General features: G+C 43.5%; 5 protein-coding genes across 8 annotated transcripts; 3 read left to right on the forward strand and 2 right to left on the reverse strand.

The window, feature by feature from the left end:
* Positions 1–23,052: 23,052 nt before the first annotated feature.
* TRNP1 (TMF1 regulated nuclear protein 1) lies at positions 23,053–28,755 on the reverse strand. Of its 3 annotated transcripts, none has more exons than XR_010785801.1 (3): positions 27,515–28,755; positions 24,431–24,541; positions 23,053–24,336 (listed from the first exon to the last, which is right to left on the reverse strand). XR_010785801.1 is itself a non-coding variant. In XM_066572901.1 (3 exons), the coding sequence occupies exons 1-3, from the start codon at positions 28,451–28,453 to the stop codon at positions 24,314–24,316; spliced, it is 744 nt and encodes a 247-aa protein (XP_066428998.1). In that variant the 5' UTR covers positions 28,454–28,755; the 3' UTR covers positions 23,053–24,313. The 3 variants fall into 3 exon arrangements, 2 of the variants coding, with proteins under 2 accessions (XP_066428998.1, XP_066428987.1); XM_066572901.1 differs by having other exon boundaries at positions 27,844–28,755; XM_066572890.1 differs by lacking the exon at positions 23,053–24,336 and having other exon boundaries at positions 24,370–24,541.
* Positions 28,756–28,914: 159 nt separating this feature from the next.
* Positions 28,915–57,535, forward strand: KDF1 (keratinocyte differentiation factor 1). 2 transcript variants are annotated; one of them, XM_066572913.1, is made up of 4 exons: positions 28,915–29,195; positions 30,532–31,506; positions 35,439–35,513; positions 55,599–57,535. In XM_066572913.1, the coding sequence occupies exons 2-4, from the start codon at positions 30,549–30,551 to the stop codon at positions 55,679–55,681; spliced, it is 1,116 nt and encodes a 371-aa protein (XP_066429010.1). In that variant the 5' UTR covers positions 28,915–29,195; positions 30,532–30,548; the 3' UTR covers positions 55,682–57,535. The 2 variants fall into 2 exon arrangements, with proteins under 2 accessions (XP_066429010.1, XP_066429018.1); XM_066572921.1 differs by having other exon boundaries at positions 28,919–29,195; positions 30,532–31,485.
* A 1,828-nt stretch (positions 57,536–59,363) lies between these two features.
* NUDC (nuclear distribution C, dynein complex regulator) lies at positions 59,364–82,526 on the reverse strand. The gene is made up of 9 exons (XM_066572946.1): positions 82,145–82,526; positions 76,720–76,797; positions 76,441–76,641; positions 75,676–75,735; positions 69,704–69,835; positions 68,658–68,852; positions 62,807–62,890; positions 62,576–62,694; positions 59,364–59,705 (listed from the first exon to the last, which is right to left on the reverse strand). The coding sequence occupies exons 1-9, from the start codon at positions 82,217–82,219 to the stop codon at positions 59,654–59,656; spliced, it is 996 nt and encodes a 331-aa protein (XP_066429043.1). The 5' UTR covers positions 82,220–82,526; the 3' UTR covers positions 59,364–59,653.
* A 76-nt stretch (positions 82,527–82,602) lies between these two features.
* On the forward strand, positions 82,603–92,754 carry GPATCH3 (G-patch domain containing 3). The gene is made up of 6 exons (XM_066572934.1): positions 82,603–83,070; positions 84,791–85,209; positions 87,508–87,682; positions 90,607–90,785; positions 91,855–91,982; positions 92,173–92,754. Exons 1-6 carry the CDS (start codon positions 82,662–82,664, stop codon positions 92,339–92,341), a joined length of 1,479 nt encoding a protein of 492 aa, XP_066429031.1. The 5' UTR covers positions 82,603–82,661; the 3' UTR covers positions 92,342–92,754.
* A 24,191-nt stretch (positions 92,755–116,945) lies between these two features.
* GPN2 (GPN-loop GTPase 2) lies at positions 116,946–123,235 on the forward strand. Its single transcript, XM_066572956.1, has 5 exons — positions 116,946–117,392; positions 117,748–117,904; positions 119,015–119,175; positions 121,534–121,661; positions 122,795–123,235. Exons 1-5 carry the CDS (start codon positions 116,967–116,969, stop codon positions 122,865–122,867), a joined length of 945 nt encoding a protein of 314 aa, XP_066429053.1. The 5' UTR covers positions 116,946–116,966; the 3' UTR covers positions 122,868–123,235.
* Positions 123,236–144,179: the final 20,944 nt, after the last annotated feature.

The raw sequence follows: 144,179 nt of genomic DNA on the forward strand, positions 1-144,179 counted from the left end.
TCTGGGTAATTTATGCAAATAAGGAAGATGGAAAAAAAATACCTCTGCAGTGCCACTTATTGGATGACAGCATTCCTTCAAATCAATGTGACTTTTTAACAAGTCTTAACAATGATTGGGAGTAGGAAGCCACGCCAGCGAACTACATCACTGCCTTTTTAAATCACTCTTGAAATTAAAGTTATGAAGATGAAGTGTCCTTAAGATGCTGTATATTAATTATAGAGCAAGTAGAATGCAGAACATAGAAGTATATTCTGGAAAAATTAAGGTAGAGTCTTCCTATAGCAGTCTCCTTTTAATAAAGTTGTCCACTTGCTTGATCAAGGGATAGGCTGGAAGTTCCTGCCCATGTGGGAAATAGGCCCAAAAATAAAAAGCAGGATTAGTTCACTCCAAGATTATTCCTTGCTCAGGTTAGAACGTACTGATTAGGGGGGAGGAGAAACACTTGTTTTACAGCTCCAGCTTTCTGATTCCAAGATGGCACTTGTGACCCATAGATTCTGCCTCAGCCTAGATAAACAAGCAGCTGGAACACCTATGGACACAGAGATACCTGAATGGGAAAATGTGCCAGGAGGTACTTCAGGTGGTTGCACAGAAGTCGATTGAGAGGTTCCACCATGTTCCAGAACGCCTCAGGTAACCACACTTGGTATGGCATTGTTTTGATTGGCTCATAATCGCCCTTATGACACTTCTCTGAGCAAGTACAATGCCCAGGGAGCAATATAGAGGCAAAATAGGGTTTTCCATGGTGGGTTGGAGGAAAAGCTTCCTTGTAGGGCCAGAACTCATCTTCCACACGTCCCCTTGAAACTCAGATTTTTGACCTGGATGTATCAGCAGATCCACAGCTCTTCTGTGCAAAATTCACACAAATAATGAGCATGCTATAGCTTTTAAAATCCACTTTGTCATTGTGTGCAAAATGTTTCTGCTGCATGTGGATGGGGTATGAAATACCCAATATGCATGCTTGTAAGCAGAATGGCAGCAGATTTGATGAAAATTTAGGCATGGAATCTATAGCTGAATCCTCCTAAAATCCTAAACACGGCCTCACTCTGGAGCAGCAGTAATTTGAGATATACTCAGTAGGGCTCTACAGTATTATGATATAGTATTGGTTATTAATATAATAAGAATTCCTTAATCAGAATACCTGAAGTAAGTATAGAGAACAAAGATTTCCCTTCACAGAACTAAACTGCTTAATAGAACTCCTCCAGATCTCTTCCAGCATGTTGGTCTTGTGTAAAGCAAAAAGGGTTAACTAACAAGTTGGATGTTCCAAACCTCTCCCTTTTCAGGATTCCTTGCATGGTAACTTAGTGAGTAAGACAATTAATATTGCATATGCAACTGTGACAGGAGCAGAGTGTTTATATTGTGCAGAATGGCCCTTATATGGCTACTCAGGGATCTAATGAACACCGGGTTTGGTATTTAAGGGGTAAACTTCATATTGATGTACCTTGATAAATTAGGTTTGGTGAAACATTATTTTCACAAGATACAGTTTGTCATTTTTTATAGTTATTTCTAGTTTACAGTAGAACGCCAGTCCTCTTCTGTTTTACATGACATTTAACATGTAGAAATATACTGTATGTTGACGACTATGTTAACAAATAAAAGTGTATATTTATCTGGCACTCTTCTCAATTCTAAAGTAAGGAAGTGGACCATGCGGAATAATGTTGGAACCTGCTGCTCCATACTATAGAGACTGCAGACTTCTAATATTTAGCGACAGCAGTGTCTGGAGGTGGTTTCAAGCCATATAAGGGTTTCTGTTTCAACCACAATTTTAGTATTTCATGAATAGATTTGACTTGACAGTCACTAATTACATACATATTACACACAAACACACCCATATATACTGTATATACACACTTATATATAATGTGATCTGCACATACACGATAAAACTAATATTTTGTAGGCCCAGTTCCTGCTACTCTAGATCATTAAGGCAAGCTGCAAACGACTGGGGTTGGATTCCGCATGCGGGAGCCCGCAGCAGAATCCAACCCTGTGCCCAGCTGGCATCCGTGTGTACCTGACACTTTCTTTTTCTGTACTGCGGATGATCCGCACGGTAAGCCGTCAGACATGCGCAGTACAGTTTTTTGTTTTTTTTTAATCCCTACCTTTCCCGCACCGTCACCTAGCAATGTCATTGCAGAAGGGCCATGGGTCGGACGGCTTCCATTAACTTTAATGGAAGCCGTCCGTATGGAATTTGCACTGGGATAGAGCATGCTGTGATTTTTTTCCTCAGCAAGCGGAAAATCGCAATTGTTTTCCACTTGTGTAAAGAAAAAAAAGGCTTTTCCATTGCATGCTATGGGCGGTATTTGCTGCGGAATCTGGAGACGGATACACTCTCCTGATTTCACAATGTAAATCCGACCATGTGCAGCATGGACTCATCAAGACATCGAAAAGTACCTTGTGGTATGTGGAACCAAGACATTTACAGGAAAGTCCCTACACTAACATCAATCAAAATCACAGAAAAGGAAGATATAAACAAATAAAAAAATCACAATAAGCGGCTATATACTTAGGGCTCCTGTCCACAGGCGAATTTTTACTGCGTTGCTATGGAAAGCGCAGCCTCCGTCCATGAGCGGAGAATCATTGTGATTCTCCGCTCGCTGCCGGCAACTCGCAGCATGCTGCGAATCGCCGCGATTCTCCGCAGTGAGCCTATCTGTCAGATAGGCTCACCACGGACATCCGTATGCTGGCTCCTGCTCCCGGGCAGAGAAGTCCTGCAATGCCTTATCATAGCAATCAGAGCTGGTATTATGTAAGTCCCTCAAATGGACACAAATAGTGTAAAAATAAGATAAAAATAATGTACATGTTAAAAAAAAAACACCCTTTTTTTGGGCTTTTTCTCATATTAGCATAACAACACGTACAATAAGTTGAACACACTTTTTATCCTGCACAGCAAAAAGCGTAAAAAACTGAGGCATAATGCTAATGCCTTCCAAAAAACACAATAAAAGTGATCAAAAAAGCGATATGTACCCCAAAATGGTACGAATAAAAACTACAGCTTGTCTCGCAAAAATTAAGCCGTTACAGAGCTCCGTCCATGGAAAAATACAAAACTTATAGGACTTTGAATGCAGCGATTTAGAAAAAAAAACAAATAAAAGGGTTTTTAATGCAGAAAAGTGGAAAAACCTAAAAAAAAAACAAGAATTTTGGTATTCTTGTAATCTTACCGCCCCGCAGAAAAAAATGAATTGTGTCATTTATGCTGCATAATTAACGCTTTAAAAAACCCAAAAAAATCTATGGCAGAATTTATGCTTTTTTTTTCTCCCTGCAATCATAAAAAAAAGTTTTACAATATAGTCTATGTACCCAAAAATGGCACAGATAAAAACTATAGTTCACCACGCAAAAAACAAAACCTTATACGGCCGTTTCGACGGAAAAATAAAATCCGCCAAAAATCGTTGTGTCCTTAAGCCCAAAATAGTAACGGTGACCCAATCAGAGTATGTACCATTAATAACCACCCTCTGCTTTCTATCACTGAGCCAGTTACTCACTGACACACATTCTCGCCCAGACCAAGCATTCTCATTTTATATACCAACCTTTTATGTGACATAGTATCAAATGCTTTGGACCAGAAAAAGTGATTGGATCTTATAATTTTCCAGTCTCAAACTTAGCTCCTCACAGAAGCTGATCAAATTGGTTTGACAGGAGTGACCCCTCATAAACCCATGATGATACGAAGGTATACAGCTATTTCCCTTGAGGTATGGTATTCTAGGATAGCATCTCTTAGAAACCCTTCAAACATGTTATCCATAATAGGAGTAAGACTTACTGGCCTGTAGTTTCCAGGTTCACTTTTCAATCTCGTTTTCAATATTGGCACCACATTGGCTGTGTGCCAATCCAGTAAAAAAGACCCTGTCACTATGGAGTCCTTAAATATAAGGACTTACTTAATTGCCTTAGAACGCGGGGGTCTATGGCATTGGCACCCTGCGAATTGTCCATTTTTGATCTTTTTAAGGCGGTTCTGTACTTCTTCCTGAGTAAGTCCTCCCTCACACAAGCGCTTTTTACTGCGATCAGCGGGGTGCTTTCAGCACCACGCTAATTGTGGTAAAACGTTCCCATTGTTTTCAATGGGACCGCTCAGAAAGCCGCTCGATTGTGGTGCTTTACAGCGTTGCCAATTTTGAGCAGTGCATGTTCCATTTTTTGGTATTTTAACACTCCTCATCAATCATGAGGAGTGCTAAATGCTGCCTGAAAACGATGCTGAAAATGAAAATAAAACGCAGCAAAGCGCCGCAATGTAAATCGCGGCGCCTTCAGCAACACCTGAGAGGGAGGCCTTAAAGGGGTTGTCCCGCGCCGAAACGGGTTTTTTTTTTTTCAACCCCCCCCCCCGGTCGGCGCGAGACAACCCCGATGCAGGGAGGTAAAGAAAGCTTACCGGAGCGCTTACCTTAATCCCCGCGCTCCGGTGACTTCAATACTTACCGCTGAAGATGGCCGCCGGGATCCTCTGTCTCCGTGGACCGCAGCTCTTCTGTGCGGTCCATTGCCGATTCCAGCCTCCTGATTGGCTGGAATCGGCACGTGACGGGGCGGAGCTACACGGAGCCTGCATTCTGCACGAGCGGCTCCATAGAAGACTGCAGAAGACCCGGACTGCGCAAGCGCGGCTAATTTGGCCATCGGAGGGCGAAAATTAGTCGGCTCCATGGGAACGAGGACGCTAGCAACGGAGCAGGTAAGTAAAAAACTTTTTATAACTTCTGTATGGCTCATAATTAATGCACAATGTATATTACAAAGTGCATTATTATGGCCATACAGAAGTGTATAACCCCACTTGCTGCCGCGGGACAAGCCCTTTAAACTGTTGAGATTTTGTGGATAGCTTTCTTTATCATTCTGCATCTCATCTGACATTTCATTTTCCTCTTTGAATACATTGCAGAAAAAATTATTTAATATTTAATAGGTTTGCTTTCTCCTCATCACCCTCTATAATTTTTCTTACATTACTTATTAAAGGGCCGTGTTTCAGTATTCATTTTTTTACAATTTACATAATTAAAGAACAGGTTACGGCTAGTTTTAGTCTCCTTAGAATTAAGGGCTTATGTCCACGAATGTGTTTTCACCACGTATTACTCCAAAAAATGGCGGAATTTTCACTTTACTCAGAATTTTTTAAAGGTTTTTCGGTCAGTATATGGTACTTTAATTAGTAAAAATGCAACTAGACCTACAAAAAATAAGCCCTTAGGCCGAACTCACATGGACGGGTCAGATTCCGCAGGCGGGAGCCCACAACGGAATCCAGCCCTGTCCCTGGCGAGCGTCTGTGCGTACATATATTTATCTGTATTTGCTGATGGACCCATCAGCTCTTCATTGACTTCAATGGAAGCTGTCCGTGTGGAATCTGCACAAGAATATAGCATGCTGCGATTTTATTTCTGCGAGCGGAAATCGCAATTGCTGTCTGCTCATCTGAGCGGACATGCAAAAACTCTATTCTTGTAATGGATGTGGAATGCCGTGGATCCTCCACAAAGGTGAGGATCGCAGATTCCGCAATACAAATCTTGTTGTGTGAGAGCAGCCCAAGGCTTCATGTCCACGGGCCCACACGGTTTCCACATGCAGAATCCTGCAGTGGATTCCACCTGGCTCACAGACATGAGGCCAGAAAAGAAATTATACTCACTTTTTAAGAATTTAGAGAGTGATGGGACATCCCCTTGTTTGCTTGCACCGTTAACGTTGCTTGAATTGAATGGGATTTCAATTCAATGAACTGTAATACCAACCCAAGACGCTGCGCAATAGTCAGCATATTCTGCTTTCTGTGGTGACCGCAGTGATAGGGGCCCTGGGATTCAGCTGATCAGCAAGGATCCAAGTGTCAGTCAGTTATAGAAGGAACAAAAAGTCCTGGAAAACTGCCTTCCTGGTTTCCCTGCATCGGTACTGGTGCATCTTGTCTTCACCAGAAGTAGTAGGGGTGGAGACATGGGTTGGCTAGCCAGAGTGACAGGGAACACCCACGTAACGCCCCCCCCCCCCCCGGCTGAGGGTTTGTGTTAGGGATGTCTTAGGGTGAGGGTTAGTGTCAGGCTTCGGGTTAGGGATGTGCTGACCAGCCCCTCGTGCGCTGTGCTGTCTGGCTCTGCCGAGGACTCACAGCCACTGTTCGGCCTGAGTGCACGGTGAGTGCCGGGAAGAAACAGTGTGGCCGACGTAAGCTGTACCGCCGCAGGGTATTACAGATACCAGTGCTGATAGGAGGCCTCCGGGGAGAGTGACAGCCGGGGTTGGGAGCGGAGTGCATTCACCGCTTACGTACAGGCAGCTGACAGCGGAGCCGGGTAAGCGCAGGTGGCTGCATGCATGCAGGCATACGAGGCTTGAACGCCGAAGGCAGACAGGAGGACACTTACAGCGCCGCAGCCGGCAGGACATAAGGAAGAGCGGGAGTGGACAAAACAACAGCCGTGAGGTTACAGCAGGGTGGGGAGTGGAGATGCCAGAGGGAACACCTAAAGTAGATGGCAGGTTGGCAGGGAGAACATTCACAATGGCCACAGATGCTGAGATGCCAGGGCGGCGCACAAACACTGCCAGAGCGACTAGGAGAGGTGTGACCAACTTGCGTGTCCATCATCCAATCCAAACTTGTGCCTGTCAGCTGCCCCTCCCCGATAACTGAAACAGGACAACCCATGTCTCCACCCCTAGGTGGAGACAAGATGCACCAGTACCCTCTGCACCTCCATTGAATTGGAATTGCATTGATTATGCCTGGTAGTGCTGAAGTGGCAAAACATTAATGTTTTTTCTAGCTTCTATATATTGCTAGCTACCGAATGTCTTTCTATTGCAGACCAATTAGTAAGCCTGTCTGACAGTGGAGTCTTTAGCTTCTCTCCTCTTCTGAAGGATCTTTTAGCAAATTTTGGACAAAAACAAAGAAACTTGGTCATAAATCAGCTTAGAGGTTTGTTCAGGAGAGGATAGAGGGGCTGGAAACAAAAGGGCCTATTACACAAGATAATTATAGGATAGAACATTCCAAGAATTTTTTAATTGCCTAATAATTGGCCTGTCTAATTGTACTGCCGATCACCTGATGAATAAGTAAACAGTCATTCATTGGATGATCACATCTTTTATGTGGCACAAAAAAATCTGTGGGGACACATGATCATTTGAGCATTCATTCATCCTCTAGTAGTGTCTGAATTGGCCCATGTAAAGATCACACAGATGATCAGCAACCTCCTTGATTAGTGTTCGTCATCAGTACTACATCTTCTAGTGTTAAAGGACCTGGGCTGCTAGATGAGCTCACTGATGTCTCTCATAGTGAAAGGGATATATGGAAGTTGCAGAAGCCACACAGTGCAAAATTTTTAATTAAACTCTGTTGCATAAATGATTTTCAGCCCAAAACACATGTATTTAACCCCTTAAGAACACGGCCTATTTTGGCCCCAAGGATAAAAAAAAAAACCTTCTGTACTGCAATACCTTATCTCTTACAATAGTGAGTGATCATAGGCCATGGCAGTCTGGGACATCAGTGTCTGGGGCCGATGATATCATAGAAGGAGCGTGCTCCCTCTGTGAACCCTTCACATGCCATCATGTACATTGATCGCAGCATGAAGGGGGTTAACAGCAAGGATCGCTGTTCTCATCAATTACCACCCTATCAGTCACAGACTGCTCTCACTCCAAGATGGTGCAGGTTCGCTTCTAAGCCCGCACCATCCACAAGACCTAAGTTTACATCCTATTGCGTTAACTCCTTAAAACCTCAGGATACAAGTTTACATCCTAGCGAGGAGGCACTTAAAGGGGTTGTCCCGCGGCGAAAGCGAAAAAAAATTTTTTTCACTTACCTCCGCATTCTGCCCTGTTAAAAAGAAAGCATAGGTTAGTTTTTAAAAATGGCATTGCGCTTACCTGTATCAGCGTTCTGCAGCTTCTTCTTTTCTTCTTTTAAAGATGGTGCCGCTGGTCTTCTCAACACGGTGCACCGCGGGTCTTCTCCCATGGTGCACCGTGGATTTTCTTCTCCTTCCTTGCGTTCCATTGCCGATTCCAGCCTCCTGATTGGCTGGAATCGGCACACGTGACGGGGCAGAGCTACGATGACGACGCGGTGACCAGCTCTCCGGCACGAGCGGCCCCATTCACCAGCCAGAAGACCGGACTACGCAAGCGCGTCTAAAAACGCCAGAAGACAGCGAAATTAGACGGCACCATGGCGACGGGGACGCCAGCAACGGAGCAGGTAAGTGAATAACTTCTGTATGGCTCATATTTAATGCACGATGTACATTACAAAGTGCATTAATATGGCCATACAGAAGTGTATAACCCCACTTGCTGCCGCGGGACAATCCCTTTAAGTAGAAAAAAAAAAGACCCTTAATTTTTTTCCCTAAGGCTACATTCACAGAGGTGAGAATCTTGCTCGAGTTCTGTGCATTACAAGATGCACAAAAATCACACAAATAGGAACTCCATTTTTTTATATGCACTTATTCACATGAGGGATTTCTTTTCCCCACAGTTATGCTGTGAGGATAAAAATCGCAGCATGTTCTATCTTTTGGCGTTCCTTCAGAATGCATCGCCCATTGTTTTCAATGGTGCCTTACAAGACACCGCATGGCACTCACATGCCGTGCAATGTGCATTAAGGTTGAGACATCGAAAACCGAAATATCGATATATCGCTAATGCTTTGGCGATACTTTTCATTGAAATTGTTATGTCCGATATATCGGTAACATCGATAGTTTAAGGCGATTTTTGTAAAGAAGAAACGTGTCTTGTGGTCTGGTGACCAGATGTTCTTTCTTTACATTCTGCCCTTTCCTTTGTGTTGGTACAGGATGTAGTTTTGCTCTAGGCACTAATGAACTTGTAAACAAGTTCTAGAAACTTTGGGAAAGTGTGAGGCGACTCTTTGTCACCAATAAGGTTTGCTCCAAGCAAAACGACTCTCAGAAAAAGTGGGGTCTTCGGTCCCTTTTTTCACATGCGTTTGTTCATCACGTTAGACGCAGCCTCTGAACGCTTGTGTCTAACCGATGGCTATGGGCAATGAAAGCACTTCCACATGCAGATGGAGGGCTGCGCTGAACGCACAAAAGTCGCGTCCAGAAAAGGAGATGCGACATGCCGTGCGTTCAGCGTCTAACGCGAACGCAGTGCCCATAGAAAAGATAGGAGACCCATCTAACGCAATTACAATTGCATTTGGGGCACTGCATTCATGTTACCAGGCCCTGCATTGTTTACAAGTTGCCATGGAGACCGTTGGTCCCTCAGCGGCGACTTGAGAAAATGCAGGGCACGCAGCCCCACAAACACACACACACAGATCATGCTCACCCGTCAGGTCCAGCGTCCATCTTCTGGCTTCCTTGTAGTTGGCAGGTCCTTGTTTCAGTGTGTTTACCTCCAATCATCTTTCTGCACTCCCGGTCAAGCTGGTGAAATTATGTCGGCTCGAAGGAGCATTTTGGAGGGAGAGCATGCGAGCAAATTAATATTTCTTGGCTCATTAGATAACGATTATTGGGGCCAATGATAACAAACTTCTTTCCATATACCTAATTTAATTATATGTTTCATCTGTAATTTTTTATTTTCATTTGTAATTTTAATATATTTTCATGTTATTAATAGTTATAAGTTATTAATAAATTCAACAGTTTCAAGTTTTACATTTTTTTTGGTTGATCATGTTGCTTTTTTAGCCCCAGACCTGTTTTATTCTTATATAGCATTTAAAAAAGTTGATATATCGAAATATCGATAGTTTTCCACCGATATTTTACAATAATTGATAGTTTGTTCATCGATAGTCGATACTATCGATATTGTTGTGTCGATGTCCCAACCTTAATGTGCATGCGATGTCTCCCATCGAAACCAATGGGCAACACTTGTGATCCCCTGATGCACGTTACACATGCACCTGAGGACCACAATTTCACAGAAAGTATGCAAGGTGTTTTTGAATGAATTGGTGTGAAACTTGCATGTTGGCAAACGCGGTATCAGGCTAAGTTTTTTTTGCCCAATATAGCACTCGCCTGTGTGAATGTAGCCTTATTGGCACAGTTTAACAAAAGACCTCCAAAAGGTGGCAAAATGGGGATTTTAATTGGCCGGGCAGATGTAACCTTATGAAGATAAAGGTTTTGCCTTGCTCTACCAACTTAAAGGGGTTTTCTCAATACCTAAATTTGCCTCATAACCATTCTTTCCTTCTTGGTTGCTGATGACCAAGACATGTGACTACTGCAACTAATCACTTACTATAGAAGATCACTGTTGTGGCCAATGATTGGGTGGAGCAGTCACATGTCCTGGTCAGCACCAACTAGGAATAACAAAGTGTTTGTGAAGCAATTTTTAAAGTAGTGGGAAACCCATTTAAAGGGGTATTCCGGGCACAGACTAACATTTTAAAATCTAATATATATCATCACAATAAGTCATTCTGTAATAGGGTCATTGTACCAGTTCTAGCTGCTTTCTTCATTTTCTGACATGTGACCCTCCGCCCGAAAAATATCTCCACTTCTTCTGAAATCTTGTTCGGATTTCCTACTTCCTCCCCTGTCCATAGCCTCCAACATCCTGTGAGCAGTGCATGATGGGAAGGCAGGAGTGAAAGCACTGCGTTGTATTGCTCATGTGCAGTTCAGAGTGTCGGAAGCTCCTGTCTGTCTGCTTCAGCAGAGGGAGGTTGGTGCCTGTAAGTTGTAGGACCTGTGAGCTGGGGGCGGAGCTATAGCACTGACCAGTAAACAAGCTCTATGCATACTGGGAGATGCTGGCAACAGTCTGTTGTGTTTCCTTCTGAAGTGATGCAGCAACAGATTGGCGGCTGCATGAGACGAGGGTCCAGAGCGTCAGATAAAAGGAACAGGTTGCTGAAACTTAGCCGGACCTCCTAGATGTCAGCATTTTTAGAATTTCCATTTTGTGCTCAGAAAAGCCCTCTAAGGTCAATCAAGGTTTCGGAATACTTTTATCAGGATATCAGTTTGCTGCTCTTTAACTGCATATTGGCCTCTAAACCTCCTTGACGTTTTTTTTGCGTGTTATCTAGACACAAATTGGCAGGAGGCTATTGTGTTCCAGACTGTTCTGGGGCCTCTGCAATGTCTCTCACTAGTAGAGGAATTGAATCTTTTTCCAGTTGATTGCCCAACAATCTTTACTGCTTTAACCCCTTAGTGACCGGCCTATAGTCTTTTTACGTCCTGGCTTTCTGAGCTTTAATCCCCAGGGCTGTAAAAACACGCCAGCCCTGGGGATTAAAGCCGTGGGGGCTGTGGACATGACAGACATGACAGATCCCTGCTGTTGGCTGCCGGAGGTAGCCGAACAACCTGGAGCTGTCAGGGGAGGCTATGACAGACATAAGATTAGGGCCACAATGGGTATGTTTCTGAACATAGGACAATTGTGCTGTACAACTGTGTCAGTTTTTAAAATGTTTTTTTTTTTTTTGTGTACAGCACTCATATGAATGAAGACTTTCACTCCAAAATGGATACTCCTGTTTGTCCCGTGTTCAGAAATATTGTGGCCCTGATCTTATGTTTGTATGCACAACGGGGTCCAAACCGAAAGGAGCAGCCGGTGGCTTTCAGAACAGACATTTTGCTTGAAGGTCATGTAGGCCCCAATGCACACCTGTAGAGCCCTTGAGCGGCCAAAACGACAGAGAACCCCCACAAATGAACCAATTTTGAAAACTAGACCCCTTAATGAACACATCACACATAGGAGACGTAAAAATTTAACATTAATTATTAACATTTTGAGGAACACTTTGTTTTCCTGCACTAAGCCAAGATTGCAAAGGCTCATAGCTGTCAGAATGATAGATACCCCCAGAAATGACCCCATTTACAAAAATACATCCCTTAAAGGGGTTGTCCCGAGGCAAAACATCTAAATTGTAAATTAGCCCATTCACCCTGTCACCCCCCTGGCATAAAATAGCACTTTAAAGCATTTTTTAAACTGCTTGCTACTCACCGATGTGATGAAATATGAACTTATAAAAATCTTCTCCCTAAGATGGCCGCCGGTCTTTTCCCAGGGATGCACCGCGGGTCTTCTCCCATGGTGCACCATGGGCTCTGTGCGTTCCATTGCCGATTCCAGCCTCCTGATTGGCTGGAATCGGCACACGTGACGGGGCGGAGCTACGCAATGACGCGTAGAAGGGGCGGAGCCAGAATGCGTTTCGTGCCCGGACCGACCAGAAGGGAGAAGACCCTTCTCCGGAAGCGCGTCTAATCGGGCGATTAGACGCTGAAAGCAGACGGAGCCATGGAGACGGGGACGCCAGCAACGGAGTGGGTAAGTGAATAACTTCTGTATGGCTCATATTTAATGCACGATGTATATTACAATTAATACATTAATACATTAATATGGCCATACAGAAGTGTATAACCCCACTTGCTTTCGCGGGACAACCCCTTTAATGTATTCACTGAGGGGTGTCATGAGGATTTTGACCACACAGTTTTTTTCAGGAGTTAATGCAACCTAGAGGACAAAAAATAAAATTTTATATGTTTGCAAATGTGTCATCTTAAAGACAGAGTTTTTTTCTATAGTGCACATGAAAATAAGGATTTGCACTCCAAAATAGATACCCCTGTTTGTTCTGTGTTCAGAAACGTACCCATTGTGGCCCTAATCTTGTGTCTGTATGCACAACGGGGCCCAAACCGAAAAGGAGCAGCCGGTGGCTTTCAAAACAGGAATTTGCTTGAAGGTATTTCAGCTCCCATAGAACACCTGTAGAGCCCTTGAGCGGCCAAAACAATGGAGAACCCCCACAAATGGCTCCATTTTGAAAAATAGACCCCATAACCCATCTAGAGGTGTACTGTGTATTTTGACCCCACAGTTTTTGAATGAATCTAAGCAATTCTGTCATTTTAAAAACAGTTTTTTTTGTACAGCACACATGTGAATGAAGACTTTCACCCTCAGAATGGATACCCCTGTTTCTCCTGTGTTCAGAAACATACCTATTGTGACCCTACTCTGCTTAGTCGATAATTGGCTAGGCCTATAATGGAGGGAACACCCATTAGATTTCACGGTACAACTTAATAAATTCCAGGCCCCATTGCTCACTTGTAAAGCCATCAAGGTGCCAAAACGATAGAATGCCCCCACAAGTGACCCTATTTTGAAAACTAGTCCCTTAACAAATTCATCTAGGTGTGTACTGAGCATTCTGAGCTAACAGGTTTTTGAAAAAAAAATATTAAAGTATAAATATCACTTTCATGACCGTTTTCTTTGTTTCAAGCAGGGAAAACTGGGGAGATGCACCCCAAAGTTTGTAGCACTAGTTCTTCTGTGTTTAGCAATACCGCTATTTTAGCCCCAAGCTACTGATAGGACACATGGCTTGATCTCTAGTGGAGGGAAGACCCATTGGATTTCAGGGCACAACTAAATAACTTCCAGGCCCCATTGCTCACTTGTGCAGAAAAAAACGGACTCCCTAAACAGAAAAATCCTCCCCCCCCCCCCTCTTTTTTGGCATTCCCTAAATCTTAGATAAATATAATAATGTAAAACCGTGTGGTATGTAATTACGGAGGCTGGTTGGGATGGGCACATGGGGTAATAAAACCAGGTATCCCTCCTCTTCCCATGCTTGCTGCAAACCCGACACTCTTTTGAAGAGTATTTCTTGACGTCAGTGAGAGGGATAGGGTGTGGAATATGGCGCTCTGTGAGGCTTCGTAATTTTGCTGAGGTGCGGCAGTCTCACACAGAAGGCGTTTAACAAGCTGCTCCTGGAACTGCAGGAAGGCGAGCGTTCTCGGGGCTTCTTGTAAATTACAAGGTAGCGATCTAAATAACGCTGGGCTCACACAGCCATATATGGACTCTGCTTGCGGAGGCCCGCAGAAGTTCCCAGGTGTGAGCCCGGGCAGTAGCCCTGCGTACGGCTGTGCTATGGCCTGAACAAAACTGCATACTCACAGAGGCGGTCATACGCAGTACACCTTTTTTTGTTTGTTTGGATTTCTTGCACCAGCGCTTAGCGATGACGTGGGTACCCGCAGTCAGTACACAATGTAATTGCGTAAGGGCTCCAGGTATACCCGCGACCATAGAACACAATGGGCTCCATGTTGCAGATTTTCGTGGTAAAATAGAACATACTGCGTTCTATTTTCTGTGAGTGGATTACGTAATTCTGACCTGATAATGTGAGCGGAACGGAGTAATCCAATGCATTTGATTGATCTGCGTATTACCATGGATGCAGAATCCGCAATCCCTATCTGTTTGTGTGACATCGGCCTAAGGTAGATCGCTACCTTTTTATAACATTTTATAACATTTGATAATGGTGATCACATGACTGAGACCCTTCAATGAGGGATCCGGTCACTATTTCAGGCTCTTGTCTACCTTCAGTAGCAAGGAGATTTTAAATTTCCCAGGCCCTCCCCGTTTTCGGCGCTCGCGTCTGCCATTCTGCCAACGGGCACATGCGTAGAAGCACGGGAGGGTCTGTGGATAATGATCCTGTTGGAGGACATTGTCAGAGCCCTTAGGTAAGTAATTTCACCTCCACTCACAGATTAGATCCGTGAGGGAAGGTGGAACTATTTTTTTAAAACTTGGATATGTATGCCACGGCCCCTCATGAAATCTCCAGGCAGGGAGATTTTAAATTTCCCGGGCAATCCTCAGATTTTGCGCATGCATCCGCCATTATGCCAACAGGCGCATGCGCACAAGCAGGGAAGAGTCTGCGGACAAAGATTCCCTCGGGAGACAATTCTGGGGGCCTCAGGTAAGTCATTTCATCTCCCGTACGCATATATCTATATTACACTCACCACAGGTGCTTCAGCCCACCGGATCTCTGTGGTACTGGTAGATCAGGGTCTCCTGTCAGAACCGCTGAGTTGTGCCTGAGATAACGCTTAGTTGTATTCTCCTTTTGTTATTTTTGTCCTCACCTTCCAAGAGCCCTCACTTTATTTTTCTTCTGTCAGTCAGGCTCTGAGTTTCATAGACACTGTAGGACCTGCGATGACGACATTCACCAGGGGCAGAGCGTGGGAAGCACACACATGCAAACAAACAAGGGTTAGTTAGTAGTTTGATTGTTAACTCCCTGCATAGTGTTGCACAGCCTTACAAACTGTTACTATTATTTAACCCCTTAAGGACATGGCCTACTTTGGTGTTGAGGACGCAACGAGTTTTGGGGATTTTCATCTCCACTTTTCAAAACCCATAACTTTTATTTTTCCGTCATCGTGACTGTATGAAAGCTTGTTTTTTGTGTGGCGAACTGTAGTTTTTATTAGTGCCATTTTTGGGTGCATAGACTATATTGTAAAATGTATTAAAAAATGTTATGATCGCAGGGAGAAAACATCAATTCTGCCCTTTTTTCTACAGTGTTAATCATGCAGCATGAATGACCTTTTTTTCCCCGTAGCGGCACAACTACAACGATACCAAACATTTATTTTCTAGGTTTTTCCACTTTTCCGCAATAAAACCCCTTTTTTTTGGAAAGGATTTGCTTTTCTAAAAATTGCTGCATTCAAAGTCCTAGAACATTTTTATTTTTCCATGGACGGAGCTCTGTGATTGTTTTTTGCATAACGAGCTGTAGTTTTTATGGGTAACATTTTGAGGTATATACGACTCTTGATCATTTTTATTGCTTTTTTGGGGAGGCAAAATGAAAAAAAAAATTAAGCATTTTGCCTCCATTTTCTTTTATGCTTTTTACCATGCAGGTTAAAATGTATGTTCAATTTGTTGTGCAAGTGGTTATGGATACGACAATACCAAATCTGGGGGAATTTAATGTAAAACTTTTTTTAAAATTTGGTTTATACTAATAGGTTTTTTTTATTTTGACACTGTTCTGATTTTTTTTTTTTTTTTTTTACACACACACACACACACACACACACACACACACACAATTTGTGTCCCTGTGGGGGAATTGTATCATAGTACCCATGATAAAGCATTGCAGGACTTCTGTCCTGTAATGCCTTATCGCTTGTTATAGTGATCATAGGCACTGGCAATACAGGATGCCTGTGTCTAGGATCCTGTTGCCATGGCAACCTTTGATGCTCTCCGCTATTATAGCGCAAGAGTCCAATGAAGTCAGAGGGAGCGTGCTCCCTCTATGAACACTTTACATGCCGCGATCTACATAGATCACGGTGTGTAACAGCTTAACAGCAGGGAGGGGGGGGGGGGGGTCACTGTCCCGATGACAGCCGGCTTCCGCTGCTAGATAGCGTGAGATCTCTTCTGATCTCGTGCTATCCTCAGGGCGTAACTGTACATCCTGTTGCACTAAGTACCCCTCTGCCAGGACATACAGTTACGCCCTGTGGCGTTAATTGCACAAAATAAATGTAGTCACCTGTATTAAATTATTTCAGCTTCAAAAACTACATTCAAAACCCTGAGTCAATCGGTACTGGTGCATTATGTCTCCATCGGAACTATGGGTGGAGACATGGGTTGGCCGGCTGCATTGACAGGGAACTCCCTGGTGACGCCCCCAGCTGTGGATTGCCTGCTGATAGTACACTAGTAGCCGGACACGAATTCCATCCTGTCTGCAGCCTGCAGATGTCAATTCCCAGACGTACTGGGCGAAAGTCTGTCCATCTCTCCCTTCCTCCCTGCAGGTTGCACATGTCATTTCCTAGCTGTACTGGCCAGCAGTCTCTCTCCCGGCAGGCTGCACATAGGAGGAGGGACGTTTGGTCTCTGCTGCATGCAGCTCTTCTCAGTAGGTTGTCTGGTCCTCCAGCCAAAAAACTCGTACCAGTCCCCAAAGCCAACGTCCATAGCAGCTGGGCAGCAGGTGTGGCCCGGGGGTGCGTCTCAGGGCTCCAGACTGACACTGCTAGAAGTCACCTCAACATCAGACTGCAGGAGCCGCTGTCGTCCTACTCCACTGGCACCTGTCTGGCTGACGGGTGTTAGCCCTTGTTTGCTAGGCTCTCCAGCAGATGTTGCAGGAGCACGACCTCCTGGTATCCCATAGCACTGCAGCCAATCCACAGCTGGGGGCGGTCCCATGTCTCCACCCATAGTTCCGGTGGAGACATATTACACCAGTACCGAGTCACTCATGCATGTGTAAATATACTTTAAGGCAAAATGATTTACAAACACTTGTGAATAGCAAAATAAAACTTTATTGTAAAGACTACATCTCTGTATATGCAGTGGATTTGCAATGTCTCCAACTATCCTTTGTAAATACAGCATCACCACGGTTTCTTACATTCATTGATATGGAAGGTCTAAACATCCCAAAATATTGCCAAGTGACTTAGGATGGCTTAGCCTAAAATACAAGTGGTTTAGTATGAACAATCTTCTATTAACCCAATGCAAAAAAGCATATGTGATTGGCAGAGTTACAATGCCACATCCCATCGACATGAAGGGCTTACAGTTACACTCCACAAGAGGCAATGGCAATAGCTTTGGTTTTCATTGAAAAACGGGGAGAAAAAAAATGAAATTGGACAATCTAATACGGCTCAGGTTCCACTTTTAGAGGCTTGATTTACACATTACAGAAGTGTTCTGTTATGGCGCACAAATGATTCATTTTTATAATGTTTTACACTAATATGTAAGAGGACAGTGACACCATGCCCATGGCCAAATGGGTGAGAGCAGGTGTGCTATTTACATACAAAAATCATATTCCTCTTCTGCATGTGCTGCGTCTATTATCAGTTACTAGAAACCCCTGCTCTGCAACTAATATTAAGTAGGCCCTGTTCCTTTAGAAGTTATAGAATGCTTTCTAATATTGGTTTAGTTTGCAAAAAGAGTCCCCCACTTTGTGGAAACATTCTGATGCCTCGTTCAAATCAAAGTGGTTTTCAACAAAGTCCCTGAGGTTATAGTAGTTCATATACATCCTGGCAGACAACATTTAAATTGATTTTTCTTTTCATATTAGATAAAAGACTTTTTATGGTTCCAAAGATAAACATGAAAATGCACATTACAGCATTGTCAAATATCAATACAAGTACTAATATCACAGCCATATATACGTCTTAGGGCAAGTTACAATAGCTTCTTTAAGACTGCTTTGACATAACTGTAATGCAGGTGCATTTCTGCACCTATATTATGGACAACACCTGGGCTTCCTGTGTTTCAACAAAACCACAGTTAAAGGATTGTCCAGTTGTAAACTATCGATGGCCTATCCTCAGGGTAAGTCATCAGTAGTAGATCCACAGGGGTCCATTGCCAGGAACTCTTGCCAATCAGCTGCTCGCTAGGTCGGTGTGTTCATACAAGGAGCTGATTTCTGCAGAAAGAAAACAGCTCTGTTCTCACTGCAGTGGCCATGCTTTGTATTGCAGGCCTAGCTTTTATTGAAGTGAAAGCAAACTTGGCATGCAATACAAAGTCTAGCCACTGCAGTAGGAACAGAGTCGTCTGCTTCCTGCAGAAATCAGCTCATTATATGAGCACACTGACGCAAGAAATAGCTCATCAGCAGGTTGTCCTGGGTGGCAAATCCCCACCAATCTATTATTGATGGCTTACCCTGCTGATAGGCCATCAATTGTTTACAACTAGGCATCCCCTTTAAAGCAACATAGAAGCATATGATACATAAGTTCTGATTCAGTCTTAACATTTGTTTTTGCATTTTTTGTTTGCTTTCACTTAAAATGAGGCCAAGCTGAAATAACAGACACAAGACAGTTCACCTGTAGCTGTCTTGTTTGTCCCTAATGGGTGTTGGATGTATGATTTTAATTTTTGCTAAATAAACCAGAAGCTTTGATCCTCATACTCATGGATACGGTTTTCACATTTGTAGTTTGTCTGGTGTTTATCCTCTGCACATGGATTGGATCTGTGCATGGAGTGGAAGAGGATACCCTGGAATCTATGGGCTCGTAAATTCTGAGCCTTGTTATCACTACTGAGTGTCCCAGGATGGAGTCCCTCTCCAACTGCATACCGTATTGCTGGCATATCCTAGGCAATATGACAATAATACTATTGGTAGGGAATCCCTTTAAAATATTAAAAAGGGAAGACAATTTAATAGATTTACCATGCCTGCTGCAGATAGCCCTGAGGCATAGGATATTGTACTTATTCCGACGTGCGTATATAGGCCAGGTTTTCACGCCCGTCCGATATACGCTGTCCCTCTCTGCAGGGGAGAGGGGGAAATGGCAGCAGTGCACCAAGCTTCCGCCTCTCGCCATGGTTTGCAATGGGATGGGTTGGATGGGGCAGAGCTAAGTGCTGCCCCGTCCCCTCCCATTGCAAATAGTGGCGAGGGGCGGAGACGGGGCGGGAGCTTAGTGCACTGCTCCTGGCCTGTCCTGCCTCCTCCCCCTGCAAAGAGAGACAGTGTATATCAGTCGGGCGTGAAAACGCTGCCGATATATGCACGTTGGAATAAGCCCATAAAATGAGAAGTTATGGTAGAGAAAAAGAAAAATAGATTTGCAGAGGAAATTTGAAGTTTAGCTGCCATTTAAAAATATGTTCACATGGTCCGATTTGTTTCTACAATTGTCCTATTCATCTGAATGGGGTTTGTAGAAATCTTGCACATTATGCAGACATGACCACATTCAGCTGTATGGAGAGAATTTTCAATTGCAGAAATTTCTACAATCCCTGTCAAAAATGATGTAATCACCACAATTAGAGGATGTTCACCCAGCTCTTCTTTACTTCTTAGCAAATACACTAATCACAGATATGACAAAACAATGTTTAACCTTTTGCCAACTTCTGCCATACACATACGGTGGATGTACATGGACACTATGGGGGAAGCATAGGAGTAAAGCCTGCCATACATAGTCTTTAACAACTGACACCCGGCCACGGTGGCTACAATCAGGGATAAATGATCATGGCTGTTAATCATGTACATGTGATTGTCAATTCTGACAGACGCACTTAAATTGTCCGACAGAAGGAGAAAGCCCTATTCGTATCCTGCAAAGTGATGCCAGAATTGCATTTTTTTTGGTCATCCCATCTCCAAGGAAAGAAAAAAACATTTTTTGAACAATCAAGTCATATTTTCCCCCGAAAGCATATATCCCTATTCCACACCACCTCTACTCGAGCCAACCTAAACAACCAATCACACGAATCAGCCAAACCAAATAACCAATCACCGTCATTGAGTTAATCCAAACAACCAATCAGGTTGCGAATGGTGTGGAGGTGGGGTGGAATTTAGTTATACGTGTCCCGAAATGGTACCAATGGAAGCTACAGGTCAAAAACAGAAAATTGAAGTTATGGAGATCAGAAGATGGTGACAGAAAGTACTTTTTTTTTAATACTTTGATACTATATTAAGTTTTTTTTTTTTTTTTATAGTAGGTTAAACTAATAAAAGACATATGTTCATCCAGTTCAGCCTATTTTCTCCAATGAAGTAGAAGCCATATTTCCCTATTTAAGGGGAAAAAATTCCTTTCTGACTCAAATCTGGCAATCACAATAATCCCTGGATCAACAACCATTCTAAAGTAATTAGGGATAACATATTATATTGTATTACTCCAGAAAAGCGTCCAGGCGTCTCAAACTCTTATCGTATACGCCATCATCACATCCTCAGGCAGAGAGTCCCATAGTCTGACTGCCCTTACATTAACCCCTTCCTGCTTCAGGATGTACATTTACGTCCTGAAGCGGAGGTACGTATGAAGAAAAGTTGCGGGGCGACCCCTCTTCATTAAGCGCGGGCGTTGGCTGTTTTTTACAGCTGACACATGTGGGCAACAGCTGCAATCGGCTGCACGGACAATAGCGGCTATTAACGCTTTACATGCCGCTGTCAATTTCAACAGCGGCATTTAAATCCGCCAAACGATGTTCGGGGGGTCCCGTACAGCCCCCGCGTGAGATTGCAGGGAGCCGTACAGGTGTCATGGCAGCCAGGGGCCTTATGAAAGGCCCCAGGGCTGCCTTAGGAGACTGCCTATCAAGCCATCCCCGTGGGGTTATATAGCATTACGTCATACTGCAGGAGCGATCAAAGCATCGCATGTTGTAGTCCTCAATGGAAAGCTAAAAAAAAAAAAAAAAAAAGGAAATAAAGTTTAGTAATTGTAAAAAAAATATATAATAGTTTAAAACACTCCCCTTTTGCCATATCTATGATTAAAAAAACCTAAATCATAAAAGAAAAATACATATTTGGCATCGCTGCGTTCATAAAAATCCAATCTATCAAAGTAGTGGATTATTTACCCCACACTGTGAATGTCGTTTGAAAAAAAAAAAAAAAAAAAAAGAATGTCAGAAATGCATTTTTTCAGTCACCCTGTCTCCCAGAAAAAGTGCAATAAAAAAAGATATCAAAATGTCATATGGATTTTGAATTCGTACTAACGTAAACTACAGGACATCCCACAAAAAAAAATGAGCCCTCACAACTACGTCAACGGAAAAATAGAAAAAGTTTTTGCCTGCAGAAGATGGCGGCAGAAAATAATTCATTCAATAGCTGAGAGCTGCCTCTGATTGCCTGAGCACTGTGACCAATCAGAGGCAGCCCCTTCAGCAGGCGCCTGCTTAAAGCTCTTCGTAGCAGTTCAGGAGAAGACCCGGCAGCTGCAGAGAGGTGAGTGTATATATATGGTTTCCCCCCCCCCCCCCCCCCCATTTTAGGGATGATTTTCAGGGAAGGGTTTATATTTAAAGCACTTCCCCGAAAATCACTGCAGGGCTTGCCGGCAGCCCATTGCTTTCAATGGAGCTGGCTGTAGCTCCGGCTCCATTGAATTGAATTGAATGGGAGAACATCGCACTCCTCCGCCACAGCTGTGCCAGAGGATCGCGATCTTTACTGTATGTTCTCAATGGGGATGGCGCTGCTGCCGCCGGCCCCCTTCAAGCACGAGGTGGTTTTACATCCAAAAAAGACAGTTGCCGCAGTTACCTGTGTTTTAAAATCTGCTGACCTATATTTACTGCTGCGCATTTTTGTGCGCAGGTAAATATCAGGCATGTGACCGCTACCATTGAAAAACATTGGTTCTATATAGGTGCTTATCGCAAACGCAGGTAACATACACAAGTTAAAGCACCCGTGTGACTGAGCCCTAAGGGTACATTAAAAGATACCACTGAAAAATACAACTCATTTTGCAAAAAAAAAAAAAAAAAAAAAAGAAGAAACCCTCATATGGGTAAGTTAATGGAAAAATAAGTTAGGATTTTTTGAAAATCGAGAAAGAGAAAACTATGCAACGGCATACATAATCAGGTAGAGGATAAAGTTATGGAAACACCATGTAATCAGCATTCTGAAAATAAATACCAGTACAAGTCAGAAGATGCAAATTAGTCTGCAGTTAAAAGGAAGCGCTTGTTGGACTTGGCTAACAGAAAACATGAACCAACCACAGTGTTGTCAATTAAAACTATGGAAAGGGTTATAACTTCAATGCTGCTGAAAACGTGGCACAACTTGGTACCACGTTTTTGGCAGCGCTAAACGCCAGCACTAGCTGCACTACGTTAAAGAAAAGAAAGAAAGAAAAAAAAAAGGAATACTTACCTTGCTGCCACCGTCTGGGACTCTACAAGGCTCCGTGCACGCTGCTGGGTACTTGTCAAGCCGACAGGGAATCTTCTGCTAGTGACGGGGATTGAATTCCTCTCCTCCTGCAATAGATTGCTCTGATTGGCTGAGGCCACTGAGTGTCAGCTGGCTCCGCCAATCACAGCCAGCGCTGGATCCACCAATCACAGACATTCATTCAGCGCTGGCTGTGATTGGTGAAGCCAACTAACACTCAGCGGCCTCAGACAATCAGAGCAATTTCTTGCTGGAGGCAGGGATTTCAATCCCTGTCACTAACAGAAGTTCCTGTCAGCTTGACAAGTGCTGAGTAGCCTGCACGGAGCACCCCAGGTGGCGGCAGCAGCTAGGAGAGTATTAATTATCTCTTTTTTAAGCATCCTTGGCTGCGTTTTCAGACAAAACGTTGTCAAAAATGCATGGCAACGCTGCTGAAACCGCAGTAAACGCAGCTTTGAAGAATGCTGCATTTCTGCAAATGCCTGTGTGAGGGAGGCCAAAACTGAATGAAAGAGGATTTACAAACGGAAAAATAGATAAATACCAGCACGAAACCTACACAGGAATAAACAAGGTTACAGCGGGCTAAAGAGAAGCAATAGGCCTCATGTCCACTGGACAATTCTATTTTGTATATCCGCGCGGGTGTCCCACCTGCATGATCAGCGCCCATAGGGATGCATTGGACACCCGCAGGTAAGTAAATACCTGCGGATGTCATTTTTCGCTGCCGCACGAATCGCATGTGTGGGAAATCACCCGCAGCATTCTCCATTTTCTGCGGGTTTCAGGCCTCATGTCCGGGGGAAAGGAGGGACCCGCTGCGGGATTCTGCATAGGCCCGAATTTCCTAGTGGACATGAGGCCTTAGTGATGAATCACCAGTCACTATTGGCCATGGAGATGATACTGGAACATTTGTCTGGCGCAGTTCTAAAGAGGACTCAATGCCATACTCCGCATACAGTCCAGATACCGTGTTTCCCTGAAAAGAAGACCTACCCTGATAATAAGTGAATGACACTGAAGGCCATGATTGGTTCATCGAGCGCTAGCTCTGTCTGGCTGGTGCTCAATCCAATCACAGCATTCGCTTGTTGGAGGTGGGGTATTCAAAGTCCTGTTACCAAGAAGAGAATCCTCTGTTAGCGCTGTGGATTACACTGCAGCATGCTGCAACGCCGGGGGGGACCAGCATGAAGGACCAAGACGCCGGTGGCTAGGTGAGTATAAGACATCCCCAAAAATAAGACACTGCCTCTTTTGGGGCAAAAATCAATATAAGACAGGGTCTTATTTTCAGGGAAACACTATCAATCCAATTGAAAATTTATGGTGGAGACTTTAAAAGTAAGTCCCTTGTCAAGGACCTATAGTGCCAAGGTGATTCGTCAACCACTCTTCAAGAAAGCTGGAAGCAGCTTGATGTAAAATAATGTTTAAGATTAGTTCAGTTTATGCTTCACAAAGTTCAGGCCATCATAAAAGCCTGAAAATAAAAAAAAAAAAAACACTTTTGGTAATTAATTCTATAAATTTATTTTTCAACATTCAGTGATTTCATGATTTTTCTTCTACTTGATCTAAAAAAAATATTCCATTAATTATTATTATTATTACTTGAGTTATATTTAATCAGACCGGGAGTTACTTGTTAAACATTGTTTTGTGTCATACCTGTGTTTTGTGTACAAATCTGGATGAACACCCTACAAGGCTCCAACTGTAGTAATTGCCAAGGGTCGTAAGACAAATCTGCTACATGTGAATGGTTACAATCTTCTTCACCTGCAGAATACACTTCCATCACAAAATGCACAAACATGCATATATACAATGCCAAAACACAGGCACCTCTGAGCCGACAACACCTGCTCCTCAACAGCAGGGACGGCAAATTCCACGTAAAGTAGATTATGCTTGGATCACTCCCTGCTTCTGGAAGGGACAATATAAGCAATAACATTAGGCTAAGGAACTCATACAAGTTTGTTTTCAAAACTGGGACTTCACTTTCAACAGGACTGTCATGTGGTAAAGTCAACAGGGCTGGCAGCTCAGCTATGCCACCAACGGCCCAGCGTGACTTTATCAGATTGTCAATCAAGTCCAATGTCACCCATTGACAGTGAGGACAACCCACTTGGTAGTTCAGGAGCCAGACCCAAGAAAAGCCGATATGGGCAAACAGAGGTCAGTATCACGATAAGAAAAGCAGGGTTGCAGCTGCGGAGATATGCAGTCTTTACCACATGGCAGGTCCTTTCAAACAGGTTATTACTTTGCCCCTCCAAACTGGCAAAAATGAACTTTGTCTATGATCAGTTAATTACTAAAGCTAGTTAGCGTTACGCCAATGTCACACAGCAGTACTGTAACCAGCATTTTGCATCAGTATTAGTAAGCCCAAACTAGTATAAAGGAAATGTATGCCCTACTTCCACATTTTGGCCTATAAATACTGATGTAAGTACTGCCATGTGAAGGTGGCCTTCCTCAGCATTTTGGGCATTATCCATATTGTTCCATCCAAGCATCTTCAGGTTTGAATCTCCAAACAGTGCAGGTAGCACTTTATGTAGCAGTCACTCCAAATGCCTAGCATATAACAGCACCCCCCCCCCCCCCCCCCCCAAGGTTATACCAGATGAGAGGGGGCAGAATGGCATACCCAAAGACAAACTGCCTTCTGGACACATTTTGTTTTTCAAATACATCTTATTCCCGTCTGTTCTTAGTGAACCAGAGTTCTTATGTATGATCAAGGGTACAATGAGTAACAATGTAAGATATGTGGCAATGAATAATTCATTCTAAGCATATCATTGTCATGCAATAGATAAACATTACTCTAGATGCTTATATAACCCTGAAGTGTGTGCGGTTTCACCCGATTCTGTCAGAAATTGGTTCTATTGAGTCAAGTGGAAAGGTTAAACCAGTGAAATTGGTGTATACACAATATACAGCTTTCACATCATTAAGAAGTCCTTGCTCTTGAACGTGCTTAATACAGAGTTGACGAAATGCCAAAAGCCAACCTTTGTAGTCCGCTCTATCAAGATCAATCTTCTCACTCCTCTGGGCTTCTAGATAGGACTTTTGAGCTCCAAATTTGTACATTCTTTTGAACATAGAAAAAGGCAAAACTTGAAATGCATGTAGATCAACTGTGTGATAGAAAGGTTTCCACCGTAGAACTACTGCAGACCACATCTAATGTCTATTCAGCGAGACTGCTAGTGAAGAGAGTCAACATGAGCAAGTTGATTTGTATCATTTAGGTGCATAAGCTGTACTATACAGGTTATTGTTACATCGTTCGTCACAGAAGCCAAGAAAGAAAGTATAAATATCTGACTCTAATATATATCTTAAGATCTCTACATATTTAGAGCGATCGATAAAGCCTGAAATGCAGATTACAACCACTTTCCACATTAGTTGTCGCTTGCGCAGCTACTATTAAGAGTGTAGTTTCTGATAGAATTGCTTCCGCTACTATAAAAAGCCTAGCTTTATATCTCTGAGTCTAGAACCTAAATTACATGAACATTTACAATGCAACCAGGTATGGTTTACCAGTTTACACTGCCATGGTCTAAGGGGTCATTTACATACCGCATACATGACGGTCATAAACCTTTATATTAGACTAACCCTATTAGGTCCACAATCCCCCCTCTAACAGGGGACCAGGAATGGCTTCACTATGTAATGCAATACACAGGGCCTTGTTGTAGGGTGCATGATACAGAAAAGGTCATGCTTCACCCCCTCAGGCTCTGCAGTTAGCAGAACAGTGTATTTGCTCTGACTATTCCTCTAACGACCGCCTGCTTCCCTCTGTGCAACAAGGGTGCTCAAACAATACCGCCATCCAGGGTTAGAATCTTGCCAAACATCTCATCTGATTTTCCCAGGTTCCCTGTCAGCAGGACACAGAGTTGACAATCAGCTCTCTTAAAGGGATATGTGAGACGTCAACTAAGTATCTTGCAACAATTTGCATGCAAATGCCCATAGAGTGGAAAGCTACACAGTGCCCCAGCTGACCACTTTGCTGATGGCTTGTTGACCCACCCAGTTAATTTTGGGTAAAAGCAGCAGTGTTATAAATTAAGTCAACTAATCCAGCGCTCCTTAAAAGAATACAAGAGGTCTAGAACAAGCACTGGAGTGAAGTAATATTGGAATGGCCAACCATTTCAACAAGGAAGGTTCTAAGAAGTCACTTTTAGTGTATTCTAGTCTACGGTAAGCCATGGTGACCTGATATGAGATGCACCGGTCGAAGGGTGTGATCACACATTGCCAATTTGCTGCAGATCTGCAGCAGATTTCACTCCTTTAATTTGAATGGGAGACATTTGTAGCAGCTCTACACCAAAATCCACAGCAAATCTACAATGTGTCAACAGCCCCTAAGTCACGAAGCACATCTGAATGTTATCTAGTTTAATCCCTTGTCCCCATTTCCTCTCCACCAACACATGCTCTAAGGACTTGACTTCTACCCTGAAAAAGAGCACACCGTGAATGTCTAGGATGCGGCCCGCCACGGCGCTCCTGCTTACTCGGCCACGGGACACACAGAGCGCAGGCTAGGAGTCGAGGTTTTTGGTGCCGAAGGGCTCTTCTAATTCTCTGCCCATGAACAGCGACCTGCACCTCTGCCCGACCCGCAGCCTCCACTAGTCTTACCAAGCCTTCTCTTTGCCTCGCCACTCGTAGCTCAGCTTGCAGGAATACACAATGTACCTGTTGTACCCGCATCTCTAACGCACAGAGTGCCCTTCTGCGACCTTCCACTGCCAGTAATCTGCGCCGAGCCTCTATCAGTTCTGACCACGGGGGGCTTGGGGTGACTGGCAGCTGCTCGCCTTGAGTAGAGGCTCTTCGCGATGAAGGTGGGGGAGATTTAAGAGGGGACTGAGCAGGAGAGGAGTTATGCGAGGAGCACGAGGAGCGCTTACAGGGGCCGGTTTGAGAGCTATTCAGTTTTAAGGATTGTGATTTGGCAGGGGATGCCTTCCTGACAGCATTAGGGAGATTATCATCCAGTGGGGGATTACCAGGCCGGCTCTTACCGCTTCGTTGTGGGGAGGGCAATTTTGGAGGTAAAGATGATTTTAGATCACAAATAGTTTGCGGATCAGAGAGCGTTGAGTAAGGTTCTTCTTGGTCAAGAACGGGTTCACCAGCAGATGCTTTTGATGCCGGAATATCGGAGACAAGCGGGTTGGGAGAAGAGTGGGAAAGGGCAAGGTCGCTCCGTGACGAGGTCAGCGTACTTCTGGAGGGGGCATCATGGAGGGGCGTCTGGTGTAACTGAAGGACATTAGGCTTCAGAGTAAATGTGTGGGGAACAGAGACGGACTTACTGATGCTCTTCTCCTGAGCGCAGTCCTCCCTGCTGGAAGATGAGGCTTTAGGAGAAGTATGGCGGTTGGGATTGGCGGAGGGCTTGGAGGGTATATCAGGCATACCCTGCGGCACAGAGGCGGACCGCCGGGGGGACGTACAAGGTGCAGAGGAGAGTCTTCTAAGGAAAATGCTGGGGCCACCAGATGACTTCCAGAAGGAAGAGGCTTGAGAAGGCACAGGTTTGGCTTCTTTGGTCTGAGAGTCTCTGGAAGCCCTTGGATGGTTGAAGACCCTCTGCAGCCCCCACAGAGCACTGCCCTGCACTAGAGGCATGGCGACAAGGATGGGGAGCAGCTAGGGCAGACGATGTCCGAGTTACGATGCAAGTTTCCTCAGTGCTGTAACCTTCATGGTCTCCCCGGGAAGGATGCGGTGATGCTGCCGCAGCGGCTGGTGGGATGCCCTCGCCCGGCACTGCCGACCATTACTTGCAGGCTTATATCTCCGTCAGGCCGCCGTGCCTGGAGTCCGTCTCCCGTTACTCCGGCTCATCCTCTGCAGCGCATCTCTTCATCCATCATCCTCCTTCTATGAACATTTGCTGCTTTGCAGATCTCTACTAGCAACATGTGACGTCACCGCCACAGCTGGAGGGCGGGGTTGGGGAGGTTGTGCATCCAGTCACTAGAGGTCGCACTGAAAATTCTCCCTACATACAGGTGTAGCGAGCGGCCATTTTACTGGAGACACGTACAGTGTGAAGACAAGTTTCCAAGTGTACAGATAGTGTCTGAGTGTGTCGGAGTCAGGGCTTCAGGTTTCCCTTGTGATGCTCTGAAAACTATCACTTGTATCTATTTGGTCAGACTAGTAGGAGCATGCCAGCGATATTTATTAGCTCCAAACACCAGGGGGCGTACGAGCCTGGAAGCATGACGTAGTACGCAGGTAGGGGTGTGGCCGCTCACCTGGCCGACAGGTAGAGGCGGTGGTGGCCGGAAACGGAAGTTGGTGGCTGCGGGGAACCCGGAAAATACCGGAACCGACCCCTCGATTCTTGGTGAAGTTGATCAATGTAAGTATAGTGGCGGAGTGCGGAGAGGAGGACGGGAGTGAGCGGAGGCGGGAGGATCAGAGCTGCCCGGGGACAGGTCTCCGCGGAGACGGGGCAGGGAGGAGATCACACCCCGGCCCGGTAGTCGGTATCACACATGGTAGGAGGATGGAGTAGATCCCCCTGCAGTGACGAGGGCTCAGCACAGGGGGCGCTGTGCTCTGGCTGCTGCTTCTGGAGCCTCATTTGCTCCAATTTTGCACAAATCGTGGTAAGAAAGCTACAAAACTGTAAATCCTCCCTAACATGGCTAAAATGTGGCTGCAAGTTTGGGGACTTGGCTTGATGCTTCTCTTAGGTGTGGGAGTCTCAGACTACCTCCTCCGCCTGCCCCTTGGGTTATGGGCACCTATCCCCCCTGCCAATCTCCTGCTTCAGCCTTAGACAGGTCAAGAGTGACAGATTGACCCGGTAAAGGCAGAAGATCAACGCAAATGGGGACTAATCTGACACTGTTGGATTAAAAATGAGGTTTCTTTCCCGGCGAGGGCGGTGACTTGCCATCCTGGTGGCAACGCTACATGTGTTAGAGAGCCATGAGCAGATCTGACCTGCCCGGGGCACACATGGCATTGGTATTCTACAAGTGACGAAACTGAGAATTCTGCATTATTTACACGGCGCAGTAACGTACTGTTGGCCATCGCACACATGCCCCATTCTGGTTTTCCTTCTCATTGAAGTCCACCACAAGTATAATTTTCCATGCATGTTTAAAGTTGGGGTCTACTTGCCCTGCCCTTACAATGTACATTTGACATGCATGCAGTGTAATGCGGGTGGCATCTACCCGGACGTGTACGGCATACATTGAAGTATATTTCTAGTGGATGCCATTACAGTAGAACTTATGGGCCCATTTGCACCTATATTTATGGCTTCAGTCACAATTCCCGATTCTCTGTTCCACTTTTGGAGCAGAATTAAAGTGGAAATAAACTTTTATGTTTTCCCTATTAATTTCAGTGGGTTTTCAAAAAAAAAAAAAAAAGAAAGCTTTGTTTGCTTCTGATCTGTCAGGAACTAATGGCGCCTTCTGCAGCGCTATTCTTACCTGTAAAAAGAAGAGAAACCTAACGGAACAGAAGCAAACAGATTTTTTTTTTGGTTGTTTTTTAAAAGCTATTGAGTTCAATGGGAAAATAACAAATACTTATTTCCATTTTAATTCTGAGTTTCTGCTCCAAAAACAGAACAGAGAAACTGCTTTTTGCCGTAGATGTAGGTGGGAATGACACCTTGTCGTATACACATTTGGCTTGAGACTGTAGAGTTGACTATATTATTTATTTTTTAGGACTTGTTCATGAAGCAATGCCCCGACCCCATCCTGTGGCTGTTCCTCATGGCCGGGGATCCCCCCCTGCTTATCTTCCTTCTCCACGTCATTCTTCCCCACATGGGGCATCAGGTCAACCGAGTTCCCGGCGTAGAAGTCCTCCAGAAGACATTACTTTTATTTCCGGGTCTGCTGAGACCCCGCCAGAGGAGCCACCATGTTGTCCCACACTTTCCCGGGCCTGGGCTACTTACAAAGCTGTACTGTGCTATGTGGTATCCTGCAGCTGCTGCCCGCAGAAAGATCCTGATATATACCTTCCCTGTCCTGTAGAGAGCTCAGCCGGCCCACCTGTGAATGGTCATCCTGCCAGTAGCCCCCGTTCTACCCGCGTTGCTGATAGAAGCAAAAAAACTGCCCTTGGTAATAGTTTTAGTTACCCAGACCTTAAATTAATGGGTGTGCCTGTGTATAATAGGCAGACCGGTGCCATGAACATAGAGCCTATTAAAGAGCCCCCTGTTCCACTGCACCCTCCAGTGTCCCGCAACTCTATCAAGGACTACTCATTACGGGAGTCAGATCCAGAGTTGCCCCGGTTGAGTGGCTCCATGTCCAGTGCAGAGATTGATGAACTTATCTGGCACAAGCTAACGGAATTGTTTAGCCTCCATCAGATTGATGAACTGGCAAGATGCACCTCTGAGACGGTTTTTCTGGAAAAGAGCAGCAAAATTACGGAATTGATCAGCAGCCTGAGACAGGACTACCAACTAGAGGAGCAAGATGCAGAGTGCCGGCTAGTACGGGGTATTATACGGATCAGCACCCGTAAGGAGCGAAAACGTGTACCCCCCAGCCACACTGGTGATAAAGGAGGCAACGGGCAACAGCATAATAGCCAGAATGGTGGCAAAACGCCAGACAGTGGAAATGAAAGCATGCAGGAATCTGGACTGACCAGCCAGGATGGTGCGGATCATTGGGACAAGGGTGGGATGTGTCTCTCAGCTTGTAAAGAATGCAAAGATCTGCCTCATTCCATTCATACTTTCGTATCTTCGTCTGCATATTTCTTGCTAAAATAGAAACTGATGCCAACAAGAAATAGAGAAAAGTATCTGCTTTTGGAAAGAAATATGTGGATGAAACGTGGAATGAAACTACACTGTATGATGATGCCTTATCATTTAAAGTGAATCTGTGAGGTCCCCTAAGTTGCCCTGGCTGTGGGCAGCACAGTATAATGACATGCATGCTGATTTCAGCAACCTATCACTTATACCCATAGGTTGAGTGGTTTTAAAAATCTGACTTTTAAAGGATTGCAGCACTGGACCACAGATGAAGCTGACGCATATTTGTATATGCATACTGCCTCCTCCATCTAGGAGCTGAATTGACAGTATTCTCCCTATGCACAGTAACAGGGAGGGATCTGTCAATCAGTCCCTGGAGCAGAGTGGGACGCATGCATAGGTGAACATACATGAGCTTCAACAGACTAAAGTGGTCCAGTGCAAAAGCACAATTTTTCTTTTTCTATAAAGCCACTCAACCTATGGGTATAAATAATCGACAGCTGAAACCTGTGTGTCTGTCGATACACTGTGCTGCCCACAGACAGGGCAGTCTAGGGGACTTGACAGGGTCCCTATAAAAAGGAAATGCAGTCCAAAATGATCTTCTGATAATAAGTAAATGTTAGAGGATCTTGTTGTTGTACAGAGTAACACTGATGATTCCCAGAACAAACAGTGGCTATGGAGCTCTATAGAGTGACACCCCCCCCCCCCCCCACACACACACATCAGGCTAATGTCACATGGGCGAGCGAGATATTGGGCCATGTAACTCGGACTGATATTGTGCACATGCGATGTCCCCATCGATGTGAGGCATTTTTGTGTCGAAAATGTCTCCCATCACTTCAGTACACCTGCAATCGGCAAGGGTTTCACATTGTTTTCAATGGGAAACCTCACATTGCATTCGGGTTCACATCACAGGCCGTGCGATGCGTTTTCTGGTCCCATTGAAAACCGTCGGTGATGTGTTCCGAGGGAACGCCCAAAGATAGGACATGCCGAATTTTTTTTTTCACCTGCAATGCAGGGAAAAAAACTGCTCATGTATATGATCCCATTCAAAAGAATGGGGTTCATATTCGTGCGTCTCGCAATGGATACATTTTGAGCGATTTTTCTCAGCTATGTGAAAGCCTACGGTAGATTTCCCCTTTAAATGGCTCCTGTTATTCGCAGTATGTATGGTCCCTCGCATAGCATGCACTTCATGGTGTTATAAGAATACAGGGTGATATAACAGCAGAAATGAAGGATAAGCCTCCCTAAAGCAGTGTTACCACTTTCACCTTTTTAGGATCCACCTTTTACTTAAAATACAAACCATGCGTACGGGAAGCCTATAATTCTGTGGGGCACATATACTAATGTCATTAGTCAGCTTTTTAGCGTAATTGCATTGAAGACAATGGAACCGCCTTCCTGACACTTCCCAGCACAAGATAACTTATTGCATAGTTGTTGGGAAAAGGAAGAGTAACGGATTGTACTGTGTGCAGAAACGTGGCTGTGAACTACGCCAGCATTTTAATCCTCGGCTACATTGCAGTTATATACTGGTGCAACACCAATATTGGTGTGTGTCAATATGGAGCCATGCCCGAATGTTGCTTGTGTTACCCAGAAAGCTTTCTAATTGTATATATGACATATATTCGGTGATCCCTCGAGTTACATTGGCTTCTGAGTACAAGATTTTCAACATACAATGGTCTTTTCTGGGCCACTGTAACTTGAAACCAGACTTGACATACAATGTAGAAGGTCCAGATCTGCAGCACATGCACTTTGCTGGAAAGTCCAGCCAATTAGTATAGACATTTCCCGAGTAAAACACCCTGCATGCACTGGTTGGCTGTATAGTAGCGGCTCTCTACGGTACTACATGTCCTGTACTGCTCTTCACCCATGCCAAGGTCAGTTATTCCTTTGGTCACAGTGTGTGCTGTATGGGACCTTGAAGAAGCTCCTGTGCTCTGCATAGAATGTAGCTTCCAGCTCCCAGCAGTTCTTTGTCATTCTTAGATGTTAAAATTTTCTTTACATGTATTAGTTTTTTACTTAAATATTCTTCTTAATCCTAATTTTGTATTACTTTTGGCGGCTTAGTAACCAGTTACCAGTTTTTCATAGAGTTGGGATTTCAACTTATAATATTCATCTCTGAACAAGCTGTATGTTGAGGGACGAATATTTATTTATCTCTAGGACACGTTTTAGCTGATGGGTATCAAAGAGGCAAAGTTGAGGACCGCTTCAATCTTGTCGTGTTTTTTTAAAAAAATTTTTATGTATGTTGTGGTTCACTTTTCCTGTAGGGGAAATTATAGTAAATATCTGAAGTAAAATGAGGGTTCTTTCACATAACCAATTATTTATCCTATTTTCCTGTTCTCTTGTGGGAGCTGGATGGCAGAATCCCTGACCAGAACGGATCCATCATACGATGGAACTGAATGGTTCTTAACAGACCCCATTGACTAGACTCGGGTCGATGCAGCTTCCATTATGCTGTTTAGTGGTTTCCTGGACAAAATAGCACAACTTTGAATGACGCCTCCAACACACAAGTGAATGAGCCTTTTGAGGCAAGGCATAGTGTGGTTTAAAGGAAAATTGCAGCACGGGCAAGTTGTCACTGCGTTGTTTGCGGCGATAATCCTGCCACGGGTAACGCAGTGAACACTTTCCATAGAACTATGGAAAGCGCAGCCCAACGTCCACGAGCGGAGAATCCTAGCAATTCTTCACTCGCGGGATTAAAATCGTGGCATGCTGCGATTTTCCACAGTGATTCTATTAGCCTCACCGCGGAGATCTGTCAGTTCTCCCCCCTGCTCCCACACGGCGTGGACAGGCAGCCTTAAGGTAGTCTCCAACAATCTTGTGTGGGCAAGGGGCAAATTTCTGAAATTACTTGCAAGGTAACTCAAGCTGATAGTATTTGTAACATCAAGATAAATTTTCCATATATCTTAAATTGCTTTGACTTAAGGATACGGTCCCATGTAGCAGTTGTGGTAACACTGTGGCCAACAAGCCGCAGAGACCTGCATCACCAGGGGGGTTGTTGGTTGCATTGCTGCTGCAATGAGCTATTTACAGTTCATGCCCGTATTCTTATTTTCTGGTGAATACTTTTTGTTACACTGTCTTAGAGATACAGTTTATAAGGTTGGGTTCACACAGTGTTTTACAGCTCTGAAGCCGGTGGTGACCCGGCGTACTGCCACAAATGGTGGCAAAATTGTAGTGTACAAGACTACATGCACACTGTCATGCGGAGTACACCTGTTCTTTTTTTTTTTTTCATTTCCTGTGCCATAGTTGTGTATGTACGCGATCATAGAGAACAATGAGCTCTATCTCGCCTATATAAATGTGGCAAAATGAAATATATTGCGTTCTTTTTGCGCTTGTGTATTATGCAATTCCAACATACTGAGATTGGATCTGCGTACGGCAATGTAATTGACTGCCTGCGAGTTACCACTTATCACACGGGCGTACAGCGCCCACGTAATACGCAGTAATTATACACCTGTGAGCACAGCGTAAAGAAAATTGTATGATCATATACGTAACAATGCTAATAAACCATACCAGCGAGATAGCTTAATTTGGCTAAACCACTCCATCATAGCTGCTGTAACAAGAATAACAAAATCAACATAGACGACTATAGCACAAGTTCTAATACAGAGGGTGTTACAGCTCAAAACTGTTTCTGTGTAAACACAGGCAAAAAGGAACGCGGGGAGGGGCAATTATTTTTTTTATTTTAATTTAATATTATTTACCTTATTTTCTGTTCGTTAATTTTTGCTTCTTTCTCGTCAGATCTGGATGTAAAGATTTCACAAGAGACCACTGCAGATCTAATGGCACGAAACATGAGGAGATACAGCTCACCAGGTATACAAATAGTGAGAACTCTGTAATAGAATGATCATTTACATTATGCTGTCGCTTCTAGAATTTAAGGTAAACCGAAAAAAAGAGATCAAATCTGTGGTAAAATGATTAGATGTTGGAATCCTTTATTCTCCAGTTATCTAAATTATCAGGTACTCTTTTAAGGCCCATTTATGCGCAAAGATAGTCTTTAAAATGATTAAAAGATTTAGCAATCTATTTACACAGTGTTAATGGCCATTAACACTTAATCATCTTCATTTGCTTGTAAAAGGGCCTCCAGGAGCTGTTTGCAAAGCCCAACGTGTTATTAATTACACACCAAGCTGTGCACACAGCTGCCTTGTTCTCTTTGTGGTTACCAGCAGATTACAATGGTATCTGCCGATTACTGTGGAGATAACAGCTTGCGGTCTATTGAGAGATACTTTGTCTCTCACTAGTTGAATGATGGATTTTAAGTTCACCTTAAAATCATTTTTCAAGCGAAAACTGCACGATGCCCGTGTTTACATGTAATGATTAGCGCTCATTTTTGATCGTTTGAACGAATTTTGACTGATAATCGTTACTTGTAAATGGGCTTTGGTTTAGTCTGTGACAGGATTCCATTTGATAAGATTTTGAAGGAGACATCAGTCCCTCAATTCTAAGACTAAGGGCTTATTCACACGTTGTATATGGGCCGGGTTTTCACGCCCGGCTGATATACGCTGTCCCTCTCTGCAGGGAAAGGAGGCGGGCCGGGAGCAGTACACTGAGCTCCCGCCCCATCTCCCCGTCCCTCGCCACTATTTGCAATGGGAGGGGGCGGGGCAGAACTTAGCTCTGTCCAGTCCCTCCCATTGCAAACAGGGGAGAGGGAGCGGGAGCTCAGTGCACTGCTCCTGGCGCGCCTCCTTTCCCTGCAGAGAGGGACAGCGTATATCGGCCGGGCGTGAAAACCTGCCCCATATACGCATGTCGGAATAAGCCCTAGAGCCCTGTTGCACATAACGATTATTGTTTAAAAAATCATTGGACCGTGCAAATTTGAACAATAATCGTTCAGTGTAAACATAGCCACCAATTAAATGACAATTTTGTTGCTTCTGTTTAGTCCATTTTATATGGGCTTCAAATTAATGATTTGCTTGTTTGCAGTGATTATTTAACGAACAATTTATCTGCCTGTATAAACAGGCTGAACGAGCAAACTGTTATCGGTCGTGGGAACAGTTTATCGCTTCATGTGAAAGAAACCTAAGTTTATCATTTTTATGGTGCGTAATCAGTTCAGCAAGCACGGAAGGGGAGTGAGTGCAGAAAGAGTAATTTTACTCTAATAAGATTTATTACAGTTTCTCATCTTTGTTTCCACTACTCCCATTGAGGAAAAAAAAATAAATCATACTTCCCCTTTTAAAGAGGGAAAACTAGCTTCTACCTCATTGTTTGGTTTTTTTTGCCTTCCTCTGGATCAACATTGGGGGGGGGTAATAGACTAAACTGGATGAACAGATGTCTTTTTTAAGCCTTACATACTACCGTATGACACTAGATTGTGTAGGCACTTTTTAGAGGGCCTTTCATGTCCTCTGGTCAGCTGGGTTGGTTGCATTGCTTTGCACCTGCGGCCCCACTAACTCTATTGCAGCTGGTCTCAATCTCTGCTCTCACCTCTCTTAACTTTCTGCAGCACCAACTCTGCTAGATTTGACTCTTTTGAATCCTAAGCAAGAGATCTACACGACTCACTGTCAATCAAATCTGGTGTTATCCATTGACAGTGACCATATATATAGTGATGTACAGCATGCTGGTATAACCTGGGTATCTCCTGTATATAATTACGTGTATTGTAGGTATACTGTAAGTTATAAATCTCCTGTATATGATTGCACAATTTATACACAATTTAAAAAAACATCAAAAATCTGCATGCAGTTAAAAAAAAAACAACCTGTATAGTTTAAATCAGCATGCAGTTTGTTAAAAACACATGTGGTTATTAAATACCGCATGCAGGTTTTTTTTATGTGCTTTTTTTACATTTTTTTTAATTGTGGCTCTAAATGCAGCAAGAACATGAACACAACCTAAGGGGCTGCAAACAAATTTTCACATAGTCCAGGATCATGTTTGGAAAGCTTACGCCAAGGGGCTAGATCATGGATGTAAATTCATTTTGAAGCTGTATGCAGTGCAGTTTAGGTATGGGTACAGGTGGTGGTGGGGGGGGGGGGGGCAAACTGAACTTTTGCACTTGGGCCCCTGAGCCTTTAGCTATGACCCTGGTTTATCCTCTGCAAAATGTTTCCAGTGACAAAAGCAAATTTAGAATATCGCATTCTCTGTCAAACTACCACAATGTCATTGGCAAGGAGGCCTGTGTAGCACTTGTGAAAGAATTGCTTAGTACAGTATCTCTAGTTCTGCTATGTGCCCGTGTTTATCTGCTATGTTAGAATCAGAATGCAAATCTTTTTTTTTTTTTTCTTCCTACAAGAGATGATCAGGAATCTGCCCCATGTGTATTCTCCATGATGATTGCTCGCTACTACTAGAGCCAGGTGATCTAAATCTGTGTTTGAGCACATCTGTCACATGGTGATTAGTTGGCACATTTGAGGCACTGGGTGAGGGGAGTCTTTCACATAATAGTCGGCATCTTCACATTCAGTAGGGAGTTTTGTTGTGGACTGTTAATGCTTCATAGTGTTAAGTGACCTATGTGACGAACACTGGAGAGAGTAGCCAGGTTATATATTCTTAGCTGTCCTGTATAAAATACTTAGAAGATTAGTTTACCAGGATGTCTCTTTTAATAGGTGACCGAAACATGAGACGATTGCATTGGTCTGTGATCTCAGACAACCACTCTTTACCAAAATTGTGTTCTGGCATGATTGAAAGATATATCTAGGACTAGGCAATTAAATTAATTCCATTCATTGCTGTCAAAATTGAGATTAACCCTGCACCCTGTGAGTGGGGCTAATATCGGGCTGGGGAAGTGGGATGAGCAGGATGCTGGGGAGCAAAACTGTTTATGACGTGGGGTAGGAAAGTACATTGGGGGGGGGACCGAGTATACATGTAGGCTGTGATAACCCCATCCTTCACATATGTATAATTAAACTTGATACCCCATTCCTTTACCTCAGGGAATCGCATATTTAGCAGTTTCTTGATAAATACTGATCAGAATTGCTCTGTATGAGATTCCTTTAGGCAAGAAAAAATGGTGTCTTGGTATTTTTAGCTTGTATAGCAACAAAAGCAAAAGAAGATTATCAAGGTTGAGAAGACCTTTGGGGGAAAAAATGGTTTTTAATTTTCAACCAAATCGCCCAGCCTTAGTTACACCCTATTCACAGGATGGGGGATAACTTTAAGGATGGTAGAGTCCCACTACTGATCCTGAGAGGTGAGGCATAAGCTATCTCCGACAGTTTCAGTTAAATGAATGGAGTGGTCTGCATGTGCGACTGCTGGAGCTCCATTTGCAGGATCAGTGGTCACCAATCTGAAAGTTATTCCCTATCTTATGAATAAGGGAGAACTTTCAATCCTAGCACAACCAATTTAAAGGCTACAGAGCCCAATATCTGTATACAGCTTCTGTAGGTCACTTTCTCTCCTAAAGCGACCAGTCCATATGTACTTATAGATTTGCCAATGGTATATCCTGCTGCTTTCTTTTCAAACACAGTTTAAAGTATTTCACAGAAGTCTGTAGTTTATTATTGGAATTATTTACTCTAGAAAAAAGGTTAAAGGGGTTGTCCCGCGCCGGGTTTTGTTTTCTTTCAAACCCCCCCCCCCCCCCCCCCGTTCAGCGCGAGACAACCCCGATGCAGGGACTTAAAAAAAAAAACCGCACAGCGCTTACCTGAATCCCCGCGCTCCGGTGACTTCTTACTTACCGGTTGAAGATGGCCGCCAGATTCTTCTCCCTCGGTGGACCGCAGGACTTCTGTGCGGTCCATTGCCGATTCCAGCCTCCTGATTGGCTGGGATCGGCACGTGACGGGGCGGAGCTACCAGGAGCCGGCATCCTGCACGAGCGGCCCCATTGAGAAAAGAAGAAGACCCGGACTGCGCAAGCGTGGCTAATTTGGCCATTAGACACCGAAAATTAGTCGGCTCCATGGAAACGAGGATGCTAGCAACGGAGCAGGTAAGTGAAAAACTTCTTATAACTTCTGTATGGCTCATAATTAATGCACAATGTACATTGCAAAGTGCATTAATATGGCCATACAGAAGTGTATAGACCCACTTGCTGCCGCGGGACAACCCCTTTAAGAGGCGACCAAATAACCATGTATAAGTACATGAGGGGACAATACAAGGATCTCTCCCAGGATCTGTTTATACCCAGGACTGCAACGGTAACAAGAGGGCATCCACTACGTTTAGAGGAAAGCAGGTTTCATCACCAACATAGAAAGGGATTCTTTACTGTTAGAGCAGCTAGACTGTGGAACTCTCTGCCTGAGGACGTAGTGATGGCAAAATCCTTAGAGGAGTTTAAAAGGGGACTTGATGTCTTTCTGGAGAAGGGCATTATAGGATATAAATCTTAGGTTAATTGTCAATCCGGGTATATAGGAAGGTAGGAACTATTAGGGGTTGATCCAGGGAACAGTCTGATTGCCATTAGGGAGTCGGGAAGGAATTTTTTCCCCAAAAGGGCTAATTGGCTTCTGGCCTTGGGGTTTTTTGCCTTCCTCTGGATCAACAAAGGAGGATAGACAGGTTGGACTAGATGGACATTGTCTTCATTCAGCCTTACATACTATGTTATTATGTTATTCCTAACAGAGTGTAGTATAATGAGGAGTATACTGGAGTACTTCTGTTAGAGTAGAATTGATAGAATAACTTGGACAGTACTTGAGTACTTTGCTCCAATAAGTCTTCCTTTAGGTCTATCTACAGTTTATTTAGGAGATTGTTTTTTGTTTTTCTTTTATACTTCCTTTCTTTCTTACAGGGTGCCCTCTTCTTTTATTTTAATAGAAAGGAAGGGAAAAAGGTATCAAATTGAACCATTGTATTACTCAAAATGCAAGGCTCGAACGAACCCAAAAAGAGATTTTTCATTTCTTTTGGAAGAAATGTGCAATGTAGCTTTTTCTTCAAAAGGCTTATTTTCGCTTAGAACACCAAAGCTTACTAATGTCTGATTCTCTCATACCTATCATAGTACAACTCTTAACGCTACATCTAAAGCAGTTTCAATCTTGGTCTCAAATGCTATACCTTAGGAACATTTGCAGACTCATTGAGATGGAATGGGTAAAGGGAGGTTGGCCAATTCCTTGACCGCCCTAGCAGCAGTCTATCTCCCAAACTCCTGTCAGGTGTCTTTTAGGAAAAGACTCTGGCAGACTTAGAGGAATCTAAAGAGGGCAACCTAATACTAAGTCAGGGCTTTAATATTCCTGTTTAGCCTTGGGTAGATTCATCTGGAGGTCATACCAGTCTTCCCAGATTTACACACCGTAGATTTAGTAAAATTTTACATGAATATCATTTGATAGAAGTTTGGAGAATACTTAGTCCCACAGTTAGATGTTTTTCTCAGCACTACATAACCTGTACTCTAGGAAAGATTATTTATTTTTGCATCACTCGTCTTTATCACAACTTTCAAATCCTTCTATAGGTAATATCTTAAACCATTCTCTTATCCTTTCAGAAGCCATTGGCATCTGACTGAATCGTTTTTACAAGACCCCCAAACAATAGCTGAGCTCTCTAGAGCCCTTAAAGAATATTTTGAGCTCATTGTAACCTCAGGTTTTACCACCTTTTTCTACTTGGAAAGCACATAAATGTTTCATCAGTGGGGGGTGGGGGGGGGGGGGGGGGTCTATATTCAAATTTGCTATAGATTGAAGAAAGAAAGGGTCCACCATTTTGATAACATTGTCGTCGCGTATCCATATTCAAGAACACACGTCAAACTTGAGGTCCGTAGGCCGAATCCAGCTTGCCACCTCATTTTATGTGGCCCACCTGCCACGCAGACACCGCGAACGATTCGAATTCAATAAATCGTCTGAACAAGCAAAAATGAACAATTCTTGTTCAGTGTAAACCTTGCCAACGATTGAACTATAATTCACTTATTGTTCATTGTACATTTCATGCAAGCATAAAAATCGTTGGCTTATTCACTAATTCCTTGGTTTAAATGCCAATCATTCAGTTCTCATAAAAAACTATCTGTGTGTCTAAACTGACTGCCTGAGCGAAGGAGCAAACTGTGACATAGTTTACTCACTTGCTCCTGTGAATAATAATCATTTCGTGTAAAAGCACCCTAAGGGCTCATGTCCATAGCCGTGACGGGCTCTGCAAGCGGAATACCGCAGCAGAGTCCGTCACAGCGCCCCCCCGCCCCCCACCAAAGACCCTTTACTCACCTCCGTATCCACTGTGCAGCCCCCACATGGCGCGCATGTGCAATACAGTGCATGAAGCGCCTGGCAGTGTCATATGACGCGCCCGGTGGTGGGCAGGGCGCGTATTCATGCTATACTTCCGCTGTGGTACTTCCGCTGTAGAACCTAATAGCTGTGGCAAAACGCCACGGATTTCTGTCGCGTTTCAAGCGACGGAAATCCGGCCATGGGCATTAGCCCTAACAAGCATTCCACTCACCCAGCCTGCAGCTCCGGTCCGGCAGCAGTGCAGAGTCTATGACTGCTGATCTTTCGCCCCCTCCTCTCCACTGATTTCTTTGTTTGCCATCCTGTATGCAGCACAGACGGAGAAGGGATAGTTAAGCGGTCACAGGCGCTGGACCGGAGCTGCAGACTGGGTGAGTGGAATTCCTGTAAGGATACGGCTTAGCCAGAGTCCAATATAGTGATCGCTATTATTACTTGGGTCAATATAGTGGACACTATTACTACTGGAGTCACTATGGGGGGCACTGTTATTACTGGAGTCACTATTACTACTTGGGCCACTATGGGGATCACTATTACTAAACAGTCTTACAATTACAGTCAGACACTTGAAGAACACCATAAGGCTGATGTGGCCTTTGGTAAAAATGAGCTTATCACCCCATTCCCCCGCTGGTCTGTAGAGCAAAAACATAAGTCATCGTTGGATAGAAATATTGGCGCAGTGCTTATTCAATTAAGAGAACAGGTACGTTCCCTTTGTCTCACAAAAGTCTCTCTGATGAAATGTAAGAGGAACTTTTTTGAATTGAGTAGGAGACCTAGCAAATTTCTTGCTCACATTATCCAGAAGCAGCAGGCACCTACATTCGTTCCCTATATCCTCTCTAACTATGGTACTCCATTTCATCTCCCAAACCAGATTGTATAGGGATTTAGAAGAGTCTCCAATCTTCAAAAGCCACTATTAGATTCCAAGAAAACAATTGCTAGAAAAAACATTTTTAAAAATGGCCCAATCCAGATGTTACCAGGTTTTGGAGTACTTATCAGTACTCTGATTACCCATCACAATGGAAGAGCTTTCAGGGACATTAGAGGATTCTCAGGCCCTTTTACACACAATGATTAACGCTCAAAAGCCGTCTTTTGAGCGATAATCGTGTGTAAATGCGTGCCCATCGTGCACTTTTCGTCCATCACTGAGTTCAGGACCGCATGAAATCCTAGTCCCTTAGGACGATAAGATAAGACGGACCGCACGCTTAGTTCTCCACGGGCAGCACTGCTAACATTCTTTAACAGCCGCTGTCCCGCTGGAGAACAATAGCGATGTATTTAGAGAACAGACCACCCGCTGTTCTCTAAATACATGCAATGAAGTACTAAAGGACTGATTAGCCCATTAGTATCTATGCAAAATGATCGCTCAAAACTGTCAGTTTCTGACGAATTTCGAGTGATCATCTGTGTGTGTAAATGCACCTATAGGCTGGGTTCTCAAGGGATGGAAATCTCGCGGCTTGGCCTCACCTAAAAGCCCTGAGATTTCCGCGAGAGAGCTGCAGCTTCAAAACCCGCAGCATTTCGCTGCGGGATTTGGAGCGGTTTGTCCGGTAGCATTCCATTGCAGCTTTCTCTCCCCATAGAGAAAAGTGAGGCCGCAACAGAAAAAAAAAAAAGAATTGACATTCTGCGGCTGTCAATTCTACGCCACATCACCGGTTCTGCCCAGCTTTGCCCCGATGGATTGCCCGCCCCATGTGGCTGAGATTTTTGCAAAATCGAGTCCAGATGGCTGGCTAATCCCAGGATTAGGAGCCGTAGGCAGATTTGCCGCACGAAATTTCCACGGCAAATCCGTCCCGTGTGAACCCAACCTTAGGGAAAGCTCCGGGACCCAATGATTTACCTTTTTGAAGTATATTACAAACATAGATTTCAATATCTACACACTTTTTGTTGGCATTTAAAACTCTGACCTCCGGAGGTTCCTTACCAGGGGATTCAGTCAAGACACATATTACTATCATCCCCAAGGAAGGGGAAGATCTATCATTGTGTGAAAACTTACAATCCATATCCCTTTTGTATGTGGAACTTTAAATTGTTCTAAACAATTTTCCCAATGAGACTATTTCCATAACCTTATGTTGTTGCCATGTAATGATGCTGCTCTTTCCAATTTTAAAATGAACGCTCAAAAATCTGTGGAACTAGATATCACATTAGAGGTTTAGTGTCTGACTTGGCCAGTGCATTAGAGACCAAGCCTTCTTTTTTAAATCTGACATCTGTCACTTTGTGGTAATAACTTTTGACTGCTTTTACTTATCGACGCGATTCAGAAATTTTCCTGTCACCCATTGTAGTTGTAAATTTTCATCACTACATTTTGTCGTTGTTATAAAAAAATTTTGAAAATTTTGAAACTCAATTTTTCTCAAGTAAGACAGTCAAACGCCACAAAATAGAAAAGATCCATCTTTCTAAATGGGAGAGGGATTTGGGACTGGTTTACTGAAGATTAGAAGGTTGGGTTCTATAACAGTGACTCATAAATTATGTATTGCTAGTAATATAAAGGAAGCGGGTTATAAGATTTTGCCTTGTTGCTACTTGATTACCTTCCAGAATATATACTTTATTTCCCTCTATCTCATCCATATGCTGGACATCTGAGCAAGAGTAGGGTACTCTGCTACATATATGTTGGAACGATGATGCAGATACCCGGCAGCACATATGTCCCCGACCATAAAGAACAATGGGCTCTGTGTCACGGATATATGTGGTAAAATGGAACCTGCTGCGTTCTATTTTCCGCAAGTGTGTTAAGCAATTCCGACTTGCTAATGTGAGTGGAATTGTGTCCAATGCATTTGATTTGATCCGTGTATTACCGCGGATAAAACATTTGCGGTATCCGCAATTCCCATCCGGTTTAGTTCTTATAAATACGGAAATGCGTTATTTATCTTATATACAAGACAAAATACACTGGTAATAAGTTGTGGAAAATAACTTCAATACAATGGCAGCAAGTACAAATTTCTAAGGTCAGGCTCACACGATTGGGTTGGATTCTGCTTGCAGATATCCGCAGTGGAAGACATAATTGCGAATGGTCGCGTATGTATGCTTTTTTTTTTTTTGCACGTATGGACAGCATATCGTCTGTGCAGAAGAAAGATCGCAAACTGAATGGCATCCGAAAGTTGTCCAACCCCTTAGAAACACCCTTCTATTGCTCAGGGGACCTCCCAGGCGATATTCCCTCGTGCTATTGTGGTGAGAGCGGTCCTGAGAAACATGCCTTCAGAACAGGATACTGCTGTCTTGACTTGGCTGCTTTTCGTACTACTTTTGAAGGAAGAGCTCAGAAGAACAAGCAGAGGTTGCAGACAGCAGTCTGGATGGTGTGTTGCTCCCCAGACCCTGTGCTGCATTGTCTGCCCAAAAATTCCTGCTTTCTTTATACCATTTGTGTCTGGTCTCTCAGTAACTTGTGAGCGAATCTGCGCCCATATGCAATGTATATGTGTATGAGCTACGGATTGAACGTATCCATAGAGATCAAAGCAACCCATATGCGCCGAAAGCGCAGGAAAATAGAGCATACTGCAATTTTTTTCTTTTCCTTTACCTGTGGAATCTGCAATTCCTACCTGCATGTCAGAGTGAAACGGCGAAAGCCCGCGCCTTTCAGTGTCTGCACAGATGGCGATCACGGAATCCACAATGCAAATCCGGTCATGAGACCTACAGACTGTCTAATCAATTATTTGCCTGTACTGTTTGCTTAGCAATCCATACTAATATTATAAATCTGAAAGTAACTGTTTGTTACTTTTTGTTACTTTTTTTATGGCTAAACTGCTGTAGCAATTTTGATGAAATCTGGCAGGGAGATAGCTTGCATCCAAAGAAAGGACGTAGGTTACGTTTTATCCCGAAAATTTATAGAGTTCTTTTAGGAAGCGAGACAAGACGGATTTATTTGGGGATGCACAGGCGCACCTCTGCTCTGTTGCCGGTGCCACAACTTGGCAGAATGGAAGGAGGTGCTAATCATAAGCTATGCCTATACAAACGGGCAGACACCATTGCCACATGTTTGCGATTATTAAGCTAGCAGGGATACCCGGCGTTGCCCAGGATTAAAACTTGAACGAAAGACACATTACCATGGATTGAGATTTTAAAGTAAAATCTCTGTTGCCCATAGCTACCAATCACAGCGCAGCTTTTATTTAACCCTAGTAGTATAAGAATTACCAATGAATCACAGTGCAGCTTTTATTTTACCTCAGCTGTGTAAGAAATGGTTTCCTTTTGATAATCGTATTTCCTATCCATTTTTTGGTCTTCTCTTAATATGCCGCACAAGCGCAAGTCAGATCTAGCGCGGGGCTCTAGCAGAGCTCGAGCTGTGAAAAATACTAGACCCCATGAATCTGATGACAACGCAGAGGCAAGAAGGCATCAACAAGCTGAAAGACAAGCTGCTCTTAGAGCAGTAGAGACTGGGGCAAAATAATGGAAGAGCCATTAGTATGACTGAAATAGCAAAAGGAGAAAGTGTTTTAATTCCTCGCATTCCGATAACCCCGACGGATTTCCCTTTTTTACTCAAAAGGCTGCAAATCCCTCTAAAAATAGAATTTGTGATGACTATCAATAATACCCCATTTACACTGCCAGATCGCTCAAACCACAGTTTGAGTGACTGTTTTGAGCGATCATCTTTGCATACTGTATAGTAGCTACTATAGATCTATGCAGGCAGAGCAGGACACCGCCACTATCTCCGAACAATACAGCTGTTTTGCATACTGCCCGAGCCCCGCTGTGAACTCAAAGCAGGACACAGGCAGAGAGAATCTTATCAGCGCAGATGGCTGTGATAAAAGCCTGCTCCACTGCTAACAGCTGATCACTCAACTCAAGAAAACTTGGTGAGCGGTGAGCGATGAACGACTCGTGCACGAAAATCAAAAGATTCTTTTGATTGATTCTAGTTGTGTCTAAATCAGCCTTAAGGCTCAAGGGCAAACATTTAAGGTATCAGGTGTACATTAAGAAAACATGTTTTTCTCATGGGCAACTGTATGTGGCGTGCTCATGTGTATACAGTCCACAAAATATATATATAAAAAATCTCCCACAGAGAACCTTTATATCCTAGCATAAGATGGCAAGACCAAAAACGTAGCGTACAGAACTGTACTGACAGTGCAGATTGCAGTTACATTCCTTTCACTATTTCAACTTTTTACATTTCAATATACTGTTAAAAAAAAACACAGATGAGATAAAAAGAATACAAACTCAATGTGGATGAAGTCGTGGGTAACAAGCTAGTCGTGAAATAAATTTGGGCTGTTGCAAAGGTGTATTTTGAATTGGTATTCGGAAACCAAAACATACAAATCTTTCCTGCAGGCCTCTAGCACACTAGCATATTTGGGTTCAAGTACTGCACACTAATGTACTCTACAGCACACAGACTCGTTTATAACCTATAGAGCTTTGCATACTGCCGTTTTTTGGGGGAGGTTTTCGCATGGATCGGTGTTCTCTGTAAAAAGGTAATGGCATGTGTCCTTTTCTTGTCCATATCACAGACAAGATATAAGACATGCAAATACATGTTAGTGGGTGGCCGTCAGACAGAACCCAGACCTTTCAGGCACAACTTGAATGCACGTCAGGAGTCCCACAGGCCTTACACTATTTTGTTCCTGGTTTTGGCTTACAAATATTAGCTGCGGTGTTCAGGTAATACTTGCATATCTTCCCTACTGCAGTAAATGGAGATTATACATACAGATCTCATATGTTGATGATTCTTAGGCAGACTTCACACAGGCGAGAAAATCGCGTGCGATTTGTGCGTTGCGAGATGCACAAATATGAACGCATTCTTCTGAATGGGATTATACACATGAGTGATTTTTTTTTTTTTTTTTTTTGCGTCTTGTTCTGTTCTATTTTGCGTGTTCTCGCATAGCAGTGCCCATTGTTTTCAATGGGGCCAGCGGCGGCATCGCGCGTTATCCCATTGAAAACAATGGAAGAAACGCTGCCTTAGCTGACAGCCGTGGCAAAGGATTGCTTTTTCCCGAAGTGATGCATGGCTCTTTAAACATAAACTCCTCACATCCTCGGGGGGGGGGAATTCACATGGTGGGGAGTGTAATATGGAGGCAGGATTCACGGCCCCATATCGCACTTGAAGTTAGCCTTATGGAGCATTCACGCAGTGTTGATTGCATCGAGGGTTCCATCACAACTGCCGAAAATGGCACTGTGATGAAACCCCCAAACGGGACCAAATTGGATTATTCTCTTGCGTTAATGAAACGGACACCACTTTGTTTCTTTTCCATTATGTTTGGAGTATAGAAGAGCTTGGTAGACTATATTATTCTATACTTCACGTATGGTAATCCTTGTAAAACTGACAGTGGTGTGCGTTTCATTAAAGCAAGTTAATGGTTCTCCTTGGAGGTTCCAGCAGTTGTGACAGAACTCCATGATCTAATCCACAGCCAGATGAAAAAAATTGTGGGATTGCTCCCATAGGCTGGTTTCACATGAGCGCTAATCTTGCGCGAGTTTTGCGCTTTGCGAGATTCACAAAATTTGTGTGACTATCAACCCCCTTTTGACGATGCTGTGAGCAAAAAAGAATTGTGGCGTTTTCTATTTTTTTTCTTTTGCATTCCTCTGAATGCATCGCCTATTGATTTCAATGGGACCCTAAATACATTGCGTGGCTCTGACATGCCGTGCGATGTGCATGCAGGGTTTCCTATTGAAATCAATGGGAAACCCTTTTCGGTCCTCTATCCTGCGTGAAACCTGGGCGAGGGGTTGGAATTTCACCCAGACTTTTTTGCCTGTAAATCGCCTTGCATCCGCACATAAAACGCACATTGCCAAGCGTAATATGAAGGCAAGTGTCTCGGCACAATATTGCGCTCGCCGGTGTGCAGTTCTACCGGTAGAATGGCAGCTTCCCATCACTGCGGAATGGAGACTCGTTCACAGCTTATGGTGGGAGCCTGAGGGCGAGCTCGCAGAGGACCTCTGTCTCCCATATATGTATATTCCCATTTTGTTGTGACAAACTACTGCAGAATGTGTCCCTGCAGTGATAAATAATCTCCTGGGGTGGTAGAATGGATTAAGTCTGTAAAATTCCAGCCAGATGTGCTTTTGCTTTATCTCTGCCAAGCACTGCTGGCATCCTCCTGGGTGCCCTGTCCAAGGGGGTGTGTATTGGCATGATGGAGCGCTCATCAAGTAAGTGCACATGCCTGAACATAATGCAGTGAATATTCTGCCCTGAAATGTTGTCTTGCCAACTTTTGCAAGCTGAGTCAGAACCGTTGAATCATGGACACCTTGCTTCCATGCAAATCAACCATTACTTAATGATGTTTTTTCTATAAGCATAGGCTGTCATTAGTTAGGCGGAGGCTCTTGAAAAGTTAGTTAATAAGCACCTGGCCTCAGTGAACAGAATGTATTTAAACTATTCCCTATCTTAGGCCTGTGTCACACGGGCGTAAGCGCAGTTCCGTATGTATTTGTACAATGGGTGTTGCATATTTGTGTGCGCATTTGCATGTTTTACTGTACGTTTTGTGCATACACATTTGCACACACAAAACAGAAAATACAACCATGCTCCCATTTATTGAAATGGGCAATAGAATTTGTCACCATCTGCTATTCACAAAAAAAATCTATTTTTCTAATCTACTTTTATTTTCTGATATTAGAATTTAAAAAAATCTACGGTTGAACTTTGTGGGTATTCGTTTATGCACCGCTCTCTTAGGTCCTGACACAGCCTTTCAAGTCCGTTCTGGTCTGGACTTTGGGCCATTGCAGCACCTTGATTTATTTTTTCTTCCCCAAGTCATTCTAATGTAGGTTTGCTGGTGTACTTGACATCACTGTTGCGTGATCCAGTTTTCACCAAGCTTTAGCAAGGTGCCCAGGTCCAGTGGCTGTAAACCAACCCAAATCACCCCTCCACTATCACGCTGGACAGTTGGTTATGAGGTGTTTCTGCTAAAATGCTGTGTTTCACTTCTGCCTAAAGGACGTTGTTCTAGAATTCCTGCAGTTTGTTTAGATGCATCTTTGCAAGCTTTAGTTGTGCTGCTATGCTCTTTAGAAAGAATAGGCTTTCTCCTGGCAACCCTTCCAAACAAGCCATACTTGTTCAGTCATCTTCTAATTATACCGTCATGTACATTTAACATGCTGAGGCCTTTAGAGTATGAGATGTAGGTCTTGGTTTTTTTGCAATTTCTCTGGGCATTGCATGGCCTGACCTTGGGGTGAATTTGTTGGGACGTTCACTTCTGGGAAGATGTCACCTGACTTTAATGTTTTACATTAAAGACTCCAGATTGTTTGGAAATTGCTTTATAACCCTTCCTATATCGATGGGCAGCAACTGTTGCTATTCAAAGATCAACCCTGGTGTCTTTCCTTCTTGGAATTGTAACACACACCTAAATGCTCCAGGCCAGCAAACTGTGGAATCTGCTTTTATAGAGGTGATCATACTTGCTGATGATCGCCGAATCAAGGGCACTTGGCTGCTACTTACCATCTTAATTCCCATGGAAGCAGTAAGGGTGTACTTCATTTCTGCATTTTGCCCTAGTTTTTGTTAAATGACCGTGTACCTTGCATTTGGAAAATCTTCAGACGCTTTCATTTTTTTCACATTTTATGTTATGGCGTTGTAAATTTGGAAAAAATAATCCTAATTCCCCCCACCCCCCCAATCATTCTGCACACAGCACCACAGAATGTTCAAAATCTTGGTAAATTTTTTAAAACTGAAATTGCATTGACATAAGTAGCACCTTTTTGGTAGCCATTACAGCCTGCAGTCTTCTGGGGTATGATGCCACAGGGTTCACACACCTGGATTTGGGGATTTATTTTCTGGCATTCTGCACTACTGATCCTCCCAAGCTCTGTCAGGTTGGATGGGGACTGTCTGTGGATGCCATGTCTCTTCAAAGATGTTTGATTGGGTTCAAGTCAGGACTCTGGCTGGGCCACTAAGGCTGCCTGTCCACAGGCGATGATCCGCTTGCAATAAATCGCCCGTGGATCACGCACTGTAAAGCTTTTCATAGGATTATTATGGAAAGTGCAGCGCTGGCGTCCAAGAGCGGAGAATCATAGAAATTCTCCGCTTGCGGGATTTAAGTCGCGGCATGCTGCGATTCTCAGAGGTGAGTCTATCTATTCAATGGGCTCATCTCGGAGCCCTGTTAGTCCTCCCCTGCGGCGGAATAGCTTGCGCTAGCAATATTCCGCCTCTGCCGTGGAAAGGGGGCCCAGTCTAAAGTCCCTTGCACTGTGGATTTGGATTCAATAGGGCTACCTGTAGTAAAATAACTGATTCTGATATGCCTTGTGAGCTGTGAGATCTTATATAGACAGGGTTTTTTTTTTTTTGTTTTTTTTTATTTATTAACTTGTCCAATTAACTATACAACAAATGGACTCCAATCAAGGTGTAGAAACATCTCAAAGATGATCAAGAGAAATGCGAGGCCCCCAGAGTTAAATTTAAAGTGTCATACCAAGCGTCCGCTTTTGCACAAGGCCATGTCGCAATGTAAAAAAAAGGTGAAAAGGGTCTGAAGACCTCCAAATGCACTGTAATTTGTCATGTGGTGTTTATCTGAGGTTGTATTTGTCTAATTTTAAGACCTTCTAAAGCCCTATTTACAGAGGATGAACGGTCAGGCCCGACAGTTTGTCCCAGTGAAGCTCGCTGCTGTGCTGTTACACAGGAGCGAGCATTGCTCAGAGCAGGCCAGCATGGAGGTGGGGTGGCGGGATCGTGCTTTTCCCCTCCGCCTACATTCACCGTAAGCACATAGTCATTAAGAACTGAACGACTGCTGTTTACACTGAATGGCTTGTCATTCAGTATTCTGCATGCATTTACACGGAGCGCGGGTATTTGAACAACTCCTAACGATAATCGACCTGTGTCAAAGGGAAATTTTTTTTTAATCCTGATACATAGGACTATACAACTCAAAGAGGGTTTACTTATTTTTTCTCATGATTGTTTGCTATAGCTTTATTTATTGTTTTTATTTATTAATTTTTTACAGACCAGAACATCAAAAAATTGAAGGAAAAGAACGAAACTTGTAAAATATGTAAATATATTTAAAGGGGATGTCTGGAACTCTTAGGCCTCATGTCCACTAGCAAAATTGAATTGCGAATTACGCAGTAAATTTCCGCTGCGGAATCCGCATTCAATTTTGCCCATAGGGAATCATTGGCCATCCGCGGTCAAATTAATTGAAATTTGCACCTGCGGATGGCATTTTAATGGATTTGCGTATTCTCACGTGCGGGAGAAAAAACGCAGCATGCTCCATTTTCTGCGGGTCTTCTGCGCGGACGACTTCCGCAGGCTTCCATAGAAGCCTATGGTAGCCGTTCGGTCCCGTGGTACACCCGCAGCTGAATTTCTGCTCTCCGGCATGGGAGCGCGGGAGAGCAGGAGTTCAAAAAAAAATGAGTGCACGGCGCATGTGCGTGGCACGCTGCCGGCCTGCCGAGCACATCCGCCGTGCAGAGGGAAAGATCCGGCCGTAACGGACAGGAACCCGCAGCATCCGGACAGGTGAGTTAAATCATTTTTCAGGCCTCATGTCCCCGGAAAAGGAGGGTCCCGCTGCGGGATTCTGCATGGAGAATCTGTGCGGGCCTGAATTTCTTAGTCCACTGGGTAAATGGAATTGCGCATTTCTGCCGCGGAATACACAGGGAATCATTGCCATCCGCGGGTCCATTGAATTGATTTTTGCACCCACGGATGGCATTTTAAAAGAATTGCGTTTTTCATGCGCGGGAGAAAAAACGCGGCATTCTCTATCACATTGATAGCAATGTGTGCAGATATCTGCATGCAAAAAAATGCCATTTAAAGCAAATCCGCCGTGGAAATCTGCGGCAGATTCTGCGCGGATTGTATTTTTTGAGTGGACATGAGGCCTAGGGCCTCATGTCCACGGGGAAAATCAGGCCCGCTACGGGTTCTCCATGGAGAATCCGTAGAGGGTCCCTCCTGCCCCGCGGACATGAGGGCTGAAAATGAGAATAAACTTACCCGCAGCGGACCGGGCAGGTCTTCTCTTCTTTCTACGGCCGGATCTTCTTTCTTCGGCCGGCGGATGTACTCGGCACGCTGGCAGCGTGCTGCGTGCATGCGTCGGGCATATCCGCCAGGCCGAAGAAAGAAGATCCGGCTGTGAAGAAGAGAAGACCTGCCCGGTCCGCTGTGGGTAAGTTATTCTTATTTTAGGTCTTCAATAGAAGCCTGCGGGAGACCCGCACGAAAATGGAGCATGTCACATATTATTATTTTTTTTTTTTTAAATTCACTTTTATTGACCATCCGCGGGTATTTATCTACCCGCGGGTGGTCAATGCATCCCTATGGGATGCGGATCCGCATGCGGGTGATTTAAAATCATATTTTGCCCGTGGACATGAGGCCTAACTCCCAGAAGAGGAGGAAGAAGAAGCTTTGTCATTCGCTTACTGGCATTGTGGCCTGTGCTGTGGCGCTAGGTTCACCTCTGACTATGGTCAACATCTGCATGAAATTTGTATGTTCTCTTTGTGGTGGTGTTTGTTTTTTTTTCCTCTGGAGAAGGAAAAACGAAGAAGAAACAAACAATCTGTATGGAGTTTTTTAAGTCCAAGCAGATGTTGTGCTTTGAGATTTTAATCTAAGACCTGACCACTGAGCTACATTCATCACTATTGTATTTCTATGCAATTTGGGGGGTATTTGGCTACACAGGGATCCTTCAAGAGGCCAAATTAGTAAACCCAATTTTTACTTGCATTAACTTTTTATGGGAGTTTTGAAAATCTGTCCAATCACTCCCAACCTAATTATTCCAATAAACTCATCATTAGTAAAGAGTTTTCCAATAATACAATTAAAACAAAAAATCTACACTAATTAAACCATAAATAATGAAATCGGTGGTTAAACATCACAGCTTTGGATAGTATACTGTCTAGCTAGTTTGGGGGGGGGGGGGGGGATTCTACTGATTTTTCTGACAGGGATACATGCAAGTGATGCAGCTTACAGACTATAGAGTGTTCACCACTCTGGATCAACTAGAGGGTGGAAACAGGCTGAACTAGATGGACATTGTCTTCATTCAGCCTAACATACTATGTTACATCTCTCTGTAGCTGCAGACTGCTAGGGGCAGCTGCTGGACCTCAACCCTCTATCTTTTGATTATCAAGAATGAGATTTTTTTTAACCATTGAATTGATATCAAACTCCTCTTCTACCGATTGCTAAGTGGAGACAAAGTTATACTTGTTTGTACCATTTATTTATGGGGAAAAAATGTAAACTATACTTCCTGTTTAGCAAGAAATATCTAGCACTATGAGGGACTCCAGAATAAGTGGCTTTATTTAGTCAAATCATCAGAAAAGCTGCTTGTGTACTTTAAGCGCAGCTTTCATACATAGCTGTGTGTAAACCTATTTTCTGATGTTTGTTGACTTATTCTGTCTAAATAAAGCCACATTCTATTCTGGAGTCCAGTGTACTGGATATATCTCTCTATGGATATCCGCACTGTCCCTACCCATAGCTGTGCACCTAATAGAAAGAAAACCAGATCACTCCCAATTGCAAAATTCCTAACTAGTGTAATTAAAAACTATAGCGACTCAGTTTGGGTCCCATTATAAGTGAAGAGGACAGGGGAGATTTAAAATTGAAAGGGTGGGAGAATGAATGGAGTCTAACATTCCAGACAGCTGTGCTTCCTAGTTTGTGTGTTCCAAGCACACATGGCATCCTCTTGGTATGACCTAATGGCACATTTACACAGGTGTATTGTCACGGTATTATGTGGCTATAAAAGCCCCTTTATTTCTATTGGGAAAACACTGCAGCATGTCCTATTTTGGTGCATAATACACATCGATATAGGCTATGTGGATTATCATACGCAGCAAATACTGTTATATGCACATTTGGTGTGTAATACAGTGACGCTAAAGGATGTGTGTTTCCATGATAAAGTGCTCGTCATGTAACTTCACAGGCCTTCAAATTCTGCTCTGATATTGGCATGTTCATAGGATTCCCATTTTACAGGTTGTATCCGAATCTTTGCAGGGGAGATGTGTGTGAAGGAAACATTATACGTTTACAGGCTCACTGGCATATCCAACTTCAGTCCGTGAAAAAAGTGGTTTTCACTGCATATTCCATGTGGGGTTTTTTTATGCTTGTGCACAGCTTTTTACATCTGAATTCACGTGCACAAAAAAAGCCTCAATTGATGATACTTTTTTTCTACTATCACTTGGCAACATGCATAAAAAATTGCAGTGAATAGACATGTATCTGTGTGAACTTATGGGCAATTTCAGTCCATAAATATGGACAAAAATAGAACCTGCTGCTCTTATTTTTTTTACTTAGTCAGCAAAAAAACCAAACTGCTCATCTGCACACCAATGGTGTTTTATGCTGTCCAGTGTGAATGGGCATTAAGGCTCAAGGTTTTTTTTCCCCCTGTCTATCAAATATTAACACTTTTCCAACTCTCTTTAGGATCTACTTTCCAGAAAGAGGATTCTCTGCCGGACACAGAAACAGACTCTTCAGGCACTCCATTATTGAAGGTTTACTGTTGATGGAAGACCAAGCCCTTTAAGCCAAGTCTAACCTGGGATGTTGGGGTGTGCGTAACTAAGCTGATAATGATTTTTATTGAAAAAAAAAACAAACTTTTCCTTAGAATATGTGAAAACACTGATTTATTAGCGACTCAAAGTGCGGTTCCCAGATGAAAGTTGTTTTTCCACCCGTATTGGCTTTGGTCAGTTTGTGCTGTTATGTAAATGGAAGTTATTTTGTTAAATCCATGTAGCAATTCACTGAATGCTTTGTGTTGGTTTCCAGTTCTCAGATGTTACATGAAAACAACATAAGGTCAAGCTGTGAATTATCTACATAGTTGTATAAAGGATGTAATTAGTAGAAGCTGTTAAACAAGATGTGTCGGGTATCTATCTACATGTTGGTCAATTTAAATGTCCGCTGAACTATTTGACATTAAATCCTTGTAATATAAGGTTATGGGCCATGTTTCTAGGAAATAAAAACCTATTGCTTTAAACTGATACTCTCACAATGGTGATCCTGACCTAACTTTATGTAGCATTTCTCAATTTTACTTCTGAATGAAAAACTAAATTTTAAGAGTAAAAAACAGCTGATTTCTTCTAGGAATAGCTGCAATACAATATGACCAGACTGGCATTAAGCCCCATTTACTTAGATGGGGAACCTCTGGGTAAACAAATAATTGAAGATTCCTTGAGGGCTAGAATTGAGAAATGCTGTAGAGTACACTCTATAGGGCTACCTTCAGGCAATCTTAAGCCTCATTCACATGAGTGGGGCTTTAACAAATTATAGGTGCGTGTGGAGAGGGGTGGGGAAGTCTATACTAAAATTTCTATGCTAAAAATCACGTGAATGGGCAGCTGCTCCAGGCAGAGAGAGACAGAACAGGGCTATGAGTTAATCCCCCATAGCCTCACGCTCTCTTCCAGCTATAGGGATCCCTGAGCGATATCCCCATAGTGAAGAGAGTGGGGCAGGGCTTCTCACATGGATTCCCTATATCTAAGAGGGACGATCCCTCTAGCCCCACCCTCTCCTCCCACACTCAGGGAAACCCTGTAACCCCATCCCCCTTAGGGACAGAGGTGGAGGGAGTCCCCCCTACTGCTGGTGAACATGGTGCCCAGAAGTACATGTTAAGTGTCCCACTGTAAATTCCGGTTTGTCCTAGTTTTAAATGTTCTGCTGTAAGCAGCGGAGAATTGTGTTGCAGAAATGCTCCTGGGATTTGTAATCTCATTTTCCTGCACAGGAGTATCAATAGACCCCTGTTCCCATAGGAGTCTATGGAAACTCCTGCACATCACGCACCAGATAGGTCAGGTCTTTTCTCGCACCATGGACCTTAGAACGTGACCGCAAAGCTCACATCTATCTTTGATTGGCGAGAGTATTTTGCACATCTAAAATTCCTTCATGTAAACGCTTCTAGAGGAAACCACTGGTTCTTATAGAAGTGCTCTTCACACGCCTAAAATGTGCAAAAACAGCGCTTGTGTGAACAAGGCCTCATTCTAAAGAGTGGCTTTTTTTCCTCCTAGCATTAGCTATGGAAAAACTCCATACCCAAAGAATGTGGTGATTTATGGACACTATCTACCCCAAAAGTGAGAAACACCACTATAGTGAATGAAATGTTTGCAGAGCATTTCATATATTACTAACCCTCAGCAAGTGCCTGAGTGCGTATCACTTACCTCAAACACAGTCACCAAAATGCCAAAGTAATTTCTGCAAGACCATTTTAAACCTGTATGGGGATGTGAGTTCAGGGTTGCTTCTACCCCTCCCCCAATTTCTGTGTGTGTTAATATGTAAATGCAGCTATAAATTCACACAATAAAGTGTCTTGTCATGTACATAGTCTGGTGTGTTCACATTTAGATCAGTATTGCACCATTTGTAAGACAAATCCTGGAACGTGGGAGATACTGTAAGTCTTTCCATAATACTTTCTCGGTTCCATCCCTGGTTTTGGTTATGAATATTGATGCACAATAGGCAAATGTGACAATAGCCTAAAGCCCAAATGTAAAGGGGTATTAGTTAAGGTATATGCACGTTATGCCAAGTGTCTGGTAGGTGGAAGTCCCACCTTTGGGACTTCCAACCCACTTGGTGAGGTGGCTGCTAACCACCATATTCTGATGAGTGGATAGGTGGCAACAAATCTGCATGGCTCTGTCAATCCAATACTTACATTGCTCTTTCCTTAAGGGCTCCTGCAGACTGGCGAGAGCAATTATCTGCCCGTGGTTCAATATCGCTCTCGCAATGCATTTGGGACCCCTGAATGCGAGGCGTTTTCATTGAAAACAATGGGTGATATAGCAGGAAGAAAAGATGCTGCACTGTTTGTTTTTTTTCCACGCAGCATTGAAGGAGTGAAAACCTCGCAAAACATCGCAAATGGGAATGAAACCATTGAAATTCATTGGTTTCCTAATCATGCGTTTTCACTCCCTCTTGCAACGCAAGAAAATCGCCCGATTTCTCGCCAGTGTAAAGGAGCCCACATGAGCAAGACACACAAACATGAAATCCAGTATTTTGAATGGACTTATTCAGACACTGCTTTGAGGAGAAAAAGAAAAACTGCAGCACATTCTATTTTTGGGGATTCCTACCAAACCCATTGTTTAAGGGGGACTTTAAAGGACATTGCATGGCAGTCGAATGCCGTGCAAGGTGCAGTGTTTCCACTGAAATGAGTGGGAAACACTTGCAATCCTCTGACTTATGGAACACACACCTGAGGATCACAGCAGTGATGTGAGGCGTTTTGGAATTTAAAAAAGCCGTGTCGGTGTGGAAAAATACATGTTGGCAAGCAAGATATCGCACTTGCCCATGTGAAGATAGCCTTAAGGCCCATTTACACACAACAATTATCGTTCAAATGCGGTCTTTTGAGCGATAAGCGTTATATGTAAATGCTACCCTAGTCAGCTTTTTGGCCGAATGATTTTTAGTCCAGCATAAAAACCAGTTTGGCCAGCTGATTAGCAGGGGCCGCACCCTGTGATTCTCTTCGAAGCGCTGATCACATTGTTTTCAGATGCTGTCCTGCTGGAGAATAACAGAGCTGTATGCAGATAACACACCACCCCAGGAAAGTGAGCTTAATTTAAATGCAAATGAAGCTAAAATCGCTACTAATAGGCATTAGTGCCTATAAGTAGCTATGCAAAATGATCACTCAAACTGTCTTTTGAGTAATCATCTTTGTGTGTAAATGGGGCTTTACTCTCATAATAAATAAAACCATGCAAAGGCACCAGTCCATTCATTCTCCCTGGGTGCCTCACTACGTAGATCAGAGCTCCCCTGTTCGCATAGATGTGGGTTCTACGTCTGTGACCCATCTATGGCATAGGCTATGCCATAAATCAGGGGTCCCCAACTCCAGTCCTCAGGGGCCACCAACAGGTCATTTTTGCAGGATATCCTATAGTGCGAACACCTGTGGTAATGTCTGAGGCACCAACAATAATTACATCACCTGTGCAACACTGAGGACTGGAGTTAGACATAAACCACAACTCTATTCAAATAGAAGGTAAAAAACTTTTCAGATAATTACCTTTTATATAACTATGCCTTTCTTCTATAAGTCTAAACCTGCATATTGTGGATGCTTACTTATGACCAAGGAAACAAAAAGGAAAAAGCAAAAACCACGAACAATAAGATGTATACACATTTATTTGAAATGCTGCATCACGCCTCATGTTCCATCCTTGAAGCAGTGGTGTCCCAACGAAACAAACAGTATTGCCTTCGCTAACACTTTACTCAAACAGGAGTTAAACTGGATTTTAAGGACTTGCTCACACAGTTGCCTGTAAGGACAGCATATTGATAATGTTCCTCATGAAATGCTGCTTCACAATTATGGATCGCTATCCTTGGCAAATAGTGCTGTAAATTTGCTTGCATACAGATAGCAAAAGTGATCACCCGATCAACCAGAAGCATTAGCTAAACTTGGCTTTGGAGAAATCCATTTCTGGGTGCTGTTCCATGAACCTTAAGGGAGAAGATTAAAAAGAAAATTCATTGTAGTCAGTACTTTGCTTATTGATGAACGTAGAACTGATATTCAGGACAACTGGAAGGTGTATGCCAACTAACCCTGCTGGCGTATTGCTGCACAACAAATGGAGCATCACTCCTTAAAGGGTTTATCTTCTACTTGAACTTTACTCAAGACATCATCTATAAGTTAGACATGAAAGATTGCTCCTGTCTCTAGCCATTGGTATTACAGACTGATGTTGATCCTCTCAGAATGGGCAGCTAATGTATGCAGTACTGATGTGGACACATGTTCAATGCTACTAAGGCCAGTGATGCAAGCCACTCAGTAAGAATTAGTGCACAGAGTCCTATTCTCACCAGCACTTAAAGTAATTGAGAACGTTGCATGTAATAAGTTGATCCACAAACTACAGTGGGAACAGAGCTGTCTGCTTCTTGCAGAAATTAGCTCAATGCATGAGTGCAAGCCCAGCTGATGAGATGTGATCTCTGACAGTGGACCCCACCAATTTAGCTACATGGGGAGATGACAATGCCAGAACAGTGATGTATTTTATTTTTTTTAATGCAGCTAGGGGTCGTTTTTGGGGTAGGGCTTATATTTCAAAGTACATATTTCATTATTATAAAGTCACACAACTTTGTAGTGACCAAAAAAAAAATAAGATAAATCCCGATATTGCCACGAGAAAATGTACAGAACACAGATGCAATATCACTGTGATATTCTTGCAGTGATATTGCGTTGCCCTTGTGGAAATGGCTTAACAATGATAGGTATATTATTGTATGAGTTATCAATGGATTTCATGTTCAAGTCCCCCAGTGAAGCATAAAAATAAATAAAAATTTTAAAAGTTCAAAAGACCCTCTTTCCCATTTTCTTACAAAAAAAAAAATGTAATGCTGTGTCCATACAGGTCTGAACTATTAAAACATCACATTTATTCTGCGTGTCGTATTCTGTCAAATAGACAGACATTACCTGAACAGCCAATTTTTAGCCACACCATCTCTCCAAAAAGAAAAAGCCTTGATAAAAAGTCACAGGATCCAGGGTCTGTAAGTCTCCCTCCAGATCAGGAAAACCACTGATATGTATGGGCAAGCTGCACCTTTTCAAGGCTCATTCACACAACCGTGATTTTGGCACATATGCACGGCCACGTCACATGCTGTGAATGGAATTAGTGAAAGTACATGGATTTTCATTGATCCATTCATTCATATTAGCATGTGAAAAAGATCACAGCATGCTCTATTTCACAGTATAATCAGGTAGCTTTTGTATGGGTAGAGTATGCAACGATGTTCATACAAAATACATTGCGTATGGTCAACGATATATACACAACCCCACTACGAGACAGAGCAGGAAACTTTTTTTTTTTAGTTACTGTGCATGACCAGGGTTCATATAGGTTTTCAAAAAAAAATTCCTATGACAAAATGTTGATTTTCAGTGACACTTGCAGAACTCAAAATACATGCAATCAAAGGTTTAGGGCTCCTTCACACTGGAGATCGTGATATCAGTACGTGAAAATCGTGGCAAAAATCACGACTTTTCCCCCGCAATTTCTGAGCGTCAGAACTTCAATAGAACCTTCTAATGAAAAAAATGCATTGCATGAAAATCGCAAGTTCCTGCTTTGCGATGTGATAAAAAGGAGGCTCCATAGGGAAACATGGGAGATAAACGCAAAATGCAGAGAGATAGGGCATGCTGTGATTTTTTTTCCTGGCAGCATCGCGGATGTGAAAGAAACCATTGAAAACTATTGGTTTCATAATTCTGCGCTTTCACTCACTCTCGCATTGCTCAAGTGTGAAGGCACCCTTTTTGTTTTTTTATATACAAAAATAATAGAAAGACAGACACACCCTGCTAAGTCAAGCTATTTCCAGGTTAAAAAAAATAAAAATTTATATATTATATATACATACATACACTTTTTTAATAAAGTATCCCCATCCATGAGAGGCCCGTTGAGAACAAGAACTTCAAAATCTGAAATATTTTTTGTATGTTTCAAACTGAGCATTGAGATTCTTGTGTTTATCCAGAGCAATTGCTTAGTGTTAAAACACAATACTAGATTGTAACGGGAAAAATTGTTTTGGACAAACAAAACTAGCAAACACAAGAATCTCAGAAATTATCATCATTACTACTCAGGAAAAAAAAAAAAATCCATAACAAATCAGAAAATACCATAAAACTTTCATGAAATTCCACGTATTCCATGACTCATCAGATTCCAGGTTTTCCATGACGCGTATGAACCCTGAAGACACTATCATGTACCGTACACTCGCTGCCCATATGCAGCGATAGCCGGTTCATGAGCCCTCACACAAACCATTAAAATGCTGCGTGACCCACAGCATTTTACACATGCGGTCGTGTGAATGAGCTCTTTATTCTGCAGGTTTTCTGCCTGAGGGGGTGGATCCGCTCTCTGGTTTAGTGGAGTCATGGGGGAGGGGCATTTGGTTCTGAGGTTTTTTTTTCCTATAACTTTTTTTACATTCTGCCTTTTTCAGTTCCACTAGGGAACTTGAACACACAATCACTTATAAATACTAATACTTCTGAGGAGGGGGAAGGGGGGGGGGGCACGTTCTGGGTTCGAGACAGGAGCATGAACCCTCCATCCAACTGCAGCATCTAAAAGGGGCTAAATAACTAGCCCCTTGCAGCTAACCGCACAGACTCAAATAGTCAATGCTGAAATATTCCATATTGTGAAATAATTTTGTCCAACTATTTTTACCCTTTCTGGAAATAAATAAATAAATAAACAAACCACAAAAAGTAGATGTCATCCACCTTTAAATTTCAACATAAAACTCACTTTTTCAAGATGTCCTGCTTTTTTTGTTCGTCTGAAGTGGGAAGTCCCATGGATTTCTGCCTCTGATCATACATCATTTTTTCTACCATACTGCGAGTTTCTCCATCTAAATCAGAGAGCTAGAATACATATACATCTGGTAAGTGGATATCTGTGACATTACAAATGACTCCGTCTACAGGAACATGAAAGCCTGTGGGTGAGGATTTAAAAAAAATAAATAAATTTTACCTTCGAATTTTCAGGATTAATCTTCTTGGTATTAAGTTCAGGCTCTGTCTTGATAACACGACTCCACCATTCCATAATGTTGATCTGCAAGAAACGTTTGGTCAGAAAGCAAACAAAAAACAAACAAAAAAGTTCTCCAACAGTCAAAATTATTAGATAGTGAAACAGAATATTTTTGTCAAACAAGAAATTTTCTACAGAGGAGCTTCTTCACCACAACAGAGACAGAAAAATAAGTTATGGCTCACGAAAAGCAGGGATGAAAAACAAATGGAATGTTTGAAAAATTGCTGGCAACTAAAAAAGGATTGCCCTTGTTATTTTACCAGTGACTATACATATGCAAACTGCAGAGGTGTACGACATAAGGTGGCCTGTATCAGAACTTAGCGCATTTCATTAGGTTTTCCAAGCCAGGATCAATTGCGGGTTGTAAGTATGGCCATCATGTGAGGGCATTATCCTTGGTCTTCAGCGGTGTAATGATCACGTCTACAAATTCTAATAGGAAAGAAGAATAGACAGAACTTGGCGCGTGCCGCAGCTTCTTCATGTATTATCCAATAAGGACTGTTTCTGACTGCAGAGCACTACTAGATGAACCCAACAAGGGTTTCCATAATTGCATGAACCAAACCACTAAAAGCAGCCAGTCGATTCATGCTGCATATGATGGGCAATCCTAAGAGAATCCAAAAGGTAATAGAAAGGTCTGCAAAAACCTCTGTTCATGTGCCCATTAACCCTTTAAGGACATGGCCTATTTTGGGCTTAAGGACGCAACGATTTTTGGTGGATTTTCTTCTGCATTTTTCAAAAGTCATAACTTTTTTATTTTTCCGTCGATGCGGCTGCATAAGGAGTTGTTTTTTTGCATGGCGAACTGTAGTTTTTATCGGTACCACTTTTGGGTACATTGACTGGGTTGTAAAACTTTTTTTTTTAATGATCGCAGGGAGAGAAAACGCATTAATTCTACCATAGATTTTTTTATTTATTTATTTATTTTTTTTACATAATACGAGTCCCTCTGAGGGACTTGCAGCACAGCACTGATGATCGCTGTGATAAGGCATGGCAGGGCCTAAGATGTATCAAAGCATTTTACAGGAAAATGACCGTAAGCTGAAGAGCCACTGGGTGATGCACCAAGACAGTGACCCAAAGCACACAAGTCAATCATCTAAAGACTGGTAGAAGATTACGTGTTTTGGAATGACTGAAATCTGAGTCCTGACCTTAATTCCACAAGATATCAATGGGGTTACCTGAAGAGTGCCATGTATGTAAGGCATCCCAGAGATATTGATAAACGGAAACATATTTGCAGGAAGGCATGGTCCAAAATTCCTCCTCACTGTTGTGCAAATTGTATTTACAGCTACAGGATACATTTGCTGGAGGAGATTGCTGCTGAAGGGATATCTACACATTATTAAACTCAAGGGTTCACTTATATCCCTCTTACATGGGAAGAGAAGCTCACGATTCTCATTTGCCCGAGCGTACGATCTGCTGCCATCACCAGCTTGTCCGCGCTCGAGCAGTGTGATTCTCGTTGTGAATCATGTATAGCTCACACATTAATCATTCACTATTTCACATTCCTATGTGAAAAACTGATCGATCAGTGTTCAAACTGCACAAGCCAAGGCTGATTTTTATGCCGGCTGAAATTGAACGAGGGGCGCACAATTCTCGTTAGTCATTTAGTAATTGGCGGTGTTTAAACTGAACAATTCATTCAGTTTTGCTTGTTTGAACCATTTTCTGAACGATAATGGTTCAGTCTACACACAGCCAATGACCTTTTCTCCATGCACTGCAGAAGTTTATGGAAGGAGTTCGATAAAAGACAACAGCAGTACAAGTGTTTGTATAGCAATACATTAAAAATAAAAGCATTGCGCAAGGATCTACCTCAGAAAATTAAAAACCCCCAATTATTAAAACATAAGGTGGGGCCATGGAAAAGTATCCCGCCTCTGGCAATACTGCAACAGGAAGAACCAGCAAGTAGATTGTTTTCAATGTACCCACATGTTACAACAGATGCTGGAAGTGGTCCCCATTCACTTATATCCACCTCTAAACAGGTTTGCTGATGCTGCCTGCAGTTGTTTAGCGGGGATGCTGCAGACCGTGCCGGTGAGGTTTTCTTTGAGTTCATCCAGAGTATTGGGATTATTGACATACACATTCTGCTTTAAATTACCTCGCAGGTAGAAATCACAGGCAGACAAGTCCAGGCCACATGGTGGACATAAGTCTGTTGCCCACGGTTCGCTCGTCCACAGACACTTCATGAACCCATGCTGGCGAGTCGTGGGAGGGATGTCATGCTGCCCCCATTTTAATGCAAAAAAGCAGTGCATTCTTTCTTCTGGTGTGAGTTGGTCATAAAGCTGTTCAAATCAGGTGTGAGTACTGCAGGTTCTCTGAACAGGATTGAGGAAAATGAGGCCCACTGTTTGTGCTCCCGACACTGCACCAAGTGCCAATTTTCTAGTCAGCGGCAGTGGGGTTCTGTTAGGTTTGGACTTTCAGTAGAACAGTAGTCCAAAAATCCTCTAGCAATCAGTCAGCCGCTACGTACAATAATTCACGGGTTTAGCTTTGTTGAGCTCTTTCACACAAGTTATTTGGTACGGTGTCAGATTTACGGATTCCAGTATTCACCGATGGGTTGTCCGTGATACACCAACTCAGAGCTCACTTTCAAGGGCGATTTAAAATATACTGCTGAATGTCACAGATGACTTCGGATGTCTGGACGGACAGCGGCCTTGATTTCTTTATGGCTGTAACAGACCCAGTTTGGCGCTATTTATGAACCAGGCCCCGAATACAACAATTAGCAGGTGATTTTGCACCTCGATACTTGTCAGAGAAAGCCTTTAGCTTTTCCTTAATTGATCGGCTTCACACATAGGTTTCCACAATACACTAGGTTCACTGTTGCAGCACCACCACGAGGCAGATTTATAAAAGCTGTATTTATTACCCATAACAACCAACCACAGTGCGGTTTTAATTTCTTATACTGCTGGGGTAAAATAAATAAAATAAAAGCTGCACTGTGATTGGTTGCTATAAACAAAGATTTTCTTTTAGCCACTGTTCATAAGAGTGTGGTGCTGGATTACGCTGTATTTAAATTAATTAAAATGAATTACAAAATACCGTAAGCCATGGATTAACCCCTTGAGTGGCACGCCCGGAAATTTTCCAGGACGAGCTCCACTGCTCATAGCGATACAGCCCGGAAGATTTCCGGGCTATGTATCACTATGGGAGCTGCAGAGCACAATGCCACAAGCTGTGACAGTGTGCTCTGCCTGCACAGACCCACAGAGAACAAAGCAAGGGCTTTGAAAAACCAGCAGAAGATATTGCCGATATGCCGGCAACCTCCTGCTTTGTTTACAGGTTGCCATAGAGACCATCGGCTTGTCAGAAGCAAGCCGATGGTCTCTGTGGCAGGGAGAGCTTGGTGCTTGGCTGTCAGAGGACAGCTAGGTACCAGCTCTTACAGCAGAGATCAGAGAAAACCTCCGATCTCTACTGTGTTAACCCTTTACATGCTGCAGTCTATGTGACGGCAGCATGTAAAGGGCTGTCACTACAGCATGTAAAGGGCTGTCACCATCGGACCCCCGGAATGTGATCAGGGGTCCTGATGGATCCCTGTGGAAGTCCCCTAAAGGGACAAAAAAAAAAAAAAAGGGAAAAAAAATTATAAAAAAAACAAAAACATAAAAAACACTTGTCTCCCTTTACTTTGTAAAAAATCAAAAATACAATCACACATGTGGTATCCATGCGTCGTAATGACCCAGAGAAGGAAGTTAATGCATTTAACCCCTTAATGACATGGCCCCTTTTTTTCTTTTTCCCCCCCCCATTTCTTTTTTTCCTCCCCCCTGTTTAAAAAAAATCACAACTTGTCCGCAAAAAACAAGCCCTCATATGGCTGTGTCAATGGAAAAATGAAAAAGTAATGGCTCTTGAGACGCAACTGCAAAATTAGTTGAAATTCAATGATTAGACCATTTTAAAAAACCTGCCCTGGTGGGCACGACAGGGTGGTAGGAAACCCGCCACTCAAGGGGTTAAACCCTTATCAGAAATTGTGTACAAATCCTAGCCAAAAGTTTTGAGCCTGAAAAAAGTTTAGGTTTTCACAAAGTTTTCTGCTTCAGTATTTTTAGATCTAAGTCAGAGGTTTATAAGGTATGCTGAAGTTCAATTCTAAGCATTTCATAAGTTTCTGCAATTTTGCCTAAACATTATGTAGTTGTCCAAGACTCAATATTTACAGTGTTGACCATTATTTTTCAAGACTTCTGCAATTTGCTCTGACATGCTGGATATCAGCTTCTAGGCCACATCCTGACTGATGGCAACTCATTCTTGCCTAATCAGTACTTGAACATTATAATTTCTGTGTTATAGTTTATCCACCTGCTTTTTGAGGACTGACCACAGGATCTGGGGAGAATTTCCTGATTACGGACCCAAAATTTTAGTGTTTTGCTCACCAAGCCTCTAAAGCCCTATTTACATATAACAATTAGCTCCCAAAATTCACTCAAATGATGTATTTGATGAAGCGTTGCGTGTAAATGCTACCATTGTTTGCTTTTCGTCCGAATGAGGATTTTTAGTTGAGTTTAAAATCCATCGTTCGGACGGAGAGCTGATAGCAGGGACTGCACGCTGTGATTCTCCACAGGAGCGCTGATAAGATTGTTCTGCCATGGGACTGCAGCTGAATACAAAGGGGCTGTATGCAGATAAAAGAAGCCAATAATGCCCATTAGCAGCTTATGCAAAATGATCGTTAAAACAGTCATTTTCTGCATCTTTTGAACGCATTTTGAGTGATCATCTTTGCGTGTAAATGGGGCTTTAGTTATCACTTTTGCCTTGTGACATGGTGCTCCATCATGCTGGATAAAAGAATTGTTAGTCACCAAATTGCTTCTGGATTGTTGGAAGAAGTTGCTCTTGTAGAATGTTTAGATTCCATTCTTTATTCATGGCAGTGTTCTTAGGAAAAAATGTGAATGAGCCCAGTTCCTTTAATCAGGAGGGAATGCAGGAGCAAAGTAGGTTTTACCATTTTATCTATCCCTACTTGCATACTACCACTTGCCGTCTGTAAGCAGAGTAACTGCCCTGAAAAGGGCACTCTTACTCCTCAGGGGTTAAACCAACCCACTGTTCACTATTAAGTCCTATAGACTCAGCGGCAGTTACTCTGCTTGCTGGTAGCATGTGGTAATGTGCAAGTAGGAAGAGATTAGTACAGCCTGCTTTGCCCCCACACTCCCTTTCAATTTCTATATGATGAAGTGATTCTTCAAAATCAAGAGTAGAGAAACCTTACATTCAGAATTGTGAATATATTTTGTCTTGTGCACAGAATTTTCTTCTATAAACCATGCCTGATGATCTGACATATACACAGTTTTGATAATCTCATCAATTGCTCATAGGCAATTGATATTAAAATTGTTAATCTACATAATAGGTATATTTTAATATTAGGGTTTCTGGATAACAATCAAACATTTTATTAGTAATAAATGCAAGATTCCAAGTAATTCCAAAGGGTTCACTTACTTTTTTATGCAACTATCTATAACCATGTAGATCTGCTTCATGTGTAGTTACATCTTTAAAAGTGTAGAGTACTCCAAAAAACAAGCATTATTAAATCCTAGCATACACTGATGAATCAGGGTACTAGGTTTAGGGGGTAGTTTATACCAATGCCAAGAAGGCGAATAATACAGAGGAGTGCATGAAGTCATTTTTGCCCTGCAACAAGTCCAAGCATCCTCACCTTTTCTAGATGCACCGTCACTATCTTGCCATCTTCTATTAACCACGAGCACTCTTCTACTTTAACTTCATTGTAAAGCTCACCCTCAAGTACAGGCTTTTGACCCTTAAGCCCAATACTAAGATTTCTCCGCCGAATATCCACCACCACATCTCTGCTCTTCAGACGGAAGGAAGTAGAGAATGGGACAACCAACTGGAGAAACAAAACAAGAAAACTATTTGAATGATTAAAGTGATGCTATTTGACTGTGTGAAGGAAGGGAAGTTCAATTTTGCTAGCTTTTGTTTCTAGAGCACAAAACCAGTGATAGCACATCCTAGAGATAAGCTATCACTTTATGATCAGTAGAGATCTAAATGCCCTTTTACATGGAGCAAACTGTTCAAACGAGCGAAAGTAAATAATCGCTCACTTTTTGGTCAGTGCTTATTTTATGCATGACTAAGAATCATCATTGGCGTGTTCACCTATTCAGTTTAAATACTTATACAGTGAATGTGAATGACTGAACGATTTCTCCCTTGAAGGAGCCAACGATGTATCTGTATAAACAGGCTGCAAGAGCAAACTTTGACATTGTTTACACCAAATGATTTACCATTTGAACGAGTTAACAGAGTGAATGAAGAGCCCACAGTGCAGAGTGTGGTGCAGAGTGTTAAGGCAGCAGAAATGCAGTCCTAAGCTCTTGCTCACTACCTGAAGGTTGTGAGTTCAGGTAGCCGGCTCAAGGTTGACTCAGCCTTCCACCCTTCCGATGTTGGTAAAATGAGTACCCAGCTTGCTGGGGGTGGGGGGTTAAAAGATGACTGGGGAAGGCAATGGCAAACCACCCTGCAAAAACAGTCTACCGAGAAAATGTCAGGATGTGACATCACCCTAGGAGTCAGTCATAACTCAGTGCTTGCACCAGGGCACTTTACTTTTACCTTACCTAGGACAGCAGTGCTCCTGGCCACTAGCTGTGCAGGATGGAGCTGTGATATAGTCTCAGGGGCCGGAACCTTTAATTCAAAGTACTGATAAAGAACCCCCATACTTACATCAACTTCAGAAAGGGTCTGTGTCCACCGATAGGTGGGAAGATCTGCTCCATTGCCTGAATTGGGCTTGATCTTTCCTTTGGCTGTTTCATCATCTTCCTCCTCCTCCTCGTTGTCCTCATGTTCTCCATCCTGTACAGAAAAGGCATAGCATGTAAAGGTCAGATTTAGACAAGAAACAGAAGATACAGTGTTTGATTTAAAAGTGTTGTTAGCATTAAAAGGGTGTTCCCATCTCAGCTTTTCATGGGTAGAAAAACCCAGCCCTGTTTCCAACCATGTTTTTGCAGACCTCTTATTGAAGTGAATGAGAGTTACAAAAACAATGTAGCACAGCGTGTTCGGCTGTTTTCATAGTTACCAGCAACTATAGTAGCGATTTCCCATTTCGGCAATGAAAAAAGAAAAGTATATAACCCAGCACATTCTCCCTTAATCTCATATTTTTCTCTGATCCTATTTTGTTCCATATTAAAATGCAAAAACCGAAACGAAATGCATAAAAAGTCTTCTGTATGTGTTCCAGGAGATCAACCATGTCCCCCCTCCTGTTCCCCATTGTCTGCCTGTTAAGACATTTGGTCTGAAGGAACAAGAAATTGACCTTAAAGCAACTATCATTCAGATATTCAATCAGAAGTGAAGTGTCTCTGAAGTGTATGACAGTCATTCATTTGCTTTTACAAAGCGCAATGATTGTTCTTTAGTTTGTGAAGATATCATTCATAGATGGCAAGTCATTCAAAGCCGAAAGACTGAGTTTACACCAAATGACTTTGGAATAACCAGCAACTATTTTTCTTGTTTTTGTGTGCTGAAAAGAAACAACTAAAGACTTATTGCTCATCACCCTGTCAGCGGCCATGTTAACACTGAATGACTCATTTGAACTTGCCCTTTTGAGCAATTAGGCATCCGTAGTCAAGCTGTGAAAAAGTAACTTTACTGACACTTCCTTTTTCACAAAAGCTCCATGGTGGCATCTGACCAGGAGATCATGCTCCACCCACCAGCTAGGCCAGAGGTTTATAAGGATCCTCATCCAACAGCTCCCAAGTGTCTTCCAGAACCTGCCAGGCCCTCAAATAAATCTTGCATCAAACATACATACCTTTCACTTCTTGAGGACTCTTCAGTGAAATAAACCCATTTACATATGTGTTTTTCAGGGGGTTTGGAATTACGAAGTTGCTGTAGCGGAGGTTTTGTGCAAAAGGAATTACCGTGCAAACTTATTTTCCATGGAGCAATTGCAATTTAAGTTTTATGTATGCGACTACTGTCGCACAGTACTCTGAGCGGGTGGCCCTCCAGGATTTGGGTCCAGTATTTGAGACAGGAGCATGGCCTGTAGCTCTAGAATGTTGATTGGCTACACGGCCTTCAGAGTGGACCACTAGCTCTGAACTGTAAGGCTGCAAGAAAACCAATCATGTTTTTTTCCCCTCATTCTTCAGACACTTTTGTACAATTTTTTATTACACTTGTCAGGAAATCCGATAGCATCTGTTATCACCTACAGTCGCACAAAAAAAAAAAAAAAAAAAAAAATGCACAAAAATGCCATTAGATAAGACCCAAATAATACTGCTGTACAGACTAAGAAAACCAGGCCCAGTGTGTAGAAAGGTTTCCCTAATTTTTCTTGGTTCTGAATATCCTGAAGAGTTAGACTAGGAGACCAGATTTTGACCATCTTACCTTTAAATCAAAAGGCAACATCCACATGGATATGAATCTAGTTCCAAAATCAAACAGCTGCACAGAACCACATCACCAAAGAAAGCCACACACTGTTCTTGCAAGTAACTCGTGGGCTGCCCCACCTGCAAGCCCCGTGTCACCCAACAGAGCCAAAACTATTGGTCAGTGAGAACTCACTAGTGGGATCCCATGGATCTACGGGTCAGTACAATTGCAAAGATACAAAATTTATATGTAGGGTTTTTTTTGGCTATTACTATTCTTAAAAATTTAAATATCTTTGGGGGGGGGGGGGGGGGGAAATAAAATAAAAAATTATTTTCTGCCACCATTTTCTGACAGCCATAACTTTTTCATTTTTCTGTCAGCCTAGTTGTGTGAAGGCTCATTATTGCGAGACATCCTATAGTTTCTACTGGTAGCATTTGGGAGTACATTGACTTTTTGATCGCTTATTACTACATGATGCGCATTTTTGTTTCTGACAATGTTCACCGTGCGAGATAAATAACATGTTATTTTGATAGATCAGACTTTTACAGGTGCAGCAATAAATGTTTTTTTTTTGGGGGGGGGGGGGGGTTAAAGTTATTCTCTTTTATTTTTTTGACTTGAACTTGCGATCATCTGATCACTCCTGCAGTATGGCTGCCTGCAGACGGACGGATCAGATCCCGCTGCGAGAATTCTCACAGCGGGACCCAACCCGAGCCCCTGCAGGGACCAGTGCGGTGCTCACCTCTCCCGCGGCTCCGGCTCTTTGATGTGCCGGCGATGCACAGAGCGGAGCCGGGGCCCCGGGAGAGACATTTCTGTGCGGGCCTCTGCGAGACTCGCACAAAAATAATAGAGCATGCCGAGATTTGTTTTCCGTGTATTTTCATGCGGACAAATCGTGGCCGTCTGCATAGGATTGCATATTGTAATGCAATCCTATGCAGGCGTCCAGGGGCGGAAATTCTGCGGGAAATCCTGCCGCAGAATTTCCACCCGTGTGCAGGGGGCCTAAATTGTAATGCCATAATATTACGTTATACCGCAATCTGACAGGTAGTCTATCAAGCCAAACTACTGGCTTGGCTTCTTAGGCAATCTGCAATTGCAGCTCTGGGAGCCTTCAGAAGACCCTGGCTGCAATAGCAACCAAACAGCACTCTGCAATTTCAGGACCCCCAAACTCCAGTCAAGGCAATTAAATACCTATGGGTTAACAGCCGCATTGTATGGGGTGGGAACAAACCCCGAAGCTCCATGATGCAACTGTACGTCATAGAATGTTAAGGGGTTTTCCAGGATTTAGCGGCCCCAGCACAGGCACTCTGGTGGTTCCCTCTTATCTTCGACTACTTTGCTGCAGCGATGATGTGCCGTACATCTACCGTAAGTAATGGCTGCAGTCAATGACTGGCCACATCAATGATGCTAGCATGTATGGATGAAACAGTCACACGGATCTACAGCAATTAACACTGAAGCAAAGTAAACAAAGATGAGCCGGGACCACTCTTTCCAAATACACTGAATGCCCACTTTACTAGAGACGCCTGCCCTTTCAAGATTTAAGCTGAGCTTTGCAGCTCTTGAATGAGTAGACTATCCAGAAAATGGAGGAGATAGGCATCAGTTATTGCTGCAGGAAGAAGCAAAATGCATCAGTAGAACAAGTGCCTTGGGAGGATTGGGTGTAAAAGACAGAAACAAATTACACGTTTTTCTACGATTTTAACTTTTTTCTGGTTACTAGGCAACAAATGTGGGGTTGCATTTAAATACAGCCCCAGTTCCCTAGGATTTGGAAGGCTTGATGAAGAGTCATGTAACACAAAACAGCTGTCGCCTATTTTTTGCGCACCGTGTCCTGTGTTTTGCACCTGCTATTTTTGCTTTGAAATAAAATGTTTCTCATAATTCTGAATACATAGAAGTGTCGCCTTTTCATCTTTCCTTTCTGGATATTTGATATTCTTTAATTCAGGCTGAAGCACCAGGCAGCTATAAAAATAAACCTCACCCGCCTGCCTTTCACTTAGTTTATGGTGATAGGTTCCCTTTAAAGGGGTTGTCCCGCGCCGAAACGGGTTTTTTTTTTTTTTTTTTTTTAACACCCCCCCCCCCCTTTTGGCGCGAGACAACCCCGATGCAGGGGTTAAAAAAACAAACCGGAGAGTGCTTACCTGAATCCCGGCGGTCCGGCGTCTTCATACTCACCTGCTGAAGATGGCCGCCGGGGTCTGCTCCCTCCGTGGACCGCAGCTCTTCTGTGCAGTCCATTGCCGATTCCAGCCTCCCGATTGGCTGGAATCGGCACGTGACGGGGCGGAGCTACACGGAGCCGGCATTCTGCACGAGCGGCCCCATTGAAGACAGCAGAAGACCCGGACTGCGCAAGCGCGGCTAATTTGGCCGTTAGAGGCCGAAAATTAGTCGGCACCATGGAGACGAGGACGCCAGCAACGGAGCAGGTACGTATAAAACTTTTGATAACTTCTGTATGGCTCATAATTAATGCACAATGTACATTACAAAGTGCATTAATATGGCCATACAGAAGTGTATAGACCCACTTGCTGCCGCGGGACAACCCCTTTAACTGCTAAGGAAGGCAAGGGGAAAGAAGCACAGAAGCGGAATAGAATAAAGTAATTTCCTAAACAAGTGCTAAGGCATTTCATTTGATGCAACGTAGACTATTTTGATCATTTTTTTCCCCCCTCCCATTTGCAAAGCCGTCCCAAAATGAAGCTTGCACCAAGGAGATTGCATTTACCTTTATTATATACTTTATTCTCAAAAAAAGAGGAATTTACTTTTTTTTTTAGATATTCAAGGTAAAATATACATCATATGACAACCTTAAAATGAAGAATATTTTATTAGGAAACAATTTATGAAGAGTGTGCTCCATTAGCTTCAATACAAGCCCAAGATGAAAGTTCTACCATAATTAGAAGCAAAGTAATCAATTTTTTTTCGTTGACCTGGTAAGCATAAATTTCACATTTTTTTCTCATGTTTGCATCTCTGTCGTATGAGTAGTGTTTATCACAGAGGGATATAACGTTGCATCTGCAAGTTACTTTATGCCCTCCACCATCCTACTAAATTTCATGAAAATCTGAGACATTCGGGTCGGGACCTGTAACAATTTGGCATGGAATGGCCATATAGAAATTTGACAAGTGACCCCCCGAAATGCTGCATAGAATCAAGTGAGCAAGTTTTCTGTGGATCATTTTCAGTGTGAATCCACATTAGAATTGGAAAATTGAATTCTATAAGCGACTTAGAATAAAGCCTGGTCATCAGTGCTAGCCTAAGGGGCCAGTATTTCAAAAGCTTCCCACCTTGTAGGGGGTTTTCTCATGCAAGAGTATAGTGAGAATTGTGCAATTAAGGTAAAACATCCAGCGAGAGGGAATCCTGTGGATGCAAACAACTCATCAATGGAATGGGGCAGAGGAGGAGGTCAAGCACGGCTCTGATGGACGTGCAGTTTAATAAAACACTGGTGCTCCAACTAGCGTGTCTAAATGCACAACGCATCATTACTTACATGGATGGGCTATAACAGCAGATGATCAAGTGCCATTACTGTCTGTGGAAACAGAAACACAAGACTCCATCATCTAGACAGAGGAATCCAGATTTGTCTTGCACAATGCTAGGTCAGCCATTTTAGCAGCTTGGGTTCAAAACAATGCATATAACCTGCACTGCTCCATCCCCATTAGGTTCCATACCCACAAAGTTGTTTGAGCGAAATCTGCTTGATTTAAGCGTCCCATTATGGCTAAGGGGAATTGACGCCTTCGTTCATATGGCTCGGATTGTTCAGTGCAGAGACTTCAAGTTCACGCTGCTGGAAAAAAATATTCATATGGCAAGTCTTGATGCGGTTTCATGTTGAAACCACACCAAGTGGACACATGTAGATTTGCCCCATATTGCATGAGATACCCAGCATTTAAAATGCAAAGGTACAGCAGAGAATCAAGAGTCCGCCTCTGATTTCTGCTGTGGATTTGTGACAGATCTGGACCATAATTTTTTAGATGTGAAATTATGCCTGTGTGGGTGAAGCTACAGTACAGACTCTTCATTTTCCAGCATATATTGCCAGTGTGGGGGCTACAATAACTACAAATAGTGAGGAGGGGTATTTGGTTAGTTTTCCCCAAACACTGCAATAAGAGGCCTGGAATTCTTACCGTACAATTTCTACCCATTCAAACAAAGCAGTCCACCTTAAATAGAATATTACACGTTACCTTCGGTTTTTCATTGTTCTCACACTGAAGCTTCTCTTTTTCTTTCTCTCTAGCTTTATTCTAGAAATAAAAGCAAACATTGTGTGACACAGAGTCTGCAGAAAACAAATACCCATATTCTTCTGTCATCAGTAAAGCATCAGTGTCTTCTGAATTTACACAGTAACATAGTATGTAAGGCTGAAAAAAGGCACACATCCATCCAGTTCAGCCTGTTACTCCCCCCTCCCTAATGTTGATCCAAAGGAAAGCAAAAAACACACAACCCACGAGGTAGAAGTCAATTGTCCTCCTTTGAAGGAAAGCAAATTCTGTTAATCTGAATAATCCCTCAATCACCAACCCTTCTGAGGTAATCGGGGACTAAAACATAATATTGTAAGATTCGAGAAAGGCGTCCAGGCCCCTCTTGTACTCTTTTAGTGAGTTCACCATCACCATGTCTTCAGGCAGAGAGTTCCATAGTCTCACAGCTCTTACAGATGTAGAGGATGCCCCCTTGTTACAGTCACAAACAGATCATGGGAGAGATCCTTGTATTGTCCCTTGATATATTTATACATAGTTATTAGGTCACTCCCTCAGACATCTTTTCTTCTAAACTAAAAACCCCAAAGTTGATAACCTCTATGGGTGTTATAGTCTGCCCATTCCATGTATTACTTCAGCTGCCCACCTTGAACCAGTCTTGGCCATAAATGTCTGCAGTTGGAAAACCGCTTTAAGGTAACCCCGTAGTGATCCACAACCCACTATTCACACTACCTGATCAATCTCTTTCTGGAGTTTGTCAGCCTCTTCTTCTGTGAGCTCTGTAATTCGCGGCTCTCCCGGCTCCATGGCCTTCTGCTTAGCTGCTTGCTCATGTTGCCGTTTTGCAGCACTGCGCTCCTGCTGCTCCGCTGCCTTCTGTTCCCTAGCGGCACAGGCTAGCTTGTTGTGCTGGCTGAAAACATCATTCATTAACTGGAAAGACATCAGATATTGCTGATTATCTATGCAGCACCTAGAAGCTCCTCATGCCCACTATAGATGCTGCCTTACCTTCTCAGCTGCTCCACTTTCCCCACCTACAAAGAAATCGGTTTTTCTTCTTAGAAAACTGAAGAATGTATTTACCAACTGCAAAAGAGAGAAGAGAAGAATAAAAATGCCGGTCTGCTTAGACAGTGATGGGGGTACTGCTCAATGTGATCAGACTGCGCGGCGATGGGAGTAATGCTGAAAGTGATCAGACTGCGCGGCGATGGGGGTACTGCTGAATGTGATCAGACTGCATGGGGAAGGGGAATACTGCTGGTTGTACTTACATTTCATGAGAAGGCAGAACCATTATTGCAGGGAAAGGGGCTGTCTGGAGGTTATGTTGGAGAGAATAAGTGTACATCATGCGGGGAAGGCACTTCACTCTGCATGTGTAGAACCATTATACTGGGAGAGGAGGGCTCCGATTGCCACCACAGCATGAGATGTCTCCAGCTTACCATCAAGGCTGGAGGCTATACCCGAATCCTGCTTTGTTATTTTCAACTACTACTATTAGCATAGGGTCTTGATTTGTAACAGATATTTTTTTTAGTCACCCTATATATGTTGAGAAGTTTATCTTAGGGAGCTAAGGCCCATTTAGACAACGATTATCGCTTAAAAGCTGTATTTTGAGCGATAATCGTTGCGTCTAAACGCGCAGCCATCGTTAACTGTTCATTCATCGCTCATTTCTAACCAGCTAGAAATGAGCGATGCGCCTTATCAGATTATCAGAATCGTCCACTGATATCTCAGCGGGCGGTGCTGATATTCTTTCAGCTATAATCCCGCTGGCAGTTCTGAGCAACTGAATTCATGAAAACAGCTGCATTCATGAAAACTGAAAACAGCTGCATTGTTCTTGGAGCTATCGCAGCAGTATCTTGCTCCACTTGCATAACTCGTAAGTAGCTAACTAGTCACTTAGAGTTATGCAAAGATGATCGCTCAAAACTGTCACTCAAACTGATCGATTTTTAAGCGATCATCACTCTGTGTAAATGGGTCTTTAGGCAAGGGAGATTGTTCCTACATTTGGCATCCGCCCTATTAAGTTTGATCCATAATTAGTTTGGTTCCTTTGACGAGCTCACATAGATATTCAACCAAATCTATAATCCGTAACCCATCAAGAGATTTAATATGTATAAGAGATCTGGGGGTATATTAGGTGTCTTTTGTTTTTCTATCTGACACCTCCAGATAAGCTTCAGGGGAACATCAGTTTCCTGATGAAGTCGCTGAAAGCGATGGAAACGTGTCAAAACTATAACTCTATCCATAAACCTATATCTGTGTTACATTTCCACTACATCCATATGAGGGGTTAATACCATCATTCCCCACTAGTAAAGGCCTCCCTCACACAGGCGTTTGCAAAAACACAGCGTTTTTCAACACTGCGTTTACTGCAGATTCCGCCCGGTTTCAGCAGCGCTGGCATGTATTTTGACTTCTGATAAAAAAAATAAAACTCACCTAGCAGGTGAAGCCGCTGTCGGGACCTTATGAAGCCTGCAGATTGCCATGATTGGCTGATTCAGCTGAGTGACAGCCGGCTGAGCCAATCAGAGCCAGAGCTGGATGCGTCCAATCACAGCCATTCAATGAATGAAGTCATTAATGGCTGTTATTGCACGCATCCAGCGCTGGCTCCGATTGGCTGAGTGACAGCCGGCTTAGCCAATCAGGGCAATCTCTCGCTGGAGGTGGGGATTTAGAATTTCCGTTTCCAGCGAAAGTTCCTCTGAAGGCTGACAAGTCCCGAGAGCGCCGTCGGGGACAGCAACATCACCTGCAAGGTGAGTATTGTTGTTTTTTGTGTGACTCAGGCATTGTAGCTAGGGCATTTAACGCTGCCAAAAGCGTGGTACCAGGTTGTGCCGCATTTTTGACAGCAACTTCTGCCCATTCATTTTAATGGGCAACGCAGGGCTAAAAAGGGACAAAAATAGAACTTGCATCGCTGTCAAGAGCTCAGCGTTGCAGACACTGCGTTTTCAGAGTTGTGCGAGCAGCCCTATTGAAATGAATGGGAGCGTTGTACAGCGTTTAGCGTAGCACTGAAAATGCAGCGCTTAAACGCTGTACAAAAATATCTGTGTGAGGGAGGCCTTAGGGCGCCTGTCCACGGGCGTGATTGCCGGCGAATCACGCTGGCTGATGTTTTCCACAGCATTGCTATGGAAAGCGCTGGCACCTGTCCACAATGCTACGAATTGCCCCGATTCTCCGCGGCCAGCCTATCTACCAGATAGGGCTGACTGGCGGAGAATCGGCGGCGGCTCCCGCAGCGGAGATCTGCCGCGGGACTTCGCATCGCCCGTGGACAGGGAGCCTTAAAGAAAAATCTTAACTAAAAACAAACATCTGGATATTGAAACATCTTGGTTCTGCGAATACAGAAAGCATCTGGGAACATCTTGATAGTGGAAGAAACCGTATCCTTGTCCTGTTCCTTCACAGATGTATGGCATAGGATGCCACTAATGACATTGGGATTGGACACAGGTGATTCACGCTTTCCTGAAGGTTGGCCTAAAACGGCCTAGACTAGTATTTCCATTTAATATCTTTTGGGAATATAACCAGTTAGCACCCATATCTGGTGTTTACACCTTGAGCCATTTTAAGGTAACAGTGCACCATCTATACACCGGTTGTTGCTGCTTACATTGCAGTTGAGGTGGTGGTGCCACTAGTTTATGTTTGAGCCACTTTTAGAAGAAATTAATAAAAGTTATGCGTTAGGGATCTGTCCTGTGGAAAAGCCACCACAGCATGTAGCACCACAGACGTGATATTCTTCTACACTGGGCACCAGATTATATTCTAGTCTAAAGGTACCGTTACACGGGCTGATAGTCATCCGCATAGTCACTCAACTTTTTTGAACAACTGTCGGTCCGTGTACACATGGCCCCCAAAAGGGCACTGAGCAAGAAGTCACTCAGTTGTCGCTGGTCGTTCTGCTCGAGCCATCACAAATAGAACAAGCGCTAGTCGGCTTCTGGTTCAGTGTAAGCAGTAGTCGCCCCATCTATGAGCGACTCCGGTCTACCGAGAATGGAGGCTGACAGGCAGGGTACATGGTGAGGGGCGGCACACAGCCAGTACACAACGTCATTGCACGGATATCTCGCAGTCTGCCAGATACGTTGGCATGAGCCCGGCCTAACTACAAGAAGCAGAGGAGGAGAGATGCGGGCACACAAATATTTATTACAACATTGTGAATGTATTTAAAATGTACAACTAATGTCTTATTTGGCCTGCACACTGGGCGATACCAGGCTGTGAATCACGGCCCGATATCGTCCTCACCATACATGTGAAACCCCTGGATGCAATGCGATTCCACTTGGAAACAGCCTCACATCACTGCGGGGATTAAGGAATCCCCCAGCGCGGCTGTCAGAGCCGCAGCAGAGGATCACGGAGTTCTCCCATTGTTTTCAACATGCCGGCGCTGCTACCACCAGCGCCATTTAAAACAATGGGCAAATCTGACCGATAATCGTTCAGAATAAACATGGCTAATGATCGAACGACGAACACTGATGCATTTGCTTATTGTTCATTCTAGTTGGCTTGCTCACAACTCGTTATGTGTAATCAGCGGTCGCTCATAACAAAATGTAAATGGTTTATCTGCATGTATAAACTGGCTGCAGGAGCCAACGGTTTCACGCTGTTTAATGGGAAACTAAAGTGCTTGGCCACTAGAGGGCTCCCTTCCTCCCAACTTGCTGTCAAAGTTAAGAGCTCTTAACCCACCTGCGTTTTTTTAACACGCATGTCAATGGGACTTTCTAATGTTTAATCGCACTGCAAGTTTGTGCTTTGCGATTTTTGCATGATGCGTTTTTTAACATTAGAAAGTCCCATTGACAATCGAGTAAAAAAAAAACAAACAAACAAACAAAAAAAAAACAAAAAACACAGCAATATCGCAACACTAAAAAAATTCCAAGTGGGTAGGAGCCCTTAAAGGCTAATGCCCACGGCCAGATTTCCACCGCTACACCACAGCTATTAGGTTCGATTGAACCTCATAGTGCAATGTTCATGCTGCGCAATTCTGCAGAGTGAAATAAACCGCAGCATGTTCTATTTGCTGCGGGAATACGCGTGGATGGCTTGCATTGTAGTCAATGCAGCGGAAGTATTGTGTGAATACGCAACCCCGCCCACCGCCAGCCACATCATGCGCGTCAGGCGGGACATGCACAGCAGATCCAGGTGAGTATGGGGTCTTTTGACGGGGCGGGGGGCTCCATTAATATAGTATTAATGGAGACCAGGGAATTCCACAATCGCGAGCAGGAACTTTGTTATCTATATCGCGGTTCTCCCGCGGGCGTATCCCACAATGCTCATGGGCATGAGCCCAAAGGGGTTCCGTCATTAAAAAAAATATATATCAATACTTACCTATCCCCAGGCAGCCCACTTACCACACCTTCTCCCTGCCTGTCTCCTGCAGTCCCCGGGTCACCTCACCTCCAGCCGGCCGATTCTTCATCTTCCGGTGATGAAGCGGCCATTCCTTGCATTCGTCTTCCTGCAGGTTAGTGTGCGCAGTCACTAGTGACGTAATGTTCACTGCCCAGCAGGAAGTGCCGGGGGCGATGTCGGGCTAATGCTGAGAGCACCTATACCAATGCCGCGAGAATCACGCATGCACAGTCTTGGCCACAGTCCGGCATAGCATCTGGCGCTTCCTGCTACGTCACTATGAGGTAGCCTACACTGACCTGCCGGAAGAAGAAAGCCGCTGCATAACAGAAGAAGGGAATCCGGCCAGCTGGAGGTGAGGTGACCCGGGGGACTGCAGGAGAAGATCAGCGAGAAGATGCAGTAAGAAAGCTGACGGGGAGGAATAGGCGAGGACTGATACAGCTGCACCCCTTTCAGGGCTCATCCACACGGCTGTATCCGTAAAGTGCTGCAGGAGTCCTGCAGCGTTATACGGTCAGTGTGAGCCATAGCTGTGCACTAAGCAGGACCGTGTATCTCGCACACCCGGATCAGCACAGGGTACCTTTTTTCCTTTCCCGCTCTTTATCATAGCGGGGCTGAGTAGGAATCGGCGCCCATATGCAATGTATTAGGTATGGATGGTGTTCACCTCCACTGCCCATACAAACCTATAGGTGATACACTGAGGAGTACAGCACGTGCCAACTACGCCTCACCTGCATCTACACACGTGTGCATGGCTCTATGGAAGGCCAGTCACTGTCACTGACTCCATTCACCGCGTGAAGGCGCCCTTGAGGCGGTGGATCTGCACCATTTGGAACTACTACCACCTGATAATGATGGCGGTAGTCCCCTGGCCAGCCTCTCCTCAGCGCAGACCGACAGGTTAGTCGCTCCGGCTCTACAGCTCCCCCACATGACGCCGGCAGGCAGCCCCCAATAACGCGCCGCTCACCTCCTGCACGCCTCCCTCGTGCTGCTGAGCCATAGCCAGCAACATCGCGTCAAACCTCTCGTCGTCCACCGCCATACTGTCTGCTCAGCGCACGCCGCACTGTTTCCGTGCAGCTTGGGCGCTCCTTCGCAGTCCTGCAGCGATCAGCCAATCAGCGTTCACAAGAGGCTACACTGACCTCATTGCTATAGCGACCCAACCGAAGCTGCCGGCGCTCTGCACTGCGGGTTACACTTCCCCCAAGCGCTCTATGATCGTAGGCTGCACGGGATTGGTTAACTAAATCATTTGTTGGCCAATCAGAAAGCAGCTCTAGAAAGTTCTCTGGACTTGCGCTAGGAATTGTACTGTATGTTAGGAGGGCTTTGTCTATATAGAACGTCACCCAATCGTGGTATATGCTCGCCGTGGACGGTCAGAGTGTAAGCTCCACCTTCCGCATCACTAGGCATCTAATAGGAGCAAGTCAGTGAGATGGCGGCTTGTCACGTGATCGGAGCCCCAGCCTGCCATTAAAATGGTTGAATGTGGTAGTCTGCCCCAACCAACATGGCGACAATTTCCTCCCATCATGAAGGCGGCGGGTGGTCACATGACTACAGCTGGAAAGATGGCGGAAGCAAGTACGCCGGTGCTGTTTCTGGTCAGCGGAATCCCCCGAAGGTTTCGTTCTGCTCATTTGCGTCATTATTTCAGTCAGTTCACAGAAAGCGATGGCTTCGTGCGCTTCCACTACCGGCACCGCCCGGAGCAGAGGGGGCCGCCGGCGGAGAGAGCCGCCACCTTCTGTTGTCCGGTCACCGTGCAGCCGCAGAGGGCGGAGGACTTCATGAAGATGTATCACGAGAAACCCTGGCTGGACCCGGCGGGGAACCAGGTGGCCGGGAGGTGCCTCATCCGCCGGGTCCGCGCCTCCCCGGCCGCAGGTAGGTGCGGGCTGCTTCCTACCTCATCTACTACTGGGGTTTGTTTGTTTTTCTTCCAAGCGATCGAACATTGTGTGAAAAAAGGCGCTGGTGAACAACCTCCTGGTCCTCCGCATGTTCTAGTCACTGCATGTTACACGGGACCGTAGCGCACAATCAGCCGCTGTGAGTCTCTCACGCCGTCAGGACACACAGATCTAAATCTTGGCGTTTTTTTTAACCACGATATTGAACGCATGTCGCAGCATTTGACAGGACTCACCGCCCCCCATTGTTGTGACGAGGTGCATTTAAAACATGCGAAAGTAGGGCAGCTCTCAAAAATCGCAGCGTTAGAAACGGCATGTTCCAGCGCAGGTCTGAGAAGCTCTATGGAGCGTTGTACGGCGGTTAGCGCAGTTCTCAATGCGTTCTAATCGCGGTGAGTGACATAAGGGGGGTGCGTTCTCCACCTAAAAGAACATGCCAGAAATACATTGCGAACCGTGGCAGTCCCAATCAGTGGTGTGCATCCTTGCCACGTGGTCTGACTGCACCCCTAGGGGGTGCTTATTTCTTTCCATTATTTATAGAGTGATGTAGTCGACTACATTGTTCTGTACGCCAAATAAAGAATTGGAAACGCTGGGTTCACACACGATGGATTTGCTGCGGAATTTCGCTGCAGGAAATCCGCCTGCGGGTGCTAATCCCATGGTTAGCCGGCCATGTGGACGAGATCTGTCAAAAATCTCATCCACAAGGATGGAAGCCTGTCGCGGCAAAGCCGGCGCTGTTGGGCGCATTCCCAGGACGCAGCATGACCTCCTTTCCATTAACTGCAGTTTTTAGGAGTAAGGTCAGACCCTTGGGCAGGCCTACACGGTGACATGATTGGCTATGGACTGTAGATTTGATTTCCCCACATGCCGCAGGTGTGTCTCGGCTCCGACGCTCACACTTGCCCCGGCGTGTCTGCCTCCGCTGCCCACAGTTCCTATCAGTGCTCCACTGTTGTCCGCTCCTCGCGGCTCCCTAACAGCAGTTATTCCTTGTGTCCCTGCTCTGCTGCTCACACTTCTCTGAGGCTGCTGTCCAGCGGCGTCTACCCACGACCTGACCCCGCTGCACTGACAGTTTGGACAAAGCAGTCCTGCGGCTGCGGCTCACCTTTCTCCCGACCCCCGCTGCTGTAATTTCGGCTGGCAGCTCTGGTGTTCCTGACCCCAACGCTGCAGTGATAGAAGGCTTCTCCTGCTGCAGTGCTGTGTCCAATGACAGCTCCGTCCCCCGCTGCTGACTCTGCAGGCCTGCTGTCGGCTGGGTTCATGGGGGTCAGCTTGGCTCCTTAGCTGCTGTGTGCCCCTTGGGGGATCGTGCAGGTAATGGTTGTGCCAGCGGGGCAATCCACCCACTGGCCAGCTGTAGCGGACATCCCAGCCAATCAGCTCCTGGGGGCGTGAACAGCCTGTCAAGCAGCCTGTATCTTGTCACGACCCACACTTCCGGTGGTGACAAGATACAATAGTACCATGGTATTGTTTTATCTTCCTTATTTGTTTCAATTGTCATACAGAAGGCAAGTACATCTCTATAATAAGCATGGTTGCCATTTACAAAGCCTATCTCTGTTGCCAGTATTTCAATGCGGCGGCTCCTAGACATAGATCTCTTTATACAATTAAATAACTGTTAAAAAAATGTCACATAACATGTTAATGGTATTGTTTCTCTTCTGCAGACCTCCAGGACTTCCCCTACAAGACTCGGGGTGAATTATTGGGGCCTCGAAGTTCAGCAGATGCAGAGAAGCCCGTAACCTCCTCAGATTTGCTGAGAATGTCCGAGCTCAATCCTCCAGCACTCATGCCCCAAGGAAACGTTGGCACCCCTTTGGGTGTATTCATGGAGCTAATACGCTCCTGCCGCTTGCCACCCAAGCTCATAACTCGCCTGGGTCTGCAGTTTCGTCGTTCAAGGCGGCGGTACAGCAGTGTTCCCTATGTTTATAGTGGGACAGAGAGGTCAGAAGTAGAAGAGGGCGTGTACAGCGCCAATGGACACGAGATAAGTGAAGCCGGCTGCATTGGATCAAACTGGCTCGCGTCAGATGTTCCTGAAGAGGAGAATGACCCTGAGCAGAAAACCCACTCTGAAGACGTAAGTCTTGAAATGACTGCGTCATGCGATGCGACATTTATCTTTCTTTTGTGGAAAGCGATCATTTGTATGTTGCTATCCCTCCCCATGAAGTATTTCACTAAGTGGAAGCCATGCATCTTTTATTCTTCAGATAAAAGTAGTTTTCAAATGAAGAATAGCTAGCCCTAAATGATGGGGTCTGTAGATGTCCATCAGGACCAGAGCTTCTCTTCCTCAATTAATATTTAAATCGTAACGCTTAAAAAGAAAAATTCATACCTGTGGATCCAAATCTGGCCCAAGTCTGGGATCTAGAACGCCTGCTAGAAAGAAAGGGTTAAATTGTGTAGAGTTCATGCATAGCACTTATGTCTGTCTGCATGCACATAGCATCACGTTCATCAGAAGTAGACCAAAAATCTCCATCTAGTAAAATTTGACATACACAACATGTGGAAAATCCACAGTGTAATACAGTCCATGAGACTTCAACAGTCTCTACACACTGCAGATGTCTTCAGCATGTATACTGACCTGTGCTGGGGCTTTTGAAGCCCTCAGTATGTCCGTTCTTTCTGTAGTTTTCACCTTTTTGCATTACTTGGGGTGGATTTGCTATTAATGTTGTTGTGAATTTCACCCATGTACAGGCTGAGAGATGACCGCAACAGACTTGTCTTCCTGATGTGTGTCAAAATAAAGTCCAGAGCTAAGAATCTGGACTCTATTTTGACACACAATTCTAGGTTCTAGCACTAAGGCCGGCTGTCCACGGGCAATGCAGTATCCCGCGGCGAATCTCCGCCGCCCAGGAGCCGCCGGCGAATCTCCGCCGGTCAGTCCTATCTAATAGATAGGCTGACCGCGGAGAATCGCAATGATTCTCCGCTCGTGGACAGGTGCCGGCGCTTTCCATAGCAATGCTATGAGAAACATCGGCCGGCGAATAAACTGCCGTGGACAGGGGGCCTAAGGCCCTGCTCATGCAGTGCAGTTTGATACAGATTTCATGTGCTGTTCATTTAATAGCGAGTTGTGTTTTTGGCGTGTAATTCTGAGATCCGCATTATGTGTAAAAAGAAAAGCAGGTGTGACGTGTGCTTTCTTCATGCAGATTAGTCCCATTATATTCGGGTAATCCGGGTGCGGATTCATGGCAACTGTAAATCCATGGCAAAAATCTGAGGCTTGGCCTTAGATTTCTGCAGTTTATTATATAGCAGGTCTGACATGGAAAATTACCTGATAAGCATGTCCTTAAATTTTATTTTGGACAGTCATTTTAAAGAGTAGCTCCCCTTCTCTTCCCCCCCCCCCCCCCCCCCCTTACTCAATTTGAAGCATTCAATCTTCAAATAACTGTGTAGCAGAAGAGGGCGCTCCAGTTGTGCTTACTGTTCTCTCTAGGGCAGGCACTACGGTTTCCATATAACAGATTAAGAAATGTGTCATTTTATTTTCTATCCTCCAGTGCCCCCATGATCTGTCTAGTCCCAGGTTGGTTTTATTACTGTCCTGTCCTGCTTCTGCCACCATCCCTGGGGGCTGTGTAAGGAGCTGTTGTGTGCTGCAGGCAGCTTCTTCCCTACACAGCAAACCCGCTCCCTGCCGGACAGATGCACTGTCATGCTCTCGGTGCATCAGGTGTACAGTACTGTATGTCATATGCCAAGACCCTGACAGTCATCGGCTCCAGTGGGGAACAGCTGCTGTAAAGGGAAGAATTGGTCTGCAGCACAGAACGGCTTCTCCTAACACAGTGCCCAGGGACAGTGGGGCAGGACCTTAATAAAACACTCATGGTGGGACAGACAGATTTGGGGCACATGATGATTATGATTGAAAACAAAATATAATAGAGACCTTCATTAATACCCTGTCATATGGGAATAGCTGTGCATGCACTAGAGAGAACAGTGCAGGCACAGCTCTAGAAGTCCCTCTTGTCTCTTGTGCTATGCAGTTAGGTGGAGACTGATTTTTCTTGGCCTTGTCTTCTGCTAGCTGCATAGCTGAAGAGGGCTTTTGTAAGAAAAATGTACAGAATAGGCTAATAAAACAGATGGCAAAAGATGTTTAAAATCTATTCTGTAAATTTGTTTTAATTGAAGGCCCGTTACTCTTGAAAAGCTAAATGTATGGCATATGTGCTTGGCAGGTTAGTAAGGATATCAAAGATGTTGTAGTGTTCTGTAGTCCCCCTTCATTCTGGAAATCCATGAAGGTCTGAACTCAAACTTCATTAGTGAAGACTTCTAAATTATACTTTTGTTTCTTTTTTTTTTTTTTTTTTTCCCCTTCCATTTTCTTTTGAAGGACAACGACACTTGTGAAGAATGGGAGCGTCATGAAGCTTTACATGAAGATGTCACGTCACAAGAACGATCTAAAGAACGTTTGTATGAGGAAGAAATTGAATTAAAGTGGGAGAAGGGTGGATCCGGATTAGTCTTCTACACAGATGCGCAGCTGTGGCAGGAGCAAGAAGGGGGTAAGATGAGTGCACTGAACAAATGTCAAGAGCTTCCTCCAGAACATGCTGGTGAATGATATAGTGAAGCCACTTACACATGGGTGAGCGCGATATCAAACTGAGAAATTCTACCCAATATTGCTCTCGTCAACCTGTGTTTTACAAGGGAATGTGAAGTAATGTTTCCCACCCCCCCTAGCAAAATCTCCTCACATCCCTTCTGTGAAATTATGAGTTTCATGCATGCTAGCAGATCAGAAGTGTTTCCCTTTGATCTTTTTAAAGGTAGGAGCACCTCTGGCCTATGGCTGAATAAGCTCAGGGCTCCTGGCTTTTAAGTTTTGGCTTGGTCTGTATAGCTCTGAGCCTGACCTATGGCTTATGAGCTTGGCCTGTTGGTTTTTGTATAGGATCTCCATGCCTTTTTCCTATGTCTTATGGTCTCTGGGCCCCGACCTATGACCTCGGCTTGGTCTGTGAATTTCCCACCCCAGTGAAAAAGTCAGTCTATGAAGCCTTGTTTACCTTACCATATGCTTTTAGTAACGTCCTGGGTAAAGAATACCTTTTAGATAAATGAGGTAAAGCTGTTCTGATGATTGCTTATGAACAAGATGAGAAGAACATGAGGTGCAGTTTTGGGTATATGTAGGTTACATGGGGAAAGATCAGATGATTGTTACCTTCCAAAAGAAATAGTTTCTCAAGCCACGTCATTATTTGAAGAACTATTCGTAAGGTGCCTTTACCCTTTACTTTTTGCTTTCATTAGAATACTGATCATTAGGCTCAGTTCTTGTTACTTTGGCCTCAGTTCTTGCGTAATAAGTGATCTACACAAATCATCTTTATTTATTTTCAGTTTAGAGCTGAAACTTAAACCTCTGCTTAGAGTTGTCCTAAGGTTTTATTATCCAATGTACAATGCCTTGGTGTAATATGTTGCTTTTCTGTGTGGCCCTTAAAAATATTAAACTTAGACAAATCAACGGGTTCCAATGGTATGACCGCCCGGTGTCTAAGGAAACTTAAGTAATGTGACAGACCATTGTTTGTTATATTTAAAGGCCCGTTTACACGGAACGATAATCGCTCAAACGACAGTTTGAGTGACCGTTTTGAGCGATCATCTTTGCATAACTCTTAAGTAGCTAATTAGCTACTAAAGAGTTAATGCAGTTGGAGTTGGATACTGCCGCGATGGCTCCGAGAACAATGCAGCTGTTTTGTATATGCAAACAACTGCATTGTTCTTGGCGCTTTCATCTGGTGTCCCGCTGAGAACTGCCAGCAGGATACCAGCTGAAAGAATACTATCAGCACCTTCCACTAAGCTGTCTGTGTGCGGTGTAAATAAGTCATTGCTCATTTCCAGCTGGCTAGAAATGAGTGATGAACGAACAGTGCATGATGGCCGTTCGTTTAGACACAACGATTATCGTTCAAAAGACTGCTTTTGAGCAATAATCGTTCTCTAAATGGGCCTTCAGGACTCTATAGTGATGGTGTCACTTCCACTGGATTAGCGCTTAACCAATGTGGTATGAATATTCATAAAGGGGTCAAAAAGTGAACCTACAAACTACAGACCAGTAAGTCTTGCTTCTATTGTTGGTAAAATGTTTGAAGAGATTCTAAGAGATGCTGTCCTGGAATAGCTGTATAACTCCATATCAGCATCGGTTTATGAGGGGTCACTCCTGTCAAACCAACCTGATCAGCTTCTATGAGAAGGCAAGTTCTAGACGGGACCAGGGAGAGTCACTGGATCTTGTGTATCTGGACTTTTCCAAAGCATTTGATACAGGTTGGTATATAGCTTGAATGCTTGGTCTTGGCAATAATGTGCGTAAGTAACTGGTTCAGTGATAGAAAGCAACAGGTGGTTATTAATGGTACATACTCTGGGTTACCATTACTAGTGGGGTGCCACAGGAGGTCAGTATTGGGGTGTAATAGGCAGAACCAGATGGACATATGTCTTTTTTCCAGCCTAACATACTATGTTACTATGATAAAAAGTGAGTTCTATTATCTGGTTGGCTATACTGGAGAAACCACTACAGCAAGGACCAACTGGATCCTTGGGACTAAAACGCTGGCATATTCAGGCAGTGGATAAAAATATGGAAACGCCAAAGCTGTCTTGCTTCTTTTTCATCACAACCCTATGAAATGATTGTCTGTCTCTGCCACTTAACCCACATTTCCGTCCACACTGGTGTTTGTCAGATGCAGTTTTTCTAGTCTTACTGTATGCGGTCATAATTTTGGATACTGCCTCGTGATACAGCAAAAGCTTCCACTACCTTTGCAACAGAGGCACCCACCATACAGGCCTCAACAATTTGACCGCATTGGAATTCTGTCAGCTCTGCCACGATTCCCTCAACTGTGCAGAATGCTATCTCTAAGACAAATGATGCTTACCACGTGTTGGCGCTCATCATTGCATCATGCAACTACAGCACTGCCTACTAACTCCGCTGTAGTACACATGTATGGATTCCGGACCATTAGGAGGGATCCACGTGGGAGTTTAATCATTAGCATTCAGCTGCCCTTTTGATATAGTTAAAACTTGTTGGTAGTATTGTGAAATATGATGTATGATCCCATGTAACGTAAGGCATGCATTTTGTACAGTGTCTCCATATCTTTGTACACACCCTGTATTTTTGTTAGAATGTCCATCTGGTTGTGTGACATGGTTTCTACATCGGGAGCAGAAAGTACCAACATCTTCATTTAACCATTTGGTATCCACAGCTTATTGGAGTTTCGCTAGTATTCTATTGGTGAATTCTCCAATCCGATGGGCTAGAATAGTACTTCAGGCTCCCCCAGTTATTTTCTATTATCTAGTTTCATCTCTTATAGGTGCAGTCATGGAAAACTGATTACCAGTAAACCTTGGTCGTTTTTGTTTTTCACGTTTCCAGATTTTGATGAACAGACAGCTGATGACTGGGATGTGGATATGAGCGAGTACTATGATCCTGGTACTGGAGACAAGGATGCTAAAGATTTTTTGAAGATGCGACTAGAGACCAGAAGACGAGAAGGACTGCACTCAGCCGGGGACGGACTTGATTTGGGTGGCTTTGAACGGTATACAAAGGTGAGAATAGCTGTCACTTCCTGATAATGCTGTTTTTGAAAGACAACTCTCTTGTATCCACGCCAAAATAGGTCTCATCTAGCATAAGAGTTAATTTTTGCTTTCTTGCCTCTGAGAAACTTTATTATTTGTTTGCACATATAAAAAAGAAGCAGGGGCAATTATTTACGTAGGACTAGAGGTGGCGGGGGTTATATTACTTGGTGTTGTCCTCTTCCCGGTTCGGCTGCTGACTTGCCAGTTGCTGAGTCCTACGTCATCTATCCAACATGGCCACATTGATTCTTTGCCTACCTGATGCACACTGAGCATTGGTGGTGCCTCTGTAGTATAAGATGCTGCTCTGATTGTCCAGCTGACCTATCAAGAAGCAGCATACGCTGAGTACTAATGCACAGTGATGCATAAACAGTGTCAAGGACAGGACTTGGATATGGTTGGCAGGGGGACACACTTTCTTTCATCTGTTTATTCCTTCTTGCTACTCATCTCATTATAGGTAACAGGTGGATCAGACTACATAGTTTTGTGTTTGTTACCATGGAGACACATAGGTCTGCAAAGGATCCATAGAAACTAAAAGGATATTGTTAATCTATTACAAACTTCCTTTGTCATTTTAGAGGTGTTGAAGCAAGTAAAAAAAAAATTGTATTAGTTTGCAAAGCAGGATTTGGACTTTAAGGCTGCCTGTAACTGATAAATCGCCCACGGAGCTCGCATGAAACGCTTTTCATAGGCTAACTATGGAAAGCGCAGCCCGACGTTCATGAGCGGAGAATCATAGAGATTGTCCGCTTGCGGGATTAATATCACGGCATGCTGTGATTATCCACGGTGAGCCTATCTATTAGATAGGCTTATCACAGAGACCTTACACTGCCCCTCCCTCCTCCCCCGTGGAGGAATATCGCTAGCGATATTTCGTCATAGCCGTGGACAGGCAGCCTTAATGCTTTTTACCTACAAATGGTCACTCAAGCGCTGGTAATTTTTGAGAACAAATGCAGGATTGTTGAACAGCACATATGTTTATCTAACTTTTCCCATGCTATTCATCTATAACCAGGGAGTTGGACGAAAGTTGATGGAGCGTCAAGGGTGGACATATGGAACAGGACTTGGATCAAGCGGATCAGGAATGCCAGAGGCATTAGAAAATGAAGGACAACATCCAAAATGCAAATATGGCTTTGGGTAAGGGTCTAGACAAGTAGAATAACTGTTGATTTGCCCCTTAACTCATCCTTGCTACTCTTCCCTACTGCTGTTTTTCTGTAACTATACATAATTTCCCTAGTGTACTTTTTATCTTTTTCTCTTTTTTTACTTAATGTATTGAGAATGGATTGCTGAATTTTAGTTTAACTCTTGGTTACTCCCCTAGTTATCATGGAGAAAAACTATCCAATTTCTGTCCAAAACGCAAGAAATCAAGACATTACATCTCTACGGTGTATGATGATCCACAAGAGGAAGACATGGGGGACACGTTATTGCGCCGTCAACCTTCTACAACTCTGAAACGGCGAAACAATCAGATGAGCTCTTTGTAGTGTTATATGGACCATGAATATTACAAAACTGACTTCTGCAACACAAGTTGTAGTCTGAAAACCTGTTCAAGGTGGCTGCCTCAAGCATATTGTAATGTTTGAGCAATAAAGTCAATTTGTCACCATTGATATGGTGCCCTATTTAAAAAAAACAATTTTTTTCTGTTTTAGTTGCTATTAACCAAATGGCAAATTATTTAGACTGGTCTAATAGTACAGGAGATGTAAAGATGGTGTCTCTGTATCATTCTAGTATGGTGACAGATCTGTTTTCAGTGCTACCTGGATTTTAACTATAGACAGTATTGTTTTCTTTTATAAATCTATACTCGGGTAATTTTATATGGTTTTATCAATGTAATTTATTTTTGCAGCAGCATTTATATAATTTGCTGATTAAAGTTCTACATTTTTACAAGAGTTATGGTAAAATTTATTAAAATGGAGCCAGAACCAAAAGTTCCAGAATAACTATATTTTGGGTCATGGGTAAGCATACTCCTGCTCCGAAGTGACCAGTGAAGTGTTCAAACCGTCCTCCTTAGTTTATAGGCCTGCACACTGCCTTCAGAGAAGAGCAACACTGTATGGTCTGTTTAATCCTCTGAAACAGAGCTGGCAGATTTCACTGCATGTTTACAGAAACCACCATTAGAATGACAATGCACTGGTACTTAGTGAGAAGTCTGCAAAAGCAACCCCTAACTTCCACCTGAAAAGATTGCGAAGTGTCTGAATTACACAAAATGGTCCGCTCAAAGACTAACTCAACATCTACAAAACTCAAAATGAGGCCAGGCTCACAAGAACATAAGTTTACATAATATGTGGTAATTTGCAGGCAGTCAAAGACCTTGCCTTGCGCGGTTTCGCTCACATTTGCATGTATGCATTGTGAGCACACATAAGAACACAGCATGGTCTATTTTGCTACAGATTACATTCCAGAGAGCCTTTTCTCTATGGGTGTGCAATCAATGCTGTCCATACGTAATTGCATTGCATATGGGCAACATATATACATGCCGTCGCAAAGCGACAGCTCGGGAAATTTAGATAAATATCGCTGCCGTATGCAGCAATAGGCTGGCTCTAAAGGGGTAAAACCCTACACGACTCGCGCAGGGTTTTACGCATACGTTCAAGTGAGCCTGGCAATTTACAATATTGTCAGTGGCTGGTTGCCCTTTCCCCTTTAAACCCCCAAAGTCCATAGTTTAGACACTGACCTGGTGTGTCAGTTGCAACAATTGAAGGGGTGCGGTTCAATGGCAGATTGCTTTCTAAACAGAAAAATGAGAAAAAGATTCGGGCCATATTAGTGAAGCTAAATGGACCTTAGTGTTGCGTATGATTCCAATGCAACATAAGCGATGAGCTGATCGCTCATCATTCAGTGTAAATAGCAGCCGATCAGCACTGAACGGCTGCTGTGTTATTTCAATGGAGAGGGGTGGGGGAGTGAGAGCAAAGAAATCTCCTGCAGCTTCCCTGCTGATAGCTAATGATACGGGGACATTCATCATTTGCCTGACACTCGTCCTGTATAAAAGGGCCTCTACTGTGCAGCATTTTTCTACACCTGTCTAAAATTTTTGCGCAATATTGTATGCTGAAAACATTGTATCCGGAGGCCATCGTAATTTTGAGAGAACACTGTATTAAAATTAAAAATGCTAAGTAGTGATCTTTAAAGATTTTCCTACTACTCTGAGGGGATCTGCTTTGTGTTTTTTGTCTAACAATACATTTGTGTGAACAGTAAGACCCCCATTTACCCTGTAAGATGATCGTTCAAAAATTGCTCAAATGACAGTTTGAGTGACACTTTTGAGCGATCATCTTTGAATAGTCTATAAAAGCTAATTAGCTACTAAAGAGCGATGCAGATGGAGCGGGACACCGCCGAAACCGCTCGGCAAACAATACAACTGTTTTGCATAAGCTAACAGCTGCATTGTTCTCCGCGCTTACAGCTTGCGTCCCACTGTGAACTACCAGCAGGACATGAGCTGAAAGAATCTTATCAGCGCTGCTGACTGTGATAACAGCCTGCACCGCTGATAAGAGTTCATCACTCAATTCTAGAAAACTAGTGAGGAACGAATTGTGCACGAAAACTGCATGATGTGTGTGCATTTAGACGCAATGGTTATCGCTCAGTAGATGGCTTTGAGCGAGAATCGTTGTCTAAATGGTCCTTTACTTTAAATAGCATCCACCACAGGGCATATAAAAATGTGTGCTGTGCATCTGTCAGTAATACATCATATCACACTTCTTGAATTTGTGAAGATTTTTTATTGAATTGGGTTATTTTACAAAATGTATCTTTTCCCTAATTGTAATGATCTTTTCCCAGTCATCTCCACGACAGCACCAGCTGAGATCGCCTCCTCCTGATAGGACAAGAACACACAGAGGTTTAAAAGATTCCCCCCCTCTCCCACCTTCCTCAGTGATTTCCAGGATCGCAGAGAGGTGCTGGGATTTTTCCAGCAAGATACCTACTGGGATTGGAGGTCAGGAAGTTGGTCCTCCCTTCCCAAAGATAGTCTCCTGGGATGCTGTATCGGGTGGTAAACCCAGGCTGGATTCCTCCCACCGCGGATTCCATCAGGGATTTTACATGTGGGCCCTGTCCTCCTCTCAGTCTCCCGGCGCGGCGGATCCACATGGATTCCGCAGGCCCGCATAGCAGCGGGCGCGGCGCTCCTCAGCTCCCTGAAGCAGTGGTGCTGGCGGGCAGAAAGCGGGGGAGCGCGGAGCTTGTAGTGTCGTGACCGGTGTGATGACTTGTTGGGAGCGTGGCTAGGAGCGGAAGGCGCCAAAATTTAAAAGAGAAAAAAAAAAAAAGTAATCCGAGAGAAGACAGACAGTGGATACTAAGGAAGCTACAAAACACGCTTCCCGTCCATAGGTGGCTGCAGTACTGGACATTCCCGAACCGACTACTACCGTGGGTGGCGTAAGTAGCCCGTTGGGGGAAAAAGGCACTTTGAAATTGTATGTTATGTCTAGCATATTATATATACATTGCTTGCATTTCACATGTTGTTCATTAGGGGGACAAGAAAATAAACCCACCAAAAATATACGCTCAGTGCACAAAGAGCTTGCCCTCCGCATACAACAAACTGCTATGCAAACTTTGTATAGCCAAAGTAATTAAGGATGAATCAAGTGGCTTTATGGAAGGATATTGGGCAGTTAATCAGGGATGAGGGGCGTTCTGCCCTGCTATCCCAATCCATGCAGTCAGCTACACCATCCGCATCAAGGCGCTTAAGGAAGCCCTGTAGCTCAGCTGAGTACTCACGATACTCCTTTCGGAGCCCGTTCTTGGACCTAGAGGAGCAGCCAGCTCCAGAGGAATCCTCAGATGAGGATAAATATAAAAAATTCCTGTTTAAGCAAGAAGATCTCTCGGAGCTTATTAAGGCAATCAGAGCTACCCTCAAAATGGAAGAACCCAGACAACCCCCGCACCATCCAGGATGAGGTTTTCGGAAGGCTGGGGGAAAGGCGTAGACACACCTTTTCAGTCCATAAAAACAGCCAGGGAGAGGGCTTATTTAGAAAAACTTGGGAGGCAGCAGCCAGTTTACTCAAACCTGGTGTAGCAGACACCTGCTTGGCCCGAACCCTAAGTGTGTGGTTGGAACAGTGGAAAATCCGCATATCTAATAAGATCCAGCAAATTCTGGAGTCCCTCCCAATCTTAAAAATGGCCATAAATTTCTTTCGACGCATCAACCGAAACGGTGAAGTTATCCGCTCGCACCGCAGCATTATCAAATACCACTAGAAGGGTGCTGTGGTTAAAATCTTGGTCAGGCGATTTAGCCTCCAAGAATAAATTGTTCTCTTCCTTTTTATGGGCAATTTTTATTTGGTCCTGACCTGGACAAAATTCTTGAGAAGGCAGCGGATAGGCAAAAGGGGTTTTCAGAAGAAAGGCAGCAAAAGAGGAAGACATTTTTTCAGGCCCCCGCCCAACAGTCAGCCCTACAAGGGCAAGACGGGCAGATGGAGCTACCCCAAAGGGTACAGGGGATTTCTCCTTAACCCTCACCAGGGGTAATCCCGGTCGGGGCAACACTAAAGGCGTTCGCAGACAGATGGGCCTCATTCTGCGAAAGCACCTGGATTCCCCAAGTTCTACGCCAGGGGTACCAAGTAAAATTCATATCTCGGCCTCAGAAGAAATTTATAAGAACAGGAGGCTCAGGCTACCAACTACATCTCCTTCAGCAAGCAATTCAACACCTACTGAAGTTGAAGGCAATAGCCCCAGTCCCTCAAATAGAAAGAACTATGGGTCATTATTCCAGACTGTTTTTCAATAAAGAAACCATGTGGGAAATCCCGAATGATCATTAATCTAAAACCGCTGAACATGCACATAAAATATCAAAGGTTCAAGATGGAGTCAGTGAATTCGGCGATAAAACTGATAAAGCAGGGGGACTTTATGGCATCGATAGATTTAAAGGATGCATACTTCCATGTACCGATTCATGTGGACTCGCAAAAATTCATCAGGTTCAGGCTCCGCATGGGGGAAAGAACAAGGGATTTTCAATTTTCCTCCCATTCGGAATATCGTCGGCATACTGGCCAAAGAGGAGTTGGTTCGGGCTTTTGAAAAAACCTAAGCCAACAAGACCCAATCCTCCTGCCCGCTCAGCCAGACCTTCTGACACAGGGTCCCCTGAGACATCCGGACATAGCAGGCCTTCGACTTACAGCATGGATACTGAAAAATCCATGCTGCTAGGAAGAGGCTTTTCCGAGAAGGTAGCACAAACCTTGGTAGTGAGCAGGAAAGTAATCACCAACAAAATTTATCTAAAGATATGGAAAAAATATCACTCATGGAGCCAGGGGAAAGGACCTTTGGTCTCCTCCCCGGACATTCTGACAATTCTTGAGTTCCTGCAGGAGGGCCTTGATAAAGGCCTCTCTCCAAATACACTGAGGGTCCAGATATCGACCCTCAGTGCCTTCTTTGACATCAGACTCTCTGAGGTGAGGTGGATAGATTTTTTTTTTTAAGGCAGCAGACGGACTAAAACAAAAAAATCACAAATCTAGTCCTGAATTGGGTCCTTAAAGGGGTTGTCCCGCGCCGAAACGGGTTTTTTTTTTTTTCAATAGCCCCCCAGTTCGGCGTGAGACAAACCCGATGCAGGGATAAAAAAAAAAAAAAGATAGTACTTACCCGAATCCCCGCGCTCCGGTGACTTCTTACTTACCTTGCGAAGATGGCCGCCGGGATCTTCACCCACGGTGGACCGCAGGTCTTCTGTGCGTTCCATTGCCGATTCCAGCCTCCTGATTGGCTGGAATCGGCACACGTGACGGGGCGGAGCTACGCGATGACGCGTAGAAGGGGGCGGAGCTGCCGAGACCCAAGAGAAGGGAGAAGACCGGACTGCGCAAGCGCGTCTAATCGGGCGATTAGACGCTGAAAATTAGACGGCACCATGGAGACGAGGACGCTAGCAACGGAACAGGTAAGTGAATAACTTCTGTATGGCTCATAATTAATGCACAATGTACATTACAAAGTGCATTAATATGGCCATACAGAAGTGTATAGCCCCACTTTGTTTCGCGGGACAACCCCTTTAAAGCACTGTCCTAAGAACCATTTGAGCCAATAGAGTCCCTCTCTATGAGAGTCTTGACTTTAAAAACAATCTTCCTAGTGGCGATTACCTCAGCCAGGTGGATTAGTGAGCTACAGGCCTTGTCTATACGCCGGCCCTTCTTCCAGGATACAGAAACTAAAATAATAATCCAACTAGACCCATCCTTCATGGGCAAGGTAGTGTTAGCATTCCATAGGGCACAGGACATAATAATTCCCTCGTTTTTTGACAAACCTAAAAATAGCCAAGAAAGGGAGTGGAGCCAGTGGAGACAGGATGGCAATTTATTTATTCAGTTTTTCGGGGGCAAAAACGCAGCAAGAAGTTCTATAGCCAGGTAGATTTGCCTGGCCATTACAAAGACACATGGGGCAATTAATAACGCGGCCCCTGCTCGGCTTAAAGCACATTCCACAAGAGCAGTATCCACTTTCTGGGCCGAACACGCTTCGGCATCGGAGGAGCAAATATGCAAAGCAGCCTTATGGAAGAGACCCCATACATTCGTTATACACTATAGGGTTGACATTCAGATGGACGAGGACCTGACCTTCGGCCATGGGGTCCTTTCAGCCATGGTCCCGCCCTGACTATTTAGTTGGTACTTCTCAGCTCCTGCTGTCGTGGAGATGACTGTGAAAAAGGTGATTATACCTATCCGATATTTGGGTTTTCAGGAATCTCCACAACAGCACCCGTACACTCCCCCCCCCCCCCCCCCCCCCCCCCAAAAAAAATATATATATATAACTTTAAAAAATTATTTTATTTAGGTAATACTTTTGTTAAGCTCCTACCCCTGGCGGTTTGTTAAAAATCACTGAGGAAGGTGGGAGAGGGGGGAGCTTTTAAACCTCTGTGTGTCCCTGTCCTATCAGGAGGAGGCGATCTCAGCTGGTGCTGTTGTGGAGATTCCTGAAAACCCAATTATTGGGTAGGTTTAATCACCTTTTTGTAGCTACTTCATTATATGTTGTATGGAGCTGCTGCATTTATTTACACATGCACGTCTATACAGCATTTCCATAAAAGTTCATGCGTGAATGAGGGCTCTTTTACACGGGGTGATAAATTATTCAGTGTAAATACATGCCATGACTGAACGCTGGACATGAATTCTTTCACTTCTCATTCGTCCAGTTCCTGCATGAAAAAAGGTGAATGACTGTTCGATCCGTGTAAACAGACAGTTCATTTATGAACGACTGGCTGCTTACTGTGAATAGAGGCGGACCAAAACGATCCCCGGCCCGCTCCACCTAAATTCACTGAGCAATGATCATTCCTGTGTAAAAGCACAGGAACAATTATCGCTGGGACGACTTGGACATCTGTGATTGACAAGTCATCCCATGTAAAAGGGCCTATACTCTTGGAATCTGTCAGATATTGCCCTGGGGTCATCTAGATTTCCAATTTTTTCCCTAATGATGTGTGGAGTCTGCTTCTCAGTATCTTCTCTCAGTTTAGCTAGAAGACAGTGTGCTCTATTTCCTCATTTGTAAAATCACCAACTAGAGTATAGTAATAGTTTTTCTGTACTACATGCAGCTATGTCCCCTGGGGTCTTTTACACGGGACGATAAATCGTTCAGACTCCTGCATTCAGTGGAAATTTTAATGATAATTGCTCAGTGTAAATGCATACCTCGCCTGAACGATAAACGAGAATCGAGTCGTTCAGTTTCTGCATATAGAAAGCTGAAAGACTTTTATCTATGAACGACTGCCTGTTTACTGTGAATGGAGGCTGGCAGGCCGGAAAGATCATCGGCCCTCTGTTCACTGAGCAATGCTGGTTCCTGTGTAAAAGCACAGGAACAATTATCGCTGGGAGAACCTGTCAGGCATCAATAATCTTCCGTAGGCTGCACATGAGCAAGACGTCATTGTTATCATCAGTGACTCCAACTGAAGTTCAAAAACTTCCCTTTGATGGGTCAGATCCTTTTTAATATGGGAGCTCTGAGGGATACAATGACCTCTCTCAATGTCTTATGCCCTTCCCATAGAATGGCTTAACCCTTTCCAATCCAATGTCGGGCCCCGATATCATCATTTCCCTCCACAGCTCCAATGTCGGGGCAGGCCCGCCACTGCAGTGCAGGAGTGCACCTGCACCCGATCATCAGATACATCGGGTGCAGATGCACTCCTGCACTGATCCTCATCAAGCACCCCCGAGGAGAAAGCAGAAACGGTTTTTAACCCAATTAGCGCTATATAATGCACAGAGATTCTGGCCGGCAATCATTTGACCGCTGGGTGCCACCTGACCCCAGCGGTCACATGATCGCCGAGCCGGGAGGCAGAGGAGAGAATGCGGAAGACGCCGGACAGGTAAGCAGGTCCCTCCCCGATGCAGTGAACACCTGCAACCTCCTGAACTCTGTCAGTTCAGGAGGGTGCAGGAAAAATGTATTTTTTTTCATACATTCTCCCCAGCTCCAATTTATTTGGAGCTGGGAAGAATGGATGAGAAAAAATAAATGGATTGGAAAGGGGTAAGAAGACACTTTTCCTAGTTAAAGAGCCACTCCAGTGAAAACACATTTTTACATCCCTGATCCCCCCTCACCTGATAGCTTCTCACATTCTGGAGGTCTCTGTGTATTACAACCACTGACATGCAGTGCAGTCCTTCTGTGTGATGCTCATCAACCACCATATTTAGAGAGATTTTTTACTTTCACTTTCAAATCTATTCCACGATGCATCAGCACAACATTAGTAACACAGTATGCTAGGCTAAAAATAAACAAAAACAAATGTCTATCCAGTTCAGCCTATTTCCAACCCCCATGTAGATCCAGAGGAAGGCAAAAAAGAAAAAACAATGAGGCAGAGGCCAATTTACCCCATCCAAGACCAGCAGTCAGAAGATAACGGGATCAACAACCCTTCTGGTTATTTAATGTCTATAACCTGCAATATTGTAGTGCTCTAAAAAGACCCCTCTTAAACTCCTCTATCAATTTTGCCATCACCACTATGTCCTGAGGTAGAGAGTTCTACAGTCTCACTGCTCCTACAGTAAAGGATCCTCTTCTGTGCTAGTGATGAAACGTTTTTTCCTCTAAACGTAGAGGATGCCCTCTTGTTACAATCCCAGTTCTGGGTATGAACAGATCATGGGAGAGATCCTTGTATTGTCCACTTATGTATTTATACATAGTTATTTGGTCACCCCTTAAGCGTCTTTTTTCCAGGGTGAATAATCCCAATTTTGATGCCTATCTGGGTATTCTAATCCTCCCATTCTGTTTATTAATTTAGTTGCCCATATTTGAACCCTCTCAAGTAACATTTTTCCTAAGCACTGGTGTCCAGAACTGTACACAGTATTCCATGTGAGGCCTGACAAGTGCCTTATATAGTGGGAGAATAATGTTCTCATCGCTCACCCCTATACCTCTTTTAATGGACCCCAAAACTTTATTTGCCTTTGCAGCAGCTAACTGGCATTGATTGCTCCAGTTAAGTCTATAGTCCACTAGTACCCCCAGGTCTTTTTCCATATCACCTTTCTCTAGCAGTACCCCATTTAGTGTATATTGGTGACATCCAGTTCTCCTGCCCATGTGCATAACCTTACATTTATCAATGTTGAACTTCATTCTCTGTTTTTCTACCCAAGCCCCCAGTTTATCTATGTCCATTGGCATCCGTACATTGTCCTCTGTTGTATTAATTATCTTGTATAATTTCATATCATCTATAAATATCATTTTTTCACTGTGCAATCCTACTATCAGGTCATTAATAAATATATTAAACAGAATGGGACTTAATACTGAACCCTGTGGCACCCCACTAGCAATGGTGGCCCAATCAGCGTATGAACCATTTATTTCCACCCTCTGCTTCCTATCTCCAAGCCAGTACTTTAACCAGCTACACACGTTTTAGCCCAGACCGAGCTGTCTCATTTTATATGTTAACTTATTATGCGGCATTGGGTCAAATGCTTTAGAAAATTCTAGATATACGGGATCAATAGACTCTTCCAGGACCAGCCTAGAACTTACTTCGTTGTAGAAGCTGATCAACTTGGTTTGATATGATCGACCCCTCATGAACTCGTGCTGATGAGGAGTTATACGGGTGTTTTCCTTGAGGTATTTCAGGATGGCATCTCTCAGAAACCCCTCAAATATTTTTCCAATTATTGAAGTGAGACTTACCGACCTGTAGTTACCGGACTCTCTTCTTGACCCCTTATTGTATATTGGAACCACATTGGCAATGCGCCAATCCAGTGGTGCAACCCCAGTCTCAATAGAGTCCCTAAATATAAGAAATAGCGGTCTGTCTATGACACCCCTTAGAACCCTTGGGTGTATTCCATCTGGGCCGAGTGATTTGTTGATTTTAATCTATTTTAACCGGCTCTGAACTTCCTCCTGTGTTAAGCCTGGTTTAGACACAACGATTATCGCTCACAAAATCTTTTGAACGACTTTTGAGCAATAATCGTTGCGTGCTTTTGCAGCGCAAGGTGCCCGCTCAAGTGTTGAGTGATCACCTTGCACTCCGAGCTGGGGATGCAGAAGACAAGCGGGGCTGCCGACAGCCAAACACTCCGAGCAGGGGATGAAAAACACAGCTGGACAGCTGTGTTCTTCATACCCCATCTGTCTTCAGGGAGCAGGATACAGCTGAAACAATAGTATCAGCTGTATCCCGCTGCGTATTCCTGATAAGTGATCGCTGATCTTTCAGCATGCTGAAAGATCATTGATCAGCGATTGCTTAACAAAAACTGCGTGATGTCAGGGCAGTTAGACACAACGATAATTATCGCTCAAAAGATGGCTTGGAGCGATTTTTGAGTGAAAATCGCTGTCTATATAAGCCTTTAGGCCTCCCTCACACAGGGCGTTAGCAGAAACGCAGCGTTTTTCAACGCTGCGTTTACTGCAGATTCCGCCCCGTTTCAGCAGCGCTGGCATACTTTATGCCAGCATTTTTGCTGCGTTTATCCAAGGATGCTGAAAAGAAAAAAAAAAGTAATACTCACCTAGCCGCTGCAGTCCGGGTCGCGGCCGCTGGTCTCTGCCGCTGATCCGGGTTTCCTCTGCACTCACAAGTCTATTGCAGTAGGCCAGGTTTGAAAACCCTGCCTCCGGCAATAGAGTGCTGTGATTGGTTGTCGGGGCTGGCTCGATGCCCAATCACAGCCCTTCATTGACTGTCTGAGCCAATCAGAGCTTGCCGGCGCTGATTGGCTGAGACAGTCAATGAAGGGCTGTGATTGGACATCGAGCGCGCCGATAACCAATCACAGCACTCTATTGCCGGAGGTGGGGTTCTCAAACCTGGCCTACGGCAATAGACTTGTGAGTGCAGAGGAAGCCCGGATCAGCGGCAGAAACCAGCGGCCGCGACCCGGACTGCAGCGGCTAGGTGAGTATTGCTTTTTTTTTTCTCTACCTAGAAGGGACTGATTTTCGGGGTAGGGATTCTATTGCAAGCCCTCACCCCGAAAATCGGCGAGTGGTGAACGCTGCCAAAAACACGGCACCAAGTGTTGCTGCGTTTTCAGCAGTGCTAAAACCGCTGCCCATTCATTTCAATGGGCGACGCAGGGCTGAAAATGCCCCAAAATAGAACATGCATCGCTGTCAAAGCGCAGCGTTGGAAGGTGCTGCGTTTTCAGCCCTGTGTGAGCAGCCCGATTGAAATGAATGGGAGTGTTAAACAGCGGTTAGCGCTGGGCTGAAAAGGCAGCGCTAAACGCTGTATAAAACGCCCTGTGTGAGGGAGGCCTTAGGCAGGTGATACTTGGTGTGGGGTTCATTTTATCCCCTTGACTCTCGTGTGGCATTTCTTTTTCTCTTGTGAATATACAGTACTTGAGAAAAAACTGTTTAATAGATTTACCTTGCCCCCTTCATCTTCTATGATTTCTCCTGCATTGCTTGTTAAAGGGACAGTGCCAATCCTTTTACGGTGTATATATTTGAAAAATAGTTTAGGGTTATTTTTGCCCTCTTTGGCAATTAGTCTCTGCCTCCTCCTCTGCAGTTATTATCTTTTCCTTACATTTTTTTTCCTGTATGTTTTTAGTGCTTCTTCAATGCCTTGTTTTAGTAATTTAAACACTTTTTCCCCACTTATTGCCCCCCTTGCAGTCTTGTGGAGCCACATTTGTTTCCTTCTATTCGTAGTTCTGCTCACAGGAGGTATTAAAATTTAACATTGTCAAATACAACGGTGATGCACAGGTTTACATATTTTCAAAAACTTGTCCCTATCAACAACATGTAGGAATGGGATATAGGTTAAGTTGTTGTAGAGGGTGACCGAGTTTTGAACCCATGCACCAACAAGAATGTTGAGCCTGGAATTCCTACATTCTGGAAGTTGACTCCTGGTCCACTTAAACCAGTGGGGGTTGGTTGACTGGGGAAGTGGAGGGTGGGGGTTAACAAAGATGCCTGTGGATGAAGAGGAGTTACCAGAAACACAGGGGTATAGGAGGAAAAAAGAAAAGCAGGGAAAAACTTGGGTGTGGGGGAAAAAGGGAGACCAAGCCAATTCCACAGCCCTTTGGGGGGAGAGGGGTTTGTGAAGGAGATCCATTCAACCCGTACATTGGTCCCCAGTAATGAATCAGGAAGGTCATTGACCATGTAGATATTTGTATTCCTGTGAGTTTAGGAACTCAATCCAGTGGTGCCAAGTTTTGGCAAGCTTGTCCTGTTAGTCATAATGGATGCTGTAAGGTCCTCCATCTCCATCGTTTTGTGGATAATGTGGAACGACATTTGCCAGTCATTCCGTTTCAAAGGCGATCATTAAGCCGTTCTCAAGCCATTTTCAGGCATTTCCAAACTTCTCTGACAGACCTACAATGGATTGTATGAGCTATGACAAAAAATTATGAAAATATCTAAACTTTTCTGGTAATGCAAACGGACATCGTTTGTAAACAAACTCATTTGCTTGTTCTAACGATTAATTGCTCCACGTACAAGGATCCTAATGTTAAAATTAATAGAGGCAGGGGCATGTTCTGATCATGTAAGTAGTCCCATATCACCTCCTGCCAGCAACCTTAAAGGAGATGTCCCGAGGCAGCAAGTGGGGTTATACACTTCTGTATGGCCATAATAATGCACTTTGTAATATACATTGTGCATTAATTATGAGCCATACAGAAGTTATAAAAAGTTTTTTACTTACCTGCTCCGTTGCTAGCGTCCTGGTCTCCATGGTGCCGACTAATTTTTGGCCTCCGATGGCCAAATTAGCCGCGCTTGCGCAGTCCGGGTCTTCTGCTGTTCTCTATGGGGCTCCGTGTAGCTCCGTGTAGCTCCGCCCCGTCACGTGCCGATTCCAGCCAATCAGGAGGCTGGAATCGGCAGTGGACCGCACAGAAGAGCTGCGGTCCACGAAGATAGAGGATCCCGGCGGCCATCTTCAGCGGTAAGTATTGAAGTCACCGGACCGCCGGGATTCAGGTAAGCGCTGTGCGGGTGGTTTTTTTAACCCCTGCATCGGGGTTGTCTCGCGCCGAACGGGGGGGGGGTTTAAAAAAAAAAAACCCGTTTCGGCGCGGGACATCTCCTTTAAGGCCTCATGTCCATGGGATAATTGTTATTTAAAATCTGCAACGTTTTTCCCGCACGCGGCTCCGCGCCCCATAGGGATGCATTGGACACCCGCAGGTAGTTAAATAGTTAAATACCTGTGCATGTCATTTTCCCTTCAGGCGCGGATTGGGAGGGGTATTATTATTGTATATGGGGGCACTATGGGGCATTATTATTTTATAAGGGGCATTGTGGGGAATTATTAGTGTACAAAAGAACACTCGGGACATTATTACTGTCTGAATGGACATTTTTTACTTTGTAAAGTGAACTACTGTGGTTATTACTATGTTGGAGCACAATTGGGGAACTGTTGTGTGGGGCACTAAGAAGTGCACTATCACTGTCTGGGATACAAAAGATGGTACTATTAATATGTGGTTCACTATTAACGTCTGGTGCACAAAATAGGACACTAGCTGTTTGGTACTACCGTACTATTTTATGGGCACTTTATTATTATTTTCTTCAGGGATGCTTCCTGTGTGGCACTAATCTGGGTGATAATTATAGTTATGACACCATTATTTCTGAACTATAATATTTGATTTGTAGAGTGCATTTTGTTCAGCTACGGCAGGGGTGTCAAATTGATTTTCAACGAGCCTCACATCAGCCTTATGTTTGCCGTCAAAAGGCTGATTGTAATTGTAAGACTGTATAGTAATAGTGGCTCTACAATAGCCACAATGGCTCTTAAATGCGATGATCGAAATTGCAAGAAAGACATGAGCTTGCGAAAGCTGCAGGCAAGAACATTCAATTCAGATTGCTAACAGAATTTCAGAGAGAAGCAAGGAGGAATAAAGAAGCCTACTGGAATGAGCATTGCAACAAATTGGAAGACGCAAGCAAGCAAGGTCACACCCGTGAGCTGTTTGACCAGGTGAAACTGGCACCTTTTGCACCTCGAAAAGCAACAACCATCAAAAATCGAAATGGTAAAGCAGTATTGAATAGTACCCAAATTAAACAACGGTGGCAAGAGTACACAGCAGAACTATATGCAGATAATTAACCACACCAATCAGCCAACCAGGAATATTTGACGGAACAACATCCTAATATTCTTTAGGAGGAAGTCGACTGGGCGCTGAAACAATTACCAAACAGGAACGCCCCAGACATCAACTGCATACCAGCCAAATTACTCAAACCAATACCGACTCCAATGCTAACAACCCTTTGTAGACAGATCTGAAAGACCAAACAATGGCCTAAGGACTGAACAAGATCAATCTTTGTCCCAATTCACAAAAAAGGTGAAGCGCAAGAGTGTGGCAATTTTCAGACCATCGCTCTTATAACACACGCAAGCAAAATTCTGCTAAGGATCATTCCAAAACGTATGGCCTCCTTTATTGAAGCGAAACTCCCTGATGCTCACGCTGGGTTTCGCAGAGGGCATAGAACCAGAGACCAAATCGCAAACTTGCACTGGGTCATGGCGAAGATGCGTGAACACCAAAAGGACATGTACCTTGCTTCATCGACCATAGCAAAGCTTTTGACTGTGCCGGAAATGACAAGCTGTGGAAATGCCTAAAACAAATGGCAATATCAGGGAATCTGAAAGAATTAATAATATTACTTTATGAAAACCAAGAAACCACAGTGAAGACTGCCTTTGGTAACACTGACTGGTTTGAAATTAGGAATGGTGTCCGACGAAGCTGCACTCTATCCCCATCCCTGTTCAACTTGTATGCTGAAATGATCATAAAGCGATGCAATCTGGATGAATCCCCAATCGAAATGAAAATTGGTGGAAGAAACATAAACAATCTTCGATATGCTGACGACACAACTCCACTTCCTGAAAATGAAAATGACCTTGAATACCTAATTTGAAGAGTCAAAGAAGAAAGGGAACACATGGGACTATATCTCAATATTAAGAAAACAAAGCTGCTGACAACAGCAAGCAATGTTGTACCACGCATAACAATCGACAATGAAAAAATTGAATCAGTCCAAGATTTCACTTTCTTTGGATCCAAGATCGGTCACAGTGGCAAATAAGGCCTGAAATTAGCCTTGGCAATAGTGCAATGCAAGGAATGGCGAACATAGAGAAGAGCAAAGACATCAGCAGTACAACAAAGATCAGTATAATCAATGCAATCATTTTCCCAATAACTACAGATGCATGCAAATGCTGGACACTCAAGAAACTAGACAAAAGAAGGATCGAGGCCTTTGAGCTGTGGTGCTGGGGGCGTATGCTGCGCATACCATGGACAGAGAGGGTCACAAATAAGGCGATCCTAGACCCTGTCAGACTAAAAGTATCACTAGAAAGCTAAATCACCAAACAACGGCTTTCATACTTTGGTCATGTCATATGAGCTAGTTCTCTGGAAACAACATTAATGCTCGGCACAGTCAGTGGTTCCAGAAGAAGAGGACGCCAAAGAACACGCTGGCTAGATACAAACAAGTTTGACACGAACATGACTGTAAAGAATCTGAAGGAAGCGGACAAAAAGAGGGAAGCATGGCGTATGCTGATCCACAAAGTGACCGAAGGTCGGCAACCACTGAACATATAAATCCTTATCACAGTAATAGTGGCCCCAGTAAAAACAGAGGCCCCCATAGTTTCTTCTGACTAGGCAGCATCCCTACAGGCAGGGGCGTAACTATAGAGGATGCAGTTGCACCTGGTACAGGAGCCTTAGGGGGCCTATAAGGCCTATTTTCTCCATATAGGGAGCCTGGTAGTATAAATAAAGCATTATACTTGGGGGGCCCTGTTACAGATTTTCAGGTTACGTCTCTGGGTATGGCTACAGATGGGGGGGGGGGGGACCCTGCTGAACTTTTGCACCCGAGCCCCTGAGCCTTCAGTTACACCCAGGCCTACAGGCATTTAACTCACCCAGCCTTCAGCGCAAAAAACTGTGGGGTCAGAATGTTCAGTACACACCTTGAAAAATGGGCTAAGGGGTCTAGATTTCAAAATGGGGTCACTTGTGCAGGGCAGTTCTATTGTTTTGGCAGCTTAATGGCCCCACATGTGAGCCATGGGGCCTGGAATTTATCCAGTTCTGCCCTGAAAGTCAAAGGATGCTCCCTCCATTACAGGCCTAGCCATGTGTCCATTAAGCAGATTGGAGCTACAATGGATATGTATCATCTTCAAGCAAAATTTATGTTCTAAAAGCCACCAGCTGCTCCTTTTAATTTGGGCCCAACTGTGCATATGGATATAATATTAGGGCCACAATGGGTATGTTTCTGAACTCAGGACAAACTGAAGTATCCATTTTGGGGTGCAAGTCTTCATTCATGTGCGCTATACAAAAAAACAGTTTTAAAAAATTACACAATTGCCAAAAAATGGAAATTATATTTTTTCCTTCTGCTTTGCTTAGATTCATTCAAAAACTGTTTCCGTTAACAAGTAATTACATTTATAACTTCTGATAGGGACCTGCGTGTCCCATTTTATGTTGCCTCTTCCAGGTCTTTCATCCTGACGTTTTGTAACCTGCATTGCTAATTTGAGATGTATTCAATAAAATAAGATTGATAACATTCAAAAACTATGGGGTCAAAAAAGACAGTACACCCTGGATAAATTCGCCGAGGGGTCTAGTTTTCAAAATAGGATCATTTATGGCGGTTCTCCATTGTTTTCACAGCTCAAGGGCTCTACAAGTGTGCAATGGGGCCTGAAACAGCTTCAAACAAAATTTCTGTTCTGAAAGCCACTGACTGCTCCTTTTGGTTTGGGCCCCGTTGTGTATACAGACAGAAGATTAGAGCCACAATGGGTATGTTTCTAAGCACAGGACAAACAGGGGTATCATTTTTGGCATGCAAATCCTCATTTTTATGTGCACTATAGAAAAAAATTGTCTTTAAAATGACATATTTGCACAAATATGAAATTTTTTTCTCTAAATTGCATTAACTCCTTAAAAGAAGTTTTTCAAATGTGCTTCCAGAATAAAGTAAACAGATGAAAATATATTTTATCAAAAATGTGCACAGTATCTTTGCGCAAATTTGAGATATTGCAAGTGAAAAAGTGGCGAAATGACAATTTCTTCAAAATTTTCCAAATTTTGGAGCTTTTAAGAAATGTATACAAATTCTATCGGTCTATTTTTACCACCTGTACAATGAAGTACAATATGTTGTGAAAAAACAACGTCAGAATTACTTTGATATGCAAAACCTTTACAGAGTTATTCTATGTTAAAGTGACACATGTCAGATTTCAAAAAATTGGCTTGGTCATTAAGGTACAAACAGGCTTGGTCACTAAGGGGTTAAGTAAATGGAGACAAAGCAGCTGGGGATACTTCAGGCCTATCCACCTACATTCACTGTAAACAAGAGTGGTTCATAGACTGAGTGACTCTGGTTTACACAGCACAATAGTTCCTTGATTTGCAGTTCTGCTAAAAACAAAGTAAATCCAACAAATGAACCATGTAGGCAGCCGCTTGTACACGGGACAACTAGCTCCTAAATTCGCTGTTTCCAGCAATAATTTGGACGATAATCACCCCCTGCAAAGGTACCCTAATACTGTTGTCTATAAAGAAACATGAAGTTAGGACTATACAAAAACTGATTGAAATATTAATTTAACCAAGAAAAATAGTCTTCAAGAGAGTAATAGTACTACCACTTAGGAGTAAGACCACTAAATAATTCCCCCCTGGAAGAGGGGGGAATGAACAAAGAGATACACCCTCCAAGATAAGGAATGTATCTGGGAAACCCAGATAGGTTTAGCTAGGAAAATAAACTGTGAATATTAACATCTGTGAAGTTGGACCCCACCGCCTGTGGAAAAAAAGGGGGATTCAAAGCAAAATATATGTATAGGAGAACTTAGTCCACATTGAAGAACTGCAAAAAAATTTAACATAAATCTTGATCCTGGGTAAGTGAGTCACCAAAATTAGAAGAATATGAGCCTCAAGGTGACCAAAATAGAGGCTCACAGAGAGGTCCTAACGTATTTTGTTACTGGCTTGGAAATCGCTGGGAGGGAGGTCTTTGTGTCTTGTGTTGGACGGGCTACTTAATCATTGTAAGGGCAGGAGCAGAGCAGTCTATTTCCTAATCTTGCAAATCAGGGAGAGGTTTGCCCATTGTAGAGTAAATTGACTGCAAGTCTGAGTAGGATCATAGTCTCACTGAACATCCAATAGAGAATATGGAGATTTTCAGAAAAAGTAAATCCCTTTTCTTTTAAAGTAGTAAAGGCCCATTTAGACACAACAATTATCGCTCAAAAGCCATCTTTTGAGCGATAATCGTTTCGTGTAAATGTACCCATCTTTAACTTTTCTGCTGAACATTGGATATCAGTTCGGCATGAAATCCATTGTTCGGCAGAACAGGTGATAAGAAGAACCGCACGCTGTGTTCTGCCCGGGGAGCATGATTACCTTGTCTCAGCTGTGAGCCCTGTGGCAGAACAAAGGGAATTTATTCAGAGAACAAGGGGTGGTCTTCTGACTACAGCTCCCAGCGGTTCACATGCTACTAATTGGTACGAATAGGCATTAGTACCAAGTAGTAGTTTTATGCAAAAACTTTTTGTTTAAATGCACCTAAAAAAGTAGTCTTAGATATCATTGTTTCAGAAGTTAGGTATAATTATATAGTGAAACTCTTATGGACAAAATGTCAGAATTCTAGCGCTTTCAATCATGATCTCACTTTTAGAACAAAATTGTGGATACAACAGATGATATCTCTTGGTTGTGTCGAGGTACCCCTGGAGCGCAAGGCACAATGGATTCTATAGAATTTTATGTATTATGAATTTGATTAAAGATGCTTTCAAGAATAGCTTTTAAGACCTCTGGTCTTGTGGCTTGGAGGGAGGCTTCACACCTTAATATTGTTTCTGCAGCCTCTATTATCTACCGTAGGTTCTCCAAATGGTCGTACATTTCACATAGAACTTTAATGTGAGTTAAGCCAATATATTGAAGTTGAGCAACATGTAGACGATTCTCATCATGAGCCTCCTCTAAGGAGCCTACACAATTTGCTATCATCTGTAAATCATGTTGAACTGTGGCAATCTCAGACCAACAAGTGTCTTTTACAGCAGAAATAATAATTTTGCCACGTTGGATTCCCCATTTGTGAGGCCTCCCTTGAATAAGTATCATCTTATAACGAATTCGAGGAAGAGTCTCTGTGGTGGGACTTAAGTAGTATGTCCATGAGGGAAGATGTTGCTACGGATATGCTACTCATTCCTTTATGCTCTGTTGTGCCTCCACTATATTGGTCATCCCAGTTCTGCAGGGGTTAAATATTGCAGCCGCCAGTGGTAGAACACTTTTAGAGGTCATTTTGATATGCAGCTGGTACTTGGTGTGCAGGCCCACAGTTTCCGCTAAGCTCAGAAGAGGTGTGGATTAGCCAGTATGGCTACCATGTAAGGATGGGACTGGAGGTTTGAACGGTAAGCCCACTGACTCCCAGCTCTACCATCTAGACTGCTACTTGCATTTGCAATTTAAAGCAGAGATCTAGGATCTCCCTTTTTGTCACGGATGGAGGCCCCAGTCAGCTGATTCCTAACAGTGGTGAGTCTCTCTGATGTCCAGGAGCGCAGGATTGAAATCACTCAGCGAAACCTGCAAAGAAAGGGGTTTCATAGGCCTTAGGACCCCTTTTGGAGGACTGTCTGTTTTCTCCTACTTTAGGCTACAGTGTCTAGGACAGTGGTTCCCAAAGTGGTCTATACTTGCTGGGGGTCCATGTCAGCAAGAAAAAAATTTGGGGGTGCACAAGATGTAAATGGGGGTCCACGTTAGCAGACCCCATTTAGGCAGGACATCATCAACATTTTGGTGTTCTGTAAATGACATAATACACCTTACACAGATTGTGTGTCCATTGTGTGTCAAATAGACATAGAAATTACTTACCTCTTTGATATTTCATAAAATTGTTTATGCAGAGTTCGCGCATAACTTTTTGGGCTCTGGCGACAAAACAGACCTGCGCAGCCGCTAAATTACCTATTAAGTTTCTACTGTACATGATTTTCACGTTATCCGCCAGAGCCCAAGAGGTTTTACACGAACTCTACCTATCTGCGTTGTGCTATGTTCATGTGCAAGTCTTTACAAGTTTTCATACCGACGCATTGCATGCGTACCTGTGGCTTATCCTGCATTATGGACTATTGCAAGAAAGTTTTTGATAGCTTTTCCATCTTCCTACCTCGTGGAAAGTGGTTTTAGCGCGGTCGCCAATCTTATTACGAAAAAAAGAAATTGATTGCAAATCACTGGAGGTGGAGATGTGAGACGATTCCTCACTAATTTGAAGCCAAATATTAAACAATTGTTATCAGAGCATCCGGCTCATCCCTCCCATTAACAGCATTATTTGTGTACTAATTTTACTAGGTTCTGATTTGTTTTGTCCCAAATCCAAATATTTACTTGCATTTTGTGTCTTTTCAATAAAGATCTGAATAAAAATTGTACGTTTTTCTTTTTTTTTTTTACAATTGTCCACTCTACAAAAAACCCTATCTAAGTGAGCAGCACTGTGCCAGCTGGGAAAAACCCGTTTGGCTTTAGTAAGTTAAGGAAAATTCAGTATTAGGCCGACTGCACGCGGGCGTCCGCCTCCGGATTCCACAGCAAATAGCGCCCATAACATGCTATTGAAAAATGATTTTTCCTGCACACAAGTGGAAATCAATTGCAATTATGGAGTAAAAGTCGCAGCATGCTCTCTTTTTAGCGGATTCCGCGCAGACGGCTTCTATTGAAGTCAATGGAAGATATCCAGCCCACGGCCCTTCCGCAATTGACATTGCAAAAAGGTTGCGGATTCCATGTCATCACTAGGCGATTTTCCGAGAAAAGCAGTGGTTTAAAAAAAAATCTGTCCTGTGCATGTCCGATGGCGAGCTGTGTGGAATGACAGGTACGTGCGGCAGCCAGCTGGGCACAGGTTCGGATTCTGCTGAGGGCTTCCAAATGCGAAATCCAACCCAGTCATGTGCAGCCAGCCTTAGGCAGACAGGGGATCTACATAAAATTTTTAAAAAATGGCCGTTATACGTTAGCAGGATTTGTAGCTCCTTACAGTGAAGGGATGAGTTCCTTTCTCTGTCAGAGGGCAATGACATCTTGATCATAAAGTTGCATAAAGCTGGAGGTTGTCTGTAACATAGCAGGGAGGGCCTGACAATATTAATTTCCGACAGTCATCCTTATTCAAGGTAGAATAGTTGCCCTGCAGTTCACTTTGGTCCCTTTAGTTGTGCATTAGAGGTCACTACCAGAGGCACACAATTGTTTTCTTTTTAAGTGTATTGGAGTGGTTGACCTCTGGGTATCCTGGTGACTCTGGTGATTTGATTATTAACCCTTTCCAATCCACTGTCTGACCTCTGAAGACATTATGATTTAAGGCTGCACAGCTCCGATGTTAGAAGACGTCCGTCGGGGTTCTCTTACTGTATATTGCCAGCCTCTCTGCTGTCAGAGCCTATCCAACATGTCACCTCATGTAATACTGGCTTTAGCCAGCAGATAGCGCCGTTGTATACCAGCAGAAAAAGAGTAAGCCCCCTAGGAAAACCAGGATACAAATTGGATTGGAAAGGGTTAATTAAAGTAGGATGGTAGCTCTGATTAAAAGGGGGTGTCCGGTTACCGGACCAGCTGTTGCTGGAATTAAAATTATAAACTAAGATATACTTTCCCCTCTGCGGCAGCAAGATTCAGGACTGTAGCCACACTGTGGTCCTTGTGATTGTTGTGATAGCTTATGTCACAGGAAAACAGGTGACCCCTGTAGCCAATTAGAGGCTGCAGTGTTACCCACTCGTTCTCCTGGCATCAGTACTCACATTCTGAGTGCCATGATGCCAGGGTCTCATTGGCTACAGTGGTCACCTGTTTTCCTGTGACATAGGCTGTCACAACAATCATCTAGACCACAGTGTGGCTGCAGCGCTGAATCCTGGTGGGCTGAATCCTGGTGGCCGCAGAGGGGAAAGAATATCTCTGTCAATAACCGTCAGTTCCCTCCCCTGCTCCCCAGCTAGCGATATTCCGCCTGGCCCGTGGGCAGGGGGCCAAACTGTAGCTAAACATTATTATACCAAGCTAATAAAGCTTTATAAACTCCTTAAAGGGGGTTTCCAGAGAAATACTATTGATGACCTATCATCAGGATAGGACATCAATAGTTGATCGGCTGGGGTCTGTTGCTCAGGACCCCGACCAATTAGCTAAACGAGTGCATGCTGTCAGCGCCGCAAATACACAGAGGTAGTTGCTGGCACATGTAACTGCAGGCATGGCTCCTATTGATTTCAATGAGAGCCATGCCTACAGTTACAAGCGCCAGCCACTACATGGGAGATCGGCACGGAGGCTTCCACTCCGGCCTCTGTGTTATTGCGGTGCTGACAGCATGCGCTTGCTCGGATAATTGGTCGGGGTCCTTAGCGATGGACTCCGGCCGATCAACTATTGATGACCTATCCTGATGATAGGTTATGGTATTTCCCTGGAAACCCCCTTTAATACCACTGGACATACAGTTATGTCCTGGGGGTCCAGGGTTTGCATGGAGCGGGATTAGAAAATGATCCTGCTCCATAGAATGTGGGTGTCGGCTGTATTTGACTGACACATGCCCGCAACAGCCGCGTTCAGTGTGAACTCTAATCACGGTTGTTAACCCTTTAAATGTCGTTGTCAATTCTGGCAGTTGCATTCATATGCCCCAATTGGTATTCTGGGACTTGAACGGCCCCCCACAATGGGATTGTGAAGTTTTGTTCCTTTGCCATGGCAGCCTGGTGCCTTCTGAAGCCTCTCTTCAGTTTCACGTGCGCACTCTCCTATACAAGTCTATGGGTCAGCATGCGCACAGGACTCTGAAAGAGTCAAATTTTTGTGCTGTGTTCCAATTACAGAGTGAAACACTGCTGGATAGCGGGAGTGTATAAAAATATATCACCTGGCTACCTGTCACGGCCTTCAACATTACCATAACTCAGTTGCTGGTGCTGTAGAGACATGACAGGTTCCCTTTAGGGAGTTACTGGCCAAGTTTATTCTATTTTTTTTTTTGTCAATTAAAAACACCATTTCTCCATTTTTTGGTATAGCCATAAAGTAAGAAGCGTGTGAGCCCATAACACTGTAAGCTCTGGCACAGTCCAGCTATCCTGAGGCTGGCTCCACACGGACCATTGAGATTTTGCCGCTTTATTCACTGCGATTTGTGAGGATCAGCGATGCTTTTTTTAGAGAATAATCTCGCATCGTATCGCTGCTGCCCACGATAAAATTGCATGATTTTTTACCGCATAAGTCAATGGGACTTTCTAATGTTAAAATCGCATCACAACGCACGTTTGTAGTGTTGTAATGCGATAAAAGGAAGCCACCATAGGAATACATGGGAGATTTTAAAAAATCGCAGAAAGATAGAGCGTGCCACGATTTTGTGTCCTCTCAACATCACATCGGTGAAAACACCACAGATGGGAATGAAGCCATTGTAAATCATTGGTTTCATATTCTGCTTTTTTTACTATCACAGCAGGCAAAAATCAAGCAACTTTTCGCCCCTGTGAAGCCAGCCTGACTGCAGTAACAACCTGGCCAGAGACTTACACACACCTTGTGTTTTCTCAGCCCAAAGTCACTGTACTGCAGATGTCTGACATGCATAGTACAGATTTCCCCGCACTGTTGCTAAGTGATGACGCGGGTCCCGCGACCTTCCCAAAATTCTCATTTCAGATAGGCCGTGGATCAGACGGCTTCCATTGACTTCAATGGAAGCCGTCCGTGCGGAAAACGCTCAGAAATGGAGCATGCTGCGATTTTTCCACCGTGAGCGGAAATCACAGTTGATTTCTGCTTGTGTGTGTGGAACAATCACTTTTATATAGCATCCTATGGACGGACATTGCTGCGGAACCCACGGTGCAACCACGGCGTGTGCATGAGGCCCAAAGTCTGTGGGAAAAAAACATAAAATTCCACACGACATTCCGCAGTAACATCCGCGCTCCCCCGCCGAGCGCCCCGTGTTTTGGTAATGTTGTACGTCTGCCCGGGGCGCATATATCTATATTACATTCAAGTTCGGCACTAACAACCAATCAGGTTGAAGAAGACGAGCCAAACAACCAATCCGAGTGAATCAGATAAGCCAAACAACCAATCAGGTTGAACCAGACAAGCCAAACAACCAATCCGATTGAATCAGATAAGCCAAACAACCAATCAGGTTGCTGGATTCAGCCAGCCGTAGGAGGGGAGGACCGCCAGCAAGCACCGCCGTATGACCTCATCAGCAGGCGCCGTGCAGGAAGTAGTCTCCTCTGACAACATGGAGGAGGCGGCAAGCGGTGGGCATAAGCTGCCGCTTCTCGGCTTCGGCCAGGCGGTGATCGGTCCCCCCGGCTCCGGGAAGACCACCTACGTCCGTGCTATGTATGCGCTCCTCACCAGCATGGGCCGCCGGGCTGCCATCATAAACCTGGACCCCGCCGGGGAGGACGAGCCCGGGGCGGCGGTGACCCTGCAGGAGCTGCTGGCGCTCCCGGAGGTCATGTCGGCGCTACACCTGGGACCTAACGGCGCCCTACTGTACTGTATGGAGTACCTGCAGGGGAACCTGGACTGGCTGCGGGACCGGCTGCTAAGTCTCCGGGGAACGTACCTGCTTTTCGACTGTCCCGGACAAGTGGAGCTCTACACCCACCACCCCGCGCTGCCCACCATCCTGCGGCAGCTGCAGAGCTGGGGGCTGCGGGTAAGGAGATCTGCCCGGCCGGGCTGAGAGCTGGCACCGTGCACAGCCGGCAGAATGGGGCGGGTGCTGCACCAGAGCTTCAGTCTAGAGACCAGTCCTGCCACCAGGATGAGCCAGCTGCCACGGCTGGGGGTCCCTGACTCAGACACGCAGCTGCTTCATCAGCCATAGCTGCCTGCAGTGCAGAGAGGGCATAGAGTGGTATGGGCAAGGGATACAGATCAGCTGCTGCTGTAGACAATCCTGTAGAACATGCCAGCTGGCTGTGGGTATTCCTGACTGCCAGTGGGCATTGCTGGCACCGCTCTTCTGTGTTAGGAGATGGTTTTAATGTGTACTTGTCTTCTCCTGGCAGCTGTGTGCCGTGCACCTCGTGGACTCCCACTACTGCACAGATCCGGCCAAGTTCATCTCCGTGCTGTGTACCTCGCTGAGCACCATGCTGCACGTAGACCTGCCCCTCGTCAACATCCTCTCCAAGGTGGACCTCATAGAGCAGTACGGTAGACTGGGTGAGTAGCAGGTTAGGGAGCCTGGTATCATCGGGTGCAGCTATAGTGCCCTGTACATAACCGTGTATCTCACGGACGCTGTCGTGCGCAGTGTCACTTGTTTCATTTTATTTTTTTTTTAATTACCCAATCTCATAGCGCATTGTGTATGCAACACCGGCCATAGGGAACGTATTGTGTATGGACGGAGTTGAATAGGCTACTCTTAGAGACCAATAGGGCTGTACGCATGTAATACACAGTGAAAGGGCATGCCACAATCTTTTTTACATGTGTATTACACGTAACATATGTGCACTAATGTGAGGGGATCAATGTACTTTCATTGACACCATTCACCACGTATTACGCAGGCGTGCATCACATGCAGAATACGCTGTGAACTCACTCTTCTGGGAATGAGACCTTATTGTGTGTGTGTGTTTGTTTAGTTTTTTTTTTAACTACTATGTTCTAGACTTCTTATTGTAACTAGATTGACGTGGTGTTCGCCACGCGAACGTAAAATGGGTTCATTTACGTTTGCAATGTTTCCCTGCATAGCACTGCATTGCTGCGATTTTTCTTTACTTTTTTTCCTGCATAGCATCGCATTTCCTTTCTTTTTACGATATCGCCCATTGTTTTCAATGGAGCCGTTGGAAGCAGCGCCTGCCCCATTGAAAGCAATGGATGAACATCACAATCCTCTGCCACAGTTGTGACAGCAGTGCCGGGGATTCCTTAAGCCCCGCATGGCTAAAGTACAACAGCGCTGCTAGACTTAATATAGGAACTTTCCCCCGGCCTGACAGTCACTCATGTATCAAACTCAAATGTTAGGATTTTACAGCAGTGGTGAATATGTCACAAATCTAATGACACCAAAGGTCACGCAAAGGGGGCAAAGTGTGGTGCAAGAAAAAGTCTGGAGGTTTTGTCTTTTACATTCGATATGCCATAATGTTTCTTAATAGTACAGTTGAGAGTTTTGGTTTATTTAAGAGTTGTTCAGCATTTCCTGTTGTTGTGACTATTCTGCTAAACAAAAAGTGGGACACTTCAGCTTTGGTGAATGTTCGAATAGTAATCAGTTCTGAATATAATAACATGTATCTGCTTCCCTTGCAGCTTTTAACATTGACTACTACACTGAGGTTATGGACCTTTCTTACTTGGTGGAACACTTGACCTCTGATCCATTTTTCCGGCGCCATCGAAGTCTCCATGAGAAACTGGCAGAGGTCATTCAGGATTATGGGCTGGTGTCATTCATGCCACTTAGCGTCAAGGTCAGGAGGGCCGAAGAGACTTTTGTGTAGAATATCTCTGCAGTTACTTGGAGTTTAGTAAACGTTATAATAGACGTTACTACTTATTTTCACCTGCTCCCTCAAATATGTATACATGAGTCGCTGTAAAGAAACTCCTTTTTGTTTAGGTTGATCTCCAACTCCTGCTGTGACATCTGAGTCATACAAAAATGCTGTGTTAGGCTGGGTTCACACGGGGCGGATTTGCCACACGGAATTTTCTTGTGGCAAGTCCGCCTGTGGCCGCGAATCCTGGTATGAGCCAGCCATGTCAGAAAATCTCATCCACACAGGGAGGCCAATCTGTTGTGGAAAAGCCGGCGGATTCAGAAGATGCAGCATGTCAATTTTTTTTTTCTCTCCCTCGCTCCGGCCTCGCTCCTCTCTGAGGAGAGAGAGCCACAGTGGAATGCCAGTAGCTGCACCACCCAAATCCTGCAGCAAAATGCCGCGGGTTTTGAAGCTGTGCTGTTCCAGCGGAATTCCCGCAGTTTTTCGGTGCGGCCAAACTGCGGGAATTCCGCTGGAAATCCGCCCCATGTGAACCTAGCCTAAGAGTGTGTTCACATGTGGATTTACTGTGGATTTTCCACAATGGAAAAATCTGTGTCAAAATCCACACTATTTTGTGCAGATTTTGACTTGATCCTGGTGCAGACACCAACATCTGCAATGAAGAATATACTGCCGCTTTGTATGTATATCTGCACCAAAATCTACCACATGTGAACGCACACTAATACTGTCTAGAAAAGGTCTGGTAATGTATATCGCAGTTGAGCACCATTTTGTAATGTTTTGGGTTATGACCACAGTGGGGGTTTTGCTGCTATCCTTTGGCAGAATCTGTGAATTCACCATGGATATCGCACCGCTCCTTACAAGGTGTGAAATCCGTAGCATAGACTGATGCCGTAGCACGGCAGATCAATTTGTTACAGGGTTTTAAAAAAAAAAAATGTCTTTCTTTTCTGTAGTGTCTGTAATACACTGCAGAAGTTCCACACACAGTGCCAGTCCTGAGGATCCGCAGCATTTTCACTGTGTGAACACACGCCATAACAGTCCTGTAGTAATATGTGTACACTTCGGCACATTCTTTTCAATTCACCACCAGATCTGTCAACTTCTCTGTGAAGGATGAATGTGATATGTGTATTTTGCACAGAAATGAGTCCTCTTGCTGTGTTGAACACTTTCCGCACTCGCATGCTTCATAATTATATATTTTACATAAATATCCATAAGACCGACTGCAGACGGCTGGGTCAGATTCCGACTGAGAGATTCTTGCAGCGGGATGCGACCCCGTTCCCCTGCAGTGACCTTCGACTTAACTGTCCAGCGTCTTCACTCTGCGCTGTGGCTGTACCGGCTGGCGCACAGCTGCACATGTGCAGTGCAGAGCCGGCGCGTCAGCAATAACGCGGCTGTGCTCGCACTGAAACAGGACATGCTGCGATTTCCATCCCGCGAGCAGAATCACAGTTTATTTTTTAATGCATGTCCTATGTGTAGTATTTGCTGCGGGATCCGAAGTGCAATACGCCTTAAGTGTAATTTTTGGAAAGATGTGCCTATTGAAATCGGTGTAAAAGGAAACACTGCCTTTGTTGTTCATTGCAATCAATATTTCAAGAGCTGAATATGAAATGAAGGCTTTGATTGGTTGCTATGGGCAACAAAAACAGATTTTTAAAAAAAATGTTTTTTTAAATTTTTTTAGAATGTATAAATGATGCAACAGACAGAGGTAGTGAATAAAATCCAATTGTTTATTGAGATAAAGCAAATAGATAAGCCACATAGACAGATGCATGCTTTGGATGCACTAAGCTTCCTTACTCATGGCTGCTGACAGTGGAGTCCCAGCAGGTATTTAAATAAACATCGACTAATCCAGAGAACAATGTGACACGGCGTTGCAGAAATGTGTGTTGCTGTCATTAATAATCTTAAGTTCTAGTGACCTAGAGATGCACTCGTTTATATTCATGAGTTGCAGTGACGGCCTTATAGTGTTTTTACGTCCTGCAGATGTAGAATGTGTAAGAAGGGAGATAGCGGGGCGACCTCCCTTCATATATCTCAGGTGCTGCCAGATATCGGCTGTAAGAATACCTGTCAACAGCTGCAATGAGCCGTGCTGCTCATGGGGCTGTTAACCCTTTAAATCCGCTATCAATTCTGACAGCGGCATTTAAATCCCCCGAACGATGTTTAAGTGGAACAGAACTAAATATACATACTGTTTATCTGGAATAGTGGGTATGTGATAGTTTACAATTCTCTATATTATATAGGAGCTAACAGCCTTCTTGCTTTGTGCTTGTTTAGGATGAAGAAAGTCTGAAGAGAGTCTTGGCAGCTGTGGACAAAGCCAACGGCCTCTGCTTTGGGGAGGGCAATCAATCGCTAGGAGTTCTTATGTCTGTTGCAGTGGGAGCAGACTTTCATTTCACATCGTATCCTTTTCTTCAAATAGAAATGTCTTTAGATATAATGCTGGTAATTTATTAAATGCACCAGGTTGATGGCTCAAATCATGCAAAAAATTGATATTGGTTCATCACTCTTCGCCTCACCAGTCAGTTTTGAGTGGGATTTAGAAAGAGGGTGTCTAAGTGGAGGGGTTGTAAAATGAACCAGGTTTGGCATAAAGTAAACCAAGAGGTGAGGTAAAAGTTTCTAACCTACTGTAACAAAATGCAGTAAATTTATGACCAAGTGCAATCCTATGATAACTTTGCCAGAGTTTCTGGCTGTCTTTTCTAGGTATATAAATAGTGAAACTGCTGGCAGCTATGTAAAAGTTTGTACAAAATATGTGCAAGAGCCATATTACAGAGCCTATAGACTTCTATGGGGGCCATAATGTACTGTAGAGACTCTGTACATGAGGCCTAAGAGCCTTACACTTACATGAGCAATGTTATCGTGCTGCGAGACACACGAAAATAGAACCCATTATTTGTAATGCTTGTATTTACACGGGCGATCTTTCTCTGGGCGATGCTGTGAGATACAAAAATCGCAGCATGTCATAGTGAATATCTATTTTAATTTTTTGGGTGATATCGCCCACTTATTTTCTATGAGAGCCCAAACAAAAAAAAATAATTGCATCAGACTCTGATGCAGATGTGTTTTTTTTTTGTTTTTTTGTTTTTTTTCTTCTTTCTTTCCCTATTGGAAAACAGGCCTCCCCCCCCCCCCCCCCCACCATTATTTTTGGTCTATATTACATGTTTATAATGGACGGCATAAACCCCATTGATTTGCATTGGGCTATACAGATGTGCGTTGTTTACACAGCATCTCCTCTTGGTCTATATGATGGCAATTAAAGTCTGTGGGATCACATAAAAATGCAGTTGCACTGCACGTGGGTAGGGGCAGTGGTTAAAAAAAATTGACATTGATTGGGCCTTTTTTGCACATGAAAAAAAAATGCAGAGAATTTGCGTACAAAAAACCAATATGCATATAAACATGCAGTAAAAACGCTGCTTATTTCGTGGAAAAAAATTTCATAGGCCGTGTGAATGAGCCTTTTGTTTCATAGCTATTCTTTGTCTTGCCTTAACAAACACTGCAGAACACTAGCCTTTCAGGAGAAATATGTTGAAGAAGAAAAAAGAACAGTAGATGAAGAAGCATTAGACTTGTGATCACCAAAGGCCTACGAGTTTGTTTTTTTTGTTATGTTTGTGTTTACAAAAAAAACTCCTCTGTGAATGCAGCCTTATGAGCTGCTCACTGACTACACAACAAACCCTCTGTAAGACACGGGTGAACACAGTGGTCTTCTCCCATTCCCTCCCGTTGTCATCGCACCTGAAGTGAAGGCAATATTCCACGTAGAAAGAATCCAGCACCAAGTGTGGCATTAGCATAGAACTTGGGTTTTATTGTATATCTACAAAATACAGGCCCAGCAACGGAGGACAGTCTTATTCATAGCATGTCCTTGTTTGTGTAATCCTCCCCTTAAACATTTGAAACAGTCATGTGACCAATAAAATATGGAAATTCTCAATTTGCAAATTTTATTTAAATTATTTTAAAATTGGTCCTGGATCCTTTCTATGTGTAAGTTTCTCTTATGTGTGCACGTAACCTTTCAGCTAATTTTGGTGCAGTATGCAGCTGGTTATTTCTCATAAACCTGTCCAGATGGATGGCTGTTTTGTGGTAGGTTGGACTCTGCATTCGGTGTGTGAACAGCAACCATTGGGATTGGCTATTTTCACCACTCGCTGATAGATTTCTCTGAGTTGTTCAGAACAAGCCTTAGAGATAGTTTGTTTCAAATTATTTATTTTTTTGTATAAAAAATATATATAACTCGAAAAAATGTGTGATGTGTTTTCTCTGACAGAGTCATAAAACTTATACAGATAGTCCCCTACTTGCGAACAGGTTCCGTTCCAGGAGCCTGTTCGCAAGTCCGAACAAATGGTTGTATGGAGGGGATCGCGGGTGGATCCCGCTCCATACAATGTCGGGTGCAGGCTGTTCTTACAGCGGACACCCGGCGGCAGCAGTTCCGACGAGCCGCGCCGCTTGTCGGAACTGTTAACACTTTAAATACCGCTCTGAAAGCGGTATTTAAAGTGTTAACAGTTCTGCCGAGCAGCGCGGCTCGTCGGAACTGCTGCCGCCGGTTGTCCGCTGTAAGAAACAGTCGGCACCTGCGTTCAGGGGGCCCGTACAGCGTCCCACGATGAGATCGCGGGACGCTGTGCGGTTGCTAGGCAGCCGAGGGCCTCCTGAAAGGCCTCAGGGCTGCCTATGTAGACTGCCTATCAAGCGCACGGCTTGATAGGAACTCTGCATAGACAGCCCTGGGGCCTTTCAGGAGGCCCCCAGCTGCCTAGCAACCGCACAGCATCCCGTGATCTGATCGGAAAGGCTTCTATCAGGCTTGATAGAAGCCTCTCCGGTCCCTGCACAGCATGATGTAATGCCATAGCATTACATCATACTGTGCAGAACAGATTGTTTGTTTGCATCTTGCGAAGTTCGTAAATCGAACGTTCACAAGTCGGGGACTATCTCTATTGTTAATCGGACACTGCGGTGTCTAGAGCTGCTGTTTAAAAGGGGTTGTAGAAATGCTTTCTGAATATAGAGTGAAAGAATAGCTGCACTTTCAGCTAACGTTTTGACATGTGATAGACATAAAAAATAGTGATCCATGATGGTCCTGCTGTTGAGACCCTTGCTGCTACAAAAATCATATATAGGAATGAGAATTACCATTACTGCCTATTTTACCTCTGACAGAGTAACGCATCAGTTCTAACTGAGCAAATATTACTCTGGAAAAGGATATCAAATTGTAACTACAACTACAGCATATTCAATTAATCTCCTGATGACCCGCTTAAACTAGCGGAGAAACGCGTCGAGATAGAAAGAGATTGAAAAGTATTACAATCTGAGCCTATGAATGCTCTAATCGAGATTACAAAAAGAACAACAAATACAAATTAATGTGTGTCCATGCAGCCACCTTACAGTCATTGGAAAGGAATTGGGTCCTTACTATTACTAATGAGACTGTCTGACACTACATTATATGATAGAAAGAGACTATGAGCCCCAACACACCTGAACTCCACTTGGACTAAGAATTATACTTTGCCAAGATAAAGGTCTCATATTCTCCGTATCTACAAACCTTCCATGTTATAACAAAAATACGGGAAGAGATGCGTAAGATACAAATTTGATTTTACCTTGACCCGAGCTCTATGACATAGCGACAGCCACTACATCGGCTCACTTTAGAAACATATCTTATACGGTGCCTCTTATGCAAAAAAGAAGGGCACGTGATAACCAATTAAGTAGCCCTAGTCGCTTGTCTTTGTCAGAGGTATATAAATCTAAATCAATCTAGAGGGTTATTTGTAGTGCCCTATTTTTGTCTGTGTTTTTAAAGTTATCTAATAAAAGGAATTGATTTTATTTATGTCTAAACTGTGAAGGGCTAAAAATATACTCGGTATTGCTGCAGGCGTAAAAGTCTGATCTATCAAAGTAACGTAGTCAGAAAAAAAAACTAAAGAACGCCAGAATTGCTCTTTTTCCATCACACTGTCTACAAAAAAAATGTAATAAAAAGCGATCAAAAAGTTGTGTGTACTCAAAAATGGTACCAGTAAAAACCACAGGACATCCTGCAAAAAAATGAGCCCTCGCACAACTATGCTGATTGAAAAATAAAAAAGTTATGACTGTCAGAAGATGGTACCAAATAATTAAAAAAAATATCTCTTAGGAAAAAAATAAAAGTACTACAGTAAAAAACAAAAAAATAAATTGGCTATCGTAGTAATCATAGTGACCAATAGAATTAAGTTATCATGTAATTTTTGTTGCAGTGTGTATGCTGTAGAAACAGAATTCTGTGTTTTTTCCATTTCACTCCACTTAGAATATTTTTAAAGGTTTTTCAGTACCATAAAAAAATACAACTTGTCCCGCAAAAAACAAGCCCTCAGACATCTACACTGATGGATGAATACAAGAGTTATGATTTTTTTTTTTTTTTTTAAAGGGGGGAGGAAAAAACAAAAATGGAATAAAAAAGGTCCTTAAGGGGTTAAGGACCAGTAGAAATGAATCATTTTCCAGGATTATATCTGTGACTTCATCTGTGAGAGATGCAGCAGCAACTATGGCACTAATACAAGAAATGGGCCATCGTCTAGATCTACAGCAATAAACCAACTGTCTATAGTTTGAGATAGAACATATCACCTTGGCAATTGAGTGTATAAATCATACTTGAAAAGTATGACTTAGGCCCTTATTTATTGTCAGACATTCAATGCAAGAAAGTAGTGTTACAAGTAAACATTCACATTTGTTCATTTGTTACCTAGATTATAATGTAATACACTTTAAGTGAACCCTTGTTATTAATTTGATTCTGTTTGCAATCTACTTATCAGGCTTCTCAAGTACACAATTGTATTATTACGGTTTTAGCATCATAATTCAATAGTATTGAAACATGCAAAACCCATTATATTGAATATACCATGTACTTGCGTTCAGCACACATCAAGCATGTATGTATGTATATATATTCATATATATATATACCCATCGTCAAAAAAAATCAAGCACCTAGAAGGAGTTGTTACAATCATGCATATAAAGTTTAATTTGATTCTAACATTAATACAAGTGATTACAATATCAGAGCAAAAGAAAAATGTATTGCTAAAAACTGCACACTTGAAGGGAGGCTCTACTATTCTGTTGGACCACCTCTAGCTTGAATGCAAGATATAATATGGGTGGGTATGGAGGCATACAGGTTCTGTATGGTATCCTGCGGCACATTGGTCCACATTTGCTGTAATCGAACCTCTAGATTGTGAAAACTTGTAGGCTGTTGAAGTTGTCATTCAAGATGAACCTACGCATGTTCTATTGGTGATAAATCTGGACACTGGGCAGCCACGGTAGTGTGGCAATGTTGTGAAGGCATTCCTGTGCTTTGTGTGACCAAGCATTATCCTGCTGGAAAATGTCTCTTGGTAGATCTGTCTTGAGAAACGAAGTCCTAAACATATCACTGAGCTGCCATTGTCCCTAGCTAGTATCACTAATTGTGACCAGCTGTCATATATGCTGGCCCACCACAGCATCATGCCAGCAGGAGCAAGGATTGAGGCGCTCACCCTTGGGTTTACAGACGCAAACATGGCCATTATCAGTGCCCAAACTAAAGATGGATTCATCACTGAAGACAACCTGGAGCATCCCATAGGGAGATCCTGGACACCTAACATCCGTGGGGAGCTGGGAGGGTAAAATGATGGCTTGTCACCGTTCCTACGCACCAGAAAAATCCTCGGCGGAGAGTAATTACAGACACAGACAGTCTTTGAGTACCATGGGTCCCTGGGAATGGGTAGGGCCTGGTATAAACTTTACTTTAGCAAACTTGAAAAACAATTATTACAAGGTAGTTTCATTAAAGTCTTTACAGTGCAGGTAAGACAAGAGATTTGAGGTCAAGGAGGAAACGCAAGATGATACCGGCCCTGCAGTCTACGTTATCTGCCAGGATCCACTCCTGGAAGGGAACACTCCGGAGGAGGAAAGGGGTAGGGTCACTCCATAGACACTCTGTCAGCAATTATTAACTTGAAGTATTCCCACCCAGCCTAGGCGATGCATGGGTGAGACTATTAAAGGGAGTACTTTTATGCGGTGATCCTGGCATTGGACAGCTGCGTAGCAAAAACTTGAAGATTAATTAGTACCTCTGCACTGGCCTATCTCAATCACTCCTATTTATACCCTCTCTCGTACCACATGACAGACTGATACATTTTCATGCAGACTACGATTTTATTAAAGTTAACCTCTCAAGCGCTGCAACTGTGCAACATACACATTGGAAATAAGAAGACAGGCTTACACAGTGCATCTGCATGAGACAAACATGTATGACATTTATGGAAGGGACCAGGATGATGTGCTGGGCCACTACACAACCCCCTTCTACTCTGTAGCAGTCCAGTTTCATTCTTTACAATGCCAAAGGCAGTACACATAATGGACTCTATGAGAGCAAATGTCCTTTAGCCAAGTGCCTGGAAATGGTTTTGGCAGACAATTGGGCCTGTAACAATGGTGCCACCTCTCTGTGGATGGCGTACAATGAAACAGTTGGACTGCTTGAGCTTGTCAGATGATCACTCTTTTATGATTGCCTTGCGTGCAAGCAGTCATGCATCCACTGGTCCCAGCACCACCTAACATTCTGGTCAGAACAGCCCAGTTGGTGAGCAATTTGTCAATATGATCATCCAGCTTCTTGCTTTACAATAATGTGTTCCCTATCAAACTCTGTTAACTGGACAAACTCTTTTGATCGCATTGTAGAAGCATATGTAGTAGTCAACAAGCTCTACACAACTGGAAAAAGAGGTTCACTACACACAAGTAGCCTCTGCAAGCATTTTAGGACCTCTGGCAAAACCGTTCATCTTATCACACCATAATTAATCATTTGCATATATGCCTAAGATGTAGCTGCATGCTGAGCTTTGCAGCAAAACAACTTTCTAGGTCCTTGATTTTTTTGAGTTTGTATATGTGTGTGTGTATGTGTGTGTGTGTGTGTATAAACACACACACACACACACACACTGATATAGAGATATGCTTCCATTCTGCTATATTCGTATGTGTTGAGTGGAAAAACCTGAAAGAAATCCTACATACATCTGCATCCACTTACATCGCTTAGCTCTATCGCTGCTACTGGTCTGCTAACTGTTTGAGAATGTTTCTCCCAGCTGTCCAATGGCATACATGAACCATATAACTTACAGAGACAATACACAATACACAAATAACAAATCCACATTATTAATGATCAAATAAGACCAGATTTAACAAAAATGATATCCTATCATTTCTGCGGTTATATCACAGATCCTCAGTATACGATTTCTACACTCTGCTGTCTGACCTGAGCGCACCCCTCTGACTGGAATGTACTTTATCTCTTTGAGGGTGCATTCACACGAGCGTAGGCGTATTTACGTTCGCACGTGCGCAGCGTTTAATCGCCGGAAAGAACGTTTTTCGGCGATCATGACCAGAGCTAGAAAGCGTATTATCGTTTGTTCCTACTTTGCAAACTATCTTTTTGGCCATCGAATATGCGTTAGCGCGTATTTCGGTCGCATATGTTCCGTTTTTTTTTCGGGTTGCTGTTTTTACGTGCCGTAAAATCGCCCGTGCGAACGAATACATTGGAAACCAATGCCTCAGATGGTCACGTTTATACGATTGGGCGCAAAAACGTGCCGTTTATGCGCTCGTGTGAACGCACCCTAAGACATTGAAGAGAAAAAAAATCACTCTAAGCAAGTAACGGAATTGTATAGCAGATTTTACAGTTTTCCTTCTTCTATTTTTACATGCTCTAACCAAAATTTCACATATTTCCAAGCAGGGACTTCCATACAAAGCCCTTCATTTTGCCTATGCAATCACTTTCAAACGTTCTCAATCTGCATCCAAATATCCAGTCTTTGCCAAACCCCAATCTATTTGGCACCCCAAGAATGCACATTTGCCAGAATATTTGAGCATGACCTCCACTAGCTCATCTCATTGTCCCTCGGACATTTATACACTCATCCCAGATAAGCTGCAGCTGCAAATATTGTTCCCCAAATGGTTAATTCTAATGAAAGCTTTCCTGAAGTCTTTTAATTTCTTAGTTAGGAATTCCACTAATTCAGAATTCCTGCTATAATGTCATTTGGTGAATGACTACCGAATGGAAACTTCCATGAAGTCTTTTAATCCGTTCTGACAATCAGGTAACCATTAGATTGAATAAACACAAAACTATCAGTATGAGACTGAAACCTTTGAACAAAATGTACATCTATCCAGCAAAGAGTAATCTTACAATGTGTTACATTCATCTGTACAGGTTATTCACATGCACTCCTCTACAATTACAAATAAGCATAATTATTCAACCTGAAGCATAGGCTTTATGTCTTATGATCCAGATTCACTAGACAAGTCTACAAGAGTCTCTTAATGTCTTCATGGTAATTAAATATAAATACTCAGAACAACTTAAATGAGACACTTGATTTATACATGTGAAAAATCACTTAATTAGACTGCGAATCTATGAGTGACGCCATGATAGAAGCTAAAGCAGCAGTAAAAAGTTGTAACAAAAACAAATTTTGTAACTTACTGTGGCTTATATTTTACATATGTTCAGCCTCCACCTGTATTTGGCAATTCACTAGATTTCTAGTGAATGTAGCGCTCAGGGCGAAATGCTCATAACAATAAATAGTAAGGTGCCTGCTGTTACCTATAGACAATAATGCAACAAACAAAAGGTCAGAATGGAAAATGAGAATAAAGATTACAATGCATTGATAGATAGATATTTGGAAATCGTATTCCATCAGGGACACACATCACCCACACCACAAGTGTATCCAAAAGCACAGCCAAGGGGAATTACTGAATAATAAACTAGGGACATAAGTGAACAAAGGTCAGGACAGGGAAAACATGTAAAAAGAAACTGATATACTACAAGAAGCAGTTATAGATCAGTCTTTCATTTAGACTCTTAATAAACCAAAAAAAAAAAAACAGAAAAAAACTTTCTTTATAGCTGCGCTACAACATTAACCCTTGAGTATAAAAGGGAATAAGCCTCTCTACAACCTCAGTTCCATAGAAAGCAAATACTTTTTATTCCCCACATAACAATCAAATACAAGTAAATGCTTTTAACGATTTACTTGTATTTGATTGTTATGTGGGGAATAAAAAGTATTTGCTTTCTATGGAGCTGAGGTTGTAGAGAGGCTTATTCCCTTTTATACTCAAGGGTTAATGTTGTAGCGCAGCTATAAAGAAAGTTTTTTTCTGTTTTTTTTTTTTTGGTTTATTACTTTTCCCCATATGTTTTTTAAACTTTTGGGGTATTTCTATAAGCTGCTGCTCTCCAGGACAGTATGGTTGAGTACTATTAGATACACATAGATTTGCTCTTCTGGATAAGACAAGAAGACCCTTCAGCAAAGAAACCTTAGAAAAGGCGAACTTGGATTCCCGGTGCAGGCGGGACACAAAAAGCTTTTTTTTTTTGCTCCGCCTGACACCTGGTAAGTAGAATCCCATACAATTATCTTTTTCCTTCTGGCTATGGCGCCCTCCCCAACTTTTGTTTTCATTTAGACTCTTCAGAGACACTGAATTCATGTGGTAAATCCAGGCTGCTTCTTTTTGTAGGAGTTTATTGTCTATGTCCCCTCTTCTATTATTTGAGCGTATTACCTCTATGCCCTGAAAACGCAGCTGAGCCAAATCGCCTCCATGATGTTGCTGCATATGTGATGCGAGTGGTGTTTCATCACCATTCCTAATGTTCCGAATATGAGCGAGGATACGTCTTCTGAATTGTGTTGTTTTACCGATATCATATAGGGGACAGGAACATTTAGCCAGATAAACAATGTTAGATGTCCAACAGTTGATAAACTTTCTGTTGTAGTACGTCTTTTTAGTGGATGCACTGGGGAACATATGGTTCTTGAAAATATTTTGTCATGCTTTGCAGCCAGAACACGCATATGTGCCCAAAAATTATTCTATTATTTTATCCAACCCCATACTGCTTGCAATCTGGGGTACATGATGGCTTTTGGTGGGCCTGTCCCTAACATATTTCCTGCGGCGATATATAATGGAAGGTTGGGTAGGCAATAGATCTTTACTATCTGGATCTTCATGCAAAATGGCCCAATAGCGGTTATGTATAGAGTGCACTTTGGCCGAACCATTATCAAGAGTCCCTATGACACTAATCTTATTATTGGTTTGATCTCGCACCCGCAGTAAGAGTAGCTCATCTCTATTCTGTTTGGAAGCAAAGACAAGAGCTGAGTCAACAACCTCACGGTGATAACCTCATTGAATAAATCTCTCCCTAAGTTTGAGTGATTCATTACAAATCTACTTCGTCAGAGCGTTTCCTCCTGACCCTGAGGAATTGGCCCTTAGAAATTCCCCTTTTGAGTGGCATGGGGTGTTGACTATTCTAGGAAAGAAGGCTGTTAGTAACTGTACATTTGCGATACATAGTGGAAGAGAGGAGTCCATCACCAGTTTTACTGATTGCGATATCTAGTAAGGAAATGAAGTTCTGGTGTATACCTGATGTAACCTTTATGCCTAGATTGTTAACATTTAAATGGTCACAAATTCATAAAACGAGCACAACTAAAATTGTATATTGTCGGTCCATGTCTCTGATGACTCTGAGAAAACACACTTCTACTCCCACCAGCCCAGCTACAGATTTGCATAAGAAGGAGCACAGGAGCTCCCCGTCGTGGTACCCCATAGCTGGGGGAAGAAGGGATCATTGATTAAAAAATAGTTGTGCGTTAGCACATACTCCAATAAGTCAATCACAAACTGGTTGTGTTTTTCAAAGTGCACACCTCTCTGATTCAGAAAATATTTAACCGTCTCAAGGCTACCTTCATGTAGGATGGAGCTATTGAGTTTTTATGTCCTAGCTTGCAAGTTTAACATAGGGCTCAACTGACAGTCCCTCCTGGTGACAAAAGGATTTCCATAGTATCCTTTATGCAGGATGGTAATGACAATACAAAGGGGCGCAATATTCAATCAATGCAAATGCTTGAGTTTTGGCAAACATTGTCCATCCCTGAAAGTATTAGATGCCCTTTCAGGGGATTGTTCCCTTTATGTATTTTGGGTAAACTGTAAAAGGACACAATATGTGGATACTTTGGTAACATGAACTGATATTCGTTAAAGCCAATGCAGCCAGCCTCCCTAGCCGCAAGTAAGATATCCTTATGGGTTTTGGTAAATGAGTCTGTTGGGTCAGTACCAAGTTTCCTATAGGTTAGGGTGTCATCCAGAATGTATTCACAAGTAGTGAGCGACCGATGACAGTGCGTGCCAGTAGGGAGGGCTCTGCGTGCCGCCTCTGGCACGCGTGCCATAGGTTCACCACCATTGTGCTAGAGGGTGCAGGAGGGGAAATTTAAAGAGACCTTGTTCGATCACAGAGGACATTATGTCAGATATAGAGAAAAGTTTCCTACACCATCAAATAAGGACAAATAACAATAAATCTGTTGGGTTTCCTTTGGATTTTTGGCACGTTTAGTGTCACGCAGAAATCCAATATACAACAAATAATGGTTGAAAGGTTACTAGACAAGGTGCCCATCCCCTCCAGATGCAGGCAAGCTGCCTGACTTTCCATGACTAGACTGACAGTTGGGCAGTGCCAAATATACAAGCAGTAATAAAAAAATAGAAGAGAAAGGGCCCTCAGGACTCAGCTAGGTGATTAGATTATATATTGTGAGATAATAACTGCTCCACTCACTTGGTCAGCAGAAGAGAACATTATTAGAAGTCCCTCATTCAGCTTAGGTATCCGTCAATCTTCATGAATTTTCATAAGTTTATTAGACTCAACATATTTGGGCCTATCACCGAGGGAATCACTAAAATATAACTTTTATTAGGTAAAGATAAAAATAAAAATGTATAAAAGGCGTGGACTCTTATTCCAGTTACACTCCTACTGGACAAGTAGATATTCTAACAGTAGTAAGTCCATATAAGTATATACCAGATGATGCGCTAAGTTCTAACTCCACAACCACAATGACCCAATCTATATTGTTGGTGCATTGGTCGAGATATATATTATGGTTGTGTACAGCTCCACGTGTATAAATGGCCACAAGGGCTAACAAAGCACAATGTAGGTTATATTTTCTGTATTTATACGTTGGAGCCGATAAATGGGTAAAGGCCAGAATAATAAATGTAACCCCCGTCTGGCAGAGTATTGAGGCATATATTAATGCCCAGGAAATGTAGCATCAATCAGGTATATACTATGTGGTATATCCCCTATTATGGTGGATTATACCCTGATGCGATAACCAGCTATAGTAAACACGGTCACTAATTTCATCTATATAGTGACCCGCTTGACTGACGTCATTTAGCGTGTTTATCTAGTTTATATAAAAGCTGGCAAATAGACTGCAGCGCTGAGTGGTCTGTAACTAGGAGTTAAATGGTGCAAGGACATATTACAGCACCAAACGTTCCTTTTATTTTACCACATTCCCATTAGGGACAGACACAGCGGAGAGTCTTAGACCAGGGTCATTCACTCATAAGACCCTGTCACATGGACTAAACACTGCTGAGTGCAGCTAATAAAAACAGCTGATCACTGCTTCACTAGAGATGAATGCCGCTGTTTGTGAGATTTTATAATCACCAGCAGCTACGAGCAGCTAAACTGAAGAGGGTTCAATAAGATATATAATGAACCCTCTTTGTCAGTAACTGCTGCATTCACTATCACCATTTAAGCATAGATAGCCCGATATACAATGATGTGGACATCTGTGGCATGTCAAGCACAACAATAAGGCTATCTTAGGCTGGCTAACACCATCTACGCGTTTCCGCGGTCCTTAATGCAGTGACCGCATCATCAGGATGGTGAGTCTAGGTTATAGAACCGAACAGCCTGAACGGCTGTGTGAAAATGAGCAGCAAATATATTTGGGGAGGAAAGCACACTGTATTCCCCCCTCAGGAGTGTTTAATAAGATACAGGAATAAACAATGCAGTACTTTCAAAGACATATAGAAAATTAGCAGAATTACTCAGCTTTGCATGGGTCTGTTTCGTTGTTTGTATATGTGGTTATAAACTTTTCTACTGATATGGAGCCAGCATCTTTATAACATCAAATTAGCCACATAGGTAAATCAGGCACTTCAGAAGGTTTTAGGCCTCATTCCCACGGCCAGATCCGATTCTGACTGCAAAACAGCGGAATCGGACCCAGTGCTCCCCAGAGTCCCTATGCTAATCTGTCCAGATCCGCCGTGAGTGTCTATGCCGGCATGCATGCGCAGTGCAATGCATGACACGTCGGCGCAGGGCTATGATGCGGATTCCTGCAATACTTCTGCAGTGCTCACTGCGTAAGTATTGCAGGACATTACAGTCAAAGGAAGCAGTCTGTGCGATTTTCCGCACAGAATAGAACATGATGCGATTCACCCCCGCGAGCGGAAAATCACAGTTGATTTCCGCTTGTGGGCAGGCGAGAATCTTTTACCTAGCATGTCTATGGATGGACATTTCTGCGGAATTCACGGCGGGCGTCTGGCGTGTGGCATATTTGTTGCAGATTGGTCTTGTAGTTTGGCTGTTTTCTGATTTTTTGAGAATATATAGAGATCCTAGAGAGCTGAGACCCAGTCTAAAACCTGCAGAAGCGCCTGATTTACCTATGAGGCAAATTTGGTGCAGATTGATCCAGTTGTTTGGCCGTGTATAAGGAACAGACAACAGAAATTAATTTTTATATATACATTATATATACACCCTCATTGTGATGTTTCAGACAGAAGCAAGTGCATCACATGATCTGGCAGCATGTGCGCTTGACAAAGACCCAATTTGGGGGTCGAAACATCGCCTGTTAATTTACCTGTTATGGGAGAAGAAAATTTATTGAAGATTTTTGCACCAATCGAGGCTGAGTGATCTGGCGGCATGTCATGGAAGTAACCTTTTGTGTGTTCTACTTGTGGAGGCACATTAATCGTGAAGTGTTCCACCCTTGAACACACATCTGCAGTAAACAACATATGATGAACAGTGAGGCCCTCTAGTGGATATTGCGAAGAATTGCATATAATATTTGTGCTGTTTAATCCCTTCCCGCTCCAGGAGGTAAATTTACGTCCTGGAGCGCTGGAGTATGTATGAAGAGAGGTCTCAGGGTGAACTCTCTTCGTACAGCGCGGGCTCAATTCTGACAGCGGCATTTAAATCCCTCGAATGATGTTCAGCGGTCCCGTATGGCCCCCCCCTGCGGTGAGATCGGGGAAGCCGTACAGGTGTCATGGAAGCCGGGGCCTTCTGAAAGGCCCCAAGGCTGCCTGAGGAGACTGCCTATCAAGCAATCTCCGTCGGGTGGCTTGATAGACTGCCAGTCAAAAAGCAGTATGACATCATACTGCAGGTGCGATCAAAGCATTGCACGTTGTTGTCCCCCAAGGGGCTTAAAAGAAAATTAAAAATAAGATCAATAAAGTTTTATTAATTGTAAAAAAAGAAAAAAATTCATAAAAGTTTAAATCACCCACCTTTTGCAATATCTATGATAGAAGAATCTAAATCATTAAAGAAAAGTACATATCAAAGTAGCACAATATTTTCTCTGCACGGTAAATGTCGTCCGAAAAAAAAAATTAGGAACTCCAGAAATGCACTTTTTCTGTTACCCTGTCTCCCAGAAAAATAAAAAGCAATCAAAAGTTATATGCATTCCAAATTGGTACTATCGTGAACTACAGGACATCCCGCCAAAAACGAGCCCCCGAACAACTATGGCGATGGAAAAATAAAAAAGTTAGAAGATGCGGCAGAAAATAATTTAAAACAATTAAATGTCTTTGAAAAAAAAAAGAGTAGTACAGTAAAAAAAAAATTATACAAGTTTGGTATCGTAGTAATCGCACTGACCCATAGAATAAAGTTATCATGTCATTTTTGTTGCAGTTTGTGTGGCGTAGAAACAAGACGCATTGAAAGATGGCAGAATGTAGTTTTTTCATTTTACTCCACTCCACTCAAGTTTTTCAGTACGTTATATGGTACAGTAAATGGAACCATTTAAAAATACAACTCGTCCCGCAAAGAACACGCCCTCATACAGCGATGTCGATGGATAAATAAAAGAGTTACGATTTTTTGAAGGGGGGAGGAAAAAGCGAAAATGGGGGAAAAAAGGGGCTACGTCATTAAGGGGTTAAAAGACACTGTCACCACGGAACAGCTCCGAAAAACTAAGTTATAATGCTGTTCCAAGTTGTGAAGTCTGCGCAAGGTCTGAAAGCTTGACTCTTTTTAGACTGCAATGCCTGCTGTCCTATAGAGTCCTATGGTAGTGTATTCGCACAACAGTCTAAAAAGAGTCACATTTTCACACTGTGCGCAGACTTCACGGAAAGACATTGCGGGAACCTGAGAGCAGGTGAGTATAAAAAAAATACATCCCCCGGCTCCCCATCACCACCTAGTTTATGGTGCTGTTACATTGTGACAGCGTCCCTTTAAATAAACTTTTATAAAAAAAGACAAAAGTCTTTAAAGGTTATACCTTTAATGGCTAACCAGAAAAATTATATTTGCAAGCTTTGAGAGCTCACAGTCCCTTTTGCCAAATAGAGCACTAAGAGAGCATTAGGAATATGTATGGAAGGGAAAATTATCTATATATATAAAAATGTCTGTCTGTCTGTCCTTTATGCATTACTACACCATTCATCCAATCGCCATGAAACTTTGGGAAGTTGCTGAGTACACTTCTGTGAAGGTTTTTGGCATAGTACATCTATCCTATGATAGGTGGCGCGTGTGCGAGCATCGTCGACAGTTATGCCCCCCAGACGTAGATTGCAGTTGCTATTCCTTATACTGCTGAGGTAACATGAAAGCTGTGCTGTGATTGGTTGTTATTTCTTATACCGCTGAGGTATGCTGAAACCTGTGCTGTGATTCATTGCCATTTCCTATAGTGCTGAGGTAACATGAAAGCTGCGCTGTGATTGGTTGCTAATTCTTATACTAATGAGGTTACATAAAAGCTGTGCTTTGATTGGTTGCTATTTCTTATACTGCTAAGTTAACATGAAAGCTGTGCTGTGATTGTTTGTTATATCTTATACTACTGAGGATACATGAAAGCTGCGCTGTGATTGGTTGCTATTTCTTATATTGCTGAGGCAGAATAAAAGCTGTGCTGTGATTGGTTGCCATTTCTTATACTGCTGAGGTCACGTGAAAGCTGCACTGTGATTGGTTGCTATTTCTTATACTGCTGAGGTAAAATGAAAGCTGCGCTGTGATTGGTTGTTATATATTATAATGCTGAGGTAAAATTAAAGCTGCGCTGTGATTGGTTGCTATTTCTTATACCGCTGAGGTATGCTGAAACCTGTGCTGTGATTCGTTGCTATTTCGCATAGTGCTGAGGTAACATGAAAGCTTCACAGTAATTGGTTGCTATTCCTTATAGTGCTGACGTAACATGAAAGCTGCGCTGTGATTGGTTGCTATTTCTTATACTGTTAAGGGAACATGAAAGCTGTGCTGTGTTTTGTTGCTATATATTATATCGCTGGGGTAAAATGAATGCTGCGCTGTGATTGGTTACTATTTCTTATATTGCTGAGGCAGAATAAAAGCTGCGCTGTGATTGGTTGCTATTTCTTATATTGCTGAGGCAGAATAAAAGCTGCGCTGTGATTGGTTGCTATTTTTTTAGATTGCTGAGGCAGAATAAAAACTGCGCTGTGATTGGTTGCTATTTCTTATACCACTGAGGTAACCTGAAAGCTGCGCTGTGATTGGTTGCTATTTCTTATACTGCCGAGGTATACTGAAACCTGTGCTGTGATTCGTTGCTATTTCGCATAGTGCTGAGGTAACTTGAAAGCTGCACTGTGATTGGTTGCTATTCCTTATACTGTTGACATAACATGAAAGCTGCGCTGTGATTGGTTGTTATTTCTTATACTGCTGAGGTAACATGAAAGCTGTGCTGTGTTTGGTTGTTTATATATATTATATTGCTGGGTTTAAATGAATGCTGTGCTGTGATTCGTTGCTATTTCTTATATTGCGGAGGCAGAATAAAACCTGCGCTGTGATTGGTTGCTATTTCTTATACTGCTGAGGTAACATGAAAGCTGCGCTGTGATTGGTTGCTATTTCTTATACTGCTGAGGTATGCTGAAACCTGTGCTGTGATTTGTTGCTATTTCCCATACTGCTGAGGTAACATGAAAGCTGCGCTGTGATTGATTGCTATTCCTTATACAGCTGAGGTAACATGAAAGCTGCGCTGTGATTGGTTGCTATATATTATATTGCTGGGTTAAAATGAATGCTGCGCTGTGATTGGTTGCTATTTCTTATATTGCTGAAGCAGAATATAAGCTGCGCTGTGATTGGTTGCTATTTCTTTTTTTTTTTTAAACTTGTTTTTATTGATTGAATCAGGACAAACTTTGACATTTCAGATGCATTTGCTGTTTTGACTTCACAAATAAAAATGTCATCCTAATTCACTTTTACATAACATTTTTATATAACTGGGAAAGTTAGGGAGGGGCATGAGGGGTCAGGGAGTCGAGACGAAAGGAAGGGAAGGAAAGACACTCACAAAAAAAAAAAAAAAGAGGGGGGGGATGGGAGAGGAGGGGGGAGGGGTCGGTCTGGCAAGAAGGGATGGGGGGGGGGGGAGGGGAGAGAACATTTGCATTAAACCAAACTTTTGACCCAATTGGTATTTATACACTTAGTCTTTCGAACTTCGTGCTGGAGATCTTCGAAAGGTATAGAGGCCCCGCGCGGCCACGGCACGACCAGTGATTCACCCTATATTGGTGTGTCCCCCACTGCCGCTTGCTCCTGGAACCAATAGGTGTGGTGAAAGCAATTTTTTAGTTTTTCTTTTACTCTCTGTGGCATTAATTGGATGAAACTTCCCCATGTTTCGAAGAAAGTTTGTACCATTTTCTCCTTAAATAATGAAGTTTCCGCCCAGTCCATTTGAAATAAGAATGCAAGTTTTTCCAGGAACAATCTGAATGGGGGGCCTGTTGGTTGCACCCAGGTCTGCAGGATGGCTTTTAGGCCTGCTGCTGCTATAAAATGTAGTAACTTTCTTACTCCCCTGGCACAATGATATGTCTTGGGGTCTAGATATCCAAATATTGCCCATGCTGGTTCTTGTGGGCAGAAGTTTGTCAGGTGTGTTGTAGTGTATTCGCGTATTCGGGACCAGAAGTTTTTTATCAGTGGGCATGTCCATAGGCTGTGGTATAGATTGGTGTTTGGTTCCTGGCATTTGAAACAGTTTGGGGTGTCGTAAATTCCCATGTAAAATCCCTTAATTGGGGTGAGGTATGATCTATGGGCTATCTGTAGTCTCATCTCCAGAAACCTGGCTGATGGCAGGCATTTGTGGGCTGACACTAGAGATTCCTTAATTAGTGTGGGTGTGAGGTCTGGGTTGTCCAGAGACCATTTCCCAACCCCTGGATCGATGTCCTCTTCTTCCCTCATGTTCCTTATTGCTCTATATATTTTAGATATCATTCCCCGTGCTCCCGTTTTCTTGGAGATCCAAGTGTCTCCTGCCTGTGTCCAGTCATGTTCCCGGAACTGCGGTGTAAGACCTGTGATATAGTGTCTGGCCTGTAGGTATGAGAACAGTGGAATAGGGATTTCGGGGTATTTTTGTTTTGTTTCTGCATGAGTTAGGATTCTTCTCTCCCTTTTGTGCAGTAATTTATCTATTGAGTCCAACCCGTGTGCTTTCCATTCAAAAAAGATGTTGTGGGGTTTTCCGTCCTGAAAATTGGGGTTGTTTATGAATGTCAGGTGTGGGGATATGTATGGTGACGTTTGACTGTCTCTACGTAATTTGTTCCATGCTTTCCACGCCGCTAGTATCAGGGGGTTATGTTTGATTTGTTTTGGCAGTTCTGAGTATGGTTGGTGGAGTATATTTTGTAATTGTGTTGGCTTAGCCATTATTTGTTCTAGTGGCGTGTTTGTAAAGTGCGGCTTGGAATAAATCCAGTCATGGATAAATCGCGCTTGTGCTGCTAGGTTATAGTCCCTTATATTTGGTAGATTGGTGCCGCCGTTGTCCTTATGTTTATGTAGGGTTTTAAGGGCAATGCGTGGTCTTCCCCCTCCCCAGATAAATTTTCTATATAGGTAGTTGATCTTCTTTATGTCTTTCAATTTTAGAAATATGGGAAGTGAGTGCAGGATATATAGTAATCGTGGGAATTCTACCATTTTTAAGAGGTTGATTCTCCCCAAAAAGGAGACCGTAAAGTTCTTCCATACATTTAGGGTCGTTTCTAGTTTTTTGACATATGGTTCTATATTTGTGTTGTAGAGTGCAGAAGGGTTTTTTGTGAGTTGAATCCCCAAGTATTGTATGGAATGTTTTTCCCATTTAAATGGGTGTTGGTTTGCCCATGTGGGTTTCGCTGGTCCTCTAAGTAGCAGTGCTTCTGTTTTGTCCAGATTCAGGGTGTAGCCTGAGAGTTTGCCTATTCTTTCTATTTCCCGTAATAGGGGTGATAGTGTTTCCCTAGGGTTGTTGACTATAAGTAAGAGGTCGTCAGCAAATGCTTCTACCTTTATCCTCGTTTCTCCGTAGCACGCCCCTGTAAAGAGCGTGGTGTGTGTTAGGAATCTGAGTAGCGGGTCAATTGATATGTTAAAAAGTAATGGTGAAAGGGGGCAGCCCTGTCGAGCTCCTCTAAAAAGGTCGATGTGGGGGGTATTGTGGCCATTGACTGTGAGGATTGTGGTGGCGTTTGTTTGTGTTGTGTTAATATAGTTTGCAAAGGTCTGTCCAAACCCTCTTTTTTTCAGCAGTACGTTTAGGAATGGCCAGGCCATTTTGTCAAAAGCTTTCTCAGCGTCTAGGCTGAGAAGCATTGTTATGGGATTCTCAGGGTTTTGTGCTGCCACAGTTGCCGCTATGGCGGCCCTGATGTTTTTTAGGGCACTACGTCCTTGCGTGAAGCCTTTTTGCGATGTATCTAGTATGGACGGTAGAATGGTTTGAAGTCTGTCGGCTAGTATTTTGGATAAGAATTTATAGTCGCAATTTAGTAATGCGATCGGTCTGTATGATCGCGGGTCAGTCGGGTCTTTATTTTGTTTGGGGAGTAGAATTGTTCTAGAAGTGCCAAAGTCCTCTATTTGGGTATCTTCCATGTATATTGCATTGTATAGTTGGGTCAGCACTGGTACTATGTCCATTGTTAGTATTTTGTAATATTCTGTTGTGAAACCGTCCGGTCCCGGCGTCTTTCCCCCTGCTGCCGCTGCGATTACGTCCCGAACCTCCTCCTCTCGTATGTCTGCATTCAGTACTGTTTTTTGTTCCTCTGTGAGTCTCGGCAAGCTCATTGTTTCTAAAAAATTGTGGATGTCTTGTATGTTTGCTGGTTCTGCCCGGTATAGGTTTTCAAAATATTCGTATAGTGTTTGGGTTATCTCTTCCTGTTTTGTCGTCAGGGTATTATCGTTGGTGCGCCTTAGGGTTAATATTGGTTTATGTGGCTGTCTTTGTTTGGTTAGGTTTGCTAACAGTCGCCCCGTCTTGTTGCCCCACCTATAAAATTTATTTTTTGTTAGTTGTGTTTGCCAATGTGCATGTGTGTGTACGAATTCATTTAGCAGGTGTTTTGCTGTGAGGAATATTTGATATGAGTTATCATCTTGAGCGTCTATGTGTTCTTTTTGTGTTGTCAAGAGGGAGCTGTGTAAGGCCTCGAATTCTGTTTGGAATTTTTTCCTTTTGTGGGACACGTAGCTTATGATGTGACCTCTCATCACTGCCTTCGAGGCCTGCCAGAAGAGTGCTATGTTGTCTATGTGTTCACTGTTGTCGTCTGCATAGTTATTCCAGTGTAGTTTTATGTACTCTCTAAACTCTTCCGATTCCCGTAGGTAGGAGGGGAAGCGCCACAGCCGTGACAGCCTCCGAGAGGGGACCAATTGTACTGTTGTTGCGATCGGTGCGTGATCGCTTAGAGATATCGGATGAATTATAGATTGCCGGTGGCAATCAAATATTTTGTTCGATATTAGGAAAAAGTCTATCCGAGAAAACGAGTGATGGGCGTTGGAGCAGCATGTGTATTCTCTGCTGGTTGGGTTTGAAAGTCGCCACGGGTCGCACACGTGAAGTTGGTCTATTAGTGTGATTAGCGCTTGTGTGGTTGGGGTTGGTTGGGTGGAAGGTCCTGTTCTGTCTAGTGAGTCGTCTTGTATGCCATTAAAGTCTCCCCCCAGGATTATGTGGTCGTTTAGGTAAGGTTGTAGCTGTTCTGTTAATGTTGCATAGAATTTTGGTTGGTCTGTGTTGGGGGCGTATATATTCACCAGGCAATATGTTTGTGAGTCTATGCTGACCCTCAACACCAGGAATCTCCCTTGTGGATCTGCTATGGTTTGTCTCATCGTGTGTGGTATGTTTTTCCTTATTAGGATGGCTACTCCTCGTGATGCTGATGTATGTGAGGCTGTGTAGCATGTTTCTATCCACGGTGCTCTCAGCTCACCCTTTCCCTCTTTTTTCCAATGTGTTTCCTGCAGGAATACAATGTCTGGTTTGTGTCTCTTCAAGTGTGTTAGTACTTTTTTTCGCTTAATAGGTGTGTTAAGACCATCTACATTCCAAGATAGAATTTGTAGTGTTTTGGGTGTGTGGTAATCTGTAGTCTCTGCGTCTATAGGCATGTTAATGTATGCGTTTTGATCATATTTACCGTTGTGAGTGCCTTTCTGTCGTCGCATCCCCCGGTCCCAGCGAGCCGTGGGTGCAACTGAATAGTGGTCGTGCCGTGTCGGCGGGGCCCTTCGATCTCCCTGTTGGGTTCCCTCCTAGAATTCAAATGGGTCATAGTGAAAAACATAGAAAAACTTATATAAACATAAAACATGTATGTAGTCTTTTCTTTTGCATTAGTGCTGCCACATCCGCATTATTTGGATCAGGGTCGTGTTGGGGGATCAGGGACCCAGTTCCCTTTTTCTTTCTGTCTCATCCTCGTCCGTCTTCTTCTTCCAGTTGTAGGTGTCTCCTTGCGTCTTCCGGATTGTTAAATATCAAAGTTCTATTGCCTTCTTGGACCCGAAGTTTTGCGGGATACAGCAGTTGGAAACGTGTGTTTTGTTCGTGTAGGGCTTGACAGATTGGAGTGAATAATTTGCGTTTTTGAGAGACTGCAGCTGAGAAGTCCTGAAATATGAGGATTTTTGTTCCTTGAATTATCAGTTCTTTTCGTCGTCTGTAGGCCTGTATAACCTCCTCTTTCGTTGCCCAATGCATGTATTTGGCTATTACTGGTCGTGGACGGGTTCTGTTGTTGCGTCCGTCTCCTGGTGGGCCGACTCTGTGGGCCCTTTCAATTATTAAGGGGTCATTTGGCATGTTGAGTTGAAGGGCTTGTGGTAGGTCTGTGGTTAGATATGTTGAGAGTTGGGCGTTGGTTACCAATTCCGGGATTCCCACAAAGCGTAGATTATTGCGTCGATGTCTGTTCTCTAGGTCGTCTATTTTTTCCCGGAGTGCTTCGGTTTCTAATCGGCTTCTTTGTAATGAGGCTTCTAAGGTGGCTATGGATTGGTCTGTGTTTTGGGACTTTGCTTCTAGCTCTGTCAGTCTTTGGGTGTTGTCTGTAATTTGCGATAGAGCTGAGTTTATAGATTTGTGCAATGTCTCTAGTCTGTTGTCAAATAATGGTAGTAATAT

This window comes from Eleutherodactylus coqui, chromosome 1 (genome assembly GCF_035609145.1).
Source record: "Eleutherodactylus coqui strain aEleCoq1 chromosome 1, aEleCoq1.hap1, whole genome shotgun sequence".
Classification (NCBI taxonomy): Eukaryota; Metazoa; Chordata; class Amphibia; order Anura; family Eleutherodactylidae; genus Eleutherodactylus; species Eleutherodactylus coqui.

What these genes read in the sequence shown, in the direction of transcription:
- TRNP1 (XM_066572890.1), bottom strand. Translation starts at nt 28,453, where the DNA reads ATGCCTCTAGTGCAGGGCAGTGCTCTGTGGGGGCTGCAGAGGGTCTTC. An exon ending in TAGAGATGCGGGTACAACAG is followed by an intron (nt 24,542 to 27,514) that starts GTACATTGTGTA and finishes TGTATTCTGCAG; the next exon opens with GTGAAGAAGATTGTAACCAT.
- KDF1 (XM_066572913.1), top strand. Translation starts at nt 30,549, where the DNA reads ATGCCCCGACCCCATCCTGTGGCTGTTCCTCATGGCCGGGGATCCCCC. An exon ending in TGCGGATCATTGGGACAAGG is followed by an intron (nt 31,507 to 35,438) that starts GTGGGATGTGTC and finishes CTTTCTCGTCAG; the next exon opens with ATCTGGATGTAAAGATTTCA. An exon ending in GAGGAGATACAGCTCACCAG is followed by an intron (nt 35,514 to 55,598) that starts GTATACAAATAG and finishes AACTCTCTTTAG; the next exon opens with GATCTACTTTCCAGAAAGAG.
- NUDC (XM_066572946.1), bottom strand. Translation starts at nt 82,219, where the DNA reads ATGGCGGTGGACGACGAGAGGTTTGACGCGATGTTGCTGGCTATGGCT. An exon ending in AAAGTGGAGCAGCTGAGAAG is followed by an intron (nt 76,642 to 76,719) that starts GTAAGGCAGCAT and finishes ATGTCTTTCCAG; the next exon opens with TTAATGAATGATGTTTTCAG. An exon ending in TGACGGTGCATCTAGAAAAG is followed by an intron (nt 62,891 to 68,657) that starts GTGAGGATGCTT and finishes CGTTTCTTGCAG; the next exon opens with ATCAACATTATGGAATGGTG.
- GPATCH3 (XM_066572934.1), top strand. Translation starts at nt 82,662, where the DNA reads ATGGTTGAATGTGGTAGTCTGCCCCAACCAACATGGCGACAATTTCCT. An exon ending in GTGGCAGGAGCAAGAAGGGG is followed by an intron (nt 87,683 to 90,606) that starts GTAAGATGAGTG and finishes TCACGTTTCCAG; the next exon opens with ATTTTGATGAACAGACAGCT. An exon ending in GCTTTGAACGGTATACAAAG is followed by an intron (nt 90,786 to 91,854) that starts GTGAGAATAGCT and finishes ATCTATAACCAG; the next exon opens with GGAGTTGGACGAAAGTTGAT.
- GPN2 (XM_066572956.1), top strand. Translation starts at nt 116,967, where the DNA reads ATGGAGGAGGCGGCAAGCGGTGGGCATAAGCTGCCGCTTCTCGGCTTC. An exon ending in AGAGCAGTACGGTAGACTGG is followed by an intron (nt 117,905 to 119,014) that starts GTGAGTAGCAGG and finishes CTTCCCTTGCAG; the next exon opens with CTTTTAACATTGACTACTAC. An exon ending in GCAGACTTTCATTTCACATC is followed by an intron (nt 121,662 to 122,794) that starts GTATCCTTTTCT and finishes CAAACACTGCAG; the next exon opens with AACACTAGCCTTTCAGGAGA.